Consider the following 144,179-nt stretch of genomic DNA (forward strand, 5'->3'; position numbering starts at 1 on the left):
TTTGAATATGGATTTGCTATTACTGTTAATTATGTTAGGAGTGAAAATATAATTTTTGCTATGTAGAAAACTGGGCATTAAAAAAAATAGATGCATTCCAAACATTAGGGGTGGAATATTATGATGTCTATAATTTACTTTAAAATACTTCAGGGCTGGGTGTGGAGGATCATGCTTGTAATCCCAACATTTTGTGAGGCCAAGGTGGGAGGATCTCTTGAGCCCAGGAGTTTGAGACCAGCCTGGGCAACAATGTGAAACACTGGCTCTAAAAACAAAAACAAAAAGAAAAACAAAAACATGAAACTAAACTAAAAAAAAAAACCGAAAAACACAAAAAGCAAAAAACCCTTCAGCATTAACTACAATAAATGGAGTTGGCAGGAAAAGAAATAAGATAAAATACATAAAACGTTTCATAAACTTACACCTGAAAGATGGTGTCATAGGTAAGGCAGCCCCCAATGATCCCACCTTCTGATATTCAGCCCCTCCTTGAGTGTGGTCTACACTTTTCAACTTGTTTCTTCTTCCCCCTTTTTTTTTTTTTAATTGAGACAGAGTCTCACTCTGGAGTGCAGTGGTGCAATCCTGGCTCACTGCTGGGACTACAGGCGTGCACCACCATGCCTGGCTAATTTTTGTATTTTTGGTAGAGATCGGTTTTCACTGTGTTGGCCAGGCTGGTCTTGCTCCTACTTCAGGTGATCCACCCGCCTTGACCTCCCAAAGTGCTGGGATTACAGGCATGAGCCACCGCACGCAGCCTCACCTTGCTTCTAATGAATGGATATGGGCAGAAGTGATGGAATTTCACTCCCAATATTATTGAAATATTGGAGGTTACAAAAGGTTACAAGTCTGTGGCTTCCATCCTGAGATTGCTTGTGCTGGGAGAAGGACACTGTCATGTTGTGATCAGCTCTGTGGACAGGCCCATGTGTGGCATGTCTTCTGTCTAGCAACCTATGAGGAACTGACATGCATTAAAAACCAGGTGAGTGAACTTGGAAGAAGATCCTTCAACATCAGGTGAGTCTTCAATCTTGGCTGGCAATCTGACAGCAACCTCATGAGAGGTCTTGAGCCAGAGGCACTTAGACTGTTTCTGGATTCCTGACCCGTGGAAGCTGTGAAGTAATGTTTTGTTGCTTTAAACTGCTAAGTTTTGAGATAATTTGTTATGCAGCAATAGGTAACTAATACAGATAGGAAAAGAGTTATTTGGGTGAAAGAGGGCAAGAAGAACATCATAGGCAGAGAGAAAAACCCATGAGATAAGTATTGAAGGTAAGAAGCATGAGTGTCTTTGAAAAATGGAAAGAAACCAAGTTTGATTAGAACTTACAAGCAATGAGGAAAGATGAAGCTGTAGCGATGGGCATGATATAGGGCTACAAAGACCATGTCAAAAGTCTGTTCTTTTTCCTATTGGGAAATAAGAAGCCATGGAAAAGATTTAAGCAGAGGCTGTTTTAGAAGCTTAACTGGATGTTTTGCAGAGAAGAGAATAGAGGGAGCAAGGGTGGAAGCTAATCTGGGAGAAGCGCTGAATCATCTGGGGCTGGGTATGGAAAACAGATGGCATCGCCTTTCTCAACTCAGACTCTGAAAAGGTCAACACTGCTCTGGGCCTTACTCTGATTACACAAAATTGGCACAAGGATGGCCATACAAATCAACACCAGTTAATATGCTGGCTACCCAATGACCAGTTAGATTTCTTCTTGGAAGACTTCTTACCTACAGATATCCAGAGATTTGGCAGTGATGTGTGGACACTAGACTGTGAGGGGAGTCAGGTGCTGCCTTTACATCTGCATTGAACAGGATGAGTGAGAGGAGAAAGTGAGTTTACAGAAAGAGGAGACTAGAGCAAACAGGCCAAGATAACCAGAGAGGAGGAGCCATGTGGCCCCTGAGAAGGAAAGGAAGAGAGGGAAACTCTATAGCTCCTCAAAGCTTTCCAGCCCCTGTAAAGGTCAGGGCAACTAGACCTCTTGTCCACAGAATTGATTAGTTCTGTTTTCTCACCAATACTAATTTCACTCATGCTAATTTGGCTTCTTTTCCTTGCAACCCAAACATTTTCTTGACTAGAATAAATTTCTGCACCATGATTGAATAGATCATTTGACCTCTATAGATTAAAAAAAAAGGTATGGATTGGGAAGGTGAATAGAATGATATTCTTAACACTTGCATATTACTGACTCAATATATTCACAAAGATGCAATTATTTACTTCAGTTCAGGAATTCTGAGCCCCATCCAAGCAGCCTATATGCTGATACTACTTAATAGCTGAACATATAACAATGATTTCTGAGTTTTCTTACATCCTAGATCCAAAGGAGATCAGGGGATGAGAGGTTAGAACTTGTTCTAAATTCCATAAGTAAGTTACAGACTGATGAAGTGACAGTTTGAAGGTAGATGCAATGGAGATGTCATCTGGAGAAGTTTTACCTGCTGCCCTCAGACATCCATACAGAATGGAAGAAGCCCAGGGACACTTTATGGTCTAATTGCCGATTGGCAGTAGAGCAGATTGGTTATGAATGTGGACTCTGTAGCCTGGAGGCCTAGGCTTGAATTCCAATTGTGTCATTCATTAGCTGTGTGACTCAGGATGCATTATTTAATCTCTCTGTGCCTTTGTTATCTGTAAAATAGAAATAATAGCAATGCTTTCCTCATAGGGTTTTTGTAAAGTTTCAAATGTGTTAATACATTTAAAGTGCTTAAAACAGTGCCTTGCATGTAGGAAATGATTGATAAATATTACTTATTAAATGAGATGCTTATGTAAAATGCTCAGCATACTACAAGCTTAGGAAATGTAAGCTACTATTCTTATTTTCTGCTATAATCCTGTATGTTGATTTAGTATGACACTTCCTATTCATGGAGTAATATTGTTTATTTAGTTCTAGTTTCTTGGCTATCTCATTGTCCTCACTTATATATATGCAAAAAGGTGGACCCTATCTTGATTTTGACCTTGTCGGTAAAGCACAGGCTAGCAAAATGCCGTTTTTCAGTCCATTCTGGCTGCTGTAACAAAATACCATAGACTGGGTGGTTCATAAACAATAGAGATTTATTTCTCACATTCTAGAGACCGGAGAGTCCAAGGTCAAGGTGCCAGCAGATTTGGTGTCAGGTGAGAACTAGCTTCCTCAGACGACCTTCTCACTCTAACCTCATGTGGCAGAAGAGGGCGAGAGGTTGCTCCTGGGCCTCTTTTACAAGCGCTCTAGTAACATTCATAGGGTTCTACCCCCATGACCTAGTCACCTCCCAAAGGCCTCGCATCCTAATACAATCACCTTGTGGGTAAGAATTTCAACATAGGAATCCAGACCATAGCAGCCCTAGAGAAACTCTGTAAACCAATATTACTTATTGATTTTTAGTTGCTGCCTATGCTGTGGTAAATAGTTCACTTATGAAATCTCAGGGCAACTCTTTGTTTTCCAAATAAAAAGGTCGAAGCTGTGAGAAGTGACTTGCTCAAGATTGTACAGCCAGTAGTTGATAGAGCCAGGACTAGAATCCTGACCTAATTTACCCCAAAGCTCATTAGCAACCTCTATGCATACTGCCTGTGAGGGAGCTAGCAGATGCATCCAGCCTGGGATTCTCTATTTCTGAGATCTCTTTAAATATTTCAAAGACCAGTATTTCCAGTTAGGAATAACATAGCTGCACAGTTTATGGGTTAATAAGTGTGTTATTAGGAGCTGGGGGCTTCAGCCAGGAAAACAGTCTTTTTAAAGCATTTACAGTCTAGAGGGAAGAGGAAGAAATGATACAGTGTGATTTGGGTGAGACACAGGATTGAGTGGTCTCTAACTGGCTTTGGTGTTAGACACACACGTGTTTGAATTCTGGCTTCCCCTCTTTTCAGCTATCTGAATGTCGCCTTGCATCAGTCCTATCATCTATCTGAGCCTCAGTTTCCTCATTTGTAAATTGGGGACAATACATCCACCTTGCAGGGCTGTTGAAAGGACTGGCAATAGTGTATGTAATGTACCTCCTACGGATTTAAGATAGGTGCTCGAAAATGGCAGTTATTTTTTTAAAGCCTGATTCTGCATTGGAACCAGTTCTCAAGAGCCAATTCTGATGAGTGTCTTCACAGCAGGACCTAAGCCCTGATGAATTAATTTGTCTGAAACCAACATTGTCTCTTCATTTCATCTTGATATGCTAATTTTGGGGGGTCAATAATTCAATGGTTACCAATTAAGCAAGGATGGTATTTGCTATTCTGTTCTATATAGTTGTGTACATTATCAGTATCCTAATAGTTATTTGACTATCGGAAAGTCCATTTGGTCTCTTTAAAGATGCACTGAATCTCTTCAATTCCTTTTTCATTTTGATTCAATAAAATGGTTCACTCTAGAAATGCTGTGTAGACATAGTTCAAGTCAGAAATTTGCAATATGTTATAAATAACTATTGAGCTCAAACTACCTGAATTTCAAGGACATTTTTATGGGGATACACTATAGCAATGAAATAATGAAATATATACATATATACACATATGATTATCATTACATGTGATAGATATACATATGTATATACTTAATCTATTTAAAGGATTATACTATAATATAAATATCTTAAAGCATATTTAGATATAAATAACATAATAAAAACTATCAGATAATAAAATTTTTAATACCTGCAAGGAGTTTCTTCGACTGATAGTTTGTTTTCATTTTTTATTTGAGATGAAGTCTCACTTTGTCACACAGGCTGGAGTGCAATGGCGAGATCTCGGCTCACTGCAACCTCTGCCTCCCAGGTTTAAGTGATTCTCCTGCCTCAGCTTCCCAAGTAGCTGGGACTACAGGCACGTGCCACCATGCCTGGCTAATTTTTGTATTTTTTTAGTAGAGACGGGGTTTTGCCATGTTGGCCATGCTGGTCTTGAAATCCTCAGGTGATCCACCTGCCTCGGCCTCCCAAAGTGCTGGAATTACAGGCGTGAGCCACAGCGCCCGGCCTGTTTTCATCTTTTATATATGCTAGTGACTTATTTTCTATAAGCTTTCCATTTTGAATCTTTTTTTAGTAGGAATTAGTTTGTAATGAGCCATCTATACCAGTATTATTTTCAGAATAGTTGACCAGAACTTGGGGATACACACTGATGTTGAAAAAGGGATCTAACTCCCAACTTTTAGTCAAAGTATAGTTTGTTCAAATGCCACACCTTTTTATTTTCTTTTTAAAGACAGTGTCTCACTCTGTATCCCACGCTGGAGTGCGGTGCTGCAATTACAGCTCACAGTAGCCTCGACTCAAGTGGGCTCAAGTGGTCCTCCCACCTCTGCCTGTCAAGTAGCTGGGACCACAGTCATGCACCACAATGCCTGGCTAATATTTTTGATTTTTTGTAGTGGTGAGGTCTCACCATTTTGCTCAGGCTGGTTTCAAACTCCTGAACTCAAGCAGTCCTCCCGTCTTGGCCTCCCAAAGTGCTGGGATTACAGGCCTGTGGCACCACACCCAGCCTCAAATGTCACATCTTTAACAAAATTTTCACCATGCTCTCCTCCAATTACTCATGCTCAGAACTGTGTGAAGCCTTTATCACAATTTATCATATTTAATTGATTTTGAATATTTAACTGGAATTCAGTGTAGAATGGTGTTTTTGAATTAAAATATAATTCACATACAATAAAATTCGCCTTTTAAAGTATACAAGTTGGCTGTATGCAGTGGCTCACACCTGTAATCCCAGCACTTTGGGAGGCCAAGGTGGGCAGATCACTTCAGCTCAGGAGTTCAAGACCAGCCTGGCCAACATGGCAAAACCCTGTCTTTACCAAAAATATAAAAAATTAGCTGGACGTGGTGGTGGAGGCCTGTGGGAGTTACTTGGGAGGCTGAAGTGTGAGGATCGCTTGAGCCTGGGAGGCGGAGGTTGCAGTGAGCTGATATCATGCCACTGCACTCCAGCCTGGGTGACAGAGTGACACTCCCTCTCAAAATAAGTAAATACATAAATAAATAGTATAGAATTCAATGGGTTTTAGTATATTCACAAAGTTGTGCAACCATCAGCGCCAATTCCAGAACATTTTTATCATCCAAAAAGACATTCCATATCCATCAGCAGTCACTTCCAATTCCTCATTCCCCTCTACCTCCTGGAAACCACTGTTCTACTTTCTGTCTGTATGTATTTGCCTGAAATGCAATGCAATTTCATCATATTTCATGTAAATGGAATCATACAACAGGCGGCCTTTTTGTATGTGGCTTTTTATGTCTGAACAATATTTCATTGTACAGTTATACCATGTTTCTTTTTTTTTTTTTTTTTTTTGAGACGGAGTCTCGCTCTGTCGCCCAGGCTGGAGTGCAGTGACACGATCTCTGCTCACTGCAAGCTCTGCCTCCGGGGTTCACGCCATTCTCCTGCCACAGCCTCCCGAGTAGCTGGGACTACAGGCGCCCGCCACCACGCCGGGCTATTTTTTTTTAGTAGAGACAGGGTTTCACCGTGTTGGCCAGGATGGTCTTGATCTCCTGACCTCGTGATCCGCCCGTCTAGGCCTCCCAAAGTGCTGGGATTACAGGCTTGGGCCACCGCGCCCGGCCTATACCATGTTTCTTAACCATTCATCAGCTGATGGTCATTGGGTTGTTACAATACTTTTTGGCTATTATGAATATTGCTGCTGTGAACATTTGTGCACATGTTTTTATGTGGATCCAATTATTTAGGCTTACAGTATTTAAGAGTGCTGCTTTGCTACTACGCTGACTGGGGTTAAGACCAGGCTCTGCTATTTAGTAGATGTGTGACCTTGGGCAAGTTACTTAACTTCTCTGTGCCTCAAGCTCATCTACAAACAGTGACTATGTTACCCACCTCCTAGTAATTTTTGAATCTTAAAAGAGTTAACGTACCTGACATACTTAGATCCGGGTTTGCTACATGGTTAGGTCCAAGTAAAATTTATCTATTAGTATTATTTTAATATTTTTACGACTTTAATAAAAGGGCTCATCTTCATTGTGCCTTTGAAACCCCAAATCCAAAACTTTTTTTTTTGTTAATTAGAAAAACTAAATAAATATTCAGAATTGTCTGGTGTTCTGGGTGTGCTAATTTCAGACAAGCACATTTTGAGATCGAGGGAGACGTGGTTAAGCTGTAAATTGCAAAGAGGCTTGCCTTCGCCAATTTACCTTTCTTAATGCAGCAACTTATAACACCTATTGGCTTGCAACGGTTTAGTATAATTTGGGAGGTATTCTTGTAATTAATAATATATTATTTAATAACATGGATATAGAGCTGAGTGGTGACTTAAGACTCCTGCTACTGTAAAGCTAGGAAATAGCGGCTTTCCACAGCAACTGTGCAATCGGTTTAGGCGCGGCCCAGGTTGATTTTGATTGGCTTGCCCAGTGGAAATGCTCTCCGCCTGAGCTACTGCTGGCCAATATGGCTCCACAATTGGCTCTCCTGGAAGCCGACAGACACGTGGCTACCGCAGGCTGGGCCGAACTTGGGAGGACTTAGTTCTGCTTACCGCGAGAGGGCGCCGGCGGTTCCTCACTGCTAAAATCTCATTTCCCATAAAGCCCCCGAGTCACCAATCAACTGGCTGTCTTCATACCGCTTTCAAAGTCGGCGGGCGCCTTGCCCAATAGCAAAGAACATACCACCCCCATTTCGAAGATTGATGGAAAGTTCGACCAACCGCATCTCAGACTTCTACTGTCTCCGCCTCTCTCGTTGGGGATTGACGATTTTTCTAGCCAATAGGAGACGCCGGGTCGGCGGGTGGATGAACGCGGCCCTCTGTAATGGCGGAGCGTGGCGGGGACGGGGGCGAGAGTGAACGATTCAACCCGGGGGAGCTCAGGTAAGGGACGCTGCCCTCCTTCACATCTCTGCTCACGAGAGCCCCAGAGGCTAGACCTGCCATGTGGAGATCCGGGGCGGACGGTGGGTAGCGGAGCCGGGCGGCCCGGGCCGGGACCGCATGGGGTTTAAGAAGGGGGAAGGGGAAGGTGGCTTGAATGAGAGCCGGGCCCGGGCTGGGCCAGGGCCTCCTGCGTGTTCACTGGCTGCTTCCTAGTGCTTTCTTGGGGCCTCGCCGCCTCTCGCGGCCTGCAGCTCTCTGGCCGGGCGCGGTGCTCCCGCCTTTGGGCCCCGCCTCAGCCGCGTGTCGCCTCCGTCTCGGCCGACCTGTCTGTCCCCAGGCCGCGCTCCGCTGCGGGCCTGATTTTCCTCATCGACGTCTCTGCACTCGGCAGTTACTTCCCCTGTACCCCTCACCACTTCTGGCTAAGCCTTCTCCACGTCCTCCGCGGCTCTTTGGGCTCCCCACGTTTGCCCTTTCATTTCATCCCCCTCATTGCTTGCCTTTCTTAACTTCTGTGGCTTTTCTTCCTTTTTTCATCCCTTTATTCCTTATTATCCTGTAGTTGTGAGTAACAACAACAGTAGCAACCCCTTATTAGGCACTTACCGTGTGCCAGTAAACCCTTTACTTAGGTTTGTCTCATTGAATCCTCACAACCACCCTTTGGAGTAGTTGCTATTAACATTTTGCAGGCCACAGACCAGAGGCGTCTTCAGTTGTTACTCGCCCATCTTACAGGTGAGATAACAGCCTCGTGGAGGTTGAGTCAGTAGAATAAGATTGCATAGGCGGATTTGTGGCTCCAGGAAGTGGCTTGAACTCAGGCAGTCAGGTTTCAGAGCTTGCAATCTCGATTGGCGTTCTATTCGTCTACTACTCATGCCATTTCCTTGAACAGTGCAGTGACCTTTTTTACCCTGGAACCTCAGTGCCTATGAGTTTGTCATTAAAATTTGGTAAAATGAGAGTGACCTGGAGAAATCTTTTGGTCAGTGGTTTTTGAGGAAAAGAGGTATTATGCTTTATGTGTATTTGGTACTTTGTTTTTTTTCTGTATGGGAGAAATGGCATTTCAGATGTTCAGCTCCCATTCTGAATTGTGCTATTGTCAACGTTTGAAAATGAAAAAGAGCAGTGTAGATTATGAAGACTCTGTTGATACTGTCTAGAACTTAAGATGAAATTGTGTAAGGAAATGGGTATTGTTATTCAAGGTTTTAGAAGAGGAAAATGCCTTTCAGATTCTGTATGGTCGCACACACAAATCTCCACTTTGGCAGAAATGAAATTTTGTTTTATTTCAGAGATGAATCTGAAATCCTTTAAACTCCATATGTATACAGTATTAATGAGTGATCAAGGTGAATTGTCAGCATCTTTAAATATTAGCGATGCCAAGTTTATTCCTGATTTCGATCTTAAAGGGAGGTTACTTAGCTAGTTTCAGATGGTGGATTTATTAGGGAACATTCTTTTGCATTTTAGAAAGTATCTTTGTAAAGCTTTAAAAAAAATCCTTGTTAATAAAGCCGTTTAGGCTTTATTAATAGTCTAGACACTGTTGCACAACTGATTTGAATAGGGCTTTAATTTGCAAATGAATTTGCCCTGTTGCAAATATTTTATACCGTAGCCTCTTGGATTGGAAGTTGCTTGCAGAGCATACTGTACAGATCTTTATTTTAGCATTTCTCATGAAATTAGGTGTGTATGTGGCCTCTTTGATGGCAGAAGTTGGGGCTTAATTTTTGCATTATATTTGTAACCTGAATATACTTCATGGTGTGTCTGTCATAACCGCCTGGCAAATGAGATGTTCTGTAGTTATGTTGTAAATAAATGAAGATAGGAGATTTAAAGATACCTCACTTATTGGGCCGACATTTATTGTGTGCTACATGACAGTTGCTGACCTAGGTGCTGGCAATACTGCCCTGAACCAGACCGAAAAAAGAGGTTTGTCCTGCAGGAGCTTCCAGCTTAAGTAAGAGCCATCTAAATTGTAAATGAAATCAACCACATCAAATGATTAAATCTGCCTGTAAGTGTGAAGTGACTTACACAAGGTCACTGGGTAGTTGGCAGGGTCTGGACTAAACCTCAGGTCTCCTCAATCATAGTTTATACAATTTGCCCCCATATATCGGTAGCATCTTTTTATTTCTTGCCCCTCCAGTTAAAGTATTGTCTTTAGCATTGGGGAGATTGCATATCTGGATAGAGAACTTCTATTATAGAAAAATACCTTATGTTTGTATTTCCATGATGTTCTTGTGAAATATTTTTGTTCCTTCTATTCGTGCAAGTAGGCTTTTGTTTTTCAGAAAGGTTGTAAGTGGTAGGAATGCAAATCACAATAGATGGAAAATTTATAGACGTTCCAAATACCATTAAAGTAACTTCCAGAGTCATTTGTATAGATCCTTTCCCTAGAGCCTTTGTTTACCTATCAATACTTAAGATACTTGCAATCTAAATTTCCTTATCTATAAAATGAGAATAAGAATATTCTGGTGTTATCACTGACTAGCTGCCTTAAGAAAATTATTTTTCTGTGCTATCATTTCCTCTGTAAAAATGGTGTCAAACTTACCTTATTGGGCTGTAGTGAGGATTAAGAGTTAATATGGATAATGTCTGTATAACCATGCTGGTATATAGGAACTTTGCTGTCATTATTAAAACAATAATGTGTTTTAATGTGTTGCAACAGTATACTAAAGGGAACTATATACTAGTGGCTAAAGATAATACAGAAGTAAATGGGAGATTTCTTCATAGCATTTATCATAATCGAAAACTCAAATTAGGAATAATGATCCTGAGAGGGCCTGTAGAGGCCAGAAGTGGGAAAGCATTTTGAGGTGACATTTGAACTAGAGGCTGAGTAATGAGAAGGAGCTAGTTATGTGAAAATCTCGGGAAGAACATGCTCGGCAAAGAGAACAGGTGCAGAGGCTTCAAAGTAATAAACATGAAATATTTAAAGGAAAAGACTAGAATTTGTGGAAAGGTTAATGTGGGCCAGGTTATACAGGGCCTGATATAATAATTATAGTAATAATAGCTAACATTACTAATATTAATATTTAACACTTACCAGTACTATTACTGTCCTAATGTTACAGAAACAGTAATGATAGCTAATAACTTAGATAGCACTTACATACTAAGCACTATTCCAAGTACTTTATTAGCTCATTTAATCCTCATTGCAGGTTCTGGTGAGGTTGTTGTGATGAAGCAGTATAATATAAAGAGCCCAGCCCATGTTCTGTGCGTAATTAACATCAGAAAATGGCAACTTTAGGCTATTCAAAAAAGGAAATTATGTGAATTTTGTCACCATTTTAGTGGCAGACTTTTGAAACCATAACAAATTAATAATGAAATGCCTTTTACAGATAAACACTGCTAGGTTTTGTGGGGGAATGAAAGTAATGATAGTTGAAGTAGTTTACTGTGTACCAGCTACCACCCTAAATGTTTCACCGGGATTATCTCATTGAACAGAGATATCAGATACCTTTTCTGTTCCGTACTCATTCACATCTGAGGAAACTTAAGGCTCAGAAATTATGTAACTAGCCTGACAACAAAAGACGGAGTCCTAACAGGGCTTTTTTATGGTTCTGGATCTTAAATGCTTAACTTCAAGCTGTAACCAGGAAGTATGAAATTGTACAGAAATGAATACTGTAGACTTTTTGAAAAAAGGAGAGGCAGATGGAAAGAAAATCTAAGAGTAGGGTACATTATTAACTCAAGCCTGAAACAGAGTGTCTTTCCTTGGTGGTTAACTTTTTTTTGCCCTAAAAGGTTGGACATTCCTTCATTAACAGTGGCCTCTGTCTTTTGGGGATGCATATAATTTGAAAAAGACCTTCTGATTATTTTGATGCAATCCATATTCCTTTTTTTTTTTTTTTTTTCTTTTAAGACAATGTCTTGCTCTGTCTCCCAGGCTGAAGTGCAGTGGTTGATCTTGGCTTACTGCAGCCTCCACCTCTCAGGTTCCTGCTGTTCTCCTGCCTCAGCCTCTTGAGTAGCTGGGATTACAGGCAAGCACCACCACACCCGGCTAATTTCTGTATTTTTAGTAGAGTGGGGGTTTCACTATGTTGGCCAGGATGGTCTCGAATTTCTGACCTCAGGTGATCCACCACCTTGGCCTCCCAAAGTGCTAGGATTACAGGCGTGAGCCACCCGGGGGCGTCCGGCCCATATTCCTTTTTAACTCATATTTTCTAACCTTTGGATTGTAGGATCATTTGCAAATTTGATTAAATATACTTGGTGTAGTAGTTCTGGACTTGTTTACAGTCCTGGTATAACAAGGATTACACCAGGACTGTAAACAAGTCCAGAAGGCAAATTAGTTTTTTTTTTTTTAATTTTTTAATTTTTTTGAGACTTGAGTCTCGCTCTCTTGCCCAGGCTGGAATGCGGTGGTGCAATATCGGCTCACTGCAACCTCTGCCTCCTGGGTTTGAGTGATTGTCATGCTTCAACCTCTCAAGTAGCTGGGGCTACAGGCGTGCATCACCATGCTTGGCTAATTTTTGTATTTTTAATAGACACAGGGTTTTGCTATGTTGGCCAGGCTGGTCTCGAACTCCTGGCTTCAAGTGATCTGCCCACCTCTGCCTCCCAAAGTGCTGAGATTACAGGCATGAGCCACTGCTCCTGGCCTAAATTGGTTCTTTATTAGGATTTTTTTGGTGTGTGTCAGAATTGAACTATGATGTGGTAAATTTAGAGAAAGTTCAAAGGGTAATCTATAAGCAGAGGGTTGAAAAATGTCAGAAAGTTGAAAGAGCCTGGTAACGAGAGACTATAAGAATGATTATTTTCAAATATATAAAGAATATAATTGTTAATTCCTCTCTTGAGGACAGAAATGTAGGTTTTTTATGTATAATGTAGATGTATAGTAGCTACTGGGAATACCATGATAGGTACTCAGTAAATGGGTGGAATTGTAAAAATAATTTTTTTAAGATCCTGCATACCCTACTTGTAAGGTAGTTTGGGTACTGTATCACCTAGGTATTCAGTGGTTCATGCAACAAATACTAATACTAATATTTATTGAGCCCTACTATGTACAGCTCTATGTGCTAGGGATACAAGAGTGAACACAATTCCTACTCTGAAGGAGCATTTGCCTGTGTTTGAATCCTCTCTTTATTTTCTTTATTTATTTATTATTGAGACAGAGTCTTGCTCCATTGCCCAGGCTGGAGTGCAGTGGCACAATCTCGGCTCACTGCAACCTCCACTTCCCAGGCTCAAGCAATTCTTCTGCCTCCGCCTCCCAAGTAGCTGAGATTACAGGCGTGCACCACCATGTCCGGCTAATTTTTTTGTATTTTTAGTAGAGGTGGGGTTTCACCATGTTGGCCAGGTTGATGTTGAACTCCTGACTTCAAATGATCTGCCTGCCTTGGCCACCAAAGTGCTGGGATTACAGGCGCGAGCCACCGTGGGCCACCTGAATCCTGGCTTTAGTACTGAACCAGTTGTGTGGCCTTGGACAAGTGACTTCTTTGCTTTAGTTCTTTATCTGTAAACTGAGATTAATAGTATCCATCTCATTGGGTTGTTTTGATGATTAAAAGACTTAATTTTTGAAAAGAGCTTAGAGCAAGCACTGCCTGGCTCATAGTAAGCACTTTTAAGAGTTAATAATTCTCTTTACAAAAGCACTTGGGGGAAGAGATAGATAATACTATCTCATGTGATATTACTTATTTGCTTAAATGCTGTGGAGAAAATACATTAGGGTGTTGAGAGTGAGGGGTGGTGGGGCAGTGTGCCCTACAGGGAAAGGCTTTCCCTTTAGGTAGAGACTACTAATGAACTGCTAAGTGACCCCCCTGCCCCCTTTAAAAACTTTGGAAGTAATTTCAAATTTACAAAATGTCGCAAAAATAAAGCTAGGGTGTTATTCAATGTTAATATTTTACCTCTTCTGCTTTACTATTTGCGTGCACACATGCATCCTCTTTGTTATTCTGAACTGTGAGGGTAAGGTATACCTATGGCTTTTTACCCTTCAATACTTCAGTATTTTCTAAGAATAGAGATATTATTTTACTTAACTACAGCCTAATTATCAACTTCATAAATTTGTAATGATATAATACTTTAATCTGTTGTGCATATTCCAGTGTTGTCAGTTGATCTGGCAATGCCCTGTATGGCATTTCCTCCTGTTAGTACAGAATCCAATCTAGAGTTAAAATTGTGTTGTTATTGGCCGAGTGTGGTGGCTCACGCATGTAATCCCAGTACTTTGGGAGGCTGAGGTGTGCAGATCGCCTGAGGTCAGGAGTTCGAGACCAGCCTTGCCAACATGGCGAAACCCTGTCTCTAAAAAAAAAAAAAAAAAAAAAAAAAATTGTGTTGTTATGACTCTTTAACCTTTTTTAATCTGGAGCATTTCCACAACATTTCTTTGTCTTTTATGGATAACATTGACATTTCTGAAGAATACACATCCCCCTTTTAATAGAACATTCCTTCCGGCCAGGCGCTGTGGCTCATGCCTATAATCCTAGCACTTTGGGAGGCCGAGGAGGGCAGATCATGAGGTCAGGAGATCAAGACCATTGCCAAAATGGTGAAACCCCATCTCTACTCAAATACAAAAAAAAAAAAAAAAAAAAAAATTAGCCGGGCATGGTGGCGCATGCCTGTAGTCCCAGCTACTTGGGAGAAGAATCGCTTGAACCCGGGAGGCGGAGGTTGCAGTGAGCCGAGATCATGCCACTGTACTCCAGCCTGGCAACAGAGTGAGACTTGGTCTCAAAAAAAAAAAGAAAAGAAAGAACATTCCTTCCTTATTCTGAGTTTGTCTGATACTTTTCTCATTGTTAGATTGAGGTTATACATTTTTGGTCGGAATAGGTGATGTCGTGTCCCTCTCAGTCACACATTATCTATCTGTCCTTCCTAGATGATGATTAGTTTTGATCACCGGGTCAAGGTATTGCCTAATTTCCTTATTACGTAGATTACATAGAGTGTTTTTTTTTTTCATCCTTTCTTGCAACTTTAAGCAGCATGTGGGTAAATACTTTAAGACCATCAGATAACCCTCTTGTCTAAATTTTTGCCTAGACTCGGCATCCATTGATCATTCATCCAAAGCTAGATCATCCATTGATGTAAGTTTTTTTTTGTTTTTTTTTTGTTTGTTTGTTTGTTTTTTGAGATGGAGCCTTGCTCTGTTGCCCAGGCAGGAGTGCAGTGGCTTGATCTTGGCTCATTGCAACCTCTGCCTTGCGGGTTCAAGTGGTTCTCCTGCCTCAGCCTCCCCAATAGCAGGAATTACAGGCGTGCGCCTCCATACCTGGCTAATTTTTGTATGTTTAGTAGAGATGGGGTTTCACCATGTTGGCGAGGTTGGTCTCAAACTCCTGACCTCAGGTGATCCACCTGCCTTGACCTCCCAAAGTGCTGGGATTACAGGTGTGAGCCACTGCACCTGGCCCATTGATGTAGTTTTTATCATGACGGTTGCAAAATGATGACTTTCCAACTCCACTTAGACTAAAGAACCTTTTAAATTTGATGGATGTAATTAGAGATCAGTAGCTACATTTTTGTAATTTTAAGAAAGAAAAATTTATTCCTTGCTTTCCCATGCAGGATGGCCCAACAGCAGGCCTTGAGGTTCCGAGGTCCGGCTCCCCCACCAAATGCAGTGATGCGAGGCCCACCACCTCTGATGCGACCTCCTCCACCTTTTGGTATGATGCGAGGCCCTCCTCCACCACCACGGCCGCCCTTTGGACGTCCTCCTTTTGATCCTAATATGCCGCCAATGCCTCCTCCAGGAGGGATACCTCCACCTATGGGCCCTCCACACCTCCAGGTAAAGAATGTAGAGGTTGCCATTTCTTTGTTGGCATCATTATCAATATTATATATGGGTTTTGAGTTAAAAACTTACATTCTTAAATAGTTTCAGTTTATAGGAAAATGGGAGCTAAAGAGAAGATCCATATATTAATATGTTTCTTCTGAATTAGTGGTAGCAGTAATTACTATGGAAATTCAGAATAGGACTTTAGATGGTGATAGAGAAGTATGTGTATAAAACCAGGATTCAATAGTTTTTACCTACCTTTAGCTCTGTGAATTGGCTTTAGTAATGCATCTTCTTTATGGGAAATGAAGTTTGAAATTTTAAGATATTTTTGAGTGGAGAAAATTTATTTTCAATGATATATGTTGCCAGCAAGTCTAAAAATATATGTGTATATATTCCTGAGTAAGTCTTCTTCCTGGAAATGGTGCCTAGGATAGAATCTGGAAAGTGACAGCAAACACATTTTATAAGCACATAGTTGAATTTTTTTTCTCCCCTGGGGGGAAAATAGGGTTATCTTACTCTTTTTGAAAACGATTTATTATGGGATTTCTTTAAATAAAAACATTTATGGTATTTTAACCTGGGGCATAGATCCAGTGTATCCAGACTTATTGTCTGAAGTGAGGTCATGAAGGTATCAACTCAAAAATCAAATCTCATTTTGGGATTGTATTCTTTTTGAGTATGTATCTATGTTTTCTTAGTTTAGTCTGTATAATTCTGAAACCAAATAAATATAGTGGTATCATCTGCCTTCCATTAGCTTAGACAGTGAAGAATGAATTATACTAAAAATGGAAGAAGACAATGATGTGCCATTTAAGTGATGTTAATTCTGTTTAGATAGGGTTGTGGTTATGGAAGAGACAGGTTTTAATACTTTGCTTAATAATTTTATGGCCTTCCTAATAACGAATAGCCTCTCCTTCCTTTAAACACACTGTTAAATGGTTTTATATTTGCTTCAAAGTTAGAATAAGAAATAGTTTTTTAACTTATTCTGGTATAATCTTTAACGTGAATTTGTTCTAATTTGTGACTTTAAGAGTTAAACCTACTTTGGAGTATTATAAAATGTAATGGACTAATGTAACCCTCTCATTGAAATATATCAAATGTTGTGCTGAGATACTTTCTAATGTTGTCATGCCTTTCTTGGTCTTGGTTAATTGTGTGGCTTTATATTAAGCCCAAGTGATTTTCAGCAAAGGGCTCATGAAACATATTTGGGATAGATATTTTATATAACCCAGATCTGGTGTGCTGATGCTTGAAAGATACTCAACTGAATCCAGCAAAGATTGGAGTATGGGAAAGACATTTTTAGGAAAATAAAGTACAGCTTCACACTATTAGCATAGTTTGAGTTCCATTATCCAGATTAAGCTGCTTTTGATAATTGAATTTTAATGTTACTTACAGCTTATAGAGGAAATCTTTTAAATCCCTGCTCAAAATGTTTTTATAATGTCATAATGTCAAATTTTTAATTTTGAAACTCATTTTTATGCACAGTGAAAACTTTTTCTTGAAGTATTCTTCAAGAAGCTGTGGAGACAGTGATGTGCCTGGTATTAAAACAGGGTATAAAAATCAATTTTTTAAAAAAAGTAATCCAGTGCCCTGTGTGTGAAAATCAGATCACGTAGAAAGGAGAAAGCAGAATTCACTGACAGTGTTATAACCCAGAGTTGACCACTATTAGTAGTTTGATGTGTTTCTTTCTAGTTTGTTTGGTAATTTTTGTTGCAGACATTTTGCTTCTATGACAGGTGAATGTGTTTGAATAGACTATAAAACTAGTTTCTCTTACAGTGTTTTACTTTTGAATAGAATTCAGTAATAATTTGGAGGAAAAGTAATTAAAGTGACCATTACTGTTTTTGTGAATTAACAGAGACCACCTTTCATGCCTCCTCCCATGAGTTCCATGCCTCCTCCTCCGGGTATGATGTTTCCACCAGGAATGCCTCCTGTGACTGCTCCTGGTACTCCAGCACTACCTCCTACGGAGGAGATATGGGTTGAAAATAAAACTCCAGATGGGAAGGTAAATAATAAAATATATTTAAGTTGTCATTTGTTGACAGAGGAGTAAAACTTAAAGAGTACTGGCAGATTGAGATCAGTGATATTGTCATTTAAGAATGAGCCCTGGGTGAGCAGGGAATGGGGTAAGACTTCAGGAGAAGCTGACTGGATTCAGTTTTTGTGCAGCAGATATAAGGTTGCCTGGAGTGCTAACACACATTTACCTGTGATTCTGGAAGCTTCTGGTCACATTGGTACCATCTGCCTAGCACATACCAAATTCCAGGCTCCTAGAAGGAAAGCAGGTGTTCAGCGTAGCTGGTTTAGGCACATCGAGCCATTCTTATCAGTAAGGGAATGTCAACCCTCCTGAAATCCAAGTTCTCGGACTCCAGATAAGGGTCAGCAGGGCTTTCTACAGATAGCTGTCTCAGGTCTGTTATGTTGAATTTCTGCATAAAACCTAACATGGGTTTTCCTTTGTGCTGTGGGGTGGAATTACCTATTTTTGTTGTTTTGTTTTGTTTTTTGAGACGGAAGTTTCACCCTGTCGCCCAGGCTAGAGAGCAGCAGTGCGATGTTGGTTCACTGCAACCTCTGCCTCCTGGGTTCAAGCAATTCTCCTGCCTCAGCCTCCTGAGTAGCTGGAGTTACAGGCACCTGCCATCATGCCCGGCTAATTTTTGTATTTTTAATAGAGACAGGGTTTCACCATGTTGGCCAGGCTGGTCTCGAACTCTTGACCTCAGGTAATCCCACCCGCCTTGGCCTCCCATAGTGCTGGGATTACAGGCGTGAGCCACTGTGCCTGGCCCTAAGTTATTTTATTTTATTTTATTTTTTATTTTTGAGATGGAGTCTCGCACTGTCACCCAGCCTGGAGTGCAGTGGTGCGATCTTTGGTTCACTGCAACCTCCGCCTCCCGGGTTCAAGTGATTCTCCTTCCTCAGCCTCCCAAGTAGCTGGGATTACGGGCGCCTGCCATCACGTCTAGCTAAATTTTTGTATTTTTGGTAGAGACAGGGTTTTACCATGTTGGCCAGGTTGGTCTCAAACTCCTGACCTCAGGTGATCTGCTCACTTCAGCCTCCCAAAGTGCTGGGATTACAGGTGTGAGCCACCGCGCCCAGCTATTTTTTATTTTTGAGATGGAGTCTCCCTCTGTCGCCCAGGCTGGAGTGCAGTGGTACGATCTCAGCGCACTGCAGCCTCCACTTCCTGGGTTCAAGTGATTCTTTTGCCTCAGCCTCCCGAGTAGCTGGGATTACAGGTGCCCGCCACCACACCTGGCTAATTTTTTAAATATTTTTAGTAGAGATGGGGTTTCACCATTTTGGCCAGGCTGGTCTCGAACTCCTGACCTCAAGTGATCCACCTGCCTCTGCCTCCCAAAGTGCTGGGATTACAGGCATGAGCCACCACGCCTGGCCCTACGTTATTTTTAAATAGCTTTAAAGATAAAATATGGTTCCATTCTTGTTTTTAATAATAATTGACAGATTTTATGATACCATTGATTTTTGCTTCCGCTGCAGGTTTATTATTATAATGCTCGGACACGTGAATCTGCATGGACCAAGCCAGATGGAGTTAAGGTTATTCAGCAATCAGAACTGACACCTATGCTTGCAGCCCAGGCACAGGTTCAGGCTCAGGCCCAGGCGCAGGCTCAGGCCCAGGCGCAGGCTCAGGCCCAGGCACAAGCTCAGGCCCAGGCTCAGGCTCAGGCCCAGGCCCAGGCGCAGGCCCAGGCCCAGGCCCAAGCCCAAGCCCAGGCCCAGGCTCAGGCTCAGGCACAAGCTCAGGCCCAGGCCCAGGCCCAGGCTCAGGTCCAGGCCCAGGTCCAGGCACAAGTGCAAGCACAAGCAGTTGGAGCTTCCACCCCTACGACCAGTAGCCCAGCATCTGCAGTATCCACTTCAACATCATCATCCACCCCTTCCTCTACCACTTCTACCACAACAACTGCTACTTCAGTTGCGCAGACAGTATCAAGTGAGTACCACTCAGCATGTGTTTTTATATAGGGGCTAGAGACATGAACAAGTAGGGGACTACATTTCATATTGATCCCAGTGTTTCTGGTATTATCCTTTAATACCAGAATTATTTAAAATACATTTTTGACACTAAAACTTTTGGGTTAGAGGAAAACAGGAATTTATATTAACAGGAGAAATTATTTGCCCAGTTGCAGTTTATGAAGCTAAATTGAGAAGGTGCAAAGTTAGCTGTTCCACTTGGCCAACAGTAATGCCGGGCATTGTGGGTTTGCAAAATAAGTGTAAGTCTTGGTCCCTACCTTACAGTTTCCAGTATTCCTAATCGAGGAGGCAAGAATAACATGTGTTAAACAATTAGATATTGGTGTGCAAAACTATACAGTGAGAAAGATGTAAGAATTTGAGAAGTGGATAAATGAGTGGGTGGACTACATGGGTATTTATCATGAAGGAAACGGAGTAGGGTTTAAGCAGGTTCACAGGTAAGGAAAGGATTTTCAGGTAGGAGAAGCAACATGAATAAAGGTCAGGAAAATGATAAATGTAGTTTATGGGTTTTTAGGAAACTTCTGAGGTGAGAGGGTGTTTTTTTTGAAGGGTCTTAAGAACTAGGCAAATAGGTGAGACAGGCACTGGGGGCCTGTATAAATGCAGTATTTTGGAGGATTTTTTTTGGTGTTGGTTTTTTGGGTGGTGATGAAATAAGGGAGGTTTATTAGGAGCTTCTCAGTAATCTCTTTTAGAATAGTTTCTAGACTGGGATGCGAGTAGGTGAATTGAGGGGTTGCCATAGAAGGGAGCAGTCAGAAAGGCAGGAGAATTTTCAGGTGTAAACTTACAGAGGCCCAAAGAGTAGATCTTTTCTGAAAAGGTGAGAGTCGATTAATAGCAGATTTCAGAGATTAAGAGAGGGACACAGCTGTTAATTTGCTTAAAAGATTGTTATTAATGTGACAATATTGCTTGCTTTTTGGGGGGTTTCTTTCTTTTTTTCTTTTTTCTTTTTTTTTGTATTAATATATGGATGTTGCTCCTTACTCTGCAGGTTGAGACTAAGCCCGAAAGTACTTAAATAATGATTTTTTTGTTTGATTATTTGTTATGGCACTTGTCTGAAGATACACAGCTGTCCCTACAGTGTGATTATAATTTGTATTATTTTACTACCAGGATAATTGATAAGAATAAAGAAAAAATGTGGGGGTTTTTTGTGATTACTTCAGGGACTTGGGAATTATTAGTGTGTAAGAAATACGTATAAGAGAGAAATTAATTCACATTGGCTTCAAATTTGAATTTATTTTATTGATAAAAAGCAACTGAAGCAGTCAAGTAAGGTACATATAATATGGGGATAGCCTTTAAAGATCCTCTTAATGGTTTTTAGACATTTTGTGGGGGGGAATGTACTGAACAGGAAAATGTGAATAGTGTTTTACAAATCTGTTTGATTTTGTAGCGAAGGTGAATTTTGATATGAAAGTATAACAGTCATACTAGCTAGTTTGTTAAGGGTTGTTACCTTTTTATAGGTTTAGTGCTTCCCAAACCTCTGTGGCAAGGCAGGAGACTACCAGTTTTTATGGGAGACCTGTGGCAGTAATGGGAGAAGGGGATTAATAAAAGCAATGTAGCTTTATGTGGAGGCTCTGTGTTGCTTACATTTTCTTTCCTGTGTTCTTAGAAAGGAGAAATAGTAGTGCTTCATTTTGTTTTAGGAAAGGTGATGAGGTAGATAATTTAACCATACTATATGTAGTCCATGTCTGTTTTCAGAGTAGTGTGTCAGTAAGCTCATAGCTGTCTTGTGTCCTGTTTGTCAGTTTTGCATTACTCTTCAGTGATTGGGAGGACTTTATTCCCAGAACTATAAAATAGCAAAATCATATTCTTTTTACTGCTTTTAAACATCAATTTTGATGTTGTCTACGTATTCCAGTGTGTGTTTTTATTTTACTTGATTTAGTATCATAAAGTGTTGTCTTACTGCAATCTTAATATTTCTCCATCTATTATATATAGTCACTTGTCTTTTTTAGTTAAGATCTGAGGCTGGGTTAGTATATTTTGAGGCCTAGTGCTTCACTAGCTACTTTAGCATATGAAGTTAGTAGGAATTTACCCACTGAAGTCTTAGATACCATTCTCCCAGTTTCCCATTATTTTATTGCTTTTGTTCTTTTCCTGTCGTGACTCATGGCTGCTAATCAAATTCAGAAAATGCTGTGCTGGAAAGTAAGAGGAATGGGTTGTAAATATTTTCTGTCATCTCCATTGGTGTTCTTTTCCACTTGAAATTTGATGCCCTTGTTTATTTTCCTGACTATAGTACTTTGGATCACAATTTTAGCAATTATCTGAATACTATAATAATATTTAAATTTTAATTTTCTGAGCTACAGTATAGGTCTGTGGGGTAAATGGGACTAAAAATTAAGACTATATTTTAATCCCAGTTGAGCATAAACTCATTTTGTGCAAGTTTGTGAAAAATGATGAAGAAATCCTACTTCTCAGGGAAGTTGGGAACAATGACCAGATACATTTTCAGCCATTATAGTAGATTACAAATGCTAAATGGTATATGTATGGGACTGGGCAAATGTTGCATGTACTTTGTATTTTTCACACTGTTATAAAATTATATTAATATGATACTGTACCCTAAGGCTAGGTCTATGCTAGACCAACAATTCATTCCTGGGCCCCTGAAGATACTTGTTTGGCCCTGCTGTCTATTTAGCCAAGGTGAGTCCCTCATTAACAAGTATGAAATTGCTCACATCTTCCCAGCCTAAGTGAGTTTTTCATTATTAGAAGCTAGAAAAAGATACTGACAGATTTTGTTGTCAGTTGGATTATTGGGTGATTTGTACTAAATAGTGTGCTTTTGTTTAGAACAAAGTTGGCATAAAGATTGGGAAAGCACTGTTTTCATTTTATTTCATTTGACAAATTCATTCTTAGTCCAATACAGGTAGACATTTTTTTCTTTACATCAAAAAAAGACGAAGTATTTGTTACCAATGAATTACCAAAATGAATTTTATTTTGGAACTAGATGAGTTATGAATAAATAACAAAATTGTTTTGTAACGTGAGAATTGAAACTGAAAAGTATGAAATAAGGATTTTAGTTTTTAGTTTGATTTTAAATGCAATTACTAGGAATGGGATGTTTTATTTTCGATATTTAAAAATAATGTGTTAGCAGAACCCAAATGATCCTGAATTTCACATTTTCCTGGTCTCTCACAATGGAAACCTCAGTTTAAAAAAATTTCATTTTTTTAAAATAATGAGAGAAACCTGAGTTGTTGTTGATTCCATTCATTCATATCCAGTTAGTCATTAGTTATTTGCTTATCTTTTTCTGTTCTTTTCTTCCTATGCATCTGTGAGGTTAATTCATCAAATGAAACCTGTTTATTACTCTTCCATACAGGAACCTTTAGTTTGCTATATACCCATTTACCTTCATGAAATCACATAAATAATGTGAATGCATTCTTATAAAAAGTTCAAAGTCTAACAAAACATATATATTAATAGTAAAATGTGAAAGAGGCATACACAGAGGGTAACTACCATTAATGTATTTTGTCTTGTGTTCTACTAGATCATTTTCTCTATATTTACCTAAGTTCTGCCCTTTTCCTATCTATTTAAGGGCATACTCCTTAGCCTTTTGTTCAAGGCTTTCTAATTTCTGCTTCTGGCCTACCTTTCCAGCCACACAACTCACTAGTTTTGTTGGTATGCCTACTGTTTCACTAATTAATTGCTTGTCTTCAGTTTTCTAAACAATTCCTTTTGGTTCTTTACTCTTTGCCTTATTCATACTTTTCTCACTGGTTTATTTTTTTCTTCTACCCCCTTCCTGCTGTTTTTCTTGTTGAAACCTTAATTTTTCAAGGCGCAGCATCCCAATATAAACTTTTCTATACCCTCTCACAGTTAGAAATGTTCTTTGGGTCTTGATTTTTACTCCTATATGTTTATCCCATTTTACTTTGTATTCATTTTTGTATTTCATTTAACTATTTTCAAGCTTCTTGAAGATAAGACCTTTTGACAAATTTCTTGCAGTGCATAGAATGGTCCCTTAAATACTTAAATTACTGAATGTGTGAATGATGAATGAATATAGTAAAATGATTTATGAAGGAGTGATAGATACATGTTTTTGTTTTATCTTTTATCAGCACCCACAACACAAGATCAGACCCCAAGTTCTGCTGTTTCAGTTGCCACGCCTACAGTTAGTGTTTCAACTCCTGCTCCTACAGCCACACCTGTGCAAACCGTTCCCCAGCCGCACCCTCAGACGTTACCTCCTGCTGTTCCTCATTCAGTACCTCAGCCAACAACAGCAATACCTGCTTTTCCACCAGTAATGGTACCTCCGTTTCGTGTTCCCCTTCCTGGCATGCCAATTCCACTTCCAGGTAAACCAACAGATTATAATGGTCTTTCCAGCTATGTTTTCATATTGTCAGTTAGTTTGTTCTCATGTGTCTGTTGCGTTTGAAATTTGCCTTGAATCTCACCTGTTTGAAACGTTTTTGAAAGATTCATGGCTAACTGCAATATTTTCTCTTAAGTTTTGGTAAATGTCCTTTTTTTGTTGTTGTTTACATGTCCTAAAATTAGAGCCACATTTAAAGCTACACTTATTTTGGATAATGCCCTCAATGAGTTAAAAATGATTATCTTTTCATGTAAATAATGTTCTAAATGCAATATTTTTGAAGGGTTGAGTTTATGAAGTTGAGAAATCACGTCACAATAGCTAACACAAGTTGGATGATTTATATACAGTGCACTGTTGTAAGCATGTTACATGCATTAACTCCTTTAATTTTTACAACCCATGTTACGAGATAGGTACACAGACAGGTTAAATTACTTGCCCAAGGTCACATAGCTAATAAGTGATGATGTTGAGATTTGAGCCTGTGCCCTCCACATCCAGATAGTAAGCTTTTAATAACTATGTTAATACTGGGAAGAAAATGTGAGTGATTTAACTATAAAACAATTCATATAAAACAGGAACTAGAAGGTTCTCTTGTAACAATTATGAAGTAAAGCATAATGTGCATCATTTAAAAGTTTAAATTGTTATGGTGAATTAATGTGTTTATATTGTCTTAAGAGAAGTCATTAAAACTAGAGAAAGAATTAAGAAATATTGTGAAGTGGAATTCTTACCATAGGGTTTAAAAATGATAGTGTTGGGCATTCCAAATTTGAATGCATTAGTTTTTGTCAAACACATTTAATCCTTTATCCATGGTTCATTCTCCTTGTGTTATAGTTGAAAGTATTGGTACCTTAGAGAGGTCAGGTTCACAGGGCTAGTTTGTAGCAAAGATGAGTAGAACTTAGGCCTCTTGTCTCTCAAGTTCACATTCCATCCACTTATTGCTACTTTCTTATACTCGTTTCTGTGTAAGAATACAGTTGTGATACAGCTCTTTCTTAGATTTGCACACATCTTAATTATCACTATTGCACTGGTTGTCTTTTTCTTTGTGACCGCTCTGAAAAGGACACCTTCAGATATACCTTGTCAAGAAAGAAACCAAAAATTTCAGGTTTTTTTTAAATTTGGAAAACCTTGTATACATTGTTGATGTAGTGTTAGATAATTAAATGCCCATTATGTGGTGTTTAAGAAATTCAAATCATTTAAAAAGAAAACAAAAGATGTTTTCCCTACTATTAGGGATTATCCCTTTTCTAGATTAAATTTAAGACAAGCAGCTGGATACTTTTCTCTATGTGTAATTTTTCTGGGAAAACTAAATCATAGGTGGAGAATAGCCTGATATTTGTCACAACCTCTTTTTGTAATTTTGGTCTGCTTTAGGGTTAAGGACAGTATTAAGACCAGATCGTGGATTCTGAGTGATCTGAAGGAGTTGGGGTTGCTCATTTTGTAGAGGGAAGATTGAGAGGTAGCATGATAATGTTGTTGAAGTATTTTGAAAGGCTGTCATTTGAACAACTTTTGCTTTTCTTTAGAGGTTCTTATTAGGACTAATGGATGAAAGGTACACAATAGCAAAATTTATTTCTATAGAAAGTAGAAGTTTCTCACGATAAAATCCCTCTGGCTCTAGCTTCATTTTGATGTCATATTTTCCCCAAAATATGATGACATATTTTGATGTCATATGGAGCAAGCATATCCTTGCTCCATCATTAAAAAGATTTGGACAGGTGGTGGTGACCATTTGAGTCACCAAATGAAGCAGTACCTGTGAAGTTTGGCAGTAGAAGGCATTCAATAAACAGCAGCCATTAGTGACATTTTGGGGGTCAGTTGGAAGAGAACTTGAATTGGATAGTCTTAAGATTTCTTTGGAGAGAGTGAGTGTCATACAAAGTGATATATTAGGCTGGGCACGGTGGCTTAACGCCTGTAATCCCAGCACTTTGGGAGGCCGAGGTGGGTGGATCAGCTGAGGTCAGGAGTTCGAGACTAGCCTCAACATGGAGAAACCCCATCTCTACTAAAAATACAAAATTAGCCGGGTGTGGTGGTGCATGCCCAGCTACTCGGGAGGCTGAGGCAGGAGAATTTCTTGAACCTGGGAGGTGGAGGTTGCGGTGAGCCGAGATCACGCCATTGCACTGCAGCCTGGGCAACAAGAGCGAAACTCTGTCTCAAAAAAAAAAAAAAAAAAAAAAAAAAAAGGATATATTAGCATCAAATATTAGTTTGTTTATTAAGACTTTTTGGTATTGATATTTGTTCACTTTTCTCATTTGCCCTTTTAATTCAGTCCTACAAGGTGTTTAGTAAAAAACAAGGACAAAGAAGACTTGTTTTTTTCTTCCCCAGATCTTTGGTTTTACAAACAATGAGATTTGTGTCTCCTGGTTTTTGCCTTTTAATTCAATTCAGCAATAAGGTGAATGGGAAGGATTTGTATGTAATTTGTCTTGGAGGCTTAATTTCTCTTTGAAATAGTATTGTATGGGTCTCATGAGGATGATTGACGAACGGATGGTCAAACAAGATAAAGGGAAGGAGTGGAAGAATTAGGTAAAATACAAGAGTAGGGGGTGGAGTTTGGATAAATGGGTCTAGGATTATAGGAGTTCTACTTCTAAAACTATAAAATCTTATCTGGAATTTTAAGAAACTTAACTGTCTGTGACATTGGAATCATCCAAAATACTGAGTGGAATTTTCTTATTTCTTAGATAATAATTTGAGGACAGAGTTGTAGGAAAATTGAACAAAATCTCCCTCTAAAAAAAAAGGTTAAAAATTTAGATTTTTATTTTGTGAGTATTCACAATCTGCATGTAATCACTTTGAGAGAAACTTCAGTGTATCTTTTTAGCATGAGAAGAAACACAGGACCTTTCTATATGGTCTGTATGTTGATAGTCAAATAGAAGAGTTCTGCGAGCCCAACTGATTTTTAATAATGGTGGTTAAGCCTATGTATGAATAGATTTGATTTTCTTCTGCATAAGTTGTATAGTTAAAATTATTTATTGGAAGATGGTTTTGGAGAACAGTCTTTGAGAGTAAAGTTCATATATTCATAAGAATTGAATTTCCTGTGCTGAGTTTAGTAGGTTCAGTGCTCCTGCAGATGGCAGTATTTATACTAATTAAACTTAATCCATGCTGTAACTTCCTTAACCAAATGAATTTTTTCCATTGCTTTCTTTCAACATTAGGGAAAATAAAATTATACATATAACTTTATTCAACATGCTTTCATGATCCAATGTTTTTATTTTAGTTTAAAAGTTAATAGAAAGTTTACTTTATTCTTTATATAAAATAGTAATTAAGAAATAAAGGTACTTTTCAATAATTGACACTATTTTTGTTTGCATGTGTGAACATAGTTAAATTGTATACAAACCCAGGAGTTTAATTTTACTTTTAGTCTCAGAGGTAGGAGAAATTTTTTTCCTGTCCTTTAGTGGGGAAAATAGTTTATTGTTACTATTTTTAATTTTTATAGGGTACCAACTAAGCTTAGTTTTTTCAGCTGAAAAAAATAAAAAAGTAAAAATTATTGCCCCTATACTTTTCTTCAGACTTCGGCCTTTTCCTCTAAAAGTTTTTAATTTTCTCAGTTAATCAGTCTTAGTTTTCCAGCTTTTCTTTTCATTCCCTTTTTAAAAATCACCATTGTAATGCATCATGATGAGTCTTCATTCTTCTAAGAACTGTACATAATTTTCATTCTTTAATACAAGTACTACTTCTTTAGTCAGCTTAAATGATAGAAGTTTCTGCAGCCATCAGCCCAAATAGTCATTAGTGGTATTAAAGGGGCTGTATGTTTCTTAATGTTTTAGCCTGCTTCCACAGTGTTCTAAGGCCATGGAGTTCCATAGAGCAGGCACTAAACATGGATATTTTGGCATTAGTGAAATGCTACCTTCCTCTTCATCTTTGCCTTTCTTTTATTTAAAGTATTATTTGCAGTGGAATATTTGGATCCATCTCATGCCTTACTTTCTTCCTCTCCTCACCACCCCTAGCTTATTCCTTTTTTACTTCTGCATGGTTGTACTCCATGCCTCAGCTCCTGCATGTAGTTTCAACTTAGCGGCAGCATAGAGAAAGTGTCTTGTCAGTGTCATGCTGCATCTGCCTTTTACTGGTATCTAAGCAACAGCAGCATGGGTTTGATGTCCTGTGGGAAAATGTCCCACATGAGAATTTGTTATGTATGTGTAATGAAGGGGCTTTCTTTTGTTGAATTTAAACTCTTAAGACTCCTTCAATATGTTCAGAGCTGGTTTGATAAAAAGGTAATTGATGGTATCATTTAGAATTAGTGTCATTGGATTTGGCAGCACTTCCCACAAAATGTCAAACAGAAAGAAATTTTACTCCATTCTTGGTCTTTTTCATTGGAAATAGCATTCTAAATTGTAGTGGTAAATTATTTCCCTGAATCCCAGTGGTAGCCGACATACAATGGCAGCTTTCCAACGTATGCTTGCTTATCCATTTTACAGGTGTAGCAATGATGCAAATAGTCAGCTGCCCGTATGTAAAGACAGTCGCTACCACCAAGACCGGTAATTTTTAAAACCATCTTAGTTTGTTTTGTCTGTAAGTTGGCATGGTAGTGAATGTTGTTGTTTATCCTTTTATTTATTTTTTGCCCAAGTGAGTGGATATTTTTATATTTTTCTTTTTAATGAGCAGTATAAATGCAGTTGTCATATTTGGCCAACACTTAATTTTCCCAATTGCCTGTAGTATTAGCTTCTTTGGTTCACAAAAACAAATAAGGTCAGATCACTTTATATCTTAATTTATGTAATAAGTGTAAACAACTTCATTCTCATATTCATAACATTTAATTTTATTTTTGATGTGTGTTTTTAAGTTAAATATAAAAAAACATTTCCATGTGTAAAGTGATGTGATTATGCTTGCATGCTATTGAGTATATGTGTGTGAATACATGTGTATAGTATACATTTACATTTTAAAGTTATTGAAGTAAGATAACTACCTGAAACTTAAAATTCAGTATAGGATTTGAGGACTTTTTTTTTTCCAGTTTTGATTCACATATCCTTATTTTAATAGTATTTTATTTATATATTACCAGCTTATTTAGCTGTCTTGTAAAAAATATAAATCTTGGTTTGTCTTCTAAAAAGTAGACGAGCTTTGCTTTCTCTTAGGAAAAGAGTAAACAAAGGGTATAAGGATATTTGAGTTAATCATTTAGAGTCGATAAAGTCAGTCATTTGCTATAAAACTGAGAATATTCATACCCTTTTAGTTACCTTAAAATTAAAAATAATTTTGCCTAAGGAAATATGTGTAGTAAATATGTTTGTTGTCTTCATTAGAATTTGATAAATTATCTTTATAAAAATATATTTCTATTCATAAGTAGAGAATATACCATGTTTTTAAATATTTATTATGTTAAGACTTTGTCATAGGTGAGATCCAAATTTCTGACTGTTTTTAAGGGTTGAATTTCTGTGTCTAATTGAGTTTAGGCATTAGAACTAAAAATCCAGGGAAACAGAATTAAGTGGTATTTTTATGTCACCTTTTTATATGATTTTTGTTTTGTTCCAACTGGTCCATTCGTTTATTAATATTTAATAGAAAGATTTAGCTCATATTTTAGAGTTTTGTTTTGTATTGCGGTTTGATACTTGGATCTAATTTTTTATTATTCTTTTTTTAGGTGTATTGCCAGGAATGGCCCCTCCTATCGTACCCATGATACATCCCCAGGTTGCTATTGCAGCTTCACCTGCTACCTTAGCTGGAGCAACAGCAGTTTCTGAATGGACTGAATATAAAACAGCAGATGGGAAGACATATTATTATAATAATAGAACATTAGAATCAACCTGGGAAAAACCCCAAGAACTAAAGGAAAAAGGTATATAGTGGTTTTAATGACTTGGAAAGTAGTATAAACTGTAATAAGTAGAATGGTATTTGAAATTCTGAGTTAATTTCTTTTTAACATATTTGAGGGATTTTCTAATTACACAGTCATTGGATTGTTTATTTTTACTGAATTGATAAATATTTATTTTAAAAACTAGTTCTACTTACATGTTTGTCATCATTTTTTTCCATCTGGAGAAATGGTTGTACATATGTATGTACATATTTTTACTGTTAGGAATTTTCTAATTATATTGCATAAATATTGTAATCGTCATTGAGATTGATAATACAGATCAGGAAGGAATGTGTTTTTTATATGTGTTCTGAAGAAAAAAATGTAGGCCCTTAGGGTCTTAGATGTAGAAGATTCATAATTTTCTATATCACAAGCTGCTATTATTATTGTTGTTTTTAAAATTTGAGACAGAGCCTCACTGTGTTGCCCAGGCTGGTCTTGAACTCCTGGGCTTAAGCAATCCTTCTGCCTCAGCTTCCCAGGTAGCTGAGGATTATAGGTATGTGTCATTGTGCCCAGCTCACCAAACCCCCTTTTCTATTCCTGAGTATCTTAGTATCTTATCCCTTTTAGCAGAATGAATGATTGCTACAAATGATATATGAATGACCTGAAAGATTTAATGTCCCTTCGAAGTCAGTAGGTCATCTTCAAATCAGATAGTTACCTGATTGGTATAGCAAGGTATTTGAAATTGTGCATTACATAAGATTCAAATCAAAGATATTATAAGGAAGGACATTTTATCTTCATGGTTAATACTTGGGAATGGAATATCTTAATTGCTTATTCTCTGAAAGTTCTTAGAAAATTACATCAAAACCTTTGAGTGACATTATCTTAATTTTTTTCATAGAAAAGTTAGAAGAGAAGATTAAAGAGCCAATTAAAGAACCCTCTGAAGAGCCTCTGCCAATGGAGACGGAGGAGGAGGATCCTAAAGAAGAGCCTATAAAGGAGATAAAGGAGGTAAAGGGCCATGACCCGTTAACCTGGGAGCCACATTAATTGTTTCCTACAGCTTACTTGTATCTGAGTATCTATTGGATAGATTTAAAAATAATTATTATAAATTTGATCTCTGAAATTTTAGGATTCTTGCAAGTTCTTAATTCAATTTTTTCTTTGAAAGTGTCATTAAATTACTTCTTGTACTAAACTGAGATCCATAGAAAGACAGGGCCTTGGACCAGAGCTTGGACCTGATCTCTAACCTTCTGACTTATAAACTGAGTGGTATTTGTTAAAATTATAAGTGTAACTTCTTACTTGGGGAATGTTAGATATATTTTATCTGTCCTTTCTGCTGTTGTGTTCTTGCATAGCATGATCCATGTATAGCACTAAAACAGTTTTTTATTCAGTGAAGCATCAGTGGTAGTTGTGTTTCAGTAGTAGGAAAGCTAGCAGAAATAAGAAACAACCTTAAATGAAGAGGTATGTACTGTAGTTCTCCATATCTGCTCCTAAGCACATGGTTAGTGAGTCTATAAGATAGGACAAGCTGCTGCTGCTGGGTTCTGCTATTGTGAAATTCAGCTCTTTCTGTGGGATGAGGATTTAGAACTTTCTTTCTACTCAGAGTCTCCTCTCATTCTAGCAGCAGATTTTGTGTTGATTGCACTTTGAGCTGTTTGCCTTCATGTTTTTGTGGAACATTCAGGTATTGTTAATGTGATACTAATTAGAGTAATATCATTTCTTGTAGGAGCCCAAAGAAGAGGAGATGACTGAAGAAGAAAAGGCTGCCCAGAAGGCAAAGCCAGTTGCTACTGCTCCTATTCCTGGTACTCCATGGTATGTATTTGGCTCAAGCAGTAATTTTTTTTTTTTTTTTTTGAGACGGAGTCTCACTCTGTCACCAGGGCTGGAGTGCAGTGGCACGATCTGGGCTCACTGCAACCACCACCTCCCTAGTTCAAACGATTCTCCTGCCTCAGCTTCCCGAATAGCTGGGACTACAGGCACACGCCACCATGCCCAGCTGATTTTTGTATTTTTAGTAGAGACGGGGTTTCACCATGTTGGCCAGGATGGTCTTGATCTCTTGACCTGGTGATCCGCCCGCCTCGGCCTCCCAAAGTGCTGGGATTACAGGTGTGAGCCACCGCGCCCGGCCTCAAGTAGTAATTTTTAAAAATCATACTTGATTGTTACATGGTTTATTTTGTAGAAAAAAAAAGTACTTTAAAAAGTGTATGTCAAATATGTTTTTATCTACTGAATATTTTGGCCTTTGTTTGTTGTATTTGAGTTATTCAAAACTGAAGTTCAATTACTACAAGTGTCTTCCTAGTACTACTCTCCATTAATGTGTATTCTTCATAATTATAGACATGACCACTGAGATCCTGAATCTACTTTTTGTTTAAAATATTTTAAATTTGTTTTTGCATGTTTACTCACTATGTGATTACATTTATAGAATTGTGTAGAATTATGTCTTTCAATCTAAGTATGGCATACCTCATTTTATAGTGCTCCACTATCTTGTGCTTCATAGATGCTGTGTTTTTAAAAATTGAAAGTTTTGTGGCAACCCTGTATCTAACATGCCTTTTGGTTTGATTTTTTCAACAGCATGTGCTCATTTTGTGTCTTGGTGTTACATTTTGGTAATTCTTGGGATATTTCAAACTTTTTCATTATTTTTATATCTGTTACAGTGATCTGCGATCAGTGATCTTTTATGTTACTGTTGTAATTGTTTTGGGGTGCCACAAACCACACCCATGTAAGATGGTGAACCTAATTGATAAATGTGTGTGATCTAACTGTTCCACCGACCGGCTGTTCCCCATCTCTCTTCCTCTCCTCGGGTGTCCATTTTCCCTGAGACACAACAATATTGAAATTAGGCCAATTAGTAGCCCTATAATGCCCTCAAAGTGTTCAAGTGAAAGGAAGAGTCACATACTTCTCACTTTGTGTGTGTGTGTGTGTTGTGTGTGTGTGTTTTGAGACGGAGTCTTGCTCTGTCGCCCAGGCTGGAGTGCAGTGGTGCGATCTTGGTTCACTGCAACTTCCGCCTCCTGGGTTCAAGCGATTCTCCTGTCTCAGCTTCCCAAATAGCTGGGATTATAGTTACACGCCACCACGCCTGGCTAATTTTTTGCATTTTTAGTAGAGATGGGGTTTCACCGTATTAGCCAGGATGGTCTCGATCTCCTGACCTCGTGATCCGCCCACCTTGGCCTCCCAAAGTGCTGGGATTACAGGCATGAGCCACCATGCCCAGTTACATACCTCTCACTTTAAGTCAAAAACTAAACATGATTAAGCTTAGTAAGGAAGGGATATCAAAAGCCGAGATAGGCTGAAAGCTAGGCCTTTTGGGCTAAATAGCCAAGTTGTGAATGCAAAAGAAGGAAATGAAAAGTGCTATTCATGTGAACATAAGAATGATAAGAACCTTATTCCTGATAATGGAGAGAGTTTGAGTGGTCTGGATAGATGATCAAACCAGCTACAACATTTCATTAAGCCAAAACCTGATCCACAAGAGATGCCCTACCTGCCCTCAGTTCTGTGAAGGCTGAGAGTGATGAGAAAGCTGCAGAAGAAGAGTTGGAAGCTAGCAGAGGTTGGTTCATGAGATTTAAGTAAGAAGCCATCTCCATAACATAAGTGCAAGAGGAAGCAGCACGTGCTGATGTAGAAGCTGTAGCAAGTTATCCAGAAGATCAAGTTAAGGTTATTGATGAGGGCAATTACACTAAACAAGAGATTTTCAGTGTAGACGAAACAGCCTTCTATTGGGAGAACATGCCATCCCAGGACTTTGATAGCTAGAGAGAAGTCGCCGCTTGGCTTCAAAGGATGGGCTGACTCTCACCATCTCTCTGGTGACTTTAAGTTGAAGCCACTGCTCATTTACCATTTTGAAAATCCTCGGGCCCTTGAGAATGATGTTAAATCTACTCTGCTTGTGCTTTATAAATGGAACAGCAGAGCCTGGATAACAGCATATCTGTTGATAGCATGGTTTACTGAGTTAAGCCCACTGTTGAGACTTACTGCTCAGAAAGAAGTTTGTTTTTTTTCTCAAAATATTACTGTTCATTGACAAAGCACCTCTTCACCCAAGAGCTGTGATGGAAATGTACAAGGAGATGAATGGTGTTTTCATGCCGCTAACAACATCCAATCTGCAGCCCATGGATCAAGGAGTCATTTTGACTTTCAAGTCTTATTACTGAAAGTAATAAGGCTATAGCTGCCATAGATTGTGATTCCTCTGGTGGATCTGGCTGTAGCTGCCATAGATTGTGATTTCATCAGGCTATAGCTGCCATAGATTGTGATTCCTCTGGTGGATCTGGGCAAAGTCAATAGAACACCTTCTGTAAACAATTCACCATTGTAGATGCCATTAAGAACACTGGTGATTCATGGGAGGAGGTCCAGATATTAACATTAACAGGAGTTTGGAGGAAGTTGATACCAACTCTCATGGATGATTTTGAGGAATTGAAGACTTCAGTGAAGGAAGTCACTGCAGATGTGATGGAAATAGCAAGAGAGCTAGTATTAGAAATGAGCCTGAAGATGAGCCAGAATTGCTGCAATTTTATGAGAAAACTGTAATGGGTCAGGAGTTGCTTCTTATGTATGAGCAAAGAAAGTGAATTCTTGAGATAGAATCTACTGGTGAAGATGCCATGAACATTGTTGAAATAATAAGGGATTTAGAATATTACATAAACTTGGTGGATAAAGCAGCAGCAGGGCTTCCATTTTGATTGATGCCAAACTTTAAGGAAGCTCTACTGTAGGTAAAATGCTATCAAACAGCATTGCATGCTACAGAGAAATCTTTTGTGAAAGGGGGAGTCAATTGATGTAGAAAACTTCATATTTGTCTTATTTTAAGAAATTGCCACAGCTACCCCAGTCATCAGCAACCACCAGCCTCATGAGTCTTCAGCCATCAAGAGATTGAGGCAAGACCCTCCACCAGCAAAAACATTATGATGCCCTGAAAGCTCAGATGATAGCATTTTTTTAGCAATAAAGTATTTTTAAATTATAGTATGTACATTGGTTCTTTTGGACGTAATGTTGCACACTAAATAGACTACAGCATGATGTAAATATAACTTTTGTATATGGTGGGATTCAAAAATTTTGAGATTTACTTTATTGCAATATTTGCTGTATTTCGTTGGTCTGGAGCTGAACCCATAATATCCGAGGTACGCCTGTCTACTTCTTTTTTTCTCTTATCTTGTTTTTCCCTTTTCTTCCTTTTGCCACATCTGTGCTTCATTTCCTGTTCCTGCTCCAACTTATTTAATCTATATACAATCCACACATTGCAATGATTTGGCTTGTTTCTGAAGTCTTGTAGTCTATAGGTTCCCTTCTAACTTCTTTTCCTTGTTTTTGTTATTGAAGAAATAAATGTTTTTCCTATAGTGTTCCCAAGTCTGGATTTGTCCCCATGGTACTGTCTAATAGGATCCTCCATTCCTGAATTTCCTACAGACAGGCAAGCAGGTCTAGAAGTGTGATCAGATTCGGATTTAATCTTTTTGGCAAGCCTAGTTCATAAGTGATGATTATTATTGCGTAGATCAGATGTTTTCAACTAGGAGTAATTTTGCCCCTAGTGGACGTTTGGCAATGCCTGGAGACGTTTTTGGTTGTCAAAACTTGGAGGGTGTTAGTGGCGTCTAGCAGATAGATGCCAGGGATGCTCTAAACATCCTGTTATGCACGGGACTGCTCCCAACAAGAATTACTTATCTAGCCCAGTATGTCAGCAGTGTAAGATTGAAAAACTCTGGCCAAGATTGATTAAATCATTAACCCATTTATGCCAAAGGTTGCAAATTTTTTTTGTGAAAAATCAGACCTTGGCAATGACCTTGAGCAGTAGGATATAAATCCCACAAGCTCAGCGTTCCAATAATGGAACACTAGGCATAACTGCCTTAACGGTTGAAAGTAGTGGTAATGTATTTCTTTTATTCCCTTTTCATTAACTGGGATGCTTATAGAGAGATACTTCCCCTTATCACCATTGGTCACTTAGAGGTACAAATTGTATAGGAAGGGAAGGGCTTAGCAGTTTTCAGAATAGTGAGTTGGTTTGAGTATTATTCATAGGTTTAAATATATTTTCTATGTTTTTAATCTATTGCAGTTTTTATCCTTATTGATGTTTAAAATTGTCTCATCTTTCGTCGGGAGAAGCCTCTTGCGCTAACTTTTTAGGTTTTTTTTTTGTTACAATCCTCTGTAGCTTCCCTGCTTTCTGCTGTGACAAGATGTTCTAGGCTTATCTTGTATATTTCCTGTCTCAGACCTAGACTGAGCCATTTCTGCAGGGGGCTCTTGGCATTTTTGTGGGAAGTGGATAGTTTGCAACTGAATTAGTCATTATTTTTAGACTTCTTTGGCAGACCCAGCTGGAAGATATACACATTCAAAGATACAGCATGAGTTGATACCATTACTTGCCATTTAGATCTACCTGAAGATTTTTATTGAACCTCATCATCTATCTTCAGTATCTCATTTCTTGCTGAAAATACTGTTTCTCAGTGCTAGTGACCTAATTACTCATTTGCTTTTCTCAGACATGTCACTGAGTAACAATACCAAAACTATCACTAACAATATAATTACTGAAGATAGTTTTGTTGTTGCTCTAGGAATGTATAATCAAATTACTGTGTTTTAAAGGCACTTGGAATAGTTGTTTTCTGTATAATTTCTGTATAATTATTCCACTGACTGTTACACAGGCTCATTTAAAAAAAATAATTATGGAAAATATTTACTTGGTTTCAAAGTTATAAAAACAGTCTGTATTCCAAGAATGTATTCCTGGGTTGTGGTTTCTCTGTTTGAGTATTGTACATGAAAAGCTAGTAACCAACTCCAAACCCCCTCAATTTGGAGCTTCATGATCCTCATTAATTTTCGGACTTGGGGGTCCGTCCCCACCTCCTCTGTTCTTCAGATGAGATAGTTAATTATTGATTTTTTATTTTTTTTTTTAAGTGACAGGGTCTTGCTCTGTCACCCAGGCTGGAGTACAGTGGCACGATCATAGCTCACTGCCCCAGCCTCCTGCCTCCTGGGTAGGTGGGACTACAGGTGCATGCCATCACGCCTGGATAATTTAAAATTTTTTATTTTTTGTAGAGATGGAGGGTCTCACTTTGTTGCCCAGGCAGGTTTCAAACTGCTGGCTTTAAGTGATCCTCGCACCTCAGCATCTCAAAGTGCAGGCCTGAGAAGTATGGGCGTGATCCACCATGCCCAGCTGATCCATCTTCTAATTCACTGATTGTTTCCTGGCGTCTCCATTCTGTCTTGAGCCAATCCAGTGAAATTTAATTTCAGTTATTTTTAATTTCTAAATTTTCCTTTTGGTTTTTTTTTGTAGTTTATATTTCATTACTGAACTCTTCATTTATTTTAAGTGTGTTTTTCTTTATCTCAGGGAGGTATAGTTATTGTTGTTTTAAAGTTTTTTACTATCTTAACATAGGAGGCTTAGTCTGATCATTTCAACTTGTAAGTTACCTTGGACTTGACAACTGTTGATTAATTTGATGAACAGGTCATATAGACTTAGTTTCTGTTGGGGTTTTAGCTGCCATGCTACTGCAACCATGCCACTCTGCAACCAGGGATCACCCTCAGGGCAGAGCTACGAGGTGGGTGAAATGGGAGATTTACTCCCTTGCAGTTGTTTCTCTAAATTTTGGCTGTCCTCCATATTGCTTTCTGTTTATTCATTAAGACTATACTATACAGAGTCTGAATGTAGTTGTGGTTTTTTTTTCCTTTGAGTTTTTTAACTGTAATTAACAGGACCAATGGGTTGTAGTGGGCTGCAGTGTATGATGCCCTAGTGCAATTGGTACTTTACTTTTTTTTTTTTTTCTTTTTGAGACTGGGTCTCACTTTATTGCTCAGGCTGGAGTGCAGTGGTGCGATCACAGCTTACTGCAGCCTTGACCTCCCGGGCTCAGGTGATCCTCCCACCTCAGCCCTGAGTAGCTGGGTCTACAAGCTCGTGCAACCACATCCAGCTAATTTTTTTAATTAATATTTTTTGTAGAGATGGCGTTTCACCATGTTGCCCAGGCTGGTCTCAAACTCCTGAGCTCAAGTGATCCTCCTGCTTTGGCCTCCCAAAGTGTTAGAATTACAGACCTGAGCCACCGTGCTGGGCCTTCCCTTTACTTTTTATTTTAGGTATAATTAGATCTTAAAGTCTTCATAGAAGGTTGCATTTCAGTATGTAGTTTTGGTTTGTTAAGAAATATTAAGAACTATAGTAGCTAGGATGCTATGTCTGTTCTTTAGCTTTAGAACTGCTTAATAGCATTATTGTTGCCATTAAACTCATTCTTTCTGATAGTTTAAAATTTAGTACTCTCAAATTGAGTGTGCCAAACCAAATTCCTAAGCATTTTAATCTCTGATCACAAATTGCTTTGCATTTCTTGGTTTTCTCAGTTAATATGTTGATCTGTTATTTTTGCTTGAATCATTCAGTTATCTTGTAAAAACCATGTTTGGTTCTCTGTAAATAACTATTGGTAATAAGAACATGTCGTTCTTCAGTACCCTCATCTCCCTACTTGTAACAGGCTGAAAGAAGTCCTAGCTGTAAAATATGTTCTGTAACATAAGAGAATGATATTTTGCATCAATTCTTAGGTGTGTCGTTTGGACTGGTGATGAGCGGGTCTTCTTTTATAATCCCACCACTCGTCTTTCTATGTGGGACCGACCTGATGATCTGATTGGCAGGGCAGATGTTGACAAAATTATTCAGGAGCCCCCTCATAAAAAAGGAATGGAGGAATTGAAGAAACTAAGTAAGTTTTAAATTAGGAATTTATCCACTGATTTTAACATTCTTTTCATATTTTGATAGAAAATGTGGAGGGCATTTAGAAACCCTTTATTTTTCAAAGAATATAAGAAGCATTTGAAAAAAATAGACTGCTATCCTAGTTTGAATGAAATAATAGAGATTAAAAATATGGCGAGAATTTGGATAAGATTGTGCTTTGTATGTGTGTCTTTAATTTATTGTCCTACTCAAGATTTTCAGTTAGTTCAAGATATGGTTGGTAGTGTTGATGCTTGCTTAGTGCTTATCAATACTACTAAAATGCTCCTCAGTGGGCCTTTTAGCACCTTTTGTGACTAGTAATATATTTCTTGAAATAATACAGTACAAATTTTTTAAAAATACAAAATCTCTATCTTTTGAATTAGATGGTAAGCTCCTTATATTCCTGAGACTAGACACCTAAACCTTACTAAGAGATTATCTTTTAATCTACTTCATATTCAGAGGGCATACTAATGTATTGAGTACAGATATTTGTACGTAATTTTTGTTGTGTATTTCTTATTGGTAATTTGCCCTTGTATTGATATGATTGTGTTTTTATAGAACTGTGGCCCGCAAGTGGTATAGAAGCAAGATAAATGAATTATTTAATGCTTCTAATAAAATAAATCCTAGTGTGTATCATTTATAGTCATTGAGACATTTTCATGCATTATATATATGCTGAATTATAAATAATTTCTGAGTCAGTGCAGCTTTGCCTATCTAGTGCTGAAGGTACTAGGCTCACCTTCAGCAATACTTGTTTTATAGGTATGATAATAATACTTTATGGTATTGAATGATGTTGAAACAATATGTGATTTTCTTTTGTTTTTCGTGAATTTGTTTTTAAATATTTGATTCATTCATTTGATAAATACATTAACGTGCCTTGTTAAAAGGTACTGTAAATCCGGAATCAAGAAAGCTTTATTTTATATATTTGTAAATTTAAGGTTTGGGCAAGAAACATTTCAAAATGAATTAAATTTAATGTAAAGGGAGGATAAATAGAGGAAGTGTAGAATTATGCTTTGTTTAATGTTTTATAAAGGGATAAATATTAAGAGGTGACTATATTATGTAAACAGTAATTTTTAAAAAGAAAAGTTTGTGAAATATATGCAAATGACTTTGTAACAATATTTGAAATGTTTTTGCCAGGGCACCCAACTCCGACAATGCTGTCGATCCAAAAGTGGCAATTCTCTATGAGTGCAAGTGAGTGAACTAACTATAAATTGCAGCTTCTTTTTAATACTATTAAAGCAAGTGTTCTGGTAGTGATTAGCAGAAGGATTCATGCCTAAATATTTTAATTAAATTTTGTCTTATAGTTAAAGAGGAACAAGAATTAATGGAAGAAATTAATGAAGATGAGCCTGTTAAAGCAAAGAAACGGAAGTAAGTAATACCTACAATTTGATTGAGGTAGATTATATCTTTTAAAAGTCGATTTGGTAATAATTTGTGATTGGAAGGGACAGGTAATGTGAATGTTGTTAGGAGACATGATTGCTCTCTTAGGCCTGATAGTAAATAGCTTTGTTTTTCATTGTAGAAAATGTGTCCCTTCTTTTGCTAGATTTGTAGAAGATTTGGGTATTCATATATGTATTATGAAGCCAAATGATAGTTTTGGAATTAATTCTTTTTGGAAATTTATTAGGTCTCAATTTTATGAAAAGTTAGTTTCCTCCCTCATTTAGACCCCAGTGGATACCATTCCAGAGATCTCATAAAAACAGACACAGACTTCTCCCTCTTTATATGGTTATCTTACGACTTATCTAGTCCTTGAGTCTGGTCATTACTCCTTGGTGAGGAGAGAACCCATAAGCTTAGGAGGTGCTCTGTGAGAAAGAGACTGCTAAGAAGTAGAGGCATTAGCTTGGCCAGTGCTCTAGAGTTGGGTAAAATGTAAATGTTATGGTGGGGGGAAGGATCGGGTAGAGGGTATGCATGTATGGGGAATGGGACCATTATTTAGCAGCAAAAAGGAAAGTTTGAAGACATTAACAGGAACTGGTTAATCGTAGTCCTTATCTGAAAAGGACAGATTGAATGCAGCCAAATTGTGGCAAAGAAATCAGTAGGACAACCCTTATAAAGGGTAGTTCTTTTAAAAAAAATTTCTTTATTGGCAACAACATAAAAGATACGAAAGAATCACTCATAATTTATCAGCGTAACATAGCTATTCTCATTTTTGCAATTGACTTTTTAGTTCTTGACCAAATGTAATTTTTATTAGTTGTGATTAACTGATTTTGTGCTTTTTTTTAAAAAAAAAAAACACCTAGAATAAGACATTTGTTTTGTTAATTATTATAAATGACTGTATTCATTCTGTTTATGTACCATAATTTTGGATGTTCCTACGATGTTAAACTTTTAGGTTGTTTTTAATTGTTTGTTCTTATAGACAACTCTGTAAGGTTTTTAACTGCTTTTATCAGGAGAATGTCAAAGAAGTCCTTTATGTGGATTGCCCGAGCTTCTCTATTTAGGTACAAAGCTAAAAGCCTGTTTTTCCTGGCTTAGTTTTTCTTTTATTTCCTTTATTGAGATAGATAGTGATAGTTTGTATTGTGACATTTTCATTTAGTATAGTTCTATAAAGGTTATTTGTTTTTATTAGTTATTTCTTGGATGTCTTTTAACTCTTTAACTATTTAAATAGTTTTAAAATTATTATTATAAGAGGGTATATTGTTTGGCAAATTGCTTTTACCTGTTTGTTTTGTGCATATCTTAGGTCACAGACTATCTCGCTAAGTTCCTGCAGGTCACGGACTATGTCTTCTATTTCTTTTGATTCATTGCCTAAGTTGCTAAGTACCTCTCACTTGCATTTGTGGGTTAGCCTTAGTTCCATTTAAATCTCTGGGGCTACCTACAGTTTCCTGTATAGCATGCTTTTGAATTTCCACATGTTCTGTTTTCCTAATTCCGTTAAGTTTGTATAGGGAATAAGAGCCAATTTTTAAAATATACTTAGCAGATCATATTTAAGAAGGAAGATCTGCTAAAATACACCCAGATATTATTGAATTACATACTTTTTTGGATTATTTACGTGAATGGGCCTTTTTCATAGTGCATATATTTGAGAGGTGCCGTGATTCCATGTTTACAATTTCACTTGAGTACCACACAGAAACAGGGTTGCCCTTACCCCTGAGGTGCATTTTTGGAGGAACAAGAAGTAGTTTAGTCATTGATGAACAGTTCTAATTCCACCTAACTACTCCTGGGCCCATGTTGCTCTCTGGGACCTGTCCTTCAACTTAAATCTCAACTTATCACCCAGAAAGTGAGTAATAAAAAGTCAGGTAGGTAAGGTATATATCTTACATATTCACTTGGCCAAGATTGCAGATATTTTAGTTTTATTTTTAAAATGAATGTTTGAGATTACTAAAACATTATACCACTTAATACCAATTTTTATTAGATTTTACAAAATATTTTATGTGTTTATAATGTAAAACATTTTGGAAAATACTGTTTTTTCTATATTTCAAGAACTAAAAAAATTATATTCTGTGCTGTTTGATTCTGACACATAGAGGTTTACTGCAGTGTTAAACTTTTTTTTTTTTAAGTAAGGTTGCTCCCTTTTTATGTTATTAACCAGTGTCAGGGAGAGACAGCACATTAAAGGTGTATTTTTTTCCTAATAATGTAGCCATTGTAAATCATTAGAAGCCCATTTTAATTTTGTTATTATGAAAGTTATTTATCCCTTAGAGTTCATTTGAAACCCTCAATATAATTTGTTTTTGCCAAAAATATGCTGCTCAGTAGTGAGTCTTGAAAATTCCTTTGATTTTAAGATTTCTAATAAGATCTGAGAATTAATATTTTGTCAGTTGATGTCTTATATTTTATTTTTTATAGGAGAGACGATAATAAAGACATTGACTCAGAGAAAGAAGCTGCCATGGAAGCTGAAATTAAAGCTGCCCGAGAAAGGGCCATTGTCCCTCTGGAGGCTCGAATGAAGCAGTTCAAGGACATGCTGCTAGAGAGAGGGGTCAGAAAACAATCTTTGGGGGAGATATTTCTGTTTTGTATAAGTAATATAAATATGTCTTGCTAAAAGGTCAAATCTAAGGTTAGTGCTCATGTTATGGGGGGGGATAAGGGGATTTTTAAAATTACTGTACATTTTTTGCAACAGCCTTTTTCTTGGCTAATCTTATCATATTTAACTAAATGCCATTTTACTGTCCTTTTAAGTACAAATAACACTTAACATTTATTGGGTCATTAAATTGTGGTGAGTAATATAAGACGAGTATTAACATTACAGAATGGCGGACTGCTTGGGATAGGTAAGGTATATATGATTATTCTTCCTTTAATATCTTGAGAATGGCTTTTGTTAAAGGAGAACTGATACTTTGTGATATTATTTGCAATTTAATTGAGAAGGGATTTCAACTATTTGGTTATATTCACAGATTCATTTGAATAAGTAAAATTGTTCAATTTTAAATCACAACATTGTTCACAAGATTGGAGCAAGCATGAGAAATCAAAATATAAATCTTCAAGGCTTTTTCTGATGTACTGATTTTTAAAATGTCACACAGTAGTAGTTATTTTAATGAGTAATTAAGTGTGTGTTATTTCTGTATAATATAGAAATGTTCAGAGCCAATTAGTGTGGAAATTTGCTATTGCTAGCCTCCCACTGCTTGTCATTTATTAGTGATGGAAACTTCAGTATGGTTTTATGTCTCCTTTATAAACAGATATCCTGTAGATTTCAAGCAAAATTATGACCTTTATATTTTTAGAGCAGACTTAATTATGAGGCAATACGTTTTTATTTTAAAGGTGTCTGCTTTTTCAACATGGGAGAAGGAGTTGCACAAGATAGTTTTTGATCCCCGGTACTTACTTCTCAATCCTAAAGAGAGAAAACAGGTAAAAGGAAAATGGCATTAACTAAGAATGTATATCTCTTGCCAACATAGTTTTTAAATTGTAAGGAATAAAGTACCATCCCTTTTTTTTTCTGATACAGCATTTCAAAAATAGAGTCTTGCATCTTAGAACATACTATGTGTCTGTGTGTGGACATTTCTACTTCAAAATTCTTGGATATTTTTGCCCTTATGAGCATGGCTGTTGTCTTGTAAACATTTTGTCCTTATGCCTCATATACCTAGTTTATGTGTAGTATGGTTTTAAAATTGATTTCAAATGCATTTACTAATTTGCTTGTTTGGGCCAATGATGCAAATTTAGAGTAGAAAAATAGCAAAATACAGATGAGTAAAAAGGATAAAAAAGCCACTGTAATCCCAACCAACAGATATGACTACTGTTGAACACTGGTTTATTATTGAATACTGAACAGCCTTTTTGACCATTATGTGTCAGTATGTACATATATATGTGTGTATGTGTCCTGTAGATAGTACTTGAACATAGGTTTATGTCTTATACACAACTACATATACAAAGTTCACATCTAAGTAGCATCTGTTAAAATATCTGTTTCCATCATAAACTCAGAAAAACAGTGGATACTTAAGGGTCCCTGTTGAATTAGTGTTGCTTTTTATTCCCATGATGATTCAGTGACACATACCATTTCGTGATTGCCTCTTCTAAAGCATTGCACACTTCCAACTTACTTAATTTCTGAATTACCTGAACTATCCTGACACTGATCTCCATAAAATGGTGAGTATGTGGAACCACTTGCTATAGTGCTGTTAAGCTGTAAGATTTCATTTGGTAACAGTAGTGCCCATCTTTGATATTTTTAATGTAACAATTGAAATAATTCTTCACATGGTGTGTACCATTATGCATGTAGGTCTAATCATGGACTTGAATGAAGGGAGAAAATTTACAATGTGCCAGATATGTATTTTAGTACTTGGAATAGAAAGACATAACTTCCTTAATGTATTTGCATCTTCATTTTAAGCTTTGTATCTTTTTTAAAAAACAAAAAAACTCTGTGTGAGTTTTTTATTCTCATTTCAGTTTATGGCTCTATCAAAATTTATAAATTAGCCTTGATTCCTTACTTTTCCCACTGCCCCTTTATAGTCTTTATCAGCAAATCTATAATATACCTTCAAAAAATTTTCAAAATCTCACCTTTTATTAATCATTTCCCCCATTAACACCCTAATCCAAGCCACCATAAACAACCCTTATCATCTGTGTAGCCTATTGTTGATCTCCTTCATTCCATCTGTTCTTGTTCCTCTTTAGTCAAGTTCTTTTTCCACACAGCAGCCAGACTAATTTTAAAGTTTAAGCGATACTAAATTAAGTCACTGTTCCCTTGCTTAAAACTGTTTAGTGCTTTCCATTTCATTGAGGATAAAATTGAAGCTCTTTTCATGGTCTCTAATATTCTACATCGACTTATCCCTGTATACCTCTTGATGGTCTTTTTTAATGTCTGTTGATTACAGCCACACTGGCCCTGATATTACTTGAACAAGCCAGTCATTCTGGTGTTTGCTATTCCTTCTGCCTGGACTGTTTTTCCTCCAGGTGTTAGTACAGCCAGCTTCATTTCATTAAGGTACTTGTCCCAGTGCCTTCTAATCAATCTAAGTATTGTCTCTTTGCCTTTTCTGATTTCTTTATGGTGCTCATGGCTCTAATTATATAAAATTATGTTTTTATTATTTGTCTCCTCCTCCTGCAAAATATAAATTGTATGAGGCTAGAAACTTTGTCTTCATGGCTTTATTTGTAGTGCCTGGAACATTGCCTAATCTAAATATCTCTGAAGACTTTAAAACTTTTATGACGTATTCCTCCTGGTACTGAGTGTTATAGTGAAATTATAAGTAACATATTGAGAACTATAGTTCTTTCCCAATTTTTGAAGCATTCTATAAGCTGATGGTGGTATCTCCTTAATAGAATTATGTTTGAAAAGAGAAAATATTATTCTAGTGTTCTGTTTTCAATAAAATCTCTAGTTAAAAGTTCTCATGCCATTTATTTATTTATTTTATGCATTTATTTATTTAGAGATGGAGTCTTGCTCTGTTGCCCAGACTGGAGTTCAGTGGCGCCATCTCATCTTACTGCAACCTCTGCCTCTCAGGGTTCGAGTGATCCTCCCACCTTAGCCTCCCAAGTAGCTGGAATTACAAGCGTGCACCACCATGCCGGGCTAATTTTTCTATCTTTAGTAGAGACAGAGTTTCACCATGTTGGCCAGGCTGGTCTTGAACACCGGACCTCAAGTAATCCGCCTGCCTTGGCCTCACAAAGTTCTGGGATTACAGGCGTGAGCCACCACGCCTGGCCTTTCATGGCTTTTAAATATAATTCTTCTCTCAACAATCAGAATGTAAGAACTGAGGAGAAGTAGTAGTTAACATTTGGCATTTAAAAATAAACACGTTTTTTGAATACTTGGTTTTATTGTTTGCATAGGAGTATAAAATGCACAACCAGAAAGGTGCTAGGTTGCACATTACACATTTGCGCTTCGTAATTTCATATTTGCAGTTTGTGCTTTGATTTAGAAAACACTAATAACTTCATTGGAAATGCCTTGTAATACAAAATTATATTTCAGTTGTCCTTTTGTAGTTATTTGTAGATTCATGTACATTCTGTATCATTATAAAAGATGTATTTTATATAATTGTAACCATAAATTTTAACTTAGAATTTTCTTTTGATAAAGATTACTTAAGGGGTCTGAAATGTTTTTGTTTTATTTGTTATGACAGATTTTAATTGAATAACATTTTCCACAAAAACTAGACCATTTGCATAAAGGATGCTACTAGGTTCTGACATAGATAGTAGTTATGCTATTAACACTTTAAAGTAAGTTCTCTCATCTTATTTCAAAATAAACATTTTAAAAGCTTTTCCTCTAAGAACTGGAAGAAGACAAGGATACCCACTTTCACCACTCTTACTCAACATAGTGCTGGAAGTCTTAGCCAGAGCAATTAGGCAAGAGAAAGAAATAGAGGGTATCCAGATTGGAAAGGAAGAAGTCAACTTGTTTCTTTTTGCAGATGACAGGATCTTACATATGGAAAAACCTAAAGATGCTACTAAAAATCTCTTAGAACTGATAAATTCAGGGTGGGCGTGGTGGCTTATGCCTGTAATCCTAGCACTTTATGAGGCCAAGGCAGGCGGATCACATGAGGTCAGGAGTTCGAGACCAGCCTGGCCAACATGGCGAAACCTCATCTCTACTAAAAATATCTCTACTAAAAATACAAAAATTAGCCAGGCGTGGTGGTGCATGCCTTTCATCCCAGCTACTTAGGTGGCTGAGGCACAAGAATTGCTTGAATCCAGGAAGTGGAGGTTGCAGTGAACCGAGATTGTGCCATCGCACTCCACCCTGGGTGACAGCAAGACTCTGTCTCAAAAAAAAAGAACTGCTAAACTGATTCAGGAAAATTACAGGATATTAAATATCCAAAACAATAGTGTTTCTGTACACAGTGAACTAGCTGAAAAAGAAATCAAGAAAGCAATCCCATTTACAAAAGTGCCAAATAAATAAGATAACTAAGAATTAAATTTAACCAAACAAGTGAAAGACCCCCATAAGGAAAACTATAAGATACTGATGAAAGAAACCGAACAGGATACAAAGGGAAAGACATCCCAAGCTCATGGATCAGAATAATTAATATTGTTAAAGTGGCAGTACTCTCCAAAGCAATCTGCAGATTCAGTGCAATCTGTATCAAAATACGAGTGACATTCAAAACAGAATGTCACTGGAAGAAAAAAATCTGGATAGGCAAGGTGGCTCACGCCTGTAATCCCACCACTTTAGAAAACCAAGGCAGGAGATCACTTGAGGCCAGGAGTTTGAGACTGTCATAGCGAGATCTCTCTACAAAAAAATGCAAGAACTAGCCAGGTGTGGTGTCGTGCACCTATAGTCCAAGCTACTTGGGAGACTAAGGTGTGGGGATCACTTGATCCAGGAGTTTGAGGTTACAGTGAGCTATGACCGCTACTGCACTCCAGCCCAGGCAACAGAACAAGACCCTGTTTCAAAAAAAAAAAAAAAAAAAAAATCCTAAAATTTTTGTGAAACCAAAAAACACTTAAAATAGCCAAAGCAATCCTAAGCAAAAAGAACAAAGCTGGAGGTATCGTAGTACCAGACTTCAAAATATGCTAGAAAGCTGTAGTAACTAAAACAGTATGGTACTGGCATAAAAACAGATACATAGACCAAAGGAACAGAATAGGGAACTCAGAAATTAATCCATATATCTATAGGCAACTTATTTTGACAAAGGTGCCAAGAACACTCACTGTGGAAAGAACAGTCTCTTCAATAAATGATGCTGGGAAAACTGGAAATCTATATGCAGAAGAAATGAAATTAGAACCCCACCTCTTAGCCTATCTGAAAATCAACTCAAAATAGATCAAAGACCTAAATGTATGACCTGAAATGATAAAACTACTAGAAAAAAACCATAGAGGAAATAATTCCAGACATTGACTGGGAAAAGATTTTACAAATAAGACCTCAAAAGCACAAGCAAGGATAAACAAATGGGGTTACATCAAATTAAAACAATTCTCCATAGCGAGGGAAACAACAGTGAAGACATCCTACAGAATGGGAGAAAATATTTGCTAACTACTTATTTGACAGGGAATTAAATGTCCAAAATGTACAAGGAACTCAGTCATCTCAACAGAAAAAAACAAATCTTACTAACAAATGGGCGGATGATCTGAACAGACATTTCTCAAAACATACAAATGGCCAATAAATATATGAAAAAATGCTCAACATCACTAATCATTGGGGAAATGCAAATCAAAACAGCAGTGAGGTGTCTCACTCCAGTTAGGATGACTTACATAAAAGAGGAAGAAATAACGAATACTGGCAAGGATACTCAGAAAAGGGAACTCTTTATATACTGTTGGTTAGAATTTAAACTAGTATATCCACTATGGAAAACAGTATGGAGGTTCCTCGAAAAACTAAAAACAGAACAACGATATGATCCAGCAATCCCCCTATCAGGTATGTATTGAAAGGAAAAGACATCATTGTATTGAAGAGATATCTGTACCCTAATGTTTACTGTAGCACTGTTCACAGTAACCAAGATACAGAATCAACCTAGGTGTCCAACAACAGATGACTGGATAAAGAAAATGTGGTTAGCCATAAAAAAGAATGAAATCCTGTCATTTGCAGCAACATCGATGGAACTGGAAGTCATGTTAAGTGAAATAAGCCAAGAACAGAAAGATAAACATGTTTTCACACATGTGGAAGCAAAAGAAAGTTGATGTCATAGAGGTCAAAAGTAGAACAGAGGCTACTGAAGGCTGAGAGGGGTAGGGAGAACTCAGGAGGATAGGAAGAGATTTGTTAAAGGATACATAATTAAAACTGGATAGGAAGATTAAATCCTGGGGTTGTGTAGCCCTGTAGGATGACTGGTTAACAATAGTAAGTAGTTTCGAATAGCCAGAAGGAGGATATTAAACGTTTTTCCAACACAAATGATAAATGTTTGAGATTGATATGCTAATTACCTTGATCTCATCACTACATGATATGTATTTAAACACATTTCGATTGCACATGTATTGAAACACAGTAACGCCATGAATATGTACAATTATTATTTGTCAATTAAAAAAAATCCCTGCCCTTGAACTCTAAGAGAAAACACCAAAATAAACTTTTTAATATCTCATTTGTTATTCAGAGCTTTTTAATATTGACAGTATTACAGTATGGTAATATGTTACCAACATGATTACTCGGAATTGTCAACCATCTAGGCCACTGTTACTGAATAATTTGTCATTGAATCAGTGTGAAATTAAAAATATGAGAATCAAATAACGGAGACTTACTTTTAGTAAATGTATTTTGAAACATAGAAAAGATAAAATCATAAGTGAAATTTCACAAAATGAATATATCATGATCCAAAAAAATGGAACATTCCAAGCACTCCAGAGCTGCCTTGAAGGCTTAAAGGGTATAGCCCCTTAATATACATTTTTGTTCATGCCTATAAAAGTGAACTTAACAGAATTATTTTTAAAATTTACTCATTTTCATTGTATTATGAAATTTTGTTCATGAGTTGAAGTTATCAGAAAATAACCACTTAACATAGGGAACATAAAGCCAAGCGTAATGGGAAGCATGACACAAATTAGGAGCAACTTGGAAGCATAACACAACCCCTAATTTTCTATGAGATACTAATCTTAGAGAGTGATTCCTAACCTTGGTCTGGGGTAGCCCAGCAGAGGGAATATGAAGTTCTTTCTAGATTCTTAAAGGAAAGTTAATACAAATTCCCTTGAATTTTAGGTATCATTTAATACTTTTATTTATAAGTAAGTATATACTGAGAAGGGAGTTGGAAACAACTTTCTCCCTCTCTTCAGCATGCAAGTACTTTCAAAAGGTTTTCTGCAATGCTATACTTAGAGGAAATTGAACATGACTTACATGTCTAGCAGGGGACTGGTCAGGTAATCATAGATATGGTAGTCCCTCCTTATCTGTGGAGGATATGTTTCAAGACCCCCAGTGGATGAAGATTGGTAGACATATGTGGATTGACTTGGGAAGATGTCGAAGGTATTTTGGAACATTTTGTTGTACTTGTTATGAAGATGTTCATAGACCTGTTCCCTACATAGTAAGTCTTTTCCTTTTTGTAGCTTCTTGAGAGAATGTGCAGGGAAGATTTATTTGAGGCCTAACATACTTGGAAAAACCCTTATTGTACCCTTATTTGGAATTGTTTGGCTAGCTAAAGGCATTGCTCCGCTTCTAGTGTTCGTTGTTTTTGAAGCCATTCCTATTCCTTTATATGTGAATCTGTTTTTCTTTCTCTGTAAGTATGTAGCTCTCTTAGTCCCTAGTATTCTGAAATGCCATAGTGGTATTTTTCTTAGAGGAAGGGTCTATTGTGCTGGGCACTTGGCTGACCTTTTCAGTGTGGAAACTCAGCTCTTTTAGTTACGGGAAATTCTCTTGTGTTACTTTAAAAAATTTGTTTCCAGTTTTCTCTGTTTTTTCATTCTGGGACAGAATTTGAATTTGCCTTCATGGATTGGTTCTTCAAGTTTTTTCTCTTTCCTGTTAATTACCTTTGTCTTTTTATTTAACTTTTTGGATAATTTCCTTGCCTTTATTAATCAACTATTTAGATTTTTAAAATTTATTGTGTCTTTTAATTTCTAAGAGTTCTTTTATGTTTTTTGAGGTTTTTCTTGCCTTATGGGTGCATTATCTTAGCTCTGTGAGGTTGTTTAGGAACATTTTTTTCTTTTATATTTTTATTTTTCTGTATAGTTTCTGATTCCACTAAGTTTGTTCTCTTTAGGGCTCTATTTTTCATGTTGGAGAGTTTCCTTAGATGTCTTGTAGACCCTGACTACTAAAGTGAAGCACTAAAATGCTGTTTGGGTACTCTTTTTTTTTTTTGCATGTAGAGATGGGATTTTGCCACGTTGCCCAGGCTGGTCTTGAACTCCTGAGCTCAAATGATCCTCCTGCCTTGCCCTCCCAGAGTGCTGGGATTACAGGTGTGAGCCACTGCCCGGCCTGTTTGGGTATTCTTAGCATTTAGGTGGGCCCTCGTGCTTTGGGGCTATACTGCAGAGTGGTGGTTCTCAACCACGAGTAGTTTTGCCTCCAGGAGACATTTTTGTCACCATTGAAGTGAGTGCTGCTGGGATCTAGTGGGTAGAGGCCAGGGATGCTGGTATACATCTTGCTCAAAACATCACTGTGCCAAGGTTGAGAAACATGCTGTAGGGTGAGTTAGGCTGGTTTGTTGAGAACCCCTGGAGCCATTGTTTTAGGCTGGTCAGATTCCCAATAAAGACTTCTAATCTCCTGGCTGGAGGGCACAGATCTCTCTGCTTCGGATCTGAGAGAACTAACTGTGTCTTAGTATTTGGTATGTGTTTGGTTAATCTCCATGTTTTTAGTTTGGTTTGCCTTATTCCCAATTCAGATTCCCTTAGTTCAAAGACACTCTTTTTTACTTTCTAGAGCAGGCAGTCAGCAAATTTTTAAGAGTCAGATAATTTGTATTTTAGGCTTTGTGGGCCATATGGTCTCTATTGTAACTTTGCAACTGCTGTTTTAAGTGTCAAGTACCTGTAGACATACGTAAGGGTATAAGCATGGCTGTTCAGTTAAAGCTTTATTTATGGAAATACTGTCATTTGAATTTTATTTAGTTTTCATGTGTCATGAAACTTTCTGTTTTTCCCCTCAACCCTTTAAAAAATGTAGAAACTATCCTTGAGCTGTATAAAAACAACCCGTAGGCCATAGTTTGCCAATTATTTGCTTTGGAATAGTCACTTGCCTTTTACATTCAGAAGTGGCAGTGCCCAGAAACATTAAGTTGGTGGGGGCATCTGGCAATTTAACAACTTATTAAATAGCTTTTCATCTTTAAAATACTACTTATTTTAGCTATGCCCCATCCTCACCTCCATAGGTATCTGATGCTGTCTATTCTTGAGTTGTTTGAGGAGATTCTGGTTTCAGAAAAAAAAACTTGAGTTGCCTCTTTGTTTTTCTTGACTGCTAGGTTATGTTGAGTGCTCTCATATCTGTCACATCCTTTTCCACTTGTCCCATCAGCTTTGCAAGTTGCTGGTTCTTTTTTTCTCAATCCTTATTGTTGGGTTATGACTTAAAAAAGAAGTTCTTCTGTCATTTTATAGGGTGTGAAGTAGGCGGTAAATAGATGATCAGTTCATTATCTTGACTGTATTATTAAGTGGGGGAAATATAGAATAGATGTAAAGCATGATTACATTTTAGTGAAAATACTTATGTCTTAAGAGAAGCACGGAAATAAAATATACTACAGATTCCATACCATTGATATTTCTTTCTAAAAGGGATTTGGGAAGACTGATTCCTCTTCCGCATTTCTAAATTTCTTGAAATGTTTATAATAATCATGTATTTATAATCGGGAAAAAAATTAAAGAGGCTTTTTGCTGTTTTCTTTTGTTCTTGAAGCCTAAGTAGAGAGCTGTGTGCTTGTGTAATATTTCAGTGAAGCTTTAAAGTGAAACTTGGTATAGATTATCTGTGTATAATTATCTACAGTTAATATATTTTTCCTGGTATAGTTTGGACAAAGACATTGTCCAATAATTTGGTAGTTAAATTACCTATATGAAAGATTGACTTGTCAAATTTGTTGATTTTTATAATAGGTGTTTGATCAGTATGTAAAGACCAGGGCAGAGGAAGAACGCAGGGAAAAGAAAAATAAAATAATGCAAGCCAAGGAAGATTTCAAAAAAATGATGGAAGAAGCAAAATTTAATCCAAGGTATGTGGTTTGTTTCTCTTAAATATCAAAGTGTATTTATTTTCTCCTAAGATCAGTTTTTAAAAATTAAAAAAATAGATATTTTTTGGCTATTTGGGCACTAAAAGCTCCTTATTTGATTATCGGTTTTTGCCAAAATTTCTAATCTTTATTTTTTACTATGTTTCCTTTAGAGGAATCCTAAGTGCTCTAAGAAGGGTACCTTTGATTTAAGTGCTTCCCTGTGGGAATAAGTTCTTTAGAAACTAGTATATGATAGAAAATCTGTGCCCCATCTTTGTAAAGTTTTATACATAATGAGTTGCAGAGGAGGAACATTATTTTGATTAAATTGAAGTGGTGAAGGACCTTTTACCACTTCAATTTCAAAATTTTCTAAGTGTCTAGTTAATGGTCGTGTCTGACGTTTTCAATTGATTGGTAATATGTATTAAATACATGTAATGGGCTGAAGAAAACGAGACATTTTAAATTTATTTGCCTAGTTTTATAGTAATAACAGTTACTGGGTATTTTATGTGCTTATTTGCACTTTAAAACATATATGTATGCATTTATACATCTACATGTAAACATGACTGATAGCATATAATTTTATATATATGCATACAGATATTCAGTCTTCAGAACAGGTAGTTTGATTTAAGTACTTACGTGATACCTGTTTTATATGAGATAAGCAAATTAGGTAGCTTGCCCCAGTGAAGCTGGGATTTCAATTAGATTTCAGTGTTGCACAGAATTGTATAGGCAGGGGGAATTACTCTTATTTATGACTTAGATGTAAGAGTAGTGGTATTAGGTTACTGGGAATACCTCAGTATTCTAAAACTGTCGGGTAGCATCATGGAGTCTCTGGGTTAAATGGCACTTATTATAAACGTTCATCTTATATAAATAGTTAATTTTGTCTGTGGAGGTAGGAAAGAGTGATGTTGTTTAAGAAGAATGTTTAATATAGTTTTATATTTGAAATATGGTATTAAAAGTTTTAGAAAATAAAGCTAATAGAGTATATGTGATATGAAGAATTTAATATTCTTCAGGGGTAATAGAGGTTCAGACTTTCCAGGGAGTCCTGAGTGTTTTCTGAGTCAAAAGAGTGAGATCATGAGTCAAAATAGTTGAGTCTGCATTATAAAAGACATTTTGGGGGGCAGTTGAGGTCACTTGGTAAGAATTGTATATTAGATGTTAGAGAATTAGTAATTTTCTTGGGTATTGTGGTTATGGAGGAAAAAGGCTTTACTCTCAGGAGTTGCATGTTGAAATATTTCTAAGTGAAGTCTTAAGATGTCTGCAGCTTATTTCCAAAGCATTCAGCAGAATATATTTATTAAAACTCCATATGGGTCTGTGAATAATTGAAACTCCAAAGAGATTTCCCTTGGTAGATATGACTAAGTCTTACCATATCGTAGTACTCTACTGGTGTTCTTTTCAGGTAGGTAGAATTGTTGAAGTGATCTGTATTATGCAGGTTACTTCATAAAATGAAACGATCAGGCACTAAGGGCATTGTCCTCTATTGTTATATTGATACATCCAACTCTGGCATAGAAATTAAGACCATTTTTAGTCCTAGAAGAATGCAAGGAGGAAAAACTTAAATGACAAAATGTTGTCTGTTGGCCTAATTTTTTTTTAAAGTGGGAAAAAATATTGCAGAACCTTTTAGTAGAGCTAGTAAATATAGAGCACCAGAGTTTGTTCCAACGGGAAAGAAAGGGGGAAATTACTGAACTGCGCCTGTCTCTTGTATGTCGTTTTTCTTTTTAATGAAAATTTAAGTCATACCTCCCACAGTCAGTTTCTGGTCACTACTATCTCCCTGTCACCCACCACCAGCCATTACCCACTTCCTTCCAAAATATTTTTTATACTGTTTGTTTTAAAGTAGTTTTTTCACAGTTAAGAAATAAGTCATATGAAAACATCTCCATGGGAATCTAATGCTAAAAGTTCACTTCTGTCTTTTCTCATAAAAAGTGTCAGATATTTTACCTATAAGTAATAGAAATAAGTCTAAAATAAATCAATTATCACTTTACACGTTGATTTTCCACTTTTTAAAAGGTTTTTTCTTTAATCATAGTTTATGCTTTAATCATAACAATGCAAGTTTATTATCCCTTATCTCAAATGCTTGAGACCGGAAGTCTTTTGGATTTCAGATTTTTAAAAAAAAATTTTGGAATATTTGTATTATACGTACTACCTGAGCATCCCAAATTCAAAAATCTGAATTGAATGTCTTGTTGGCACTAAGTAAATTTTGGGTTTTGGAGCATTTGGATTTCAAATTTGGGATGCCCAACCTGTAGTTGCTTTTTCTATCTTAAAATTATAAACTGAAGGGCTTAATTTATCATGAAAATAAAACATTTAATGGACTACATATGATCCCTTTTCTGGAATATACATTTTTATTTTACCATGCCATTTTATTATTGTTATGTATCTGTTGTTCAAACCAGGTTTGCAATATATTCGTTGTTAAAGATGTTGAATTAATGTTGGATATTGATTAGTATTGGTTGCATACAAAAGATTATTAGAATCTAGCTTTGGCCAGCAAAGCTTAAAAATAATGTTAGCTGTGAGTGATACTCTTAACCTTCAGTTGATGTTTTAAGTTCTAAATTGAGATTAACTGGCCAGTTTTTTGTTTATAATTAAAACTATAACATAATCTTTGTTTTAACACAAGAGAATGTTTTATTTTTGCATTTAAATAACTAAATAGCTTTTAAATGGGCTAATCTTTATTTTTTTTTCTTCTAAAACCATGCTAAATATAGGATTGTTAATTATAAGAGTAAATTCTTGGCCGGGCGCAGTGGCTCGCTCCTGTAATCCCAGCACTTTGGGAGGCTGAGGCAGGTGGATCACGAGGTCAGGAGTTTGAGACCAGCCTGGCCAGTATGGTGAAACTCCATCTCTACTAAAAATACAAAAATTAGCCAGGCGTGGTGGTGGGCGCCTGTAGTCCCAGCTACTTGGGAGGCTGAGGCAGAAGAATTGCTTGAACCTGGAGGCGGAGGTTGCAGTGAGCCAAGATTGCGCCACTGGTTAAAGCTTCAAATATTTAAACTATATACCAAATATATGAAAGCTTTATAATGCCTTTTATTTATGGAGAAACTTTTTTTTTAAAACTTAGGCTCATTAGCCCTCATAAGCCTCATCCTTTTATTTAACCTGTTTGGAGTTGGCTGAGCTTTTTGAATTTATAAATTGATGTTTTCCATCAAATTTGGGAAGTTTTTGGCTAGTATTTTTTCTGCCCTAATTCATTCTTTTCTCTTTTGGGATTCTAATCACACATATATTAGTGTTTAATATTATCTTACATGTCCCTGAGACTGTTTCCCCTACCTCAGTCTTTTTTCTATCTCCTCTTTGGATTAGATAATTATTAGTGATCTAACTTCATATAATTGACTCTTTATTCAATTGTCAACTCTCGTGTTAATCCTGTCCAGTTAATTTTTTTTCATTAGTTTTAGGTTCTTTTTAATATTTTCTGCATCTCTGCCAAAACTTCTTATTTGTTCATTCATTTTAGACCATGTTTTCAATTCTTTGAACCTGTTTTTCTTTGATTCTTTCAGTGTAATAATAACAGTTTTGTTTATTTAGTTATTTTTTTAAGAGGCAGAGTCTTGTTCAGTTGTTAAGGCTGGAGTGCAGTGGCTCAGTCACAGCTCACTGCAGCCTCAGACTCCTGGGCTTAAGCAGTCATCCTGAGTAGCTGAGAATATATGCGTGTGCCACCATGCCCAACCAATTTTTAAATTTTTTGTAGGGACAGAGCCTCACTATGTCTTTTTTTTTTTTTTTTTTTTTTTGAGACAGAGTGTTGCTCTGTCACACAGGCTGGAGTGCAGTGGCGTGATCTCAGCTCACTGGAACCTCTGCCTCCTGGGTTTTTCTCCTGCCTCAGCCTCCTGAGTAGCTGGGATTACAGGTGCCTGCCACTACTCCCAGCTAATTTTTTTTGTATTTTTAATAGAGACAGGGTTTCACCTTGTTGGCCATGCTGGTCTTGGAACTCCTGACCTCAACTGATCCACCTGCCTTGGCCTCCCAAAGTGGTGAGATTACAGCCATGAGCCACCACACTATGTTTTTTTGTTTTTGTTTTTTTGATTCAAGGCCTTGCTCTGTTGTCCAGGCTGGAGTGCAGTGGCACGATCTCGGCTCTACAGCCTTTGCCTCCCAGGTTCAAAAGATTATTTTGCCTCAGCTTCTCAAGTAGCTGGGATTACAGGCATCAGCCACCGTGCCTGGCTGGAGTCTCACTGTGTTACCTAGGCTTGTCTCGAACTCCTGGCCTCAAATGATCCTCCTACCTTGCCCTCCTGAAGTGCTGGGATTGCATGCATGAGCCACTGCACCTGGCCAGTAATAGTTGTTTTAAAGTTATTGTCTACTTAGAACGACATCTGGACATCTTGGGTTTGGTTTCTATTGACTTCAAAAAATTTTTTCTATGGATCACACTTCTTTGTATATTTAGTGATTTTTGATTGAATATTGGACTTTGTGGCTAATAAGTAGAGACTCTGGAGTCTGTTACCTTTCATTGAAAAGTGGATATTTTTGTTTCAGTAGGCAGTTCATTTACTGGTTGCCACCTTAATTTTAGGCTTGACTTTATGTTTTGTTAATGTGAATCTCTGAAAGTGTAATATGTTTCTTTTAGCCTTCCAGCTCTGTTTTCCTTGTGGATCTTTTGTGGACTTTGTTGGCCTGATCCTATTCTCCCTTTAATACTACTGACTCTGTTATCTCTTCTATGCTCTTAACCCTGTAGTAGCTTGATATATAGAGTGATCTTTCCCTGCTGTTACACAGCTTGGCCTTAGCTGTGGACTCATGGGTAATCGCTAAGTCAGATTTTTCTTGGGTACCCTCTCTTTGTAGATTCCTCTTCACCCAAGCTCTAATCTTTGCTTCCTCCAGTTCATTAAGACTATGGTACTCTAGTTGGACTTGAGCTCTCTCTGCACCTCATAAATTTCCCTTCTTTCAGGCATTTCAGTCTTACTCTTTCTGTTGTCTACTCCTTGAAATCGGTTGCCTCATATACTTTTGTCCAGGTTTGTAGTTGTGTATGGAGAGCTAATCCAGTGAGAATTTTTCTATTATGGCTGGAGGAAGGACTTAGCTTCATCGCAGAGTGGAAATTGATGAGCTCCTGCCTCTTGAGGCATGCAAATTCTTTACTCTGTGATCTCTTTTTTTTTTAATAATAATATTTATTCTCCTAATTCTATGCTGATAGCATACAAATCCCTTAACCACATTTTTGCTCATTACCTCTTTTTACTCCTTTCTGAAACTTACTGTTCACTGTTAGGTAGATGTTGAGTCCCAGTGTCTCTGTCATATACTCTTGTTGGAAAAATGGTATCTTCTGCTATGCCTTTATACAAGCAGAAGTAACTGCCAAAGTTAGCACACTTGTAATTTTGTTACAGAGCAACTTTTAGTGAATTTGCAGCCAAGCATGCTAAAGATTCAAGATTCAAAGCAATTGAAAAGATGAAAGACCGAGAAGCCTTGTTTAATGAGTTTGTGGCCGCTGCTAGGAAGAAAGAGAAAGAAGATTCGAAGACCAGAGGTGAGAAGGTAAGATGGTTTTAGTTCCAGTGGTGTGATTGATGGGAGTGTGAATGGGAAAGGTCTATGCTGGTGTTATGTTTCTAACCTTATTCATTGGCATAAATAATAGGACGTACATGGACTGTTCTTTTAAGTTAACTTTTATAATTATTTATGTATGTATGTATTCTATCACTTTACTTACATAATGCTTATTTTAGTAGCTTCACTAAACTATATACTTTTGCTTTAAATTGTGTTAATATTAAGATGCCTGGTAAACTCAGAACAGGTTGTTAGGACTGCCTGCTCAGTGGTGCCTTCTAAGATTTCAAGATTCTTTATAGGTTGTAATATTTGAATTTCAAAAAGCTTCTTTATCTTTTTCGCCCTCTAAAAGATAGCATTTTAGTGACTTTCTATTCTTTCAGTAAACATATCTTACATATAAATTATTGCTTATCAGAATTAAAGGTCAGCTATTAAAGATTAATGAATTCCAAATGTCATTTGATAGCAGTGTCAGGAGTGGAGAGGAGCTTACCACTGGGGAGGAAAACTAGTAGGGAGATGACCCCAGTGGTGTGTGAACCATCAAAACCTGCAGCCACTCTCCTTAGTGTCCTGGTATGCTTTGTGAATGTAGAAAAATAACCTCTGGAGCCTAATCATTCTTGACATTTAAAATTGCCTCTTATTCTAGAAAGTTATAATATTACAAGTTCTATTAAGAAATGTTGTTTGAAAGTAATGCTACTCCTGGGAAGAAGTCTCTTTCATTCAAAATAGTAACAGTATTAGCTAAAACAGCTTTTATCAGAAATATCTGAAACCTCCTAATTATCCGATTTATCGGGCTTCCAAGTGAGTTTTCCAGAATTGTTTCACTGTTTACTTAAAAAATGATTATGCTTCTCAGAGGAAATGTGTAAAATCAAATTCTACTACATAATTTTATATGTTGAATTAGAATCATGTTAATGAATTATTTGCTACTTTTGATTTTAGAATAACCGATTTAAGAAAACCAAGTAAATAAGTGATTGTTTGATTTTGTATGATTGCTTTTATACAAATTAAATGTATTTATCTTTGCATTTGTAACTGATTTTCTTTTTCTAAACACTTTTTTATAACTATTTTATGTATTCTGTTTTATAACAAGTGGATAGACTTTACAGTTTTGTGCTGTGCGGCCTGTCAATCAGTTCAGTGACAGCTGTCAATCACTGACACGCAAAGTGTTATGGGATTCCCTAGTGAGGAAAGAATTGGTATCTCTGTGTGGTGACTTTAGCCTCCCGAGTTCCGGTACTTTACATTTTTTTAGTCTTTTTCCTTATGAAGTGATGAGAATTGTGCCCAGAATGTGTTAATTTTAAAAAAGAAATTAAATAGATAATGACATCTAAATTAAATAAATCTAATATTTAATATATTCAGCTTTATTTTATTTTGGCTATAAAAATCTTAATTCTTTAAATTACAGGGTTGGCTTTATACCATTACTAGATTAAAAAAAAAAAGGCAGGAAATTGCTAAAGTGAAGCTTTCTCAGCCAATTTAAAGAATGCAAAATCAGTGAGTGACTAGGCCATCAAAGCAGAAATCTTTAAAGTAAGGGTTTAAATATAGTGGATTTTATATTCACATTTTGAGCACATTTGGTTAAGGGGCTTTATCATTTTTCTTTCATGACTTCCACTGTATTGTTTATACTGTTCTTAAGTATATTGTGTATACTTAAAAAAAAAAATCACATTGTAACTGTGTAATTAGATAGCAAGAGCAGTACCAGTAGCATGGTACTAGAGTTTATTTCCTTGTTCTTGTAATTCTCCAGCTGGTCGTTGTAGCATTGTGAGAGTTGAATCAATAGCTGAACACTAAAGGTTTAAAACTAATTTTAAAACTAATTTTGAAAACCTGTGAAGAACATTGACTTCTGGTGAAATTCTTGTTTTTCTTAAGTAGCATTTTGACGGTAAAGTCCTTCTCACAGTAAGAGCATCATTTTCATGTAGTTTTTACCACTAGTTTTCCATTTTATTAAAAAGTGCCTGTAAAAGTCTACTTATTGACCAGGCGTGGTGGCTCATGCCTGTAATCCCAGCACTTTGGGAGGCTGAGGCATGAGGATTGCTCGAGACCAGCCTAGGCAATATAGCAAGACCCCCATCTCTACAACAAAACAAAAAAATAGCTGGTTGTAGTGATGTGCTTCTGTAGTTCCAGTTACTCTGGAATCTGAAGTGGGAGGATCGCTTGAGCCCAAATGGTCAAGGCTGCAGTGAGTTTTGATGGTTCCACTGCACTCCAGCCTGGGCAACAGACGGGATTCTTTCAAAAAAAAAAAGAAAAGAAAAAAAAGTCTACTTATTTTGTTGGCCAAAGTAACTATTCTTAAGCTATTTTATTGTAATATATTATTATAACCAATTTTTATAAAATTGTGGTTCAAATACTTTACCTTTTGAAATAGCACATTTGAGGTTGTATGTAATTGGAGTTAATACACTGTTACAAAATTGACATATTTTTCTCTTCCCTCTCTTTTAAATTTCCTGTGAATAAATTATTTTTGTTATAGTAAGGAATGGGGAGAATAATAAGGCCTTGAATTGCAGCTAATGGTAAATGACATTTTTTTGACATTTATGCAGCTGTCAGGCAATTGTTCTCATACTGATAGCCTTAGTAAGCCATTTATAACCTGTCATGGTAATATCCACAATGAAAGGAAGTTAAAGTTTAATTTTATTTAAAGTTCACTTGTTTATACATCACACATTGAAAAACCTATATGATAATCCTTACTTTATAGGTTTCGTGTCTAATATATGAAAATTGTTTTAAGCTAATACAAATTACTGTGGCTTAGAAAGATTCCTATTTGATATAACTTGCATGTTTTATTTAACATAAATTTTGTAAATTTTGCCTTCCAGTTGTCAAGTGCATCTAGGAATTTGGTGTTCATCATGTCAGATACAAAGTAGACAAGATGAACAGAAAAGTTTAAGTTACATCACTACATCAGGTGGTTTCTTAATCACTGTCTGGAAATACTGGGTTTATGAGTATTTCTTATTAGTTCAAAGTGAAAGGCCAAGTTTAGTAGTGGAGACATCCACAGCCAATTAGCTGTTGTCTTTAGAAACATTTCTGATGCAGATATTCTGTTTCTTATAACCTTAAAAGTATTTTCCAGAAAGAACATCAACTTCACTTTTTTTTTTTTTGAGATGGAGTTTTGCTTGTTGCCCAGGCTGGAGTGCAGTGGTGCAGTCTCAGCTCACTGCAACCTCTGCCTCCTGGGTTCAGGCGATTCTCCTGCTTCAGCCTCCCAAGTAGCTGGGATTACAGGCACCTGCCACCACACCCAGCTAACTTTTTGTATTTTTAGTAGAAACGGGGTTTCACCATGTTGGTCAGGCTGGTCTCGAACTCGTGACCTCAGGTGATCCACCCACCTCAGCCTCCCAAACTGCTGGGATTACAGACATGAGCCACTGTCCCTGGCCTCAATCTCACTTTTAATCCTCCAGTAGGAGAAATGAAGTTGTAAGGGGAAATGATAGTGTTAGACTAGGCAGAAGGAATGATTCATATATTTTTGTGCATACACATTTTAAATCCTGATTCCCCTGATCAGGTGGGAAGGTACCATTTTCAATTCCTACTGGAAGGGAGGGGGTTCTTAATATGGTCAGAATCCTTTGTTGAAATGACCTTGGTTACCTTGGGTATCTTCTATGGTAGGAGTACAAAGTAGTATACATGGGATTAAATTTTAAAACAATTAGGCCCTCAGACATACATAAAAATAACTATCTCATTTACTCCTTTCCTCACCTATTTAAATAAATAAGAAATACAGTTTTGGAGAGGGGTTTTAAGTAGTTGTGTATGTTGATACTGAAGGATTAATGTTTAATACCTTTGGTATAATGTTTTTAACTTGGTATTTCAGTTGTTGAGTATAATACTGGATAAACACTTAACATTCTGAGTTTATAATGGTATAAACATTACATACGTGTTTAATGCTAAAAAGTGTAGAAGATCTGAATGCAATTTTTTAGTAATGATTAATTATGAACATAGAAATTCTGTAACTTTCTCACATATCAAGGTGTACAGCTGCCTTTTTTTCACCAAAATATAAATTTTTACCCTATTTTGATTTTAGACATTTGACAGTATAAGTTTGTAATGACTTGCAGTGATTTTTAAATGTCCTATTAATTTCAATGGCCAAAATTTTTCTCCATCTAGTTTTTTAAATAAATCATTTTTACCTTGTTGATATTATTGTCAGCTTCATAAGCCTGACTCTTAGCTAAAAAGAAATGCTGCTCGATGTAAATTTATATTCCCTATGAATACATGGCAGTTCTGAGATCTAAAGTTATCAACAATCTGAAAAAGCCATTTTCTATATTTTAATAATTTCTTTATAAAATATTATTTATCTTGAATTTGGCAAATTTTAGATGAAAGCCTATATGCTTGTTGATGTTTACATTTCTAGTAAAAGAACACTTCTGATCTTTTACTGTAATTCTACTCTAAATGCCTATATTTTAAAAGTTATTATTCTCATATTTAAGGTAGGTGAACTTTTTTTCTAGTTGTAAATATTTAAGATATGATGAATTTCTCATGGTACATTATTTTCCCTCCCCACTACCTGTTTTAAAATACAGATTAAATCGGATTTCTTTGAACTATTATCTAATCATCACTTGGACAGTCAGTCTCGATGGAGCAAAGTAAAAGACAAAGTAGAAAGTGATCCGCGTTACAAAGCAGTAGATAGTTCATCAATGAGAGAAGACCTTTTCAAACAGTACATTGAAAAAATAGCCAAGGTAACTGTTGTGTTTACTTGTACTGCTTTCATTGAATAATACAATTCTTGTGTTTAAGGGTATATGTTGTTGGGGATTTTTCTATTGGGGGTTTGGATATTTTCTTGTTAGTATTCTTAACATAAGAGTCGAGTTGATTTGGAGATGAGAGGTACACAGTGTTTAGGTATATTCTGGGCAAAAACTAGATTTGGAATTTTTTATTTGGCAAGCTAGTTATTCTGTAAAAACATATTTTGATGGAGTTGGTAAGAAGGATAATGTAGTTTTTGCTTTTACAGAATTTAGACTCAGAAAAAGAAAAGGAGCTTGAAAGGCAAGCCCGCATTGAGGCAAGCCTTCGAGAACGAGAAAGGGAGGTTCAAAAGGCCCGTTCAGAACAAACAAAAGAAATAGATCGAGAGAGAGAGCAGCACAAACGAGAAGAAGCTATCCAGAATTTCAAAGCTCTTCTGTCTGACATGGTATACGTTAATCTTTTACTTTTTTTCTCTAAAGTACTGGATATTGGAAATTTATTATATTACTGTTATGAATATTTTAATGTTCTTTAATTCTGAGGGAGATAATTTGCTAAATTAGAAAGCATTTAAAAATTGAATACTTGGTATTAGTACTGTTAGTATAGGAAAAAACCCAAGTTATTTAACAAATTCAGAAGTTAGGCATTTTGCATATATGGAAAGTCATAATCATTTAGTCTCACAACTTTATTATTTATTGTTCTTGATGAAAGTCATTGTAAACTATTACACACTTACCTGCCATAGTGATAAACAAAACGTGCTGAACACAATTTAACCTTTTCGTTGATGATTTAGGGCCATCATTGTGATGATCAGTTATACTTGCAGATGATATGAGATTGTAGGACTGGTGGTGTAACTGACCGCAGGAGATACCCTGAATCTTTGTTGAAAATCTTTCTCCCTTACCCCTCAGAGTTGTTGAGGTATGTAGGGTTTTTTGTCCCTACAGTGAATGACCCTAGACTACTGTCCTACTTGCTAATATATTTTGGAGTTGGGGGTGGCTTCTCTTTGTCATATCTCTCCTATGCTATTTCTTTTCTCTTTTTCAGTGGAGCTTGCTACTCTTGTCACTTCTGATTTCTTCCCTTGCATCTGTTTCTTACTCTACCCAGGAGTATCCAATCTTTTGGCTTCCCTGGGCCACATTGGAAGGAGAATTGTCTTGGGCCACACATAAAGTTCACTAACATGGCTGGGCACGGTGGCTCATGCCTGTAATCCCAGCACTTTGGGAGGCCAAGGCGGGCAGATCACTTGGGGTCGGGAGTTCAAGACTAGGCTGGCCAACATGGCGAAACCCCATCTCTAATAAAAATACAAAATTAGCCGGGTGTGGTGGCGCGTGCCTGTAGTCCCAGCTACTTGGGAGGCTGAGGCAGGAGCATCATTTGTACCTGGGAGGCGGAGGCTGCAGTGAGCTGAGATCGCGCCACTGTACTCCAGCCTGGCGACAGAGTGAGACTCCGTCTCAAAAAGAAAAATGTACATTAACACTAATGATAGCCAATGAGCTAAAAAAAAAAAAAAAAATGGACAAAAACATCTCATAATGTTTTAAGAAAGTTTATGAATTTGTGTTGGGGTACATTCAGAGCCATCCTGAGTTGCATGTGGCCTGTGGGCCACGGGTTGGAAAACCTTGTCCTACACCCTGGACAATTACAGTAGTTTCCTAATTTCTCTCCCTACCTCTAACATTCCCTCAAATTTATCTGTTCTATTGCAGTCACAGAAGTCTTCATAAAAAGCTAATCTAATTTTGTCACTCTCCTGGTTACTTGCAGGGGATGAAGGTTCTCTTTACTCCCAGCAGTTTCCTACAGGTCACATTTAGCCTCCTTAGCATAATATGAAAGATTGTTCATTTCTTACCTCCCACCTTCATATTTCCTTAACACCTTTGCTTTCTTCATTTGCTCCTTGAACTGTAGCCTTGCTGAACATGCTTAATGAACCATACCATCCTTCCATTGCTCACGGCAGTCCCTCTACCTGATATGATTTGGAAGTGTTCCTGTTGCAGTGACAGACTTTCTCGTTCTTCAGGGGTACGCTCAAGTATGTCTTCTGTGAGGCTACTCCTGACCTATCTAGGCAGATTCCATCTCACTGTTCCTTAGACCACCCTTGTGCTCAGCATACGACTCTGCAGCACTTATTACCTGTATTTGCAGTTATTTGCTTACATGTTTATCCTTTTTGTTTTTTTATTTTTTATTTTTTTGAGATGGAGTCTCACTCTGTCACCCAGCTGGAGTGCAGTGGCATGATCTTGGCTCACTGCAACCTTTGCCTCCTGGGTTCAAGTGATTCTCCTGCCTCAGTCTCCTGAGTAGCTGGGACTACAGGCATGTGCCACCACACACAGCTCATTTTTGTATTTTTAGTAGAAATCGGGTTTCGCCATGTTGGCCAGGCTGGTCTTAAACTCCTGACCTCAGGTGATCCACCCACCTCCCAAAGGGCTGGGATTACAGGCATGAACCACCACGCCTGGCCTTTTTATCCTTTTTTTTTCTTCTTTTTTAAGTGAGCTCTTTGAAGGAAGGGATAGCGTCTTATTTTGTAATCTTATTGCAAAGCACGGTATTTATCTGACTTGTATTTAGATGCTTGGTAAGTGTTGGTTAAATAAATGTTTTTGTATTTTTCTTTTCTTACCTTTCTGTTACTTTAGTCTATGTTTCTTCACATTGGCAGTAGTGTGGCTTAACTTTTAATGCCATTATCACCAATGAAGCATATCTTTTTGCTGGTTGGTGAGCCAGCCAGACCTGTTATGCCTTCTATTATACTGTCTTCTTCTTAAAAATTGTTTTGAGAAGTCATAATTGTATATACTTACGGGATACAGTTGCTGTTTTGATATAGGTAGATAATATGGAATGATTAAACCAAAGCTGTTTAACATATTCATCACTTTGTTTGCTTATAATTTTTTGTGGTGAGACATTTGGAATTTACTCTCAGTTATTTTGAATATAGAATACATTATTGACTTTAGTTAACCCTGGTGTGCAGTAGATCTCAAAACTTATTTCTGCTGTCTCTGAAACTTCATTATCTTTGACAAGTAACTCCTCATTCTCTCCCTTGTCCTGTCTCCTACCCCCTAGACTTTGGTGACCATCTACTCTCTATTTCTATGAGTTCAACTTTTTTGGATTCCACAAATGTGAGACTATGCAGTATTTGTGTTTCTGTGCTTGACTTATTTCGCTTATATTGTCCTCTAGGTTTATCCATGCCATAAATGAATAGAATTTTCCTCTTTTTTTAAGGCTGAGTGGTACTCCATTGTGTATATTTATTACATTTTCTTTATCCATTTATCTGTTGATAGACACTTAGGTTGATTCCATATCTTGGCTATTGTGAATAATGCTGCAGTGGACATGGAAGTGCAAATAGACATTCAGATAAGTCTCTTTGGTGATATATATATATAATTTTTTTCTCTTCAGGTACGTTCTTCAGATGTGTCATGGTCTGATACTCGTAGGACCCTCCGAAAAGATCACCGCTGGGAATCTGGATCCTTATTGGAAAGAGAGGAGAAAGAGAAGCTTTTTAATGAACACATTGAAGCACTTACCAAAAAAAAGAGAGAGCACTTTAGGCAACTTCTGGATGAAACTTCTGCAGTAAGAATCTCTTATTTTTCTCATTTTAATCTGGATGAATCTTGTTAGTAATTTCTTAAAGCAAAGCATTGATATGATTTTTAGTGTCATGGTCTTTAGATTGATTACTGGAATGCATCTTATGACAATTCTCTGATTTTAAAAAATTATGGTATTCTTAATTATTTAGAAATGCCTATTCTTTGCAGTTTTCACATTCATAACTGCTCCCATAGTAATTCAAAATGTCCTTAGCCATGTGGTCAGTGATCCCTCCTAATAATAGATTTAGCAAATTTCTTCTTTTGATCCATTTTCAATTTGGTACTATGGCCTCTTGTTCGGCAGTTTGTACGCTTTGTTATCCAGGTTTTGTTCCTTTTTATCTGCTCTCTTTTTGGTGATGGTTTCTTCAGAAGTTATGATGTTTGCCCATGTAAATACAGGGTTTGCAGGTGATTGTCTTAGGCCACCTTGAAAGTATGGCCATGAAAATAACTCTTGTGGCAAGCCAACAAAAAGAAATTGCATTAACGCTGCTTCCCTGTCCCTAACTAGTCCAGTTACGCTTGGGCATTACAAGAGATCGCAGGTCAGTGTGTAATATTATGTACCTATGTGCTGCAGTTTGACTCCCTAAGTAAAAGTGAGTTGTATTTATGTTTTTTATTCATGTCTTTTCAAAGATTACCTTAACATCCACGTGGAAAGAAGTAAAAAAAATCATTAAGGAAGATCCTCGGTGTATTAAGTTCTCCTCCAGTGACAGGGTAAGAGGATTTTGTGTCGAGATTTACTGTCAGTCTATAAATACTTAAATCGGGGCCTAACAGCACTACTATCTTAACCAAAATGAAGTTGATTGTTTTAAGTGAATTACTTTTAAGTGTATGAGAAGTAAATCTGAATTTTAAGTTTATGTATTGTTTCTTGCATGATAAATTAGCAAGACAGCACAATAGAAAGTTTAAAATTTTAGTACTTGGGGTGAAGCTTGTATTTTAGGATCTTAGAAATTTAATGAAGCTGCAGTTTTATTTTAGTCAGGTACCACTAGACAGACATATTTAGGCTGGCAATTGGTACCAAACTATCAAAGCACTTGACTCTTAAGCCAAACAGAGCCCTGTAATGAGATCGCTAGTTCTCATATGCTTCAAGGTCTGAAACAGTGAATGATGTCAAGAAAAGTGTCGTTTACTACAGTCCATTTTATGCCTAGGCCTTTTATTTGTTTTCTTTTACATCATTCCCCTTTCCTGGTTGGTTTCTGTAGGTCTGGGCATCTTTTATAAAAACTCATAAATCTAATATTCTTCCCCCTCAAAGTCTGTTGGATTGTAGATGTTTGGACCATAAAATATGCATGACTGGGAAAGAGGGGTAGACCCAGTCTCAGTTTCTAACTTTTCTGACTGTTTAGAGTTGATAATAAAGTCTTTTTTAAGTCCAAAGAGTTTATTCATCTTATTACTTTTGGCTTGCCAGAAAGCTAAATGCTCATTACTGTGTAAGTTAAGTATTGAGTGTTAACCTACAGTTGCTGTATCCACAAATTACTGTTTTTGTTCTTGAAGTTAAAAATACAGTGTGCAGGAAGTGAACACTTAATCCTCAATATCCTTATTTTTAAGTGTCCACCTCATGAGGTTGTTGTGAAGATTGAAGTAGATGATCCTCATAAAATGCTCAGCAGTGTAGCACATAGCAAGTTCTCAAGTTTTAGCCACTACTGATTTATGATTCCTCATTCTTTCTATTTGCCGCAAAAATGAGCCTTGCAGATTGTGATTTAATGAATTTTATATATGAACAAAATGTACCCTGTTGCCTTTTTCTTTTGAATTTTTAATTTTATTGTGTGACTTACACATTACTGTTTAATAAATAATTGATGTTTATTTTGGAATTAGTGGGTTTTATTTCCATAATCTTAACTTTTTTTTTTTTTATTAACAGAAAAAACAAAGAGAATTTGAAGAATATATCAGAGACAAATATATCACAGCCAAAGCTGACTTCAGGACGCTTTTGAAAGAGACCAAATTTATAACATATAGGTGTGTGCAATGAAATGTTTCATATTGGCAGTCATTCTCTTTACTAGTCTTTACTCTAATGGTCAGAGCATTCTTTGCATTCACACACATGTTGACATTATTAATTTTTAGGGATAAGAAGATACCAACTTCTGTCCAAAGTCAAATACAGCCCATATCTACCATACTTTTTTTTTTTTTTTAAAGAAAGGGCCCAGATGTCAATTCTTATTTTGTGTTACCCACCCATCCAGTTTTGAATACATACCTTTTTTTTTTTAACTTCACCGCTTTTTTTAGGAATACCCTCAACTATATAAGAATTGTATTTCATGAAGAGACTTTTAAAATAATCTTTCACTATCAGTTATCTTTGCCTCCTCTGAAGACTATTCAGTGTGGTTAGATCATTCTAAAGCATGAAATCGTCTATTTAAGCTCAGCATAAACATTTTCTTTTTCCCTCAGAGGAAAGCATTTTGCTGGGTACATTTAAATAAAAATTGTAAATTATGAAATCAGAGCCTTTAAACAAGATTTCTCTGTAGCAAACCCAACAGTTCTTCACCCCTAACAATTTATCATCAGGAAAACAATTTCGCATTGCTTACCAGTCAGTATGCAGGAAACCATTTTTGTTTCATGCTCCAGCTTTTCTTCTTTAAGAGAGAAATTTGAAACATCTTAATAAAGGGTATGTGCACGGGAGGCTAGATAGTGCTGAGGGTGTGGTTTTTAGATATTTTGTCATTTGGATTTTTTGGTCAGGATCCTTAATGTTTTGCATCAGCTTGGGCTTTTAAATTAGATGTGAAGTAAGACTTCTTTCTACATTTTTATAGTTAATTTAGTGAAAGATGTGAAAGTGAAAGCTTGTGAAAGATGCTGGGATTGGCAGCCCCGCAGACTGAAGTCCTCTGTTCATCCACAGAACAGGTACAGCACGGGCAAGATTTACCCACCCACCCTCAGCCCTGATCTGGAGGGACCACCACTAGGGGTGGGAGGGTAATTCAGCTTCTGAGGCCCTTTCACTCCTTGGAGTCTTTGCTGAGGCGACTTACAAAGGTGACCACTGCCGTGAAATTTTTCTTAAAAAAAAAAAAAAAAAAAAAAAAAATGGAAACACAATTAGGAACTAGATGGACATTTCCAGCTCATTCCTGAAAGACCTGTGAACAGCAGTCAGTAATTCTTGGACTTCTTTTTCTTATTTCAGATCCAAAAAATTAATCCAAGAATCGGATCAGCACCTGAAAGATGTAGAAAAAATTTTACAGAATGACAAACGGTATCTAGTACTGGACTGTGTGCCAGAGGAGAGGCGTAAACTGATTGTGGCATATGTTGATGACCTGGATCGCCGGGGTCCACCCCCACCTCCCACAGCATCGGAGCCCACGAGACGATCAACAAAATAATTCTAAATACTCTTCCATAGGGGCATCTATTCAAAATGCTTGCATGAGCCAATTTTCAGGTTTTTACATATATGTGCATTAGTCAACCTATTGCGAAACCATCTGACAAACAGAAGGAGAAGCATTTGTGAACAGTTTCTGAACAGAACACTTTGGAAATATTTATGCTTTTCTTTGTGTGGCATGACTGACATACATACTCAAATATAGGCTGTCTCTAGTAAATCTTAAAATCTTGAAGCTAAAATTCATCCTTTTATGAGGTGTGGAAGTCAGTGACTTGGTGACGTTCTTCCTAGCAGTGTTAATACTTGCAAGAAGTAAGAGCATTTGTGGCTTGAACTTGCCAGATGCACAGACTCCAAGAAAACCCGAGTTGGGGTTTGTTTTGTTTTGATTTTTTTTTTTTAAAGCGGGTAAAAGAGAAAACACTGAAAATTGAATTCTTATCTTCCAGAGGCTACGATTATTATAATGGACAATACTTTTACCTTTGTCTCTAAAGATCAGATTAGTTTTATTTGTTCACTTATGTGCTTTGATTATCCCCTCTGAATTATAGACCAAGTCTTGTTGTTTAGCCTAAGAGAAGATTTATGTAGTAATTTCTTCTCAGGTATGGAACCACGGTCATAACTAACATGTTGGCCAGAATAGAACCACTGGTTAAACATATTTTATTCACCATTAAGTGATCTTTATCAATATTCTGGATTAGACAACAAATTACCTTTCTGGGTGTTTCTTGTAAACTATACTCCTGTTTGAATGTTAAACTTTGTTGCTAAAGTTTAATTTTAAGATGTTTGAATGTTCAGTTTATGTATTTGAACTACAATAAACCAACCCTTTTTATATATCTGTATTGTATATGATTGTTACTTAATTTTTAAGAGCTTATTTTAACCTGTTTTTAAAAGAAGCAGCAAATAGAATTTCGCACAAAGTAAGTTGACTCTAAATCTTAAGTATTACCTAGTTTTTAAAGGTTTGAATATAATAATGCAGTATTTGCAGTATAAAAAGGAAGGAATTTGTAGAGAATAATTTTGGTGCTCAAGTCTCTTAGCAGTGCCTTATTGCCTCATAGCAAGAAGATGCTGGGGTTTTTTTTGTTTTTGTCCTTTGTATTAATGTATGATGGTTTGCGCCTTTTTGGCATTCTTTCAACATGTCGTGTACATCACACCATGAATCAGTTCCTAATTGATATATCTAGCTTTACCTCCCGAGTTAAAAAAAAAATCTTTTTATTTTATGCCTTCATAGGTTGCTCATTTCAGAGTGCCACATAAATAAAATGTTTAAGAAAATATATATGTTAATAGAATAATTTATTTTCCATTATCTCATACTGACTATGATTGTAACAAATCCTAGAAAGAAGGAATACCAACAGATCTGTATTTGTATGTTGTGTGTATACAGTCACAGACACACACATTCACATCCATGTTATATAGTTCATAGCTTAAATCTATTAAGTGCCATGGAAATTTTGTGAACTCTGTATGTAGGAACCTGGCATTGATCAGACTAAGGTCTTCAGCTGTAAAGTTGATAAACAGGATATGTTTTTTCTTTTTATGCGTACAAAGGATCTTACTCTGTCTCCTAGGCTGGGGTGCAGTGGTGCCATCATAGCTCACAGTAACTTTGAACTCCTGGTTTCAGTGATCCTTCTGAGTAGCTGAGACTGCAGGCATGCATTACCATGTCTGGCTTTTTTTTTTTTCTTTTTAAAATTTTTTTAGAAATGGTTTCACTCTGTTGCCCAGGCTGGCCTCAAACTCCTAGCCTCAAGCCATTCTCCCACCTTGGCCACCCAAAGTGCTAGGATTACAGGCGTCAACCGCCACACCTGGCCTTCTTCTGTTTCCTTTTTTTTCTTTCTTTGAAGTTCATTTTATAAGTTCATTGAGTGATTTTTAAGTACTGTGAGGAATGAAATTGAAGTGCTTGCCAAAAGGAGCACAACTATTATGTAGTATGTAGAAATATGACTGTCTCACAAGGGTAAAGTTTCCAGAATGCCTTATTTTGTTATTCTGAATTCCACATAGTATTGTTTGCCCACTTACTACATTGTTTCTCACAGTAGAGAAGTGAGAAGAAAACAGTTTGGTGATATCTGTTCTAATTTCCTACTTTTGTCTTAAAGTATCTGGGTTTGATCAGATAAGATACAAATCAAACTTCTCTAAGCAGATTTTTTAAGGGATCAAGTCGGGACTTAACTTTGTGTATCAGGTTCTTAATGAAAGGTTCATTGTAATTACTCTTTGTTCCAGTGTCTGCATCTTGATTTGGTGCTTGTTAGCAAACTGAAAATCAGTTCACCCTGAGACCTGTTCCAGTGTTAAGGTCGAACAGCCCCATAAAGCTCCATTGTTCCTAATAGTGATTTTGGAATGATAATTCAAGACAAAGACAGCTTTAAATCTCCAAAAACTATCTGAAGTAAAGCGTAATTATTTTTATTTCTTTACAAGTTTAAAGTGTCAAACCCTGGAAGCTTACATCCTAAATTTACTGCATATAATGAACATAAAAATTATTAATTCAAATAATCACAGACAATGATAATCCTTTTTATAACTACCATATCACAAAACAATATTTTGGATTCTTGGGTTAAATTTTACTTTATTTGAATACATGAGCTTCAAATAAAATTTGTAATGAAGGATGTAAAAAGAATACAGCCCTACCTCCTGTGTTAAAAAGCAAACTATGACCACTTATGAAAAAGCAAAGAATCCGGAAACCCATAGACAACATAAAAAACAAAATCTTTTTTTTTCCATAACATATCCTTTATATTTCAGATTCTCCATGGCTTGGTTTGCCCTAAAGGCATTTCTATTCTGAGGGAACCTTTCAGTGAAAATACCCGAGTTCCATAACAAAGTAATCAAGAATCATGGGTGAATGTCATTATACTTAAAAGGGGCAGAAATATATCATAATCATGTTTTATTGGGTATGTTTTACCTTGCTATAAAATGAATGGTTATTGCCTGTTACTCAGATTTTACCATATGTCTGGGTACACAGTTTTACTGCTTTTCTTTCTGCATTGCCCTTATGCTTTTTATTTTGTATTCTTAACCAAATTCTGTCTTGCATTTGTTGAATTTTCTCTTTTTGATATTAATCTCTTTCTCAGGTTGCTCGATTATTTTTATAACTTAGAAATCCTATAGTATTTTAAAAGTTGAGTAGGGTTCAAGTTCAATGTTCTGAGTAAGGGTAAGTTTAGTACCATTAACAAGAAAGATCACCATCTCCATCTTCTATTTGTATTTGAGGAGTAATCTATAACTATATCATTAACCATGGTTTATCTTGGGAGAAAGGAGATATTAGGAGGAACACATTTCTGCTTATAGAAAAATAACCTTCCCACATTTTGGAAGTGAAGAGAGGGCATTTTTTAAGTATTTTTTCCCCCCATATCAGACTGCTGAATGTCATTGGAAAGCTGCTACAATTCTCAGACTTAGAAACTGAAGACTCATTCAGGTAGCTTTAAAAAGTTCACTGAAGCAGGCTTTAGTATAAGTTTGAATTTATTTAAACTTAGCCAGAACCAGCCATGGCTTGAAATGAGTCCAGAATTGGAATAAGGTGCTGTTTCTTTTTCTTTGACCTTCAGTCATGAACATTATGATACGGACTTTTCATCAAGTAAATTAACACTTATTAAGTAAATGAAGAACGCATTAAAATTTATCATTAATGTGTTAAAAATCTCAAGTGAAAGTAGATTTTGAGCTTTGGTTATGTGAAATACAATTTAGTAGGTAAAATTAGGACTAGCAGGTCCCGGGTGAAACTGAAGTTAAAGGGGCTCAGCTTTGACAGAACTTCTACTGCAGGCTCCAGCCGGTCCACTACAGGGCTGGTCCTAGGGGGTACCCAGTAAAACCACTGTGAACAAATGACAGAATAGCCAGGCTGTCTAATCACTTTGACAGCAACATCTTTACACAACACTTAAATTGGGAAGCCAAGTTCTAATTCTGAAACAATTATTACTTCTAACATGGTTCTCTACTTACCACATTGCACATTTGGAAAGTGTAGATTGTGAAATATTTTTATAATTCCTAATGGTAATAATTATATCATAGTTTGTAAAGTCAGCAATATTGATAAGCAGCAGTACAAGTAAATACAATAGTCACAGTTTGTTTTGCTTTGAAACTTAAATCTATTTAACACCTTCCCCTGTCTCTTGATCTTCATGTTCCCAGGGGATAGGGTCATTGTCCTGTACAGAAGGGACTGTGTCCCTCTCATGCCAAAACTGCTCTACATCAGGAAGGATGGGAATCTCTGCCTTCTCAGTTTTCCCTTTGCCAGAGGAGGGAGAGCTGGGTTTCTCTTTTTCTGGTATGGATGCTGGGGATTCTGGAGATGGAACCTTGTCAGGAAGACCCTCTGAGTTGCCAGCTGGTGTTTCCTGAGACTCTGAGACAGTTGGAGGTTTTTTGGTTATCATCCATTTCCATACACCTTTCAAGCCTTCCCTGAACTCTTCCGACATCACAAGAAAAATGAGAGGATTTGCTGAAGAGATGGAAAACATCAAGACTTGAGACAGGGCTATGAAACCTTGTGGTGGGGCCGGGCCTGCAGCCTTCAGATGCCATACCCACAGCCAAGCTACCCATTCGGGGAGCCACAGGAGAGCAGAGGTGATGGCAATGCTCAGCAGCATCACTGTGACTTGCTTTGAGCGTATCTGGTTTCTAAGATTTTGAGTCTTAGTTCCTCGTTTTTTACATTGGTCATAAGCTCTCCAGAAATAAAAGCTGGCAAAAAGTAATGGAAGGCCAAATGCCAGGAGTGGGTAGAGCTTACCAAACATCGACATAAACTCTTCAGCCACAGCTGGTACATCCACGAGGCACATTTCCACACCTTCATGATGCCTGATGGTGCTAAAGAACCATTCCGGCAGGGGTAACAGGCTAGCCACAGTCCAGATGGCCACCAGCACTGACCAGACGGTGTAGTTGTGGATACTCACTTGCTTGGCTGGGTCACTTGCATACATGAAGCATACTTTGGCCACCACAACGATTGTCAGGCTCTTGGCTGCCATGCATGTGTGGATAAACCAGTCAGAGGACTTGCAGACAAACCAGCCTAGATCCCAAACACTTTTGGAGTATGCCGTAGCTCGGATAGGTGCAGAAAACAGCAGGAGGGAGAGATCAGCCAGGCTGAGATTCAGAATCAGGGAGTGGATCATGGATGGCTTTCCTTTCCAAGCATTGTGAAGGAGGATGCCAATCACACACAGGTTTCCCACGAAGCCCACCAGGCAGACAGCCACCAAGAGAGCCGGGATGATGGTTCTCCAGTCCTGGGAATCAGAGGGCAGGTACCCTCCGGCAAAGTGGAGGTGAGCAAAGGACACATTCATGCTGCTGGAGTTAGAGTCTGCAAAGGCAGCTGCCAGCATCACTCTTCACAGCTTCTCACAGAAGTTAGATTCTTATTTAGGTTTGTCTTTCTGCCTGGGCTCTTTTGCATAGGAAATAAGTACTCTGTCGTCAGTGTCAAATGACACTTCTGGATCCTCCCCTTGCTTATTTCCTGAAAGCAGAATGTGGAAGGAGGCTGGCTGTTAAGCTCTTCTCTGCTGCATACAATATACTTGTGACTCTACCGACTGTCAGATAGCAGGAGCACATGGCTGCTGCTCATTAGCAAGTCTAATACCAAATCGTCAGCCCTGTGGAGTAATACAAATATACCCATAAATGATGAATGAAGAGAACATACATGTAAGTGGCATGTGTTCCTTGGGGGGTCACTAGAGCCAGTCAAGGCAATTATTTTCAACCAGCTCTTCCTAAAATCTTGACTGCTGTCTGTAATTTAGTGAACACTACATCTGAACCAAGTTCTTTGAACTTCACCTGATGGCCTGATCCAGTGGGTCTGGAGTAGGGCCCAAGAAATCACTTCTAACAAGTTCCCATGAGACTCTGATGCTGCAGGTTGGGAGACCACACTTTGAGAACCACTGTTTTAAACTGAGAACTAAAGCTTCTCCTACCCACTCTGCAGAGATGAGCTTCCTCTTCTTTTCCCCAACACTTACAACCACCTCAGTCCCATCAACAGCTGGTTGAGTTCAAACACAGCTGGATAATGAAAACAAGTTAGAAGTCCTATTAAAAAAATCTAATTATGGATGACTCTCAGTTTATTCTATTACGAGTTTTTAGAGGTAATTTTACAGCTCCAAATTAGAACTGCTTTACATACTAATAAGACTTTTCAACAAGTGATGGTGATGAAGGCAACTGCATGATGAATTAAGCTGCTTTTCAGAGAGCATTCCTAGAGGATTTACCAAGATAAGAGAAATGAAAGAAAAATCAATATCTATGTGGAAGGCATTTAAGAGATTTTTTAAAAGTATATTTTAAAGTTGGTAAAGATTTTGTGCTGGGCACACTGGCTCATGCCTGTAATCCCAGAATTTGGGGAGGTGGAGGCGGGAGGATTGCTTAAGGCCAGAAGTTCGAGACCAGCCTGGGCAACAAAGTGAGACCCCTGCCCCCACCTCTACCAAACAAACAAGAAAAAAAAAAAAAGAAAAAAAAAAGCCAGCCATGATGGTGTACACCTGTAGTCCTAGCTACTTAAGAGACTGAGGTGAGAGGGTTGCTTAAGCCCAGGAGTTCAAGGTTGCAGTGAGCTATGACTGTGCTGCTGCACTCCAACCTGAGTGACAGAGTGATCCTCTGTCTCTAGAAATAAAAAAATTCTCAGATAAGATGATTTGGTAGAACTAGCCCTGAAATTTTAAAATAAGCAATGGATACTCTGGGGGGATTAGAGGAGCTCAAAATGTTCAGAGAATGGGGTTTGTGGGGTTGATATGAAGATACATGCTACATTGAGTGTGGCTAGTCAGAAAAGCTAAAGCATGATATACAGGAGAGTATGCTGCTGCATTCAGATCTCTGGATTCTGGTACTGTGCTTTCACGTTTTTCGCAAGTAAAGAAGGGTCTGACGTTTTAAAAATCTTCAGTGTCCTGGAAAATAAATAAGTACTGATCAGTATAGCTATTGGGACAGTGGTCAGTGGTGCTGGGTTCCTTTGTTTCCATTTCTATTTCCTTTTGCTTTCCTTCCTTTTACCTCTGGGAAGTAGTTGTTCCTATAGAACAGTAAATTGGGGCAACACCTTATTCCAGCAAGGCACAGTAACTCCCAGTAACTACTTAAGGATGAAATATCCTTGAGTCTCAACAAGCATCACTTTTGGGTGTGAAGAGGCCCGCAACGTCTTACAGGGAAGAAAATGGGGGAGGGAGCAGAGTGATGTTTCGCAGATTGTAGACTACAAGGAAGGTAGTTCACTTGATGTATGTGGAAGAGATTCATTCAGAACCAAGAAACAAATATACTGCTTCACACTGTGGCTTATATATTCAAGATTATGATATTCAAGCCTCCTGAAGCTGTATAAGATAAAAAGCTAAATGGGTTCAAGCCACCTTTAATACCATGGAAATTTGATTCTTAATAGACAATTGAGGGAAACTAAAGACTGTCATGTGGTACTTCCCAAGTCTATTGGTACTGACTCAGGGAAGCATCTCCTGGTGCTCCAGCTAGAGATAAAGTCTTTGGACTGAAGGATAATGAACTTTCTCCACTCTTTTGGGAGAAATTTATTTTAACTTTTTATTTAAAAATAATTGCTGCTGGGCACGGTGGCTCACACCTGTAATCCAAGCACTTTGGGAGGCCAAGGCAGGTGGATCACCCGAGGTCAGGAGTTCAAGACAAGCCTGGCCAACATAGTGAAACCCCGTCGCTACTAAAAAATACAAAAATTAGCCAGGTGTGGTGGCACACGCCTGTAGTCTCAGCTACTCGGGAGGCTGAGGCGGGAGAATCGCTTGAACCTGGGAGGCTGAGGTTGCAGTGAGCCGAGATGGTCCCACTGCATTCCAGCCTGGGTGACAAAGAGAGACTCTGTCTTAAAAAACAAAAAAATAAAAATAATTGCAAATGTATAGAGAAAAAATGCAAGAAGAGCACAAAGAATTGCCCTATATACTTCATCTGAGTTCACCGATTAATTATTTATTGAGACACAGTCTCACTTTGTCGCCCCAGGCTGGAGTGCAGTAGCGCACTCTTGGCTCACTGCAAGCTCTGCCTCCCGGGTTCATGCCATTCTCCTGCCTCAGCCTCCTGAGTAGCTGGGACTACAGGTGCCCGCCACCATGCCTGGCTAAATTTTTTTTTGTATTTTTAGTAGAGACGGGGTTTCACCGTGTTAGCCGGGATGGTCTCAATCTTCTGATCTCGTGATCCACCCGCCTCGGCCTCCCAAAGTGCTGGAATTACTGGTTTGAGCCACTGCGCCCGGCTGAAAATTTCAACATGTGATTGTGGAGGGCACATAAAGATTCAGATCATACTATCCAAGTTTCACATTTTACTTTGAATATTAGCACTTGTATATCTGAGTATCTGATGTATGTTATATGTGGCTTGTATCTACATTTTCTTCATTTTAAAATTATTTCCGTATAAAGGATAAATGTAATTAGCAAACATAAAAGAAGTCTTTATTTGCATTATAAGTGGAAGTTATTTGAATCTTTGTTTATAGCATATTCACTTAAAACATAGAATTCAGTTGTAGATGTGGTGAACATTTGTCAGGTTTCCTTATTTTTATTTATTTTGGGGAGGTGCCAAGTATCTGAACCTCTCCTGTTGGATAGAGATAGATTCTGGGGAAAAATGATATGGATGGGGTGGATAGAGCAGAACAATTAAAAACAATTGAGAATTATTTGAGATGGAAACTGGAAACAACCTCATCCCCACAAAATGCTGGAAACAACCCAAATGTTTATCAGCTGGTCAATAGATAAACAAGTGGCTACCTTCATGCCATGGAACATTATTCAGCAATAAAAATGAATGATAAATTCAACAATATGGATGAAAAAAAGCACTATGCTAAATAAAAACATCCAGACCAAAAAAAAAAAATACCTACGGTAAGATTCCATTAATAGGAAATGTCCAGAAAAGGCAAATCTATAGAAACAGGAAGTAGAATAGTGGTTCCCTGGGTCCCGAGGTGGGAAAGGGGAGTGACTGCAAATAGGCACAGAGGATATGTTTGGGGTGATGAAAATGTTCTATGATTGCATTTTATGGTATGCAAATTATACCTCAATAAAGCTCTTTTCAAGAAAGGAGTTATTTGGGATGGAGAAAAGGTAAAGAGCAGATTTCCCTGCTCTTGAAATGCTGAGTAGCCTCCAGCAGAATGGATATTCTATTCTGAGACTTTTTAATTTATTTTTATTTTTATTTTTTCTGAGGGCTCTGTCGCCCAGGCTGGAGTGCAGTGGCACGATCTCAGCTCACTGCAACCTCAGCCTCTTGAGTAGCTGGGTCTACAGGTGCCCGCCACCATGCCTGGCTAATTTTTTTGTATTTTTAGTAGAGATGGGGTTTCGCCATGTTGACCAGGCTGGTCTTAAACTCTGACCAAAAGCAATCCACCCACCTCGGCCTCCCAAAGTGCTGGGATTACAGGCATGAGCCACAACAGCCTATTCTGAGTGATTTAAAAAAATAGTTTATGAAGAAAGAGACTGTGGTCTAGAGGGACCAAGCGAAAGGACAGTGCTGGGTGAGAAAGGATATGAGGGGAGCAGGGAGAAAGGGAGACTCAGAACGTAGAGACACAAAATTTGCTGGGTCCCTCTGATGCCTAGTGTCCCTGGCTTTAAATGGTCTTTCAGAAAAGCCTTCTCTAATTCCACACTTAAGCTAAGGCTGTAGCCACAGAGCAGCTGCCAACCCCAAATGCGTCAGCTGTGTCACTTTCCTGACACACACACCACTCATAGTGATGTTGCCAGGAGGTCGGCTCTGGACATTGAGAAGCAGTCATCAAACAACTGAACATCTGAGCTGTAGGCATATATATATATATACACACACACACACACACACACACACACAATTCTGCTTTATATGTAAGTTACAGGTGACCTCAGTCAGCTTAATCTTCAAAAGAACCCAGAAAAAGCAAGTTTGTGGCCAGACTTTTAAGTGGCTTCTGGTCAAAACAGGGCTAAGAGTGACCTCTTACTGGGGCTGGGCAAAGTTTACCCTGTGGCTTATTTCCAGAGAAGGGGTAATAACAATGGCAGTCATTTACTGAGTGAGTCATAAGCTCCACCTTCTGAGCTAAGCATTCCAGGCACTTGGACCTTCATGACAACTCCTGGAGATGGGTACGACGACCCCAATTTACAGATGATGACATGGAAGCATAAAGAAATGCAGTATCTTGCCTGTGGGTCTGTAGATCATATAGGTAGTAGATGACAGAGTTGGGATGGAAACCTCTGGAAGTCTGACCCCAGAGCTGTTCTCCCAGGGGTTTCCATCCCAACTCTGTCATTTACTACCTGTGTGATCTCTTCCATGATCCCACCCCACCAAAGAAGCCATGGGAAGTACTGTTCTTTAAGCAATGCAGTTCTCAAATTAGTATAGTTTAGTTCAACAAGCATTTATTGAGCCTTTGACACTGAGAATATACAGTGCATGTACCTCCTTTCCTAACGTGAATGCTTACTGAGCTATTTTCTCTGTGCCAGGCACGATGCTAGACTCTGGGAGCCCAGGATCATAAAGGGTCCCTTTATTTGAGGAGCTACAATCTAGTGGGAGAGATGAATAAACAAATAAGACATTTCAATGACAGCTAGATTGTCATTGAAGAGTACTGGCTGCTGTGGATGCCTGGAAGAGGGACGCCTGGTCCAAACCAGGAGCTGGGTCTGGTGGAAGGGTCAGGCAAAGGCTCCCTGTTAGAAAAGATATCTAAGCTGAGACCTTAGTCATGCACCCACTTACTCATCTCTGCCAGAGCCTTTTGAAGCTTATCATTGTTGTGTACGCAGTACCCCTGTATTAGAAGCACCAGAAAACAGCTATTGCTTATCAGAGGAGTTAGCGTTGTTTATTTCAGGGCTTTGAGAGTTAACCTCTTTGTCTACCTATAAGTTTTCAGGCTCTGAACATTGCAGGTGAAGCTCCTGGTGAAACAGAGTGGATTCAGCTGGGCTTTGCCAACCAGCTGCAGTTGGCTAGCAGGTTGAAGTGTTTGAAGAGCGTGCCTCAGCTCCCTCTGTGGACGCTGCACGAGTGAGCCCTCAGCTTTGCAGTTCTGCACCAGTTTCACTCCTACACGCAATGTTGGAAAGGCCATAATACACAGTTAGTGTTGCTTTCTTTTCAGACTGCTTTGCTTTGCTGAGGGTTCCTTTCTCTAGTCCCCAGGTTGTGCTCCTTTTCGGACTACAGTTATTTTGTTTTTGTGGAATATCTTTGGCTGTGGGACCTTCCTGAGTGACATGTCCAGGATTTAGTGTCTGGTGTCCTGGAGTGTTGTTCCAGAATACAGGTGCAAGCCAAGTGATCTTCATCTCTAAGGTAAGTGTCTGCATAGGTGTGGCGGGGTCTGAGTGGCTACTCCTACAAGAGACCCCTCTCCTACTTTTGTTGTTGGTTATGTAGCCCTGAAGTCCTGCTGTAGGAAAGATGATGGAAGAAGATTGATTGTGCCGTTAGTTACACAGTGGTCATCAACTCTGGAGATGTAGATTATAATTTTATCATGTTATTTAATTGATAAGCCATTTATTATTGATTTGCTTATGTTTTCAGACTTGATGGTCACCCTGTATATTCTAAATCCCACAGAACTGGGTTTGTGAGAGCCAGGTACTGGGAATTGGGAGATCTGAACCCTATCTCCAAGAAATGAGACTGTTATATCAGAAAGAGGCTGTTTTGAATGATCTGGGCCAAACTTATTTTCCACATGTGGAGACAGATGCTCTGAATGTGTGCGTGACTTGTCCCATGTCAGCAAGGCACAGGCTGGTGTCCAGGAATCTCAGCTGCCAGGTGGATGCATCTTCCTCTCTACCCTGTCCTGCACTTTTTTCTGCCAGGTGTGTTTTTTTTGGTGGTGGTGGTGGGGGGTCTATGTTAATAACTGCTCATTTAGACTTCATGGAGAACAAAATTTGGACATAGATGCGATGGCTCTTCGGAAAGCGAAAGGATGGTAGGAACATAAGGAGATGACTGTATTGTGTCAGCTTAGGTAGAACTTTCTTTTCTTGAAAAAGTCCTTCATAGTCATATCCAAACACAAGTGGTTGATATTTTGATGCACTGCATTCTTTTAACTCCCCCTTTTCATCCCAAGAGTTTGTTTTTTTTAAAGTTGTTGTAATAAAATAATAATTGCAGCTATGATTTTCGTTACTATGCAATGAGGGGCCCTAGTCAGCCAAAAAGACCCTAGAGAGCTAGTGGGGATTGATTTCCTCCACCAAGAAGATGACATGGTTCCCTAAAAAGGAGTATATTGTTTTAAAAGAACAGAGACTTTTCAGCAAGTAAAGTGCTAAGATAGGGGCCCAGGCTGGTTAAAATCTACTTTAGACATAATAAGCCCGTTCCTGGCTACAGGTGTTTTGTTTTTGTAGAGTATTGCCTGCTTTAAGTTCTTACTAAATGATGTGTTCTTTTATTTAGGGAAAAACCTAGTTGTTAAAAAACAATAAAAATTCCATTGTCATGACAACCTTGTACAGTGAATTTTGTCATGTTCTTTTGTTTGAAAAACAGCTTTATTGTGATATAATTCATATACCACACAGTTTACCGATTTAAAGTGTACAATTCAAGGTTTTTGGTATACTACTCTTTTCATACCTTGCCCACCCTGTGGGGCCGGTGTGATTGTGATGCTCTCTTCAGCACCAACGAGAGCAGTTTCCATGACTACAGAATCCAGCAGGTGGAATGGCATCTTCACACATGTTGCAGACATCCTAGGACCAGACGAGCTGGGGAAGGAATACACAGTATTCCAGTTCCAACTCTAACTTCATAGCTTGGTGGCATGTTAAGAAAGGAGCTCCATTGTCTTCCTTGGGCCCCAAACTTTGTCTGCCTTAAGTGCAAAAATGCTTCTGAAAAGAGAGCGTCTCTGTGAAGGGGAGTAATAGTAAAACAGGATTTTAGCTGTCATGTGAGAAGCCGATGAGAATTTGTAGACCAGCGAGTCTTAGTCTTTGGTAGAAATATCTGGAGTGTTGGTTAGTCTGACAGTCTCCTCTAAAGATAAATGTCCAAACTGAAGACTCTTCAATCATTCAACAAGAATCTATGAAGCCATTCTAGAAGTTACGGAAAAATCAAAGATGTGGGACTAAGGTCCTGTCAAGTCTTCAAACCCACTCTGGGGAGACAGGATGCGCTTTGGTGAAATTGTCGTCTGTCATGTTACATAGGAGGATATGATTAGAAATGTTGTAAAGCAAGTACCAAATTCATGTCATGGGCCAGAGGTGTTCTTTCTTTAATTGTGAAAAATTTTTTTCAGACCACATCTCAGGCAAAAGTCCAGTGTCTGCAATATAAAAGGAGAGCTATATGGTTTGAAGCAAGCGTTGGAGTGGAATCATGATCCCATTTTCCAAAGCTCCCTCACTTACTGTTGTGGCCCTCGAGGAACCTCCCTGAAATGAATTAATATTAACATATTAATGGTATATGAATCACTGATAGAGTCTAGAAGGAGGTTTAAAAGCTCAGAAGCAGGAGTTTATGAATTGGTCAGGGAAGGCTACATGGGAAAGCTGAGATGTGATACCTCCCAGATATCTCTCTGCATATTTTCAAGTACATTTTATATACATACATAATTTTGGAAAGATCCTATTAGATGCCATTGAAAATTTGATTTTCTTCTTCATATTTTGTCATAAATAACTTTCTGTGTTATCAATATAGATCTACATCTTTCAAATGGCTGTTGAGAATTCTCTTTTATAAGGGACAGAGTATAGGCTGGGGAAGAAGGGGCATGCTTTAGGATCTCATGTCTACCCAGAACCAGCCTCAGCAATTATATTGTCAAAAGAGCTGTCCTTGCCTGTAAACACCAATGACACTGGAGATCATTCAATTGGCTTTAAAACTTGCTATAGCTTTTACATTTTCTACATATGTGGGCACAGGAGCTACATGGAGAGTTGAATCATGTTCAGGCTTTGAATTATTTGCATAATCTAGTTCAAGCTCTTTTCTTACCCAGTCTTAAGCAAGTGATAAATATGACAGCATGTACTGTTGGGCAAGGAACTGTCAGTAGGTCTTCAGCAGTCTCTTAAAATTATTGTTGCTGGCTTTTTTTCTTTGTGTTAGAATATATATATATATAAAAAGGTAACTATGTGAGTTGATATGTTAATTAGTTTGATAGTGGTAACCATTTCACAATGTATAATATATGTATAGTCTGGTTTCTGTATCCATGGGTTCCTTATATGTAGATTCAACTAACCATGGGTTGAAAATATTAAAAAAAAAAACCTGTCTGTACTGAACATGTACAGACTTATTGTCAGTATTTCCTAAAACAGTATAACAACTATTTACATAGTATTTACATTGCATTGGTTATTACAAGTAATCTGTAGATGATTTAAAGTATATAGGAGGATATGCATAAGTTGTATATAAATACTATTAGGTTGGCACTTTTGTACCAACCTAATATATACCATTTTATATCAGGGACTTGAGCATCCTCAGATTTTGGTGTCTGAGGGAGGTCCTGGAACAAATCCCCAGCGGATACTTAGGGATGGATATATATTAAAACATTATTTTGTACACTTTGAATAGATACAATTTTTGTCAATTATGCCTTCATAGAACTGAAAGCAAAGACTTAAAAATTATTATTGATGTAGTTCAAATAGTAATCATAAATACCCTGCCCTTAAGGAGGGCTTACTAAGTACCAGGTCCTTTGTATACCATTCACACAAACTCTAGGATTTAAACACTTTCACTGTGTCCATTTTCTAGATGAAAAGAAGTAAATGCAGTAACTGGTTCCAAGTCATATGGCCTGCAAGTGATAGGCCTGGAATTTAATTCCAGGCAGTCTAGTTTTGGCATTTAAAGCACTAACGTGTCTCCAAAATAGGATTTCTTTCTGATAAGTGTAATACTAGTGAATGAGTTATCCAAGGGAGGTATGAGATCAGCTGCTGCTGACTGGCAGAAATGTATATAATAGGATGCTGTCTGCATTTCTTATACAGAGTGGTTATTTCACTGGTTGTACTGATTACAACCCAGACATTTCCTTTGAGTCTCCTCTCAACTGCAGCCTTATTTACTGTAAAAATAGTAGTTTGGGACCAGGCGTGGTGGCTCACACCTGTAATTCCAGCACTTTGGGAGGCCAAGGCAGGCAGATCATGAGGTCAGGAGATCAAGACCATCCTGGCCAACATGGTCAAACCCTGTCTCTACTAAAAATACAAAAATTAGTCGGGCGTGGTGGCACATGCCTGTAAGCCCAGCTACTTGGGAGCCTGAGGCAGGAGAATCACTTGAACGTGGGAGTCGGAGGTTGCACTGAACCAAGATCGCACCACTGCACTCAAGCCTGGTGACAGAGCAAGACTCTGTCTCAAAAACAAAAAAACAAAACAAAAATAGTAGTTTGGTAAATAATCTTCCATAGATCTCTTTTTAAAAAAATTTTTTTTGAGATGGAGTCTCACTCTGTTGCCCAGGCTGGAGTGCAATGGCATCATCTCAGCTCACTGCAATCTCCACCTTTTGGGTTCAAGTGATTCTCCTGCCTCAGCCTCCAAGTAGCAGGGATTACAGGCATGTGCCACCACACACAGCTACTTTTTGTATTTTTAGTAGAGACAGGGTTTTGGCATGTTAGCCGGGCTGGTCTCGAACTCTGGGTTCAAGTGTCCTCTTTGGCTTCCCAAAGTGCTGGGATTACAAGGGTGAGCTACCACACCTGGCCTAGATATCTTTCTGCATGCTTATAAATATATTATTATATACATGTTTATAATTTTTGAATGAGATTCTACTAAATTTCATTATAAATTTGTTTCTACAAGCAGCCTTCCTTCTTTTCATTAAGTTCCACCCTTCCTTGCTTGGAATAAATGGATCAAGGAAGCTATTTTAATGAAATTTTAAGCGATTCAGTGAAAATATTTGATTTTCAAGCTTGTTTTAAAATTTTTATATATTTAGTTCTTCAACTGTTTATAGTGGAATTACAGCAAAATCTGAATTTAATTAAGATATAAAGAGATAGGGCAGTGTGAAAAGCATTTTGCTTCTCTTGATCTAAAAAAAAAATCTCTTCAAAATGCCCTAGTTCACTTTACTTAGTTATCTTTCTTTAACCTATTGAATACCCTCTGCTGTAGGGTCATCATTCTGAAGGTGACTGTCACCTTACGGGTTATGCAGGGGAACTCCGATGCCAGTTCATGCCTGTAACTTGTGTGTTGTAGTTCTGTAACTTGTGTACAGTAGCTATGGCTACCGTAACAAAGTGACACAAATTGGGTGGCTTAGAAAACACACATCGTCTCACAGTTCTGGAAGCTAAAGTCCAAGATGAAGGTGTCATAAGTTTGGTTCCCTCGGAGGGCTGCGGGTGTGTGCCTGCTCCATGCCTCTCGTCTAGCTTCTGGGGGTTGCTGGCAATCTTTGGTGCTCCCTGGCTTGTAGATGCATCACCCCAATCTCCACTTTCATCTTTACATGAAAGCAAGATTTTACTTTACATGGCATTCTCACTGTTTCCAAATTTCCCCTTTTTATAAGAATACCAATTATATGGGACTAGGATCCACCCAGTGACCTCATTTTAACTTGATCACCTCTGTAAATACCGTATCTTCAAATAAGGTCATGTTCTGAGATATTGGGAGTTAGGATTTCAACATAGGAATTTTTAGGGGAACATAATTTGATCTATAACATTGTGTTTTAGAATGAAGCTGAGTCACTTGGTGATGTCCCTGTTTCTCGTAAAAGGCAAGTCAAGGCAGGGAGAGAGGGAAGATATTTGATGAATCAGATAAATCAAGGTTTTAGATTTTTCTATTATTAACACAGTGGAAGCAATGGAAGCCTGAGGTATGGCTCACGAAGAGTTCATAATCTATACAGGTAAAAGGAAGCCATTGATTGTACGAGGTAGTGTAGTTGAAGAAGTCTGCAAACTTTCAAGTGTCAGACACATGCATAATTAATGACTGCCAATGTTTTGTGCATTTGCAAGGAATGTGACAATTATCATGAATAAAACCAGGGATCCATTCAGCCCCAAATCCTCATTAGTGCTCATACAGTGTGTATAACTTTGCATTCTCATTTGTATTTTCCTCATTTCTAGTCATTTAAAATAATATGTTCATGTAATTGCACAATTCCACAGCTCTACTGAGATGCTGCTGCCGAGTCTGAACCGTTGATTAGTGGGCACTGCCCCCTTGTGATAACTGAAAATGCTGATTGTTCAGCTGATGGAGAAAAACTGAATTTGGTGTTCGGAGGGCAGTTTGTGGTCACAGTGAGTAGCATATAAAAGTAGAAGTTGAGAGAAGGCTAGGGACTGTAATTGAATGGGACATGGATGGAGCTATTGAAAAATATTTTTCCTGTAATCCCAGCACTTTGGGAGGCCGAGGTGGGTGGATCATGAGATCAGGAGATCGAGACCATCCTGGCTAACACGGTCAAACCCCTTCTCTACTAAAAATACAAAAAATTAGCCAGGCATGGTGGCGGGTGCCTGTAGTCCCAGCTACTCGGGAGGCTGAGGCAGGAGAATGGTGTGAACCTGGGAGGTGGAGCTTGCAGTGAGCCAAGATAGCGCCACTGCACTCCAGCCTGGGTGACAGAGCGAGACTCCATCTCAAAAAAAAAAAAAAAAAAGAAAAATATTTTTAATTAGCATAAGCATATTTGAGTATTATAGGCAGAGGAAAATGAACACATAGATAAAAAATGATTCAGGATGTCTGTGAGAGAGGAGGTGTACAGCCCTCTCCTAAATTGTGGTTTCAGAACCAGTGGCGTCGGCACTGCTTGGACACTTGTTAGAAATGCAGAATCCCAGGCCCCACCCAAGACCTCCTGAATCAGAATCTGAATTTCACAAAAACTTCAGCCGATTCATCTCCCTGGCAAAGTGTGAGATTATCTGGTGCACAGCAGAGCGGAAGTGTTTGGCACATGGACCTTAGACTTATTGAGTTGGAATCCCAGCTCTGCCACTAACTAGAGTGTGAATTTGGGAAGTTACATTTTTGGGCCTCAGTTTCCTCAACTACAAGTGGGGAATGATATTAATACATTTCTCATGGGATTCTTGTAAGGCCGCCATCACCACTACCATCACCATCATTGCTAATGTTTAATGAGGGTTTACCACATTTCAGGCAATACTGAAGCACCGTTCATGAATTCATTAGTGAGATCACGAAGGATAAACACCTGCCAAATGGTATGCGCTCATCAACTGTTAAAAACTGACATTTTTGAAACAGACAGGAGACAGGCAAATACTGGGTAGAAGAGGGCAGTTCCCCGGCAAACACCTCACTCTCAAGCATGGAAACCTGCAACCTTAATGGGAACAGGCATTCCTGATTTTGTGCCCAAAAGTTGCCTTTTGGCCTGCCACACCCCACCCCATCCTGTACCCATATAAACCCCAAACCCCAGGCTCCACAAGCAGATGAGGAGATGAACAGGGGAATGGCAGAACAGCGTGCAAGAAAAAAGAGAAGGAATGTCTGAACACTGAGAGGAGTTTGGCTGGGGACGGTCAGAGAGGAGATCAGCCGCTGGATGGCCAAACGTCAGGGGAAGATCATCTTCCCACTCCATCCCCCTTCCAGTTCCCCATCCATCCCAATGAGAGCCACCTCTACCATTCAGTAAAACCTCCACATTCATCCTGCAAGTCCATGTGCGACCTGATTCTTCCTGGATGCCAGACAAGGACCTGGGTACCAAGAGGGCACTGAGCTGTTTAACACTTAAGCCGTCCATGGATGGCAAGGCTAAACTGTAACAAAAGCCAGGCCCACTTGGGCTTTGGGAGTTGCAGTCACCCACCCCTAGATGCTACCATGGGGCCAGAGCCCAGGGGCACTCACTCTGGCTCCTGCACCTGCCGATCTGTGTGCTTCCCCTCCTGTAAGGGATTTGAGCCCACAAGCCACACCCCGTCACACGTCCTGCAAGAGGGGTCGGGGAGTTCTCCTGTTTCACTTTTGGTTATTATAATCACTATAAAGCATGGTGTTTGAGCAAGTATATTGGAATGGACTATCTCAACTGAAGAACTAAAGACGGTGGCTTTGGCAAGTGGAGGCAGGATATTGAGGCCTGCTGGGCGTAGTTTGAGGGCTGAATTCTGAACCCCGGACCCACTATTTGGATTATTGATTATCACAGAAAGGATGCTTTCTAATGAAATCAATTTTCAGAGAGCTTGCATAACCTAGAAAAGAACAAGAAAACTGTTTAAAGTTGTGGTTCTCAAATATTTTGGCCTTTGGACCCCTTTACACTCTTAAAAATTATTGAGGATCCCAAAGAGCTTTTGTTTATGTGAGTTATATGTATTAATATTTACCTTATTAGAACCTAAAGCTGAGGAAAATTTAAAATATTAATTGATTTTAAAACAATAGTATCCAACCCATTACATGTTAATATAAGTAATACTTTCATTACAAAGAACTACACTTCCTAAAACAAAAACATTTAGTAAGAAGAGTGAAATTGTTTTATGTTTTTGCAGATCTCATTAACATCTGGCTTGACAGAATGGAGCTAGATTCTCTTATCTGCTTTTGCATTCAATCTGTTGCAATATCACATATCATGTATCCTCTAGAAAACTCTACGCTCATGAGAATGAAAAAGGCAAATAACATTTTAGTATTATTAGAAAATGGTTTTGGCCAGGTGCGGTGGCTCATGTCTGTAATCCCAGCACTTTGGGAGGCTGAGGTGGGCAGATCACCTGAGGTCAGGAGTTTGAGATGAGCCTGGCCAACATGGTGAAATCCCATCTCTACTAAAAAATACAAAAATTAGCCGGGCATGGTGATGTGTGTCTGTAATCCCAGCTGTTCAGGAGGCTGAGGCAGGAGGATTGCTTGAGCCCGGGAGGCGAAGTTTGCAGTGAGCCGAGATTGTGCCACTGCACTCCAGGCTGGGAGACAGAGCGAGACTCTGCCTCAAAAAAAAAAAAAAAAAAGAAAATGGTTTTGATCTTGTGGTCTCCTGAAATGGTCTCAGGGACTCCCAGAAAACTAGGAGTTTAAAAGATTAAAGCACCCTCATTGTAAGCAAACATACGTGTAGTTGAAGACAAACAATCTATTCTTTTACATTAATTAAATGCTTACTGGGACAGACCTTTGCTGGGATTCCAAGTTGTATTTGAGTGAAACAGAATTTCTGGAAGAAGGGTAATTCTCAGTTTTCGTGAATTCAGCTTGTTCTTATCCACTGTGGGGTTTACCATGCCACCATAGGAGTCTTTGATTAGGGTGCACTTGACAATTGCCTTTCGATTTCCAGTTCAGCTACAGAAAATTTGCTTGGCTTTTTGGTTTCTTTGGCTATTCCTGCTGCTCGTTGGGAATGTGGTGATTAGCTTGCAGGGTATGATCAAAGCATTGATTAACTTTCGTGTCATGTTTTATCTTCTAGAGAGAAGATGATGGTAGTGAAAAATAGACCAGAAATCTCTCTCATTGAATATTTGTCTCTCAAAATATAGCTTTCAAAGAGTATTAAGGTGGAGTGGGCTATAAAATCTTTGCATGCAGATTGGGAATGCCCTATGAGGTGGTGATTCCTCCCTGCTTGAAGAGTTGTACTTCGCAGTCACTCAGTGACAAAGAGCCTCCTGTTTTGTTTTGGCCCCTGCAATGACTATTGTGAGCACCATGCTCTGACAAGAAGTTTAACACCACAAGCTTTGGGATGGCTAAATGCAGTGTAGCTCATGAAAACTTTGGGACCAAATTAATATGCTTTAATTTGGAAAATATGTATTGGGAAATTATTTAATACATAAAATATTTTTGGGAAAGATTAAAGCTTTGTTACGTAAATAAAGCAATCCTGAATTCTCACAAATTTAAAGTATAACCTGGGGGTGGTGGTTTGTGCCTGTAATCTCAGCTACTCTGGAGGCCAAAGCAGGAAAATTATTTAAAGCCAGGAGTTTGAGACTAGCCTGGGCAATATAGTGAGACCCCATCTTAAAAAATTATTTTTATATATAGAGAGATATACATAAATTTACATCTATTATATATATATATATATCTATGTATATATATATAGATATAAATTAGCTTGGCGTGATGGCGCACGCCTGTAGTCCCAGCTACTTGGGAAGCTGAGGTGGGAGGATTGTTCGAGCCCCGAAGTTTCAGGCTGCAGTGAACTGTGATCGTGCCACTGAAATCCAGCCTGGGCAACAGAGATTGAGACCCCCACTCTGTCCCAACCCCCTCAGAAAATCCAAAGTATAATAACAGAGAATTTTTTATTTGATATTTGGTATCCCCATTCACTTTTTTTTTTTTTTTTGAGATAGAGTCTCACACTGTTGCCTGGGCTGGACTGTGGAGTGCGATCTTGACTCACTGCAACTGCCACCTCTCAGGTTCAAGCGATTCTCGTTGCCTCAACCTCTCAAGTAGCTGGGATTACAGGTGGTCACCACCAGGCCTGGCTAATTTTGTGTGTGTGTGTGTGTGTGTGTTTAGTAGAGACAGGGTTTCCCTATGTTAGCCCTGCTGGTCTCAAACTCCTGACCTTGTGATCTGCCCACCTCGGCCTCCCAAAGTGCTGGGATTACAGGCGTGACCACTGCACCCGGCCTCCCCATTCATTTTTAAGTGATGGCCTGTTAAGGTCAGATTTAGTCTTTCTCTCTCTCTCTCTCTCTCTCTTTCTCTCTCTCTCTCTCTTTTCTTTCTTTCTGACAGAGTCTCGCTCTGTCACCCAGGCTGGAGTACAGTGGCATGATCTTGGCTCACTGCATCCTCTGCTTCCCGGGTTCAAGTGATTCCTGCCTCAGCCTCCCGAGTAGCTAGATTTACAGGCATCCACTACCATGCCTGGCTAACTTTTGTATTTTTAGTAGAGACTGGGTTTTGCCATGTTGGCCAGGCTGGTCTCCAACTCCTGACCTCAAGTGATCCGCCTGCCTCCATCTCCCAAAGTGCTGGGATTACAGGCATGAGCCACCATACCCGGCCTAGTTTACATTTCTTGAGTACATATCATCTTATGCTGGAAGGTCAGGAATATGGATAAAGAGAACTTTGATTTTTAGTGGCTGATCTAGTTGCAGGTGATAACAGGCCTGAATAATTTGGTAGTTTTCTACAGTTGCACAGATTTGGCCAACAGAGGGCGGCAGAGTCCGGTACCTTGAGAACACAAATGCTGTGTAACCTGTGCGACTTCCGTGCTTAGCTGGTGTGGGTGGTGGAGACCTTAGTGAACTGGAGAGGAGATCTCAGATCTTGAGAGGACTGGCTTGCATTTGATTCTAGCTGATAGTTGCCTGTGGAGAGAAAACCCTAGTGTTGCAGGGTCGGGGCTTATGATTTTTCAAGAGATGAAAACATTCCAGAGTTCTCAGTGAAATTTTCTGATTTAAAAATGTTGCTCAGGGAGGGAGAGCATTAGGACAAATACCTAATGCACGCAGGGATTAAAACCTAGATGACAGGTTGATAGGTGCAGCAAACCACCATGGCACATGTATACCTATGTAACACACCTGCATGTTCTGCACATGTATCCCAGAACTTAAAATGAAAAAAAAAAAGAAAAATATATATGCATTAAAGAAGACAGATTATTAAAAAAAGTTGCTCAATTTCTTTTAAAGCATTGCTTGGGGAAAAGAAAAATAAAAGCTGTTAGTGGGTTGAATTTGACCTATGGTCTTCCCAGCCCTATAGTATCCTAGGAATGTGATTGACAGCCCAGACTTATTTGTCTCTTTGTATAAAAGGACATTTCCATAGCATTTCCTCAAAAGGGAGGAGAGGGGAATACTACAGAAAACAAAGGTAGAGCTGCTTTAACATTTCAGGGGAAATTCATGCAGTCTCCATTGGGAGGAAAATTTCAAGGTGTTAAGAAATTTTCGGTTTGGAATCCTGAAGTATAATAGAAGTTGACCTGTTAGACAAGAATTTTCCTCCAAATAATAAATTACTTTTTGAGCATTTGTTATAAAACCATCACTTTGCCTACTGCTGTGGGCAGGACCACACACTCCAGGTTTTGTGGGATTGGTTGACTTTTAAATATTCTGTCATGTTTCCCTGTAACCACTTCCACACTTGTCAGTATGGTTTCTTGACTTTTGATTTGGGTACTATAGTGACCCTCTGGCTATACTCAGGGTTTGCTTTCAATTCCTGCTGCAGCTGCCTCCTAATAGGCCTATCTGCCTGGACGCTGGCCTCCCTCAAGATTATCCTTTCTCACCACACAGAAACCACAGCCATTTTTTCAAAACTCAGATTGGATCAAGTCTTTCCTACTTCAGTGTTCTTCCCTTTTACTCTTAAAATCCTTCAGTGGCTTCTTATCACACATTAGGTTAAAGATACATAGCTTGAGCTGAGCATGGTGGCTCACGCCTGTAATCGCAGCACTTTAGGAGGCCAAGGTGGGTGGATCACGGGGTCAAGAGATCAGAACCAGCCTGGCCATCATGGTGAATCTACTAAAAATACAAAAATTAGTTGGGTGTGGTGGCGCATGCCTGTAGTCCCAGCTGTTTGGGAGGCTGAGGCACTGTAATCCCAGCTACTCGGGAGGCTGAGGCACTGTAATCCCAGCTACTCGGGAGGCTGAGGCAGGAGAATCACTTGAACCCGGAAGGTGGAGGTTGCAGTGAGCCAAGATCGCACCATTGCACTCCAGCCGGGGTGACAAGAGTGAGACCCTGTCTCCAAAAAAAAAAAAAAAAAAAAAAAAAAAGATAGATAGCTTGGCCCGTGCCTCTTTCTCCTGATTTTTTCATCTTTCACTCCAGCCACCTTGGCCTTGTGTTTACCATGTTTTCTTCCACCTGGGAGCTTTGGAGCAAAACTATTTTAGGTGCCCTCCTCCTCCCAATAGTGCTTTGATTAAGGTTATACAGGCAAAAAGTTTCGAAGGTACATGATGAGAAAATTGAGTGAAGATGATGTTGACAAAGGTGTTTTTGAGTTAGGATTATTCTTTATCATTTATTTAGAGCCATGAGGGAAAAGGTAGAGAATATTGACAAACCAGGCACTATAAAATTGGAGTTAAATCTGTGCTGATTATCTTATCAACATAAAGTTGAATTTTTTTTTTTTTTTTTTTTGAGACAGGCTCTTGCTCTGTTGCCCAAGCTGGAGTGCAGTGGTGCAATCATGGCTCACTGCAGCCTCGACTTCCTGGGCTCAAGTGAACCTCCCATTTCAGCCTTCTGAGTAGCTGGTAGTACAGGCATGCACCACCATGCCTGGCTAATTTTTTAAATATTTTTGTAGAGACAGAGGTCTCCCTATGTTGCCCAGGCTGGTTTCAAACACTTGGGCTCAAGCAATCATCATGCCTTGGCCTCCCAAAGTGTTGGGATTATAGAGATGAGCCACCATGCCCAACCTAAAGTCAAATTTCTAAGTGCTCTCTTAAAAAGAGCAAAAACACTTTCCTGTATATTCAGTGGTTGGTTTTGATAGTTACCTTCCAAGGATTGTGGGCCTGCAACTTTGAAACTACTAATATATAAGGAAAACATCATTTGTTAACATGTTTGTTGAAGGAAATTGCTAAATTTGTGATATTAATCACAGATCTTACGTATTAGCTTACTGATTCTTTCTGTAATAACCCAAATAATAAATTTAAAAACAAACTGGAACAAAACCCCAACTTCTCATGAATCTCATATGCACCTTCCTGCTCCTAGTGGTTTAGGTGAACACTGTCTTAGATTACTTTCTGTGATGACGGAAGTGTCCTGTATTTCCATTGTCTGATTTGAAGTGTGGCTACTGCAACTGAGGAAATGAGTATTTAATTTTATTTAGTTTTGTTTTAAAGCTATTGGCTACCCTATCAAATAGTACAGGTACAGATTGCCTGGTTGTTAAGTATCTGAGGCTGGGCGTGGTGGCTCACACCTAATCCCAGCACTTTGGGAGGCCGAGGCAGGCAGATCACCTGAGGTCAGGAGTTCGAGACCAGCCTGGTCAGTGAAACCCCATCTCTACTAAAAATACAAAAATTAGCCGGGTGTGGCCATGCCTGCCTGTAGTCCCAGCTACTTGGGAGGCTGAGGCATGAGAATCACTTGAACCCGGGAGGTGGAGGTTGCACTGAGCCAAGATGGTACCACTGCACTCCAGCCTGGGCAACAGAGCAAGACTCCATCTCAAAAAAAAAAAAAAAGTATCTGAAAGACTTTCCTTCTTTGGAATTTATGTTTGCAAGTCAAAATACAGGGGAGACTGTAACAGATTAGTTTCAAAGCACCTTATTTTATCACAGGGTGTGTGTACATGCAGGCCCCACAGCCTGGAATATGATTCTTTCCCTTCTTCCTCAGAGTAACTTCTCCTTATCCTGCAGATCTTTGTTCAGGCATTGATTCCTCTGGAAAACTTTCCCTGATATTTCATGTAAGATCAAATCTCCTATTAACAACACCATGCCTATCTCCTTCACTAGAGCAAATTCATATGTTGGAGGGAATGATGCAATGGAGAAGGAAAGATGGATACGCTAGGGTCTTGGCCCCCCATGAGTGGCAGCGGAGTCGGGAAGTACAGAGTGCAGGGGATCCAGATGGCATGGGTGGGAAAAAGACTTCAATGGGGAGGGTAGTCCTCTCTTGTGATGAGAAAGCAGAGGCAGCAGAAGGTGTAGGTGCAGGGGAGGGTTTTGCATTTGGAGGTGGCGACTGTGGGAGTTGCTGTCTGGCTCCCATTTTCTTCATTGAGTTGGGGAACAGGGGTGTGGGGGATGGTGGCAGTGAGGCCCTCAATTAAAAAGGGGGTTGAAGGTGGAAGGTTTGAGGAATTGGGACAGATTAAGACCTGGTTGCTCTAAAATAGCAGAATGGCATTTGAGAGTGGGGATGCTGATTTAAAATGACACCAGCCTGCCTGCTCATGTAGGCTTTACAGATGTGGGCTTAAAGCAAGGTGATAGTTGGGCTATTCAGGGTTGGGGTTTTGCCAAATCTGGGAACGAATGAGGACAGACATGTTAAGAGCAGGAAAATTTCCTCCCCATTTTTGTCCCATTGTCGATACAGCCGAGGCTTCTTCCTGATCTGAAGTTGGTGAACCTGAGTTGAGCATGGAGTGAGAATTTTAGTGATGCACCCCACATCCTTCTACCACTGCTCCATTCACTTCCCATGTCACTGTTATTTGAGGAAATACCCCGAGCAGCAGAATGTGAAGTGTGCTTTCTTCCTGGGCACGTGGCTGCCATAAGATGGAATTGTACCACATCCCTTGTGACACACAGGGCTACCGAACATCCTGCTCACCTCTGTCACTTCTGTACCTCTCCCTCCCACCTTAGAAATACTGATCATGAAAGAGAGACTAGTTCTCTGATGGGAAGGTGATTGAACCTCACTCACCTTTGCCTTCTGGGGCCTCATGATTTGATGACTACAAAGCCCTGCACATAGCTTGGCTGAGGTTCATTTTTATCAGGAAGGAACCAAGTTTACTGTTTGTGGGATGGTTTTGGTGGTCAGTCCACAGGTGAAGCGTCTCTGATGGGAGTACCCAGCTGACAGTCAGGGTAAGAGTCCCCTGGGGAGGTGGTGGCTAAAATGACCTATCTGGCTGTTTGTGGCTTCTACAAGGTGCAGTGAGGAGTAGCGCTGGAGTCCCTGAGGCCCTGAGCCCCTTCAGTGGCTGCTTTGCCAGCTGTCTCTTTAATTTAAATGGATATTTCCCTTTTATTTTAAAATCAATTTTTAGTTGTGCAAATACATGAATGAATTCTCCTAAAAATTTAAACATGGAGATGGAGCTAAAGCTTGATTTTCCTTGGACTGCTCTCTATAATTGCAGTCCTCTCCTCTTGTTCCCAAAGGTAACAACTAATGTTAGTTTAGTGCACGTATGTGCAGACTGTTGGATTTGCCTACTGTACAATTTAGGATTACGTTCAGCTGCATATGATAGGAAAATCTCTAATAACACTAGCTGAAGTCAGAAGTTTTCTCAGATAAAGTCTGGAGACAGGCAGTCCAGGGCTGATACAGTGACTCCACGATATTACCAGCGATCTGGGCATCACTCTGCCTTTGTTCACTGTCTCCACCCTCAAGGTCACCTCCTGGTTCAAAATGGTGATGAAAGCTCCAGTCATTCTATCTGCAACCCAGGCCAGACATAGAAAGAAGGGAGGGAGCCTTGTTTGCATTCACTTCTAACTACATCTCGCTGACCAGAGTTTAGTCATACAGCCGCATGTGGCTGCAAGAGATGCTGGGAGCTGTTGTCTTTCAGCTGAATTCATTGCTACAACAAATAAAATTGTAATTCTGTTATTAAAGAGCAGAGAGAAGGCAACTAGCAATCTCTGCCATGCAAATGTGTGTATAAAAGTAATAGCATTAATTTTATACCACACATATAATTTGGTAGCTTGTTCTTTCCAGCGCAATGTGTTTTAGAGGTCTCGGACTATTAATACACGTAGTTCTACATTTCATTCAGTGTTGTATAGTATTTCCATTATAAAAATATAATTTGTTTAGCTATTTCCTCATGAGCAATCATTTATTTCCAGCTTTTCCCTGTTAGAAAGCGGTACTGTAATGAACACCCTTAAATATTATTTCTTGTGTACACATGGGTGTCATATTCCAGAACAGATATTAAGCGAAATTGGGCCAGGCACGGTGGCTCATGCCTGTAATCCCAGCATGTTGGGAGGCCAAGGCAGGCGGATCACGAGGTCAGGAGATTGAGACCATCCTGGCCAACATGGTGAAACTCCGTCTCTACTAAAAATACAAAACATTAGCTGGGCATAGTGGCACATGCCTGTAGTCCCAGCTACTCAGGAGGCTGAGGCAGGACAATCATTTGAACCTGGAGGTGGAGGTTGCAGTGAGCTGAGATCACGCCACTGCACTCCAGCCTGGGTGACAGAGAGAGGCTCTGTGTCAGAAAAAAAAAAAAAAAGAAGCGAAATTGGTGGATTGAAGTTGATGCACGTTTAAAAGATGTATTAAAAATGCCTCTTGGCTGGGTGAGGTGGCTCACTCCTGTAATCCCAGCACTTTGGGAGGCTGAGGCGGGTAGATCACCTGAGGTCAGGAGTTCGAGACCAGCCTGACCAATATGGTGAAATCCCATCTGTACTAAAAATACAAAACTTAGTCAGACATAGTGGCATGCACCTGTAGTCCCAGCTACTTGGGAGGCTGAGACAGGAGAGTTGCTTGAACCCAGGTGGCGGAGGTTGTAGTGAGCCGAGATTGCACCACTGCACTCCAGCCTGGGTGACAGAGACTCCTTAAAAGAAAAAAAAAAAAAAAAAGCCTCTCAACTGGCTATAGCATTTTACACCCGCTCTCTCCCCATCAGTGTATGACAGGTCTGTCTTACTAACTTTGCCTGTACTTAATATTACATTACTATGAAGTTTTAAACAATTTATGCTGGCTCCAAAGAAACGCCTGCTGAGACATAAGAGTTTGCCACCAGACCCATAAGTTCATTTTTAACGTAAAACTTCAAACATCCTGTCTATGAATTAACTTTATCATTAACTTTGCTTCTAATTTAAATGTCACAGTCTATTTTACAGTCACAGCTTGATTATCATCGGAACAGGATTTGTGTCCATCAGAGAGAACTGTGTGCTGCGGGCCTATGACTAAGCACTGATATTTACTGAGGGCTTACTGTAGGCCAACCCCCTTACATGCTATGCTCTTTCCATTGTTACTATTGATCTCCTTAATAACTATGTGCTATTTTCCCCATTCCCAGAGACAGAAACTGACACATGAGAGAGGTTAAGTAAATTGTCCAGGTTGCACAGGCAGAAAATGGTAGAGCTGGGATTCAGACCCAGCTAACCAAGGTCTCTTTACCACTCTGAAATACTGTATCTGCCTATGGTATTTCAATGTGAGACATACAAACCATTACTGAGTCTCTCCACATGCAAAGAATGCTAATGACTAGCTGTGTGTATGCTGAGAGTAGGGAGGGGGACAAAGGAACAAACAAAGGAGGTGAAGATCTTAGCGTGGCCCAGTGATTGCCTTCCAGGTCTAACTCCTCTCTGGTGAGAGAGTGTGCATGACTCGCTCTGTACTTGCTATAGCGTCTTCTACCAATAATGACCTTCCATGTTGTAATGAAAACTATGTGTAATGGGAATTCCTGGGGTGAAAGGGTCCTCTTGCATGGAATGAAGTAGGTTGGGTCAATTTATGGGGAAGCCACCATCTGCAAAAACCTTCTAACTCAGCTCCCTCCTTTCACTTTTGTTCTACTTGACAGCCAGAGTGATCTTCAGAAACTAATGTCCGTAAGTTCTTTTTTTTTTTTTTTAGATGGCATCTCACTCTTGTTGCCCAGGCTGGAGTGCAATGATGCAATCTCAGCTCACTGCAACCTCCATCTCTTTGGGTTCAAGTGATTGTCCTGACTCAGCCTCTGAGTAACTGGGATTACAGGCACCCGCCACCATGCCTGGCTAAGTTTTGTATTTTTAGTAGAGACGGGGTTTTACCATGTTGACCAGGCTGGTCTCGAACTCCTGACCTCAGGTGATCCATTTGCCTTGGCCTCCCAAAGTGCTGGGATTACAGGCATGAGCCACTGAGCCTGGCTATGTCCCTAAGTTCTAATGACGTTCACCGTCTCGCTGGAATATGCTGGTACTTTTTCCCACTTTAGAGTCTTTGCATTTGCTCTTTCTCCAGAATGTTCTTCCTGGAGACTTCATGGCAGCTTTCCAGTCACATGCAGGTGCTGGCTTAACTTTTCCCTCAGAGTGGTGGTCCCTCAAATGTTCCTGTTATTGCAGCTAAAGTCACCCAGCCACTCTTCTGTTGTCCCCTTTTAGTCTCTTCACAGCACGCGCCTAAACGTTCTTGCTTGTTATGTCCATGTTTCACATGCCTGCTACACCAGGACACGAGCGCATGGGCTCCTCTAGGCAGAGCCCTTGTCTTGTTCACGTTGGTGTTCCTGCCCAGGACAGAGCCTGGCATCAATGCGTGGGGCTCCGGCAGATAAAGGCTTAGTTTACTTGTAAGTTTGTTCCTTAGACTCTGATTGTCATTTACACTGTAAAGGAAAAGTAATAATACGTATTATAATAAAGAACTATTAAATGCTAAACATTGTGCTAGCTACTTGACCTATATGATCTTACGCAAAGCTCACAATTCCCATTGTGCAGTTGAGGAAACTGAGGTAATTAGTGTAGTCAGAACTTGAGCCTAGATTGTCCCTCTAAAGCTCTTGTCCTTCTCACTGCCCTAGAATTCAGTGTTGCTAGCAATTTTCTACTCCTGGGATGCGACAGAGTCCGGTTCTTTAAAGATCCACGGGCAAATAGTTCCCTACATAAAAAATATAGGGGTGGAGTGAGGTGGGGGGTGGTGTTATCAAGCCAAATGCCTTCAAGAAACCCTGGATGCAGTCTTACCCCACCATTGGTAAAATGAAATGACTCCCTTCTTCTTGGTGTTTGGGTTGTAGTTAATCTGATATTTATTTCGATCTTTTACAGGAATAAAAATAAGAAAGCAGTCACACATTTTGTTGGTGTCTTTAGAGTGGGCGGCATGGCATCTGCCCTGCTTGGCTCCTGGCTTACCCTGTTTTGCCACTAAGTACATTTTCCTAGGCCGGCCCCTCTTGGCAGGAGATCACACATGTGTTATGTTGGTGTATTTAAAAAGTGGGTAATTCATTTGTTAAATGAATACGGCAATTATTAATTTCAATTTATCCTGTTTATTGGGAACAGCTGTTCATTAACATTTATTTAACTGCTAATTTTAGAGCCAAACTAATTACCTCAAATACACAGCGCAGTGGTGTCCTGTATAGAGGAGCGCTCGCTCTAACTGCTCTGTGTGCCAGAATAGAGAACTAGCTGGCCCTCCTGGGTGCTGTTCTGCAGGTGACCAGGTGGGGGCTCACCTCAACCGGAGATCGGACTGCAGGCTGCAAACAGGTCCGTGGGGCACAAATCTATCTACAAAGTATCTTAAGACCAGAGTGGCAAATTGTCCCCAGGGGCCAGGAAAGTCGTAAAAATGAATGAAATGGGAAGGTGTAAGAACTTGCACCACCTCACAGGTCTATCTTTGTTCTATTACTTTTGATCAGCATAAAGTTATAAGAATCTTTCTTTACAGAAAGAAAGACGATTTCAAGCATGATGATAAATATCATTGTCCCTAACCCTGAGTTTCCAGAAGACACTGTTGGATTCTTTAAAGATCCATCAGCAAATAGTTCTCTAAATAAAAAATATAGGCGTGGAGTAGGGTTGGGGGTGGTGTCATCAAGCCAAATGCTTCCAATAAACGCTTGGTACAACCTTATGGCACCCTTGGTAAAATGAAATGACTCCCTTCTTCTTGGTGTTTGGGTTGTAGTCAGTTAGCTGTTTATTTTTTACAGGAGTAAAAATCTACCTTTTACAGGAAAATAGGTGGGCACAGTAGCAAACTGAAGAGCACACAGTTGGAAGGGGGTCTGGGGGGGTCAGTTGGGGTCAGGATGGGGGGTAAGGACATGAGGATTGGGAGCTGCCTCTTAGAGGAGTCAGTTGTTGTCAGCTGGGAAACTGGGACCCTTTAATTTTTCAAGGGAAACCAAATACATGAATTTTGATGTGGAATTTCCTAAATTTTAGATATTAGCTCAAATTTTATTTATTTATTTTTTTACATAGGGACTTGCTCTGTCACCCAGGTTGGAGTGTAGTGGCATGATCATGGCTTACCTTGACCTTCTGGGCTCATGGGATCCTCCTGCCTCAGCCTCCTGAGTAGCTGGGATTACAGTTGTGGACCACCACGCCTAATTTATTTATTTATTTATTTTTTGTAAATACAGGATCTTGTTTTGTTGCCCAGGCTGGTCTCTAACTCCTGGGCTCAAGCAATCCTCCTGCCTCAGTCTCCCAAAGTGCCTGATAATGGGTATGAGCCACCACGCCTGGCTTAGCTCAAATTGTAAAAGTATACTGTGTAGAATAGCAAAATACATCTGTGGCTTGAGGCCTGCCCATTTGCAGCTGCTAAATTAAAAGTTTTCTCTGTGGGTAATACTCAGGTGGCTGGTGAATAGACATGTCTTCTGAGGCCAAATCTAATTTATTTGGCTTTCAATCATTGTTTTTTTTTTTCGGTCTAGACAACTGTCTCTCTTACTAAAAAAATTAATGTTAAGCAAAATTCTTAACATTTCCGTGCTTCATTTTCCTTATTTTTAAAATGAAAGAGTTGGATTTTGTTTGCTTACTATTAATCTACAACTTTAATAGGACTTAAAACTATACAAGAAACACAAAACTTACAGGGGACATTAAAGTGGTAAAGCAATTTTTATGTAGGAGCCATTTTATTAAATACTTTGGATCTTTTTTTTTTTTCCTCTCTTAAGGGCAAATCCCTTATTCTATAGACAAGACCATTGTCAAAATGCAGATCCCAGGTCCCCACAAGTCTGAGCCTGTATGGTTGGCATCTGGTGGTAGGCACCCCAGTGACCCTGATGCAGAGGGGCCTGGAGCACACTTTGAGGATTTGTGCTAGATTTTGCTTGTTGGCACTCAACATCTGTTTCCATCGCTGTCTGTGTCCCCAGACTCCTCCATCACAGGGACCAGAAGGCTGAAAACCCACACTCCCCTGACCCTTTGGCCACTAGGATTCTAGATGCAACTTAGATTCTGGCAAGTAGGAGCCCTTGAGATTTTGAAGGTAGAAGGAAGACAAAGGCCTTTCTTTTTTTTTTTTCCTGAGATTTTGTGCTGCTGATATGTGTGAGTGCTGGCAGCAGCTGGGCTCCAGGTTCATTCTGTATTATTTAGCTTCATGGTATGGGGAAGCTGTGGCTTCAGCAGTGGCAGTAGCCACACAAGCCACAATGGCCTGGCCTCCTAGTGACAGTCACTGCTCCTGTCCTCTGGTTGGTGGCTGTGGTAGTTTATAATCTGGAGGTCACATCCTGTTTCAGTCAGCATAGGCAAAGTTCTGCTGTGGTAATAAATAACCTCCTAATTTTAGGTGGCTTATTTCTCATTTGTGCTGTGTGCCTACTGTGGATTGCCTTGGGGCTGTGCTTTGTGTCTCCTCACTGTAGGATCTGGACTCATGGAGCAGCCATCAACTTGGTCTATCATGCTAGAGGGGTGCAGAGGCCTACAAAGACTGTGCTGACAACTAAATGGTGTGACCTAAAAGCAAAACATGTCATCTACTCTCAAAAATCAATGTTCCCGTCTGGGTGCGGTGGCTCACACCTGTAATCCCAGCACTGTGGGAGGCCGAGGTGGGTGGATGACTTGAGGTCAGGAATTTGAGACCAGCCTGGCCAACATGGCGAAACCCCATCTCTGCCAAAAAATACAAAAATTAGCCAGGTGTGGTGGTGCACATCTGTAGTCTCAGCCACTCTGGAGGCTGAGGTGGGAGAGTCACTTGAACCCAGGAGGTGGAGGTTGCAGTGAGCTGAGATAGCGTCACTGCACTCCAGCCTGGATGATGGAGTGAGACCCTGTCTCTAAGATCAATGCTCCCAGCAGCACCCAGCACCCAGTACCACCCAGCACCCAGCACCATAGCATGAACTCAGGAGGGTACTATAAATGCCCATGAATTAGGACGATGGTTTGGAGATCTTATTGCTAGGAAAAGGAAGCCCTTGCAGTATTTTATGCATACAGAGGGAAATAAACATAAGAAATGTATAACCTTAAAAGGCAAGAAAAGTCACTTGTCCCATCCAACCACAAAGGGACTAGGAAGTGTTCTCAGAAGGTGGAGAGCTGGAAATACTTGGTGATGACTACTTATAACTCCCACAAAAGCGTAGAGGCAGCCTTTTAAATTCCACTCACTAACTCTTCCAGTGATTTCGCAAATACCTATCTCTGAATCAAACCCCATTCTTCTCAAGATATCTAGAGTGGTTTTGTTTCTTGCCTAAACTCTGACCAGTAAATAGACATTACCTTGTACCTACACTATATATGCTATCTTGAATTTGTGTTAGCTAACACACTGTTTTAGATTATGTTAGTTGTAGTATCTTTTAACACCTCGTTTATGCAAACAGGAATTAAATCAATGACTAAAGCTTGAAAAACCCTCATCCCCATCCATTAGCAGACTTCTGCATCCACTCAATTTGCTACCTGCTCTCTGCAATTATATAGTCTCTTCAATGAAAAGCTTATTTATATTTGTTCAAAGTAGCCTGGGTTTGTGGTTTTCTCTACCAAAGAGGGCTCAGTTGTGTGAATATTGATCTAGAAGCACCTTTTGGGGTTGATTCCCAGGTTAATAGGTCTTGCTGAATTTTACTATCTTGTGCCTAAACACAGATCCTTACCAATAAATCAAATTAACCTCTTCCTTTTCTCTCAGAGCTCAGTTCTCCCTCCTCTGCTGTTACTCTCAATGGTGCCACCATTTTGCTAGACAGGCTGCATATATCAGTTTATTGGGAATGGCTGCTAGGAGAACTGTGAGAAAGATTTCTGGGATCTGAGAAGAGGAATGTGGAGATCAGTCATTGTTGTCCATGAGTACAGTTAGATGGAAGTTGGCCAACTTCATCAAGTCTTCAGCTACAACCAAACTGGATTCCAGGCTGTTCTTAAAGACATCTTTCTCCTTTATCTGACTTTATTCCCTTCATTACATCTACCTGGGCTATATTTCTTCACTTTCTCACCAATCCAATTTCTACTCCCCCTTAAGACCCATTGAAAACTTTCTTGATTTATCATGGATCTTAGCCATTTTTGTTCCCCACACAATGTTGAGTTCATAGTTGCTACATAAATATTTGTTTAATGAATAAAAAAAAGACTTCTTTTGTTGCCTTAAACAGCCTAGATATTTTTCTTAACTATTTATGGATTGTTTTGTCTTTAAAGTTAGATTGGCCACCACTGAGGGGAGCGATGAACCAGACCTTAAATTCATTTGTGTAATCTTCATTGTCTTGCCTATAGAGACTTAAACAATAATACCATTTCCATTTGAGAATTTTTGCCCTGAAGGTTGTTGGCACACCAGGGGTGGCTCTAGAAATATATATACTTATCAGACTATTACTGATGATAATGTTCAGAGACTTTGAATTTCCTAGGAAGGAGGGAGGGTAAGGAGAGCTGGATCACAGCCTGATAAAATATCCTTTTCTCCTCCTAACCCTATCCACTCTTCACCTAGATACCAGTTCTCATTCTTCAGTCCCCAGCCTGTTTGTCATACCTACTTAGAGAAGTAGCTCTAGCTCCCCTCTAATAGCAATGATAACTTTTACTACTTTGAATTTCTTTGGACTATCCTTTTCTCTTTCTAGCCTGGAAACTCCCTGAGGTACCTGGCTGCCTTTGTTCTTTTTTGCATCCCCAGAACTCACTGCAGTTCCTGGCATATAGCAGACATTGAATAGTTATTGTTTGGATGAAGGAATGACTATCTAGTATGTTAACTCTGAACTAAATTAATTTTTTTTGAGCTGGGAGTGGTAGCCCATGCTTGTAATCCCAGCACTTTGGGAGGCAGAGGTGGGAGGATCACTTGAGCCCAAAAGTTTGAGACCAGCCTGGGCACCATAGTGAGACCCATCTCTACAAATAACTTAAAAATTAGCCAGGCATGGTGATGTGCACTTGTGGTCCCAGCTACTTGGGAGGCTGAAGCAGGAAGATTGCCTGAGCCTGGGAGGTCAAGGCTGCAGTGAGCTGTGATCACACCACTGCACTCCAGCTTGGGTGACAGGGTGAAACCATGTTTCAAAATTTTTTTTTTTTTTTTTTTTTTTTAAAGAGACAAGGTCTTGCTATGTTGCGCAGGATGAGCTCAAAGTCTTGGGCTCAACTGATCCTCCTGCCTTAGCCTCTTGAGTAGCTGTGATTATAGGCATGCACCACTGTGCCCAGCCTTAAATGAATTTTGATTAATTCCCATAATTTAGCATTATTACTATTACAACTTGGATTACAACTTGAATATATTAGGACAGATCAAATATTTAGCAAGATGGGGAGTGTGGAATAGGATATCTCTAAATAATTATATGTTCTACATTATAGTAACCTTTAACTTGATACTAAATTTTTCTTACTTTCACTAAATTTTACCCAATACTAAATATGACTTTATTTTCAGGGGTTGGGGGAAGACTGAAGGCCCTTCTGAGCCTTCCAAGAGCTCAGGTTCATCATTTACACACCATCCTATACTTTGACTATGAGGAAGGACCATGCAACACAAACACAGTTTAGGACTGCCAGAGGCAACTCACATCACACGTTTTAAAGAGAACATTCACTAGCCAGGAGAATTGCTTGAACCCAAGAGGCAGAGGTTGCCGTGAGGCAAGACTGTGCCACTGCCCTCCAGCCTGGAAGATAGAGAGAGACCCTGTCTCAAAAAAAAAAAAAAAAAAAAAAAAGAACAATTCTCTTCCTCTGTGATAACAGTGACTTTAGGACTACAGTTTTCCAAGGTACTATATTTCACTTTTAATTTTAGCTATAAGCCATTGACTAATACGACTTGAACCTATGATGAGATTTCTACTCTTTAAAAAAAAATCCCCCTTGTACACAGCAGAGAGATGCAAAGAATTAATTGACATGTCAGGCTTCATTTTCTGCATAGTTACTCTGAGCTAATATTTAGACTTCAGCTATATTTTTGATGCAAACAATGTGCAGCCATACCCGTGTCCTTTTTAAATTACAAGGTTTGAGCCTGCACACTAGCCTCGGGAGGACCTTGGATCCGTCTTTCTTACACATGGGACTTAAGGCAAGTCATTAAAACAGAAGAACCCTCATATGCAGAGCTGAGGAGCCTGCTCTTGGTGCAGTAGAATCTGGAAAATGAGAGGGAGAAGCTGGCATAAGAACACCAGTTTTGCTCTAGAGCAGGGATTCCCCCTTCTCTGCCCCAGTATCCAGGCTGACACTGGTATTAAGGGTAGTTCATGAGTGGCCTTGATATTCTTTGGTGTCATTCTTCAGAGACATTGGGGCTATATGTTGAATGTCTATAGTTCTACCCTCTCCCACGACCCCTCATCATGAATTCAGCTAAAATGAGTCTATTTTTATCATCTGCCTGTATCATCCCTGGTGGCCAGAATGGTAGTTGTTAAAAATAATGCTAATTATAGCAATAATAATAGCTGTCATTTGTTGGCCATCTGCTATGTTCTAGTAAGTTGCCAGGGGCTTTCCGTGCATTATCTCATTTATCCTTCACCACAATCCTGTTGTCATAGACATTTTTCATTGTGGGGAGAGTTGCCTTTGTGTGCATCTTTATGAGCATCTCCCTTTGAAAAGGAATCTAGACCTCCAGGGGTGCCCTGCCTTTCCTCTCCTACCTCTAGCAGACAGGTTAGCCTCCCAGACACCTGTGCTGGATTTTTGAGCAGGAGCCAAGACACAAAGGGCAGAGGCAAGGGGTGGTAGAGTCCATCTGTGCTGCCGGCAGCAGCATCTGGACAAATATTCTTAATGCCCAGCCTTCAAGGCACTCGTGGCTCCTGCTGGCTTTCCATGCATGTACATCTGTGGTTCTGTAGATTCTAGTAAGTTCCTTTTTTTTTTTTTTTTTTTAACTTGAATGCTGTTGCTTGCAACCAAGTATGTTATCACATGTGTGAATCAGGTACTATCATTATCTCTGTTTTACAAGAGAGAAGACTGAAACTCAGATAAATTAAGTAACTTGACCAAGGTCACATATGAGTATGTTGCAGGGCTAGGACTCAACCCACAGATGTCAGATACCAGAATCTGATTCTTCCACTGGCCTCTGCCAAGTTAATGGACTCTTAGCTCTGTGTGCCTCGTCCATCAGACATGGTTATAGCATCTGAGAAGGACAATAGGATAGCCTAGTCTTCAGAAAAGACACATGACTAGTTTTTGTTTTCTTCATTTAACAAGATAAGAGCTGCCTTGATTTTTCTTTACCCAGGTGGATCTATTAGATTTCCTTTCTTGAAACACTTTCCCTGCCTTTTAATGAACCAAAGGATTGTAAACCCATGAGTGATTGTTTTAAATTTTATTTTTACAGCCCAGCAAGCTAAGAACCATGAGTGATTTTTAATTAAACACCATTTTTTTGTTTCTTGAAATCTAAAGCTCCAATTAAAAGTAAGAAACCACAACTGCATTAAACTTCATCACTTGAGCCCCAAGTCAGCAAGCAGCCATAAAACAGTGACACGCTGGAGATGAGTTGCATGCATTTATCAGTAAATGGGGCTATGTATGCTAATGGGCTTCAGCTTGGGAACTCCAGGCCTGGCTGCATCAGACTGGTTAAAAGCTCAGTTCATTAATAGGAGCCCATGAAGGACTGACTTGTAGTGTCTAATGCCTGCTCCAGGTCCCACAAAAGCAGCTGAGTGTGTGCCTTTGCCTTTGGAAGGAATTTTGCAGAATTGTGGTTGTGAGGGGTTGGGGTTGAGTGGAGACTTCTGAGAAAACAGGATCACACGGACCCAACCAAGGCGTGGGAGCAAAAGACTAGCACATATCAAATTCCTGGGTTGTGTCAATTACTGTACTAGGAACTTTATATTTGTTAGTCATTTAATTCTCGAGGAAATTTTTTGATATAGGCAGATATAGCCTATTTCTTTCTTTTCCTTTTTTTTTTTTTTTTTCTTTTCGAGACAGAGTTTCACTCTTGCAGCCAGGCTGGAGGGCAATGGTGTGATCTTGGCTCACTGCAACCTCCACCTCCCAGGTTCAAGCCATTCTCCTGCCTCAGTCTCCCAAGTAGCTAGGATTACAGGTGACTGCCACCATGCCCGGCTAATTTTTTTTTTTTTGTATTTTTAGTAGGGATGGGGTTTCACTATGTTGGCCAGACTGGTCTCGAACTGCTGACCTCAGGTGATCCACCCCCCTCAGCCTCCCAAAATGCTGGGATTACAGGCATGAGCCACTGCGCCCATTCCAACCGCATTTCTTATAGGTAAGGAAATTGGGATTCAGAAGGGTCAGTTGCTGAAGATTACAGAGGGAGGAATAACTAGGGCATAAACCCAATTTTGACCCCAGAGCTATCTCCCATGACCTTGGCAAGTTGCATTATCTCACTGGACCTATTTTGGGGTAGAGAATCTCTAATAGTCAAAAGATTCATTAGCATGGGCTTTGAAGTTAGACAGACAGACCTTGTATCAAATCTCTTCTGCCTGTATGTCATCTGACAACCTCTTTGAGCATCAGTTTCTGTTCATTACAGGGGATTTTAGCAAGTTTTCATAAGACACAAGCTTGCAACGATATATGGCACAGTGTGGGACACATGTTGACAATCATTGGTTGTTGATGCTCAATGATTGTTGATATTGCTGTTTTTTCTTACTCACCTTGCCTTTTAGGGTTTCTAAAGTACTGCAGGATTTCTCTTCCTAGCTCAAAGTTCTCCAGGCTGTCATCCTCTTTCGTGGGCATTTATAGTATCCTCCTGTGTTCATGCTGTGGGGCTGGGTACAGCCAGAAATGCAGTGGGAAGAGGACTGCATCAGTCAGGACTCTGTTTTTTCTTTCAATTGCACGCGATAGAAAATGTAATTCAGACAAATTTAAGCAAAAATGATCCTGAGTTTAGGCTAGAGAATATGTAATAAAAAGTTCAAGAGCGGATTTGGCTTCAGACTCTGCGTGATCCAGGCTCAAACAGTGTAGTCAGCACCTGACTTCTCTCTCTCCTCTGGCTGCTTTTGCTCTGTGTAACTTCAGTTCTTCAATGAGCTCTCACTCAGGGCAGCAACACGACAGCAGTTCCCATTCTATCTGCTCAGCTTCATGTCCTGGGAAAATGTGAGCGAACTCTCAAAGGTCCTAGGATTTGCTCTGGGATGGCCGAATCAAATGTCCCCGCCCCCATTGCCAAGCCCAGGAGAACTGGTGCATCCACTGGCCTTACAGAGGTGGGCTCTACCCAAAGAACTGGATAGAGAGGGAGGGAGGGGCTTTTCCTGAAAGGAATCATGGTGGGTCTTCTCAAGGTGATAGACGCTGGGCAGCAAACATAACAAAATGTTGACTACAGGAGCATGGTCTCTGTCCTTTGGATACTTGCAGTCTAGAGCAGGGGCTGGTGGACTCTTTCTATAAAAGGCCAGATGGTAAATGTTTCAGGCTTTGTGGGTCATGTGGTCTCTGTAAACTACATCATTGCAGTGCAAAACAGCCGTAGACAATTTGTAGACTAATGAGCAGGACTGTGTTCCAATGAAACTTTATTTATGGACACTGATATGAATTTCGTATCATTTTCATGTGTCATGAAACATTCTTCTTTTCATTTTCTTTAACTAGTGAGAAACATAATAGCCATTCTTAGTTTGCAGGCTATACAGAAACAGGCAGCAGGCTGGATTTGGCCAATGCCTGGTCTAAAGGTAAAAACAAACACTTTTCTTCCCAGTCCCATTTCCTCCCATCACCACATCTATTTATCTCATGTATTTCTTGTGAAAGGGGGAAATAGCACGGTCTGTTGGAGCATTTGGTGAGGATCAATTGCTCAAGATTTGGTGGATAGTGAAACATACTGGGTTCCAAGTGACTGAGCAGTTTTGTATACATCCAGTTTTGTGGCCATCCCAGATTATTGTATTGGACACATTTATGAATTCCTTTGCTTTGTAAGTCCTGAGAGACTTGTTAGTCAATCAGCAAGGCTTTTTTTTTTTGCCTGCCAGTGGGTCTTCTGTATAGACAGAGGAGGCAGAAAGAAGGTGAAAACTCTTTGATCTACTCATAGTCTAACTTTGAAATGTAACCAAAGTAAAATTCTTATTCTGAAAAGGGGCATGGGTATATGACAGTAAAAAATTCCTGAGCTCTATCTTTTTCACGTATTTGAGCGTGGTGAAGGCCAAATAAAATAGGGTTGAAATTCAGTGAGATTAGCATTTAAGGCTGTGCCCTAGAGATGCTTTGCAATGAAGTTTTTCCTTCCATAGTAAAATTTGAAAAATCAAGATAATATATTATGTATAATTTATTGTTTTAATTTATTGCTTTAAAGATTTTTTTTTTAATCCTGAGATTATGTCTTTCCTACCTTATTATTTTTCTTTTCTAAAATTATAATAAAGGTAGGGGGTCTTTTTTTAAAGGCAAAAATAAAAATAATTCCCAACCTTGGGAATTCCATGAAATTTCTATGTAAATTCCATGAAATTCAAAGGTCTAAAATAGAAGAGCAAGGTCAACATTTTTAGGTCATATATCTTTGTATATAAAATTTTTGAGCAGGAATCCCTAGCTTATATATATTTATTTATAAGTTGTTTATTACTAACCTCATATGGATCAGATATTAGTAAAGCATAATACTTATTTTTTAATTAAAATAATAAGTACTTCCACATTCCAATGGACAATTTGCATTTTAGAGGCCATTGGTTTGATTTAGACAACAAGAACTTATAATTTAATAAGGAACCTCTGAGCTTTGAAGAGTCTGAGAAAACATCTCTCCAGGGCCACCTATCCTGGCATCTTTGATGGGCTTCAGATCATTTATGACCCTCTGGGATCCTATGCAAAATGATTTACGTATATTCATTTTTCTGGAGTGGAGTCCACTGCTTAAATAGGTTCTCAAAGAGTAAGATCTGCCGACTAAAAGACAAATTCACAGATCTAGTGCAGCTGCTTTATAAAGACAGAAAAGAAGGTAAATTGCCAGGATCAAGGCAGTAAAGTCAGAACTGAGGTGGAATTTGCATTTGATGGAGTTCCTGTTTCATTGCTTTTAGAATTGCTTAGATCTCTCAGTTTCTATCCCATTCTTTGGGTATTAGAGATTCACAAACAACTACATAACACCTTGGCTCATTGTAATGTGGATTTTTCAAATGCTAAGAATATTTTATTGATAGACAATTTACATAGAGTAAAATACACGAATCTTAAATGTACAGCTTGAGAAATTTCAACAAATATAAACATCTATGTAAGATCACCCAAGCTATAATACAGAGCTTTCCTATCACCCCAGAATCTTCCCTCATTTCCCTTTACTGTCAACCCCTTCCTCCTGCAGGAGGCAATCATAATGTGCTTGCTATCACTGGAGATTATTTCGTCTGGTTTTGAATTTTATGTAAATGGAATCATAAGGTATGCATTCCTTTTTTTGGTGACTAACTTCTTTCAACATAATGCATTTGATAGTTATCCAAGTTGTTGCATGTAGTAGTTCTTTGTTTTCTAAATTGCTGAGAGGTATTATATTATATAGGTATACCACAGTTCATTCATTTTCTTGCTAATCGATATTTGAATTATTTCCGTCTTTGGCTATTGTGAACAATGATACTATAGACATTCATGTATACTTTTATAGACATTCATGTATGTTCTCTTGGGAACATACTCAGGAGTGAAATTTCTGAGTCATAGAATAGGTGCTATTTAACTTTGTTAGAAACTGCCACACTGTTTTTGAACGTGGTTGTGCTATTTGATATTCCCACTAGAAATATGTGAGAGTTCAAATTACTCTGTATCCTTGTCCACACTTGATATTGTCTCTCTTTTAAAATTTGGCCACTCTGGTGGGTGTGTTGTGTTCTTTTCCTCCCCAGCCCCCATTTTAACACTTCTGAGGTTGAGATGCTTTTTAGAGTTAATATCAAAAGAAACTTACTAGCTGGAGTTAATATCAAAAGAAACTTACTAGGCAAGGAAATGAGTAGTGACAGATAAGAGGCTATCTTTGTTCATATCAAACTTGGAGTTCATAGAAGGAATCTATTCATTGATTGTCACCTTGGCTGAGAGATTTGTTTGGTAGCATGATCTAAGATAAATGCAAATTAAACATGATATCTTAGTTCATTTGTGCTGCTATAACAAAACACCACAGACTGGGTAATTTATAAAGAATGGAAGTTTGTTTCTCATAGTTCTGGAGGGAGGCTGGGAGTCCAAGATCAAGGTGCCAGCAGGTTCAGTGTTTGATGAGAGCCTGGTCTCTGCTTGCAAGTTGGCCCTTTGTTGTTGAATCTTCCAAAAGGGACAAACATTGTGTCCTCACATGCTGGTAGGGACAGAAGGTCAAAAGGGCCTAAGCTAGTTTGTATCACCTCTTTTATAAGGCAGTAATCCTTATAATTAATCACTTCTCAAAAGGTCCCTCCTCTTAGCCATTAAGTTTCAACACATGAATTTTGGGGGAACCTTCATACCATAGCATGTGGATATCTCATTGTTGGTTTAAATGTCTTCAGAAATTCATATTATTGTGCAAGATTGAATCAAAAGTTATTGTATATATAAATTGCTATACATTGCAACTAAAGGCAGCAGAATTTTCTAAATGTTTTAGAATAGTTGATAGGGTTTTCTCAATTCTAAGAGGCTGGTATGACAATTCACGTGCTTGAACTTCGGGTTGACTTTAGAAAGAAGCTAGTAAACTTCCAGTGGCATATACTTCAGTTAAGAAAAATAGAAATAATGAGTTAACCAAATAGGAAATGAAGATGCAATCTTGCTATTCTTTGATTTTCTTGAAAGCATTTCTAAAAATTGTACATTTGAATGGCTTCAAAAGTAATAAAAGTAAACAGTTATCTCTTGCCTACCCTATCTCCTCCCTGGAAGCATCCAATGTTAGCAGTTTCTCGTGTGAGCTTTAGGAGATGTTCTATATAAATACAAGCAAATATGTACATTTTCTCTCACCTCTTCTTTTTCATTTCTTTTTTAAAAATACAAATGAAAACACATTAGGTATGCTGTTCAATACTCTACTTTTTTCACTTAAAAATATGTTTTAATTTACTATACAATTTTACTACTATTCTTTTTTTTTTTTTTAATTGATCATTCTTGGGTGTTTCTCGCAGAGGGGGATTTGGCAGGGTCATAGGACAATAGTGGAGGGAAGGTCAGCAGATAAACAAGTGAACAAAGGTCTCTGGTTTTCCTAGGCAGAGGACCCTGCGCCCTTCCGCAGTGTTTGTGTCCCTGGGTACTTGAGATTAGGGAGTGGTGATGACTCTTAACGAGCATGCTGCCTTCAAGCGTCTGTTTAACAAAGCACATCTTGCACCGCCCTTAATCCATTTAACCCTGAGTGGACACAGCACATGTTTCAGAGAGCACAGGGTTGGGGGTAAGGTCATAGATCAACAGGATCCCAAGGCAGAAGAATTTTTCTTAGTACAGAACAAAATGTAAAGTCTCCCATGTCTACTTCTTTCTACACAGACACAGCAACCATCCGATTTCTCAATCTCTTCCCCACCCTTCCCCCTTTTCTATTCTACAAAACCGCTATTGTCATCATGGCCCGTTCTCAAAGAGCTGTTGGGTACACCTCCCAGACGGGGTGGTGGCCGGGCAGAGGGGCTCCTCACTTCCCAGTAGGGGTGGCCGGGCAGAGGCGCCCCTCACGTCCCGGACGGGGCGGCTGGCCGGGCAGGGGGCTGGCCCCCCCACCTCCCTCCCGGACGGGGTAGCTGCCGGGCGGAGACGCTCCTCACTTCCCAGACGGGGCAGCTGCTGGGCGGAGGGGCTCCTCACTTCTCAGACGGGGCGGCCGGGCAGAGACGCTCCTCACCTCCCAGACGGGGTCGTGGCGGGGCAGAGGAGCTCCTCACATGCCAGACGGGGCGGCGGGGCAGAGGCGCTCCCCACATCTCAGACGATGGGCGGCCGGGCGAGACGCTCCTCACTTCCTAGATGGGATGGCGGCCGGGAAGAGGCGCTCCTCACTTCCTAGATGGGATGGCGGCTGGGCAGAGACACTCCTCACTTTCCAGACTGGGCAGCCAGGCAGAGGGGCTCCTCACATCCCAGACGAGGGGCGGCCAGGCAGGGACGCTCCTCACTTCCCAGACGGGGTGGCGGCCGGGCAGAGGCTGCAATCTCCGCACTTTGGGAGGCCAAGGCAGGCGGCTGGGAGGTGGAGGTTGTAGCCAGCCGAGATCAGGCCACTGCACTCCAGCCTGGGCACCATTGAGCACTGAGTCAACGAGACTCCGTCTGCAATCCCGGCACCTCGGGAGGCCGAGGCTGGCGGATCACTCGCGGTTAGGAGCTGGAGACCAGCCCGGCCAACACAGCGAAACCCCGTCTCCACCAAAAAAATATGAAAATCAGTCAGGCGTAGCGGCGCGCGCCTGCAATCGCAGGCACTCGGCAGGCTGAGGCAGGAGAATCAGGCAGGGAGGATGCAGTGAGCCGAGATGGCAGCAGTACAGTCCAGCTTCGGCTCGGCATCAGAGGGAGACCGTGGAAAAAAAATATGGAACGCTTCACGAATTTGCGTGTCATCCTTGCGCAGGGGCCATGCTAATCTTCTCTGTATCGTTCCAACTTTAGTATATGTGCTGCCGAAGCGAGCACAATTTTACTACTATTCTTAACGTAGTGTCAAAGAGGTGAAGATTACAAGTGTGAGTCTGGGAAAGCTATGTGTTACCACAATGCCCATAAAATTGCCCAAGGCCAAAAGCAATTCAGAAGAATCTTTACTCTCTGAAACAGGCTAAGTCCCAAACATTGCTTGGTGGGCTCAAAAAGAAAGAGGTATATTGTTATATAAGTAAAGGTAGACAGTTGTAAGTTAAAAATCATGCACCTTTAATGTAATCTTTCTTTTTTCCCCTTGAAATGTTGCTACTTTGTTGATATGCACCTCTATTACCTTGGGGAAGATGAAATTTCTTGGAGTCCTTTTCTTGGTTCACTATCCAAATATTGTCTATTTCTGGTGTAGTGGTCCTGGAACCCTTTGAAAAACTGGTAAAAGCTATGGACTTTCATTCCAGAGAAATCCAGGTAGGTACACATAAATTTGACTTTAACTTTAGGGGGTTTATAGACTACCCAACGCTCATTGGTGGCAAACGTCCCTGACGTAAACACTTGGTTCTGATCTGACTGAAGAATAAAAATAGTTTGTGTTCTGTTGGAATTTTTAGTAATAAGCCTATTGTTTTCAGAAATTTTAGTAGATAAAAAGTTGATTGCATGGGAAACCTGGCACTAAACCATTCGTAGATGACCTACTTCTGGGTTGGGGTTTTGTATGTGGCAGAACGGCTTTCTTGCTGCGTCCTATTGAAAGTCAGCCCTCAACACGAGGGTTTATAAGTTTTTTAAAACATTTTTTCTAAATTAAAAAAAAGTCAGTTTCAAGTTTTTTGAGGGCATATGTTAGACTTAATCAGCTTACAAATGATTTCCTTCTGCCATTTCCTCCCAAAATAATGTATTTTAGTTTGATCACTGTATTAGTCTGTTTTCATGCTGCTGATAAAGACATACCCCAGACTGGGCAACTTACAAAAGAAAGAGGTTTAATGGACTTACAGTTCCACATGGCTGGGGAGGCCTCACAATCATGGTGGAAGGAAAGGAAGGGCAAGTCACATCTTACTTGGATGGCAGCAGGCAAAGAGAGAGCTTGTGCAGGGAAACTCGTGTTTTTAAAACCATCAGATCTCGTGAGACTCATTCACTATCATGAGAACAGTGCAGGAAAGACCTGCCCCATAATTCAATAATCTCCCACTGGGTTCCTCCCGTGACACATGGGAATTGTGGGAGTTACAATTCAAGATGAGATAGTCTTAACTCGTGTCAACATTAACTCAAAAATTCACAGTCCAACATCTCATCTGAGACAAGGCAAACCCCTTCCACATAATTATGAGCCTGTAAAATCAAAAGCAAGTTAGTTACTTCCTAGATACAGTGGGGTACAGGCATTGGGTAAATATAGCCCTTCCAAATGGGACAAATTGGCCAAAATTAAAGGGCTACAGGCCCCATGCAAGTCTGAAATCTAGCAGATCAGTCAAATCTTCAAACTCCCAAATGTTCCCCTTTGACTCCAGGTCTCACATCCAGGTCATGCTGATGCAAGAGGTAGGTTCCCACAGTCTTGGGCAGCTCGGCCCCTGTGGCTTTGCAGGGTACAGCCTCCCTCCCAGCTGCTTTCACAGGCTGGCACTGAGTGTCTGCGGCTTTTCTAGGTGCTCAATGCCGGTAGTCAGTGGATCTACCATTCTGGGGTCTGGGGGACAGTGGCCCTCTTCTCACAGCTCCACTAGGTGGTGCCCTAGTAGGGACTCTGTGTGGAGGTTCTGACCCCACATTTCCCTTCCGCATTGCCCTAGCAGAGGTTCTCCATGAGGGCCCTGCCCCTGCAGCAAACTTCTGCCTGGGCATGCAGGCATGTCCATACATCTTCTGAAATCTAGGCAGAGGTTCCCAAACCTCAATTCTTGACTTCTGTGCACTTGCAGGCTCAACACCACATGGAAGCTGCCAAGGCTTGAGGCTTGCACCCCCTGAAGCCATGGTCCGAGTGCTACATTGACCCCTGGCAGCCACAGCTGGAGCAGCTGGGATGCACCAAGTCCCTAGGCTGCACACAGCATGGGGACCCTGGGCCCAGACCATGAAACCATTTTTTTCTCCTAGGTCTCTGGGCCTGTGATGGGAGGGGCTGCCGTGAAGACCTCTGACATGTCCTGGAGAAATTTTCCCCATTGTTTTGGGTATTAACATTTGACTCCTCATTACTTATCCAAATTTCTACAGCAGGCTTGAATTTCTCCTCAGAAAATGGGATTTTCTTTTCTATTGCATTGTTAGGCTGCAAATTTTCAGAACTTTTATATTCTGCTTCCCGTATAAAACTGATTGCCTTTAACAGCACCCAAGTAACATCTTGAATGCTTTGCTGCTTAGAAATTTCTTCCGCCAGATACCCTAAATCATCTCTCTCAAGTTCAAAGTTCCACAAATCTCTAGGGCAAGGGCAAAATGCCATCAGTCTCTTTGCTAAAACATAACAAGAGTCACCTTTGCTCTAGTTCCCAACAAGTTGCGCATTTCCATCTGAGACCACCTCAGGCTGGATTTCATTGTCTATATTATTATAAGCATTTTGGTCAAAGCCATTCAACAAGTCTCTAGGGAGTTCCAAACTTTCCTACCTTTTCCTGTCTTCTTCTGAGCCCTCCAAACTGTTCCAACCTCTGGCTGCTACCCAGTTTCAAAGTCACTTCCACATTTTCAGGTATCTTTTAGCAGTGTTCCACTCTACTGGTACCAATTTACTGTATTAGTCCATTTTCACACTGCTGATAAAGACATACCTGAGACTGGGCAATTTACAAAAGAAAGAGATTTATTGGACTTATAGTTCTGCATGGCTGGGGAGGCCTCACAATCATGGCAGAAGGTGAAAGCCATGTCTCACATGGCAGCAGACAAGAGAAGAGAGAGCTTATGCAGGGAAACTACCATTTTTAACATCATCAGATCTTGTGAGACTCATTCACTATCATGAGAACAGTGCAAGAAAGTCCTGCGCCCATAATTTAATCACCTCCCACCAGGTTCCCCCCATGACACATGGGAGCTGTGGGAGTTACAATTCAAGATGAGATTTGTGTGGGGACATGGCCAAACCATATCAATCACTTAGACATTTTATACACAATCATGTACTTGTTAAGAGCATTTACTGTCAGAATGTCAGTGGGTAGGAGAGTTCTATGGATTGAATGAGTCCTCCAAATTTTATGTATTGGAAACTTAACCCCCAAATTCTTATGCTGATTGAAGGTAGGGCCTTTGGGAGGTAATTAGGATTAAATAAGTTCATCAGGGTGGAGCTCCCCATTATGGACCTAGTGGCTTTATAAGAAGAGGAAGAGGGACCTGAGTTGACACACATGCTCTTGCCCTCTTGTCCTGTGATGTCCTCTGCCATGTTATGATGCAAGTAGAAGGTCCTCACCAGATGCCAGCACTATGCTCTTGGACTTCCCAGCCTCCAGAACTGTAAGAAATAAATTTCTTTTCTTTATAAGTTTATAAATTACTCAGTCTTGGGTATTCAATTACAGCACAGAAAATAGAATAAGACGGGGAGCAAGATCTAACTCTGTTCTGCCACTTATCTAGTACAGGACAGTTTAATATTTCTTAACTTCACTTTTTTCATTTGTAAAGTAAGGTTAATAGTACCTTCATGGTGTCGTGTAAGGGTTATATGGGACAATGAAGGAAAATCTGTGAGCACAGTGTCTGGCACAAATAAGAGTTCAGTTTGTGTTATCTGTCAATTCTGTCCTAATGACTAAGATTCTTAATATTTTGAAATTGTATTCGATGACTCTATATCACATTAATCATTATTTTAAAAGATAGGCAATTCGATCACCTTGAGATTGATTGAGAAGTTCAAGATCATAGAATGCCAAGTGGCAACATTGTATAATAGTTACAAACATGTAATTGGAGTTCTATTGGCCACTTGGGGGAATGGATTTTATAGATATACTAGAAATGTTGAAGTTTATAGAAGAGAATAATTATTTTAATAGTAACCTCAACATCTTGTATTCATATGTATGAGTCTCACTGCTAACTTCTCACCTCCCATTACTATTAACCAAATGAGTTAAAAGGGATTCTAGTTATAAAAACAAGCTGAGAAATTTCCTAACATAATACATGCTTGTCTTTGGTTTGTTCTTATAATGTCTGAGAATTATTTTCCTTTTTCTTTATTTTTTGAGATGAAGTCTCACTCTGTCGCCCAGGCTGGAGTGTAGTGGCACAATCTCAGCTCACTGCAACCTCTGCCTCCCAGGTTCAAGCAATTCTCCTGCCTCAACCTCCCGAAGCTGGGACTACAGGTGTGCGCTGCTACGCCTGGCCAATTTTTTTGTATTTTAGTAGAGATGGGGTTTCACCATGTTGCCCAGGCTGGTCTCAAACTCCTGAACTCAGGCAATCCACCCACCTCCGCCTCCCAAAGTGCTAGAATTATAAGTGTGAGCCACCATGCCTGGCCAATGTCTGAGAATTAAAAGAGGTCTTGCCAGTATTCATCAAAACTTAGCTTTGGGAAATTTATTCACATTTACCCAAGATTCACTGAAAATACCATATCCCCACAATTTAGTAGATTCTCCCTATCTTTCTTATTCTAAAGACAAAACTTGTCCTGGAGGTCATTTTACTTTTTTTTTTTTTTTAACCTAAACAGGAAGCAGCCTTCTAAAATTAGCAGACCTTCTAAAAATTAAGCAGGCTTTTGCCAGGCTCACATTGCGTGTGTGTGTGTGTGTGTGTTTATTTCTGTATGTGTGCATGTATTCATATATGAATGTATATCTCTGTGTATCTTTTTGTATGTTTCTGAATCTGTATTTTTTTCAGTCATCTTATGGCTGAGAAAAGGCACTAAGAAAAAAAGGTCTGAGAAGTCCATTCATCACTGGGATCTGCCTCTCTGCCTGACTAGTGGCTCCCCACAGAGTCTTAACAAGGTGCTGCTGAACCAAAGTTCTTCTCCCCCACCCCAAACCAATACTGAAAACACTATAATATGAGGCTGTTCTATCGTCTTCATTCCCAGGCTCTTCAGGACCTCCCCTCCCCCATTCATCTCTAGGCCCATCAGGGATGTGGGCAAAGGAAGCATTAAAATGGATAGATCGAGAGCCTTGTGAACACATCTATCTTCATACGTGTTGAATATTATGTCAATTATTCATCATTCACAGATATCATTGCAGGGAAAAATCACATTAAGAGGAGCCAGGAAAACTAAAGGTTATAAATTCCAATCCAGCATAGTCCCTAGTGGCTCTGGAATTTGGTGCCAGTTCCTCTGTGGTGATCTCATTGGAATGCAAGAGTCCCAGACCTTCTCTTAGGGATGTTTTTTCCCCAGCCTTACCCCCCATCAAGCATAGAGGTGGAAAAGAGTGAAATAAATCTGTAAACACAGTACTTCTAAGTTTCTTCTTAATTCTGACATCAACTTGAGTTTGATATGTGTGAAAAATATATTTTTCTCTCAGTTGACTCCTCAATGAAGTATTTTTTACAGCCCTAGATTATAACAAAAGTGGGCAATTGAGATGGCAAGAGGCACAAGATAAATATTAGAATGGTTGGCAGACAGATTCTAATATTCTGAATCTGGTGGGAGGGCACAGATTCTACCCTAGGCAGTGACTCAAGCTCTCCAAGCCTGACTTTCCTCATTTTGTGATTTAGGGATTATTCTGACTTCAGTGGCAAGTTGTGAAGAGTGAATTTGATAATCTAGATTGCATAACTCTGAGTCCCCTAACCTCATAAAGCTGCCTATTTTTTAATGCCACAGTTTGTGGGAGGGACACTGAACTGTTCTTCAGAGTTTCTGGGGATTCCTGGGTGAGGGGTGTGTGTCTCTGGAGGGCTCTGTGCTGTAGATGGTTCTCCTGGAGGGCTGGTCTGGCAGATGCTGCTCCGCCTCCCTGTCTCCCTTCCTCCCACTAGATGTGACCCCTTTACTCCATTTGCTCAAAGAAGCACCAACCCAGGAACCATCTAACCATCTATTCACTCAGTAGATACTCCTTGCACTCCTACTATGTGCTACGGAGGAGCAGTTGTGAACCAGAGGGAAGCCCCTGCTCTCGTGAAGCCTGCATTCCAGTGGGAACGATGAAACGCAGGCACACGGGACATTTCAGGTACCGGTGGGTGCTGTGAGGGTGATGATGCCATGGAAGATGGGTAGGATGGGTGGTCAGGGAGGGCCGTTCTGAGGATATGACAGTGAAGGTAAAGAAAGAGCCAGTCACGTGAAGATCTGGGGAAAGAGTGTTCCAGGCAAGGGAGCTGTGAGTTCAAGCGTGGTAGGATAAAGAGACCGGGTCATTCAACAAACGTGAAAGGAGAGAGTGTGGCAGGAAAGCATGGTGTGAGATGATTAGAGAAGTGTGCAGTCTAGAGCTAAGAGTTCATAATAAGAAATTTGGATTGTATTCTAAGTACGGCTGGAGGATTTTATGTGGATGCTTGACATATTTTGGTTTATGGTGGTGGTGGGAAGGTCACTCTAGTTGCTGTGTGTGGACTAGGTTGTAGTTGTGGGGAGGAATGGGAGCGGGAAGGGCAGTTGGAGGCTCCTGCAGTGGTTAAAGTGAGAGATGACGGTGGCTTGGACCAGTGTAGTTATCAGTGGCATGATGGCAATATATAGATGGGGTCACGAGTTTTTCTGGAGGCTCTGGAATTTGGTGCCAGGTCTTATGTGTACAGAGAGAATCCGCCCATGGATTCAGTGTGGGCAAGAATGGAGTGAGGGAAACTGAGGATGGCTCCTAGGTGTTTTATGGGTTTTAGGTTTTGGCTACCCTCAAATCTAGAAAAATTTGGCAATTTCGGCTCACATAATATATCAGCCTTTTTCTGCCTTGAGGATTTTCTCATTAGCTATGTCTCTCCATGAGCCTCTCATCTTTTCTATGCTCTGGGCTTTCTCTTCTTATGTTCTCTGTTTTGTGGGCTGAATATTTTTGAGCAGGGATGGCATTATTTAGAGCTTTTTATTGGTAGCCTACTGAGTGCTCAAACCTGTGCTAGTCCCTATAGGGAATATGGAAAGACTTCTTGGAGCCATTATTATGCTAGTGTCCATTGCGGTGCTCCTGGCAAGGGCATTCTCCTATTCCTATGACCACAGAGCTTCCCCTTCCCCTTTGCCCTGAAGATTCTCTCATGGGACTAGTGTTTCATTGAATAACATGTTGGTTATGTGTAGCATGCTGGTTATGTGTGGCATGCTGGTTACGTGTAGTGTGCTGGTTACGCGTAGCATGCTGGTTATGTGAGGCATGCTGGTTAGGAGCTCTAGGCTCAGGATCTTGGTTCTGCCCTCTTTGGTTGTATGAGCTGTGCAAGCTGCTTAACATCTTTCAGGCTAACTTTCTATATTTGTAAAATGGGAAACAGACGTCTTAGGAAGATTTTAAGAGATGTCTTACAGGACCTGGCAGATATATGCTCAATAAAAAGTAAACTAGCTGGTGTTGCTGCTGTTGCTCTTACTGTTGTTTTTATTGACTTGAATAAAGGAATCTTGCACCTGTCAAAATGAAACACTACATAGTAGGTCCTGATATTTTGCCATACTCAGCTGGTGATAAGAATCAGAGAAGCCAGCCATTTGAATAACTATGATTTATTGAATTCTTACCATGTTCTAAGTTCTTTATGTATACTGTTTCGTTTAATCTTCACAACAATTCTAGGAGTCAGGTTCAATTGTTATTGCCATTTGATAGATGATGAGGGCAATGAGTCTTAGAGAGGTTAAATAATTTGCTAAAGGCCACACAGCCTGTAAAGTGGCAGAAGCTGGGACCATCCAACTCTAAAGCCCACATTCTTAGACATTAGGGGATATTGAATGAAGTGTGTGTATGTATGGGGGAATTTAAGAGAATATCAAACCATTTGTAGAGTTCTACCCAATATAGAGACCTTATCTAATGTAAGAGAACTCTGAAGACATCTCATTGATTGAGTGCTCTCCCCTTCATAGCAACTTCTTCTGCAGCTTCCTTGCTTGGTGCTCCAGTCTTTGAGGTATGCTTGATGGTTCTGAATTCAGATTTGAATCATGTGTCTGCCTGGTTTTTGTACCCTTGGACAGCAAACTTAATCGCCAAGGCTCAGTTTTCTTCCCTTTTTTTTTTTTTTAAAGTGGTTATAATGGTATCTATGCCACAGGCTTGTGGTAAAACTTAGTCTGATGAGATCTGATACATGCTGATGTTTATTGGGCACTTAATATTATTCTTAGTGAAACCTGGCCAAATATAACTCTTTGATGAATGTATGTAATTTCAGGGAGTTAGTTTTACTAAAGTACTTGAAAATGTTAATTGATCTAGGATACTTTTATTTCATAGACAACGTATAGGTAAAGTCAATAACAGTTATTTTAGATTTTGTGAATTCTAGGGTAGTAGCATTAGAATGGAAGTTTTATTTCTTTTAATTGGACTAGAGCCACCATTCCATAAATCTACTGCACACCTTAAGTCACCCAGTGCTCTTGCATTCATCTTTGTTCATTGCTTGGATGTCAAGCCGTCTGCCTGGAGCTGCTTATAGAGGCCTAAATTTAGAATCTGCCTACCTATAAATAAGGTCCAGAAAGATAGATGACTTCGGTCACCTGAAACTGTTATTAGAAAACACATAGACTAACCTATCAAGGGAATGAGAAGGAGGACAAGAGAGGCATGCCTAGGGAGAGGGAGGACAGAGCTTAAAAGGAGGGGTTGTGAAGGATTGTTTAGCACCTGTAAACAAAGAACTGTGCCTGGGGCTCTCCTGGCTGTTGGAAATCCAGCCCAAATGTTCAATGACTCACTCAATCGTTGTTCAGCTTGTTTAAGTCCATGCCATTTGTACATATGATGGGATTTTATGAGACATTTTACAACAATTCCCCACCACTGTTTGGGGAAATCATGTCATAAGATTCAACCTTCTTTCTTTTTCCATTCTGAGATGGTTTCTCCTAAAATAACTTTTATGTGCCCTGAGCAGTTGGCGACTCTGTTTCTACTAAGAAATACAGGCCGGCCTCACTGAGCAGGAGGCCCTTGCATTTGATTTTCAGAAGAGCACATGTATTTGAAAGGATTTCATTGTCCTTTGTGCCAGGAAGCAACAACGTCTGAGCCAGACTTTTCTGGGTGACCAAAAGAAAGACTCACCTTATTGTTTTGTTATTCTTTACAGGTGGTTAAGGGTATAAGCTTTGTAGTAAGATGCATTTGGATTCATGTTCTGCCTTCATGTCTCCGCAGCTCTTATCTTGGGCAAGTTAGAAACCTCTTGGAACTTATTTGTCCATCTAAAAAATGGGGATGATAACGTCATCTCATAGGTTTGTTGTGAGGGCATTTAAAATACTTAGCAGTGCCTGGCACAGAGTTAACCCCTTAATAAATGGTATTGATTACAAGTATGAGGCTGTCTTCTCTGCCTCACCTTTCTCCTTGTCTTATCTAGTAGTTTTGAGTGGCTGGTCTGTGTTTCCTTGTCATATATGATTTCCTTCCTTGCATGTATCACTCTCTGAAACTATCTTATTTAAAATGTTTGTTGTTTCTCCCCTCCCACTATGATACAAGCATCATATGGCAAGCCTTTGTGCATCTGCTCATACTTGCCCACTCAGGGAGAGCACTGAGTATGCTCTCCATACATAATTATTGACTAACTCCCTTATCTGTTTCAGTAATTTTTCTTTCTTCTCCATGATTCCTATATTAAAAAAACCTTTTATTTTAGAATTGAGGGTCTAGACAAGGATGAGAATGAAAAGGTAATCATTGTTTTGGATTGGTTTGAGGTGGAATCTCAGTTTAGAAGAACTTCTTGGGGAAACTAGGATGAAGACCAGTGGGGCTTTCCCCTCCGCCCCTGTCAGAGATTGGTGTAAGTATATTCATTAGGACTCTAGTTTCAAGGCCCATAAAATTCACTGAGCAAACTTAAGCAAAAAAAGAGGTGTTCATTGTAAGGACTCAGGAATGTTTTTAGGAACTGAAGGGAATGGATGTCATCAGGCCCCAGGAATGGGTTGGAAATAGGAATTCTTTCACAAACATCTGTTTCTGCCTTTTCTCTCTGCAGATCCACTTTTGCCTTTCTAAAATCCAGCATTTTTCAAGCTATCTGTGCTAACACACAGTAAAAATGAGTTATACTAAAATGAAATAAAATAAGCCCTGATTTTTTTATTATTAGATTCCACAGACATAAAATTATTCTGTTGAAGTGCTGTAAAGGTTCCTAAGTGCTTCCTTACTCTCAGTTTCTGTCCTTAATTCCTCGTGGACTGGTAACAGATGGCTTGTAAGCAGGCATGACTGCAGTTTACGCAGCAAGTGTGGATCACTTACCCCTCATGCTCAGATGCGCACCCCTCCACAAGAAACCAGACCAAACTGAACAGTGATCTTTTAGCCTGCAAGTGTGATTCAGGCTTTGCTCAACGGTCTTTCATAATACTCTTGTCTATGCAGCTATGGCCACTAGGTGGGGGCAAAGAATAAAAACATGGCAGCCAGGGGTGTGTCCTTGTTGGGGCGGGGGAAACACTGTTAAGGGGTGAGCCAAGTGAACACCGGAAAATGGGTCTACATAGGGAGGTTTTCAGCACTACTGATTCTATTTCTTCTGAAAACATGTCATGAAAAGACTTGTGATGCCTGGTGCAGGGGTACACTAATGGAAAGGCTTTGGTTTAAGAGACTTAGGCCAATTCAAGTCCAGCTTAAAAATGCAGAAAGTTACTGTGATATGGTAATTGCATGGATGAACTGTAAGCCATTAGAGATGAGTGATCAAGAGTGTGGACTTCAAACTGGGCATGGTGACTCACACCTGTAATCCCAGCACTTTGGGAGGCTGAGGCAGGCAGGTCACCTGAGGTCAGGAGTTTGGGACCAGCCTGGCCAACAAGGCAAAACCCTGTCTCTACTAAAAATACAAAAATTAGTTGGGCATGGTGGCGCACACCTGTAATCTCAGCTACTTAGGAGGCTGAGGCAGGAGAATCGCTTGAACCTGAGAGGTGGAGGTTGCAGTTAGCTGAGATTGTGCCACTGTACTCCAGTCTGGGCCACAGAGTGAGACTCCATCTAAAAAAATAAAAGTGTGGAACTTCAGGTTGGAATCTTATCTCTCTATTTGTGTGTCCTGGGCAAGACATTGGCTTCTCTGAGCATCAGTTCCCTTAGCTTCGAAATGAGCATAATCATTTCTTAGAGTTTTGGTAACTCACTCAGCAATTATTTTGTGGAGCACTCAGTAGCATCCAGATACTGGGCTAACACTGAGGGTGCAGTAGTGAACAAGAGAGAAATAGTTTTGCCTCTCCTCGGACCACAGGACATTATAGCAGAGTAAGCTTTGAATAATAATAATAATGACAGTAATAAATTAAAGTACTGTGATCAAACATAAGATATGGTCAAGCACAAGTGTCAAAGCTCATATGTCAAATCTTTTAGCAATCCTGATTCTGATTTAACTAATATCTGAATAATATTTACTGTTTACAGTTCGTAATCCTCTGAAGCCAGCATTGTCCACGTCATTAGAATTTTGCTTATGGATTTGTTTCCTTCCTCAGTTTTCCTATGTATTCTTTACGTGTAATCAAATGCATCGTTTACTTTTTCTTTTTTTGAGACAGAGCATTGCTTTGTCACCCAGGTTAGAGTGCAGTGGCACAATCTCAGCTCAGTGCAACCTCCACCTCCTGGGTTCAAGCGATTCTCCTGCCTCAGCCTCCTGAGTAGCTGGGATTAGAGACATGAGCCACCACGCCCAGCTAATTTTTGTGTTTTTAGTAGAGATGGGATTTCACCATGTTGTCCAGGCTGGTCTCCAACTCCTGACCTCAAGTGATCTGCCTGCCTGGGTATCCCAAAGTGCTAGGATTACAGGTGTGAGCTACCGCGCCTGGCCCATTTACTTTTTCCAGAAGGTTTTAAATCAAGAAGGTGAAGAAAAAGCCTCTACTGAGAGATAATAAGGCCAAATTAATCCATTTGTTTGTTTGTCCATTTGGTGTTTATGGAATATCTTTTGGTTGTTTGGCACTGAAGACATGGAGGTAAAATGACCACTTTTCAGTAGGAGGACAAATATTTAAATATGTAGGTGTCAATATTGTGGGGTTAGGCATTATAATAGAAATTATGATAGGTAAAATTCTTTTGTGTGTGTGTCTTTTTTTTTTTTTTTTTGGTAGAGAAAGGGTCTTCTTGCTGTGTTGCCCAGGCTGGTCTCCTGGCCTCAAATGATCCACCTGCCTTGGCCTCCCAAAGTGCTGGAGTTACAGGTGTGAGCCACTGCACCTGGCCGTGGGAGGCAAAATTCTGAGATGGCTCACAGATTTCCTGGTGCTTTGGTGTATGCCCTCCCCTCTGCATCTGCATTCCCTTCCTCTTGAGTGTGGGTGGGACCTGTGAACATGATGGGATATTACTTCTGTGTTTAGGGTACTAACCAGTTGACTTTGAGTTAACAAAAAATGGCATTATTCTGGATGAACCAGACCTAATCAAGTGAGCCCTTAAAAGGGACTGAGCCCTTCCTGAAGTCAAAAGGGAGTCAAAGTGTGAGAGAGAAACTTTCCTGTTGACCTGGAAGATACAGACTTCATGAGCTCTATAGCTGCAAGAAAATGGGTTATCAAGTTCCATGTTAGCTTGGAAGAAGACCCCAGATCTAGCAACCTTGTGAGCAGAGGACTTAGCGAATCTTTACTCAGACTCCTGACCCAGGGAAACTGTGAGATAGTAAGTCTGTGTTGTTTAAAGCCACTAAATTTGCAGTAATTTGTTACATGGCATAGAAAATGAATACAGAGGTATATATAGATAGCCATGACAGAATGACCTTTCTTAATTGTGCAAACAGATCTCTGCTGGACTATGTGGGACTGTGAATCAAACTGAAACTTCTGGATGCAGGTGGATTGTGAAATTTGTGAAGTATGAACTGTTGGTAGATTAAGGTCAATGGCAAAGAAACCAAGCATTTGAAGACTATTTCACGGATTATATATTTGTATTGTTTTAATTACATTAATATTTAATAATTTTATGTGCTCCATATAGTGCTGGGAGGGGGTAAAGGGAAACAATACAAAGATGTGTAACACAGACCTTGCCCTAAAGAAACTTGTTCTTTATTCAAGGAGACAGTTGTGTCAGCTGGCTACATTACAATAACTCCAAATGGAGATCTAAACAATTTACTGGGAAAGTATAATTCAGTCTGAAATGAGTTAGAGAAGCCTTCATTTGTTGCATTTGAACTAGGGCTTGAAGGATGTCCCCACTGATGCTGCTGGTTGCCTTTCTAAAAGCCATTTTCTCCTTCTTTCCTGGAAGAACTCTGATGTTTCTGGGGTGGGGGGTGGGGTGGCGGGATCTGTGTTTCTCCAGCATGACTCAAAGATTGATCCTGTTTGGCCTAAACCATGGGGTGGCTGACTGGGCCAAGCAGTTTGCCACGTGTTTTTGTAAATGAATTTTATTGGAACAAGTCACCCAATGGTTTATGTATTATTGATGGCTATTTTTGTGCTACACAGGGAGAGTTGAGCAGTTGTGGCAGAGCCCATATGGCCCACACAAAGTAAAATATTTACTATCTAGCCTTTTACAGGAAAAGTTTGTTGACCTCTGGTGATATGGTTAGGCTTTGTGTCCCTACCCAAATCTCATCTTGAATTGTAATCCCCAGGTGTTGAGGGATTACACCCTTGTGGGAGATGATTGGATCATGGGGGTGGTTGCCCTCATACTGTTCTCATGATAGTGAGTTCTCACGAGATCTGATAGTTTTATAAGGCAGTTTTCCCTGCTCTTTCCCGTGTGCTCACATTCTCTCTCACCTGCCTTCATTGAAGTGAGATGTACTTGTTTCCCCTTCCACCATGATTGTAAGTTTCCTGAGGGCCTCCCTAGCCATGCAGAACTGTGAGTCAGTCAAACCTCTTTTCTTTATAAATTACCCAGTCTTGGGCAGTTCTTTATAGCAGCGTGAGAACAGACTAATACACCTGGTCTAAGTCATCATGATAATTTCAATCCTCTTTTCAGTGCCTGATTTAGGAGTGGGAATGCAACACAAATTGGCCAAGGAAATAGGATGGGATCGTTGCTGGGGTTTTTTTAATAGACAAAAAGAGGCTTTCAAGAAGTTCCTGCTTCTCCTGCTAGATGTGTTTTTGACTGGATGTGATATTTGAAACTGCTAAAGCCTTTGTGACCTTAACGAGAATTAGCCTGAGAACAAGGGCATGTACTGAGGATATCAGATTGATACATTGAAAATAACTTTTGTCTCTGACAGTGTCTTTGAGTTGCCAAATTAGCCATCTCTGGAGCCATCTTATCTCCAGATTTTTGTTCTGTGGTGTAATAATTTTCAGTATTGTGCAAGCCAGTGGAGTCAGGGTCTTCTTTATTTTTTAATTTTTTTAAGGGTCTTCTTACTTGCAGTCAGGTTCAGTCATAGTGATTCTGATTTCAGTAAATGGGGAAGGAGGAAAGGATGCTACAGGTTTAAGAAACAGCATGAGCAAAGTCCTAAAGCATAAATGAATATAGCTTGGCTGGGTATAGCAAGTATTTGCAGGACAGGTAACAGGGCATATGGGGGGAAACAATGGGAAGCTTGGAATCAGACTGTAAGAGAGCTAGAATGTGAGACTAAAGATTTTAAGATTTTGGAAATTTATGAGAAATAAGGTGTCATTGGAGCTTTTTGAGGAAGAAAGTAACCTTTTTCAACTCATATTTTAGGAAAGTAACTGTAGATGCAGTGTAAAGGAGTGGTCCCCAACCTTTTTGGTACTAGGGTTCAGTTTCGTGGAAGATTATTTTTCCATGTGAATTGCGTGGGGCAATGGTTTCAGGATGAAACTGTTCCAACTCAGATCATCAGGCATTAGATTCTCATAAGGAACATGCAACCTAGATCCCTCGCATGCACAGTTCACAATCTTACTCCTGTGAGAATCTGATGCCTCTGCTGATCTGATAGGAGGTGGAGTGCAGGCGGTAATGCTTGCTTGCCCACTGCTCACCTCCTGCTGTGTGGCCTGATTCCTAATAGGCCACAGACCAGTACTGGTCCATGGCCCAGAGTCTTGGGGACCCATGGTGTAAAGAATGGATCAGAGTGGTATAAAGTATAGGTTAGTGAAGATAGGCTTCGTTTTGCTTCACTGAATACCACTAGCCTAGAGCAAGACCTCTAGCTAGAGCAAGTCATTAGCCAGAGTGTGGTCCCTAAAACAACCGTATCAGAATCACCTGGGAACTAGTTAGAAATCCAAATTATCAGGTTCCACCCCAGAACTAGTGAATCAGAAACTCTGGAAGTGGGACCAACCAATCTTTTATCAAGCCGTCTAGGTGATTCCAACACACACTCAAGTTAGAAAACCACTGCTCCAGGCAGTTCATAGACAGCTGTAGAATAACTAGGGAGGCTTTCTTAACAAAGTGATGGCATCTCTATTTATCTCAGAGGAAGGTACAGAGTAGTTTTCCCGGGAAAAACACCAGAGTAGTTTTTCAGGGAAGTTGTAATAGTATTTGTACCATGTGGGTTAATAATTGGGGAAGTATGGAATATTGCTAGCAATACACTAATTATATTTTTGAAGAAAAAAGAAAGTATTCCTGTCTTGTGCTGGCTTTAAAGGGGGAATGCTTCCAGATTTTGCCCATTCATTATGATATTGGCTGTGGATTTGTCATAAATGGCTCACATTATTATGAGGTATGTTCCTTCAATACCTAGTTTATTAAGAGTGTTTAACATGAAGGGATGTTGAATTTTATAGAAGGCCTTTTCTGCGTTTATTGAGATAAGCATGTGGTTTTTGTCTTTAGTTCTGTTTATGTGATTAATTATGTTTATTGACTTGCATATATTGAATCAGTCTTGCATCCCAAGGATGAAGCCAACTCGATCATGGTGGATAAGCTTTTTTATGTGCTGCTGGATTTGGTTTGCCAGTATTTTATTTCGGATTTTTGCATCGATGTTCATCAGGGATATTGGTCTGAAGTTCTCTTTTTTGTTGTTGTTGTATCTCTGCCAGGTTTGAATATCAGGATGATGCAGGCCTCATAAAATGACTTAGGGAGGACTCCCTCCTTTTCAATTTTTTGGAATAGTTTCAGAAGAACTGGTACCAGCTCCTCTTTGTACCTTTGATAGAATTCAGCTGTAAATCCATCTGGTCCTGGGCTTTCTTTGGTTGGTAGGCTATTTATTACTGCCTCAATTTCAGAACTTATTATTGGTCTATTCAGGGATTCAACTTCTTCCTGGTTCAGTCTTGGGAGGGTGTATGTGTCTAGTAATTTATCCATTTCTTCTAGATTTTGTAGTTTATTTGCACAGGTGTGTTTATAGAATTCTCTGATGGTGGTTTATATTTCTGTGGGTTCAGTGGTGATATCCTCTTTATCATTTTTTGTGTCTATTTGATTCTTCTCTATTTTCTTCTTTATTAATCTAGCCAGAAGTCTATATATTTTATTAATTTTTTCAAAAACCCAACTCCTGGATTTGTTGAGTTTTTGAAGGTTTTTTTGTGTCCCTATCTCCTTCAGTTCTGCTCTGATCCTGGTTATTTCTTGTCTTCTGCTAGCTTTGAAATTTGTTTGCTCTTGGTTCTCTAGTTCTTTGAGTTGTGATGTTAGGACGTCGATTTGAGATCTTTCTAGCTTTTTAATGTGGGCATTTAGTGCTAGAAATTTCCCTCTTAACACTGCTTTAACTGTGTCCCAGAGATTCTGGAATGCTTTCACACCGTTGTTGGGAATGTAAATTAGCTCAACTATTGTGGAAGACAATGTGATTCCTCAAAGACCTGGAACCAGAAATACCATTTGACCCAGCAATCCCATTACTGGGTATATACCCAAAGGAATATGAATAATTATATTATAAAGATATATGCACATGTATGTTCATTGCTGAACTGTTCACAATAGCAAGGACATGGAATCAACCCAAATGCCCATCAATGATAGACTGGATAAAGAATATGTGGTACATATACACCATGAAATACTATGCAGCTATAAAAAGGAATGAGATCATGTCCTTTGCAGGGACATGGATAAAGCTGGAAGCCATTATTCTCGGCAAACTAACGCAGGAACAGAAAACCAAGCACCATTTTTCTCGTTTGTAAGTGGGAGCTGAACAATAAGAACACATGGATACAGGGAGGGGAACAACACACACTGGGGCCTGTTGAGGGTGGGTGAGGAAGAGCATCAGAAAAAATAGCTAATGCATGCTGGGCTTGATACTTAGGTGATGGGTTGATAGGTGCAGCAAATCACCATGGCACATACTTACCTATGTAACAAACATGCACATCCTGCGCATGTACCCCAGAGCTTAAACAAAACAAAAAACCTTCACATTAACACCTGCGGAGTACTGGCTGATGACTTGGCTTTAAGTCTATTAATAGCTGGCCTTGTCATCTAAGTTGAAAGGGCTTACAAAAATCTAAACCCCTTTGAAATAAATAAGGTGAATGAGGGTCAAAAAGAAAAAGAAAAAACAAAGTATTAAGGTTACTGGCTCATTTGTATTCTGAATTTAAAAGCCCCTTATTTTATGAATGTAAAACACATCAAGTTAATTATTCCCTTGTTTTTCCACTGTAGAGTAATGACGTTACATACATCAGTGACACTGTACATTTTAAAGTCTATTAATTTTATCACTTCTTGGGTCAGAGGAGAAACTTGTTCTTTAGCAGCCTCTGCTGACCTCTTTCAGGAAAATATTTATTGAGCACCTTCTTGAAGAAAGTCAGTTTGTAAAGATAACAGAACTGTAGAGTGATCCTGATATGGTTTGGCTATGTCCTCATCCAGATCTCATCTTGAATTGTAATTCCCATAATCCTCACATGTCATGGGAGGGACCTGGTAGGAGATAATCGAATCATGGGGGCAGTTTCCCCACATGCTGTTCTCGTGATAGTGAGTGAGTTCTCATGAGAGCTGGTGGTTTTATAAGGGGCTTCCCTCTTCAGTAGGCACTCATTCTGTCTCCTGTCACCCTCTAGAGAGGTGCCTTGCACCATGATTATAAGTTTCCTGAGGCCTCCCCAGCCATGCAGAACCATGAGTCAATTAAACCTCTCTACTTTCTAAACTACCCAGTCTTGGGTATTTCTTCATAGCAGCATGAGAATAAACTAATACAGCTCCCAAGTTTTTCTGCAAAGTATATGGGTTTGAAATAGAATGGTGTTTCACAAGTGAGGAGTTAGAAAAAGAGACCACACACCTAAGAATGTCTGTTTTTTTTGGAAAATTTTTATCTATTACAAAATATACTAGGAGGATGTTTACAAAGCTCATTAATATTGCCGGAGATCAACTTTTAGAATTCTTGACCTAAAGCAGGGATACAGAAGTTTCATTTCATATGCTGACTTTGATTGAACAGTAAAGATTGCTTAGAGTCCTGTTTTTGGGGAAAAACATGTCTGAGGCCCTCTCTGGGCTCAATGAGTGAGAATTCTGTGATTGATTGATTTCTGTGATGGGTGCTGAAATGAAAGAAGTTACGTTATAAGCATTAGGTGAATGTCATCCCTGCCTTGATTTCCCTCATTTAGTCAGATGGGATGACTTTAGTTATAAGACAGAAAATCAACTCAGGCTAATTTAAGCATAAAAGGAAATTTATTATCTCAGGTAACTAAATAGGCTGGGCTAATGGCTTTTAGCTCATTTTGATCTGGGAGTCAAATGACACGGGACTGGGTTTCTGTCTCTTGGCACCTTTGATAATGATCATGATGATAATGTTAATGACAGCTAACACATATAGCACTTCAATGTTTCAGATGCTTTTTATAAGCACGTTACATTTACTAATTCACTTAACCCTCAAAATGAGTCTATGAGGAGATGGTAGTATTATCACTTGCATTTACAGATGGGGAAAGTGAAGCATAGAGAGATTAAGTAACTTGTTCAGGAGTGTGCAAATGATGGACTCAGGATTAGTATCCATGTAGTCTGTTTCTAAAGCCCATGTTCTAAACCAGGCTTAGGCAAACTATGTCCTGTGTGCCAAATCCTACCTGTGCCCATTCTTGTAAAAAATTATTTTAAGTAACTTTAAAATAAATGTATTTGTTTGGAACACAGTCACACTCATGTATAGATTGTCAGTAGATGATTTCATACTGCAATGAGAGTTGAGCAGTCACAACAGAGACTGTATGGCCTGCTATATTAGTCCGTTCTCAGACCGTAATAAAGAACTACCTGAGACTGGGTAATTTATGAAGAAAGAGGTTTAATTGACTCACAGTTCTGCAGGCTGTACAGGAAGCATGGCTGGAGGCCTCAGGTAACTTACAATTATGGTGGCAGGTAAAGGGAAAGTAAACACAACTTACTGTGGTGAAGCAGGAGAGAGAGCAAGCAAAACGGGAAGTACTACACACTTTCAAACAGTCAGATCTTATGAGAACTCACTATCATGAAAACCGGAAGGGGGAAATCTACCACCATGATCCAATCACCTCCCACCAAGTCCCTCCCCCAACATTGGGAATTACAATTCAACATGGGATTTGGGTGGGGACATAGAGCCAAACCATATCATACCACCCCCTGGTCCCTCCCAAATCTCATGTTCTTCTCATGTTTCATAGCACAATCATGCCTTCCCAACAGTCCCCCAAAGTCTTAACTTATTCCAGCATTAACTCAAAAGTCCAAGTCCTAAGTCTCATCTGAGATGAAACAAGTCCCTTCTGCCTATGAGCCTGTAAAATAAAAAATAAGTTAGTTACTTCCAAGATACAATGGGGTTACAGGCATTGGGTAAATGCCCCCATTCAAAAAGGGAGAAATTGGCTAAAATGAAGGGGCTACAGGCCCCATGCAAGTCTGAAATCCAGCAGGGCAGACATTAAATCTTAAAACTTCAAAATAATCTCTTTTGACTCCATGTCTCACATCCAGGCCACACTGATGCAAGGGGTGGGCTCCTAAGGCCTTGGGAAGCTCTGCCTCTGTTGCTCCACAGGGGAAAGCCCCCACTGCTGCTTTCTTGGGCTAGCATTGAGTGCCTGCAGCTTTTCCAGGCACATGGTGCAAGCTGTTGGTGGATTTACCATTCTAGGGTCTAGAAGACCATGGCCCTCTTCTCACAGCTCCACTAGGCAGTGCCCCAGTGGGGACTCTGTGTGGGGGCTCTGACCCCACATTTACCCTCTATACTTCCCTAGTAGAGGTTCTCCATGAGGGCTCTGCTCCTGTAGCAGACTTCTGCCTGGACATCCAGGCATTTCCATACATTCCCTGAAATCTAGGTGGAAGCTCCCAAACCTCAACTGTTGCCTTCTGCACACCTGCAGGCCCAAGACCACACAGAAGCCACCAAGGCTTGGGTCTTGCACCCTCTGAAGCAATGGTCAGAGGTGTACTTTGGCCCCGTTTGCCATGGCTGGAGCTGGAGTGATGGGATGCAGGGCACCACATCCCAAGGCTGCACATAGCAGCAGGGCTGTGGGTCTGGCCCAGAAAACCATTTTTCCCTCCTAGGCCTCCAGGCCTGTGGTGGGAGGGCCTGCCGTGAAGGTCTCTGAAATGCCTTGGGAGCATTTTCCCTATTGTCTTGGATATTAACATTTGGCTCTTCTTTACACAAATTTATGCAGCCTTAAATTCCTCCCCAGAAAATGGGTTTCTCTTTTCTGTTGCATGGTCAGGCTGCAAAATTTCCAAACTTTTATGCTCTGCTTTCCTTTTAAATATAATTTCTATTTTCAGGTCATTTCTTTGTTTATGCAAATGGGCATAGGCTTTTAGAAGCATCCAGGCCACATCCTGAACACTTTGCTGTTTAGAAATGTCTTCTGCCAGATACCCTAAATAATCTCTCTCAAGTTCAAAATTCCACAGATCTCTAGAGCAGGGGCCCAATGCCACCATTCTTTTTGCTAGAGCATAGTAAGAGTGACCCTAACTTCAGTTACCAATAAGTTCCTCATCTCCATCTGAGATCACCTCAGCCTGGGCTTCACTGTCTGTGTCACAATCAGCATTTTGGTCACAGCCATTTAACAAGTCTCTAGGAAGTTCCAAACTCTTCCTCAACTTCCTGTTGTCTTCTGAGCTCTCCAAACTCTACTAACTCCTGCCCATTACCCAGTTCCAAAGTCGGTTCCACATTTTCAGGTATCTGTATAGCAGTGCCCCACTTCTCTGGTACGAATTTTCTGTATTAGTCTGTTATTACACTGCTACAAAGAACTACCTGAGACTGGTTAATTTATGAAGAAAAGAGGTTTAATTGACCCACAGTTCTGCAGGCTGTACAGAAAGCATGACTGGGAGGTGAAGGGGAAGCAGCATGTCTTACATGACCAGAGAATAAGGAAGAGAGAATGAAGGGGGAGGTATACCACACTTTCAAATAACCAGATCTCCTGAGAACTCACTATCACAAGAACAGCAAGGGAGAAATTAGCTCCCATGATCCAATCACTTCCCACCAGGTCCCTCCCCAACATTGGGAATCACAATTTGACATGAGATTTGGTTGGCGACACACAGCAAACCATATCACCTGCAAAGCTTAAAATGTTTACTATCTGACCCTTTATAAGAAGAATTTACCAACCTTTGCTCTAAACAACTGTGCCATATTGGATTCTACCATTCCTAGGCTTCATATGGTGGCAAGATGGCTGCAGCTGCTCCTACTCCTAATCCTTTTCTTTTCACCTTCATAAAGAACATATCTAGTTCCCCGATTCCTCAAATGAAGCCCTAGAATTGAGTATTGCTTGTCCTGATTGGCCTGATTTAGGTCATCACTAAACTGCCCAGCCCCACTGCTCCATCCCTGAAACTAGGAATGAAGTCAGCTTCATTCACGGTGTATGGCTGGAGGTCAAGAAAGAGTATTCCATCCTAAGATGACATCTAGAGAGTTTACTGTGGGAAAAACATCAGAATTCTGGGTAGTAAAAACAAATATTGATTGTATTAATAATGGCCTATTTAGTACATTTGCTTATTTAATTACATGAATGTAAATATTTGATGTAAATGGAAAAATTGGATGGAAATATTTCAGTAATGTGCCCAGATAGCTATGCAGGAAGGCAACTTTTCTACCCCCATCTCTCATGAGAGGCCAGTTGCTAATTAGTGGCTATTCTTTCTAAGGATTGTCCCAAAAAGGTCACTGAAAGTGGGAGAGTGAGGAAGAATTCTGAAAGGAGAGAAGTTAAACCTATCCCCAACTGCTAACTTGAGCACTGCTTCCCTTTCAGTCAAAGCTGCTGCAACCTTTGTAACTTTCCTTTATCCTGTTACGTATGCATTTCTTGGTTCCTTCCCTTGTCTAGCTGCAAATATGGCACTAACTTAATATGTTTTTCATGACTCACAGTCGTCATAAATATACTGTCCTTGGTTGTAATGCAGTGAGGCGTTTCAGGGCTCATGACATGCATTTGGGGCTGTTTTCCCCAAAAATCCTAACTTATGTTGTTAGGGTGTTTGGTCCCTGTGTTAGCCTTTTAAATATCTTTTTATGAAGTATAATACACAAACAGAAAATCACAAAGAACAAATCTAGAACTTAATGAATTATCATAAAGGGAAAATCCTTTAAAATGGTAAATTTGTAGTGTGTCAGCCTCCCTGAAGCCCCTCTGAATCCCTCCACCTGGTCATTCTCCCTTCTTTCCCTTAGAGACAACCATTGTCGTTAATTCTAAAGTAACCACTTTCTTGCTTTTCTTTATAGTTTTACCACCTAAGTGCCACCCTAAACACTATAGTCTTGTTTTGCACATTTGTGAATTTTATGTAATTGTAGTTGGAAAACATATATTCTTTTGTCTGATTTCTTTTTCTCAACCTCATATTTGTAAGATTCATAAGGTTGCTGTGAAAAATTATCATTCATTCCTTTTCATTGATAGCATTCCATTTTGTGGGAAGAACATATTGTTTTGTTCTACTATTGATGGTCATTTGTATTTTCTAATTTTAGCGTTTGTGAATAGTGTTGCTATGAATTTCTCTCCTGGTGTACTATATGTGCATTTGTTGGATATTTACTTAGAAGTTGGTCATAAGGTATAACATAGGGTATTATATGTATTGCCATATGTTAATATTGATTGATTTCATTGATTTCTATATTACTGGATTATAGAATCTGAGTATCTAATATTACTAGGTAATAACAAAGAGTTTTCCAAAGTGTGCTGGGTTATAATCTTGCCACTAGTGTTTAAGAGTTCCAGCTGTAATATGTCTTTGCCAACATTTGTTAGTGTCAATCCTTCTCATTTTTTATGTTCATTGATTCTTTTGAATATTGTCTTTTGTGAATTGCCTTCAAGTCCCATACCCACTTTTCTACCAGGTTTTTTTTTTTTTTGTAAATATGATTTGGAGAAACTATTTTTCAAAGACAGAGGTCTATTCTCTTGTCTCCAACTCCATGATATCTGTTGCTAATGGTCCTTGTACCTGTGATGCCTCCTCCTCTTTTGCTTTGGGTGGTCTCCTTCCCCTGTATCCTGGGGTCCTCTCCTCACTAACATATTCTGATTCTGCATTTTCCCTGGGTCATCCCCTCCATGAAGACCACTACACACTGATGACTAACTCTCCATCATATTTAGTGACATTCCAGGGATAGATCTTTTTATCTTGAGGCCTACTGGGGGATCTCTCTTCACCTCTCTGCTCCACTGGCTTCTCAAATCCAGTATGTCCAAAATTAGACTCTATCTTTTCCTCCCCCTTGAACCTACCACTGTTTCTTTATTCTCCGTCTCTGTTCATGCCTTTGTTTATCATCTTAGCTATCAATCTAGGCATCTTCATCCACTTCTCTTTCTTAGCACTCATCAAATCACTCTCTAAGTTATATTGATTTTACTTCTTCAGTTTTTCCCTCATCCCTAGTTCAGACTCTTATAATCTCTCTCCTGGACCACTTCAATAGCTTCCTAAGTAGGCTCCCTGCCTTCAATCTTGTCCACTACAAATGTATCATTTACAGGTTGCCAAAGTGATCTTCAAAAATGTGATTCCAACGATGTCAATTCTCTTATAATCTTCCAGCAGCACTCCACAGCCTGAGTGAAGTCTAAGCTCTCTAAATGGCCCTCTGCAATCTGGGCCCTGCTACCTCACTAGCACTTGAGACAGTCTTAGCCAAGAGTCTTTCCTTTCAGCAAAATCAAACTGCTTGTGCTACTCAGAAAGAGGTAGTGCTTCTTAACCATTGCTCATGTTTGTGCTCCCCGATTGGCCCCGGTCATCTTTGAAGGTCTAATTCACTTTCATCTTCAGGGGATTAGATATTCTAACTCTATGTACCCATAATAACCTATGTATATTTCTGCTATTGCATACACCATGTTGTATTTAAGTCATCCTTTTGGGATGGCATTCGTATTAGATGTTATTCCTTAAGGACAGGGATTGTGCCTTGTTTGTATCTTACACTGTGACATATGATCAGGTATGGAATACTTGGTTGCTCAGGTGAAGGCAAAATAATATTTAATCTTGTGGGTAAATGATATTTAAGGTGATAGATAAATGCAGTGAGCCCATTTGTGTAAACATGGATGTCAGTGAGGCTTGGTGTGAGGCACTTCCCCCAGGGCTACTTGCAGACCTGTCTTTGAATGGTACACCAGGCAAAAATGCTGAATGTTCCTGGATAGGAATTAAAACTTCTTATCAAGGATGTCGACTCATTGGTTTTAGGCACATGGAAAAATAAAGACAACAATAACAACGAAATAAAACTGATTTTAGAAGTTCAAAAGACCTGGTTTCTATCCTGGCCTTGGAATAATTCTTCATGTAACCTTGGGAAGTTGTCACCATCCTTCTGGTCACAAAAGTGCCTGAGTAAGTTGAAATGTCTCCAAAAGCAATAATGTTTAATTACTGCTCACCACCTGGACAGTTATGTAATAATGAGCATGTAAAAAAGGAAGTCGTTACAATCTTATGTGGAGTCATATAACCTTATTATCAACAAAGCCAGTGGAGCCTTAATTTGTAAATGGATCCCCAATCCTGATGTAAAATACAATAAAAAAATTTACAATCTTTGCTTCCAGGTTGGGTCCTTATGCAGCTGGGAAGCATCCTCCATTTCTACAAGGATAATGAATTCCGAGATGATTCCCTGAGAGGAAAGAAGCCTGTTAGTGGGACACTGAGGCTGTGTGTGTGTGTGTGTGTGTGTGTGTGTGTGTGAGAGAGAGAGAGAGAGAGGTCACATTAGGAAGAATTTATTGAATGCTAGAGAACATGGAAAAGATATAATTACTGTTCTTGGTGAAGCCTCCCCAGAGTTTCTCTTGGGACACAGTGGGATTCATTTGAGAACAATGGAGTTAATGAATCAACCCCGTGCTGGTCAAAGTGAAGAGCTTCTTTGAGTCATGATCCATTCCTGAAATGGTATTTCATTTTGTACTTTGAAAAAATCAGCTTTTTGAGCTGACCTTTCTTGTTCCATGATGGATACTGTCTCGGTTTCTATGATATTTGTCTGATCTTCAATGAATGTATTAATTCTCGAGTTTCAGCTGATTCTTTCATCAAGAAACATCACAAATTACCTCTATTAGTCTGTTCTTGCATTGCTATAAAGAAAAACCCAAGACTGGGTAATTTATAAAGGAATGAGGTTTAATTGGCTCACGGTTCCGTAGGCTGTACAGGAAGCATGGTGCTGGCATCTGCTCAGCTTCTGGAGAGGCCTCTGGATACTTACAATCATGGCAGAAGGCAAAGGGGGAGCCAGCATGTCTTACATGGCAGGAACAGGAGCAAGAGAGACAGAGGGGAGGTTCTTCACACCTTTAAACAACCAGATCTCGTGAGAACTTACTCACTATCACGAGAATAGCACCAAGAAGATGGTGCTAAACCATGCATGAGAAATCCACCTCCACGATCCAATCACCTCCCACCTGGCCCCACCTCAAACACTGGGGATTACAATTTGACATGAGATTATGGTGAGGACACCGATCCAAATCGTGTCAATATGTAATTAACCTTTCTGCCTTTTCAAAAATAATATGAAAAATAAGAACTATTGTCCTTCTTGTCAGGGAGGAAATGAGGGGTTTAAGTAAATGCACCATTGACCACCTTCTGCCTTTTTCCTGTTAGAGTCCAGCATAGACTGAAAGGCCATTCCACAGTATATTTCAGATCAGTTCTGTATTGTGGCTTGTATGTAATATGACTCACTTTACTTTCCTTTACGGAGAAATAGATTGTCTTTAATATGCAACTATGATTGTTTGCTGTTCTCTTTATATATTCAGGCTGAGTCTTCATAAGACACCTGCATTTGGAGTTGAAAACCAATGGTCTAGATGAAATATGACTTTCAATTATGCCACAGTCAGATAAGCTGAAATAAGAAAGCCACACTGGAGGAAGTCAAGTTTATCTTATTGGAGTGCATTGGGCATGTAGAATAAAATCCAGCATTCACTCAGCACACAGCCCCACTGACCCTATTGTTCATCCCCCTCCAATTTATTGTTGTGTTTCCCAGCTGCCCACAGAGCTTCCCCTGCAATATTGTGGACACCCAGGCAAATGAAAATGCCAATCTTCTCCCATCCCTGTCTTGCTGTATTAGGCATGTGCTCAGCTCTGAAAGATTTCTTTGGGGGTCTTGCCTTTCCCTAAGAACATCTAGGGGAAGGTTTGTCTCACCTCTTGTTTCCAAGTGGGAGGGTTGAGAATAATAGCTCTTGTCACTTCCCTTTGCCTTGTTATGGGGAATATTTAGTGCTGCAGCCTGGGTGTGGGGGCAATATCTTGGATGTGATAATGTTGCTCCCTGCATCAGTGAACATGGTATTGATTGTAAGCTGTCAACCTTTCTGCATGCTTTGCAGCGTCCCAGAAGGCTAACTACTGCAGGGAAGGTAATGCATCAGGCAGGGACACATATGCTCTATTAACTAACACTGCAATCTAAGCTTGATTGCTTGCTCTTAACACATCTTGGCTCACTGGCTCCCAATTTTTTCTTAATTCCCTGACTCCTCTGAGCAGTCCTCTGATGCCCTGTTTGGATCTCCATATATCATTCAAACTCCCAATGGCATGCTGCTCATCTTATAAGCTTCCTGTGGGCAAGTGCTGTGCCTAACTTCCTTACATGTTTATTTGTTCATTCATTCAACAAAACTTTTGAGCACCTACTATGAGCCAGACAATGTTCTGTGCTCTGGGGATACAGGAGTGGCCTAAACAATGATGCGGTCCTCATGGAACTAAGGGTGGTTGAGAAAGCATCTCTGAGGAGGTGACA

General features: G+C 39.4%; 2 protein-coding genes, 1 long non-coding RNA gene and 1 other non-coding gene across 9 annotated transcripts in view; 2 read left to right on the plus strand and 2 right to left on the minus strand.

The window, feature by feature from the left end:
- Window positions 1-7,631: 7,631 nt before the first annotated feature.
- Window positions 7,632-71,962, plus strand: TCERG1 (transcription elongation regulator 1). Of its 6 annotated transcripts, XR_002006119.3 has the most exons (24): window positions 7,803-7,910; window positions 15,570-15,795; window positions 17,693-17,845; window positions 19,363-19,822; window positions 24,036-24,278; window positions 28,840-28,902; window positions 30,042-30,242; window positions 31,129-31,241; window positions 31,981-32,069; window positions 38,958-39,118; window positions 40,309-40,365; window positions 40,482-40,548; window positions 41,604-41,654; window positions 43,048-43,183; window positions 43,993-44,082; window positions 53,386-53,504; window positions 58,991-59,141; window positions 63,824-63,988; window positions 64,270-64,452; window positions 67,485-67,664; window positions 68,330-68,413; window positions 69,603-69,703; window positions 70,525-70,618; window positions 70,902-70,919. XR_002006119.3 is itself a non-coding variant. In XM_019028053.3 (23 exons), the coding sequence occupies exons 1-23, from the start codon at window positions 7,852-7,854 to the stop codon at window positions 71,101-71,103; spliced, it is 3,354 nt and encodes a 1,117-aa protein (XP_018883598.2). In that variant the 5' UTR covers window positions 7,803-7,851; the 3' UTR covers window positions 71,104-71,962. The 6 variants fall into 6 exon arrangements, 5 of the variants coding, with proteins under 5 accessions (XP_004042806.2, XP_018883598.2, XP_055243280.2 ...); XM_019028053.3 differs by lacking the exon at window positions 70,525-70,618 and having other exon boundaries at window positions 70,902-71,962; XM_055387305.2 differs by lacking the exon at window positions 70,902-70,919 and having other exon boundaries at window positions 70,525-70,623.
- Window positions 71,963-72,850: 888 nt separating this feature from the next.
- Window positions 72,851-76,656, minus strand: GPR151 (G protein-coupled receptor 151). Its single transcript, XM_004042760.4, has one exon. It carries the CDS (start codon window positions 76,577-76,579, stop codon window positions 75,320-75,322), a length of 1,260 nt encoding a protein of 419 aa, XP_004042808.1. The 5' UTR covers window positions 76,580-76,656; the 3' UTR covers window positions 72,851-75,319.
- A 39,999-nt stretch (window positions 76,657-116,655) lies between these two features.
- Window positions 116,656-116,762, minus strand: LOC115934715 (U6 spliceosomal RNA). The gene has a single exon (XR_004070479.1). It is a non-coding gene; the product is annotated as a U6 spliceosomal RNA (small nuclear RNA).
- A 7,803-nt stretch (window positions 116,763-124,565) lies between these two features.
- The window catches only part of LOC134758601 (uncharacterized), a 47,830-nt gene continuing 28,216 nt past the window's right edge, over window positions 124,566-144,179 (plus strand). The window contains exon 1 of the long non-coding RNA XR_010133960.1: window positions 124,566-124,811. This is a non-coding gene — a long non-coding RNA (uncharacterized lncRNA). The remainder of the gene's footprint in view (window positions 124,812-144,179) is intronic.

Source organism: Gorilla gorilla, chromosome 4 (assembly GCF_029281585.2).
Source record: "Gorilla gorilla gorilla isolate KB3781 chromosome 4, NHGRI_mGorGor1-v2.1_pri, whole genome shotgun sequence".
NCBI lineage: Eukaryota > Metazoa > Chordata > Mammalia > Primates > Hominidae > Gorilla > Gorilla gorilla.

Coding starts and splice junctions, on each gene's coding strand:
- TCERG1 (XM_019028053.3), top strand. CDS start 7,852: ATGGCGGAGCGTGGCGGGGACGGGGGCGAGAGTGAACGATTCAACCCG. Junction 39,119..40,308: donor GGAGGAATTGAAGAAACTAA/GTAAGTTTTAAA, acceptor TGTTTTTGCCAG/GGCACCCAACTCCGACAATG. Junction 40,366..40,481: donor GCAATTCTCTATGAGTGCAA/GTGAGTGAACTA, acceptor TTTGTCTTATAG/TTAAAGAGGAACAAGAATTA.
- GPR151 (XM_004042760.4), bottom strand. CDS start 76,579: ATGCTGGCAGCTGCCTTTGCAGACTCTAACTCCAGCAGCATGAATGTG.